Source organism: Microcaecilia unicolor, chromosome 13 (genome assembly GCF_901765095.1).
Source record: "Microcaecilia unicolor chromosome 13, aMicUni1.1, whole genome shotgun sequence".
In the NCBI taxonomy this organism is placed as follows: Eukaryota; Metazoa; Chordata; class Amphibia; order Gymnophiona; family Siphonopidae; genus Microcaecilia; species Microcaecilia unicolor.
The window spans coordinates 66,481,757-66,592,150 of NC_044043.1; the positions used below are offsets into that span (position 1 = coordinate 66,481,757).

The window sequence follows — 110,394 nt, forward strand, 5'->3', positions numbered from 1 at the left end:
ACTTGGGGATGATAAGAGTTGCTAGATAGGAAGACAGACCCATCTAAAATGCTTTAAAGGTAAGTGCAATGAGTTTAAAAATTATCAGTTCAACAGGAAGCCAGTGATTCTTTTGTAGTAAAGATGGTCAGATCTTCAAGCATGACATAATGTGTGTGGCTGATTTTTTTTTTATATGGGTCCAGTCTGGAAAAAGTTACATTTGAACTTCTGTAACTATTTTTTCACATAAAAGCATGAGTTTGGACTGTTGTATTAAAATTTGTTTGCTCTAACAGAATTCACTAAAGTCTCTTTTTTTTTTGTTTGTGGGGACTGTAGTTACCTTTTCCCAGAGATGGTCATAAATCAGGTCTTACCTGGTAATTTGTGTTCCTTTAGTCCCTCCAGCCCACCTCAGATCCTGCCCAATGTTATGCTCTGTTTTTTGTTGTTTTTTTCACAAGGTCTATTTGTATGTTTGCTTTGGTGTTTGTTTCTTCGAGGAGTTGGCTGCTCTTGTTGTTTATTCTGAATTTGATATGTAAGGGGAAGGGGGAAAAAAAGCCATATTGTAGTTTGCTTTGGTTGTAGTAGAAACAGAAGGGAGCACAGATGCAGGCTTTTCTTCCCCCCCACCACCTTGCTTGGGAAACATAATAGTAATTCTTGCAGAAACTGTATAGGATACTTATTAGCTCACTCAAGAATCAGGAGTTCTCAGTCTCCACCTACTGCTAGGTGTGGGCAACCCCTCAGTCTTCTCTGGGACAGTTAAGGGGGACTAAAGGAAAGCAAATTAGCAGGTAAGACCTAATTTCTTCTTGTAACTGGCCATCATGCTACACTTCAATGTTTCTTTCTAGCCTCCAGCTGCGCCCACATCTCTGAATAGCAACTCTTACATGAAGAAGAGGGATCCTTTATCAAGAAAATAGTGTCCCTGCCTAATGTCATCCAGCTTCAGCCCCAGAGTATTCAGTTTAATGTAAATGTTTTCATACTAGTACACAAATAGTTATCCCTAACTTCTTGGTGTGTAGAGGATGGACCTGCTGTAACTGCAGCAGCCATCCAGAATTCCATTAATGGTGCTCTTTATGAGGCTTCCTTATGGAGGACTGGAATCAAACGCCTCTCAATAACAGAATTCCTGTTTTGCTGAGCAGAAAATGTTTAAAAAGCATCAGCGGTACATCTGCTAAGTGCTTCATCATTTTGGCTTTCTGTCTGAATTGAGGGCTGCCAGCCATCATGGGGTACAGCAGCTCCTACTGCCGATTATCTTTGGATACATTATGTGCCAGCCAATTGACTTTAGTTTTCCAGCTCTCACGAAGGGCTTCATTAAACTTGATTCTGAAGTGTTTCAGGGCCTCCTCCTCTGTCTTCCCTAATGCTAAAGAATCCTAAAAGAGAAAAAAAGTTGGTTATATTTTTAGTAATTCATCAAAACCACATCTTCCCTACATGCATACACAGCAAAAACAAATATATCCAATATTGTACATCACTGCTAGGACTGAGGTTTATATACGCATCTGGACTCAGCTCAAAGTATTTGTCTCATCTCTCTCAATCTTTCTTCAGCATTTAATCTGATGTATCATTATTATTTGACAGATTACACAATACAGGAACCGATGAGAGGGAGAGCCATTTTGGATCTGGTCCTTGGGGGTGTGCAGGGCATAGTGTGAGAGGTGGTGGTGTTGGTATTGGGGCCCCTGGGAAACAGTGATCATAACATGATCAAGTTTGAGCTACTATCTGGGATGAACCCACAAAAGAAATCTACTGTAGTTGCATTTAATTTATGAAAGGGCGACTATAATGAAATGAGGAAAATGGTTAAAAAGAATTGGCTGAAAAGGTTAGGACACTAAATCAGGCATGGACGTTATTCAAAAATACCATCTTAGAAGCCCAGTCCAGATGCATTCCATGTATTTGCAAAGGTGGAAAGAAGAGAAAATTTCAGCCAGCATAGTTAAAAGGTGAAGTAAAAGATGCCATTACAGCCAAAAGATTGTCCTTCAAAGAATGGAAAAAGGACCCAAACAAAGAAAATAAGAAGCAATGTAAGCACTGGTAAGTCAGATGCAAAGCATTAATAAAGAAGGCTAAAACAGAATATGAAGAGAAACATGCCACAGCGGATAAAACTTACAGTAACAATTTTTTCAGGTACATCAGAAGCAGAAAGCCTGCAAAGGAATCCATGGGACTGTCAGATCACGAAGGAGCAAAAGGGGCACTCAGCGAGGTCAAGGCCATAGCGGAGAAACTGAATTAATTCTTTGTTTCTGTCTTTGTCCGACATAGACTATGTTTCGCTTTTCACCTTTTAGGCCCCACTGTTTGGACGCTGCTGTTTATGGGTAGGACATTTAGGCACTATGATCTTTAGGCATCAGGACATTTAAGCCCAATTCTCTTACTCTGGGCTAGATGCACTAAACTTAACGAGCGATTAACATGGGTTTTAAACTGGTGCTTGCCAGTTTAACGTGCAAGTAGTAAACCAGGACATGCACAAAAGGGCATTGTCCTATCACGGTAGCAGCTAACGAAAACGGAATGCAAATGATCCAAAGGCTATTATAATGAGCTGCACTACCATTGCAAGGCTATTATAATGAGATGCACTACCGTTTTCAGATCCCCTTACCATGGAAAACCTAATGGGAGGTCTACACCTCTCATTGGGGCAAAGGAAAGAATCAGAAGAAAAAAAAATGTCATCAGGGATATCCTTCACTCAAAAAAAAAAAAAAAAACACCCCTCTAAAAAAAGATGTTCTTTTTGGACGTCCTTCACTTACAATAATAAAAAAAACCCACTCCAAAAAAGACGTCCTTTTTGGACGTCCTTCACTCATAAGACCCCCCACTCCAAAGAAGACGTCCTTTTTGTTTTATTTATATATTTATTGCATTTATATCCCACATTTTCCCACCTCTTTGCAGGCTCAATGTGGCTTACAGTGTGTCGTTATTAGTAGATTAAAGAGATAAGTTATTTTTACATAGAAAGTAATATGATCGAATTTTAGGCAGGTAAATATAATTAGAAGATGTTACTGATAGTAAGTAAGGTGGAGATGTCATAGAAAATAGCCTGATCGAATTTCAAGCAAATAGATATGAGCGAGAACATTGTTGATTAAATGTAATACATTACAACCTACATATTTAGTTACTGCTCTTGTTGTTATGCCTTGTTGAATAGGTAGGTCTTCAGGGATTTGTGAAAGTTAGTTAGTTCATAAGTAATTTTTAAGCTGTGCGGCAATGCGTTCCATAGCTGTGTACTCAGGTAGGAGAAGTTAGACGCGTGCGTTAGTTTGTATTTTAGGCCTTTACAACTGGGGAAGTGCAGATTAAGGAATGTTCGAGATGACCTTTTGGTGTTCCTGGGCAGCAGATCTACCAGATCTGACATGTAGATTGGGGCATTTCTGTGAATGATTTTATGAACTAGAGTACATATCTTTTTTTTTTTTTTTTTTAATAATTTTTATTAAGGTACCAGAACACCAACAGCATTACATTACAACTCTTGAACGTGATGCATTCTTTGAGTGGGAGCCAGTGCAGTTTCTCCCTCAGGGGCTTAGCACTTTCATATTTTGTTTTTCCGTATATGAGTCTAGCTGCGGTGTTCTGGGTGGTTTGCAGTCTCTTGATGATTTGCTCTTTACAGCCGGCGTAAAGTGCATTGCAGTAGTCTAGGTTACTAAGCACTAGTGATTGTGTCAGGTTGCGAAAGATGGTCGTTGGGAAGAAAGGTCTTATCCTTTTTAGTTTCCACATTGAGTAGAACATCGTTTTAGTTGTATTTTTCACATGATTTTCAAGTGTAAGATTCCGATCAATGGTAACTCCAAGAATTTTCAGTGTGTCAGATACGGGAAGGGATAGTTTTGGTGTGTTTATGGTGGTGAATTTGTTCGTGTTATGTTGTGAGGTGAGTATAAGGCATTGTGTTTTTTCTGCGTTAAGTTTCAGCTGAAATGCATCCGCCCATGAATGCATGATATGAAAACCTTGGTTGATGTCATTGGTGATTTCCGTTAGATCTTGTTTGAACAGGATGTATATCGTTACGTCATCTGCATAAATGTATGGATTGAGGTTTTGACTGGATAATAATTTGGCCAAGGGTGTCATCATTAGATTGAAGAGTCGGCAAGAGGGGAGAACCTTGTGGAACTCCACATTCCGGTATCCATGTGTCTGAGGTGGCAGAGTTAGATATCACTTGGCAGGATCGTGTGGTTAGGAAGCCTTTGAACCACTTGAGGACGCTACCTCCAATTCCAAAGTATTCAAGGATATGTAGTAATATTCCATGATCAACCATATCGAAAGCACTGGACATATCGAATTGTAGGAGAAGTAGGTTGTAACCAGTTGTGATCAATTGTTTAAATTTAGCCATGAGAGTAACTAATACTGTTTCGGTGCTGTGGTTAGACCGGAATCCTGATTGAGAGTTGTGCAGTATGGAGAATTTATTTAAGTAGTCTGTGATTTGGTTGGTCACTATTCCTTCTGTTAATTTGGCTATAAAAGATTATATGATCACATAAGCCAGGAACATTCAGGAAACTATGGCAAAATCCTTCCCTAGGACAGTGCTTCCCAATCCCTTTGCAGCTGTGATGTCATGATTTCAGCAAAAAAAAAAAAAAAGTGACCCTCCCTGGAAGTGCAGAATAATGATATATCTCTAGGGAGCACACCTGGGTTGTTTCCCTATTTAGGGTCCCAACTCACAATTTGGGAAGCTTTGGGCTAGGATATCTCTGTTCTAACTAGAGGTTTCAATACCCTAATAAGAAGACTTCAAATGCAACACCAATCAGCCTTCTTAGACATATCATGAGAGTGTATCCTTCTCCAGCTTCCTGCCCCTGACACCTACCAACCAGCCACAACCCATGCTATGATGAGAATTACCCACATATAGGATCTATCTATCCATAAAATAATCAAAGTTGAAGCTGTTTTTTCTCTGTTTCTGACTGGATTTATGCCCTGGACCTAGAGCTTAGCAAATTGTACAACTAGTGCCAAAGTATGAATACAGTCCTATAAAGCTGTCCTTCAAACTGGCAGGATCTACATATAGGCCATTATTAACAAGAGAAGCCCTTTGCCTATCCTCTCGTTATAGAAGCGTTCAATCCCCCTAGTGGGTTCCTCTTAATACACAAGGAGAGACAAGCTTCTACCATATCTCAATGTCAATCACCTTCAGTCCCCTGAGGCAGCGATTGCTGTACAATTTAATGGATGCTGAAGGACCTGTCATCCAAACGAATACATGCTACACCCTGACAACAGCCCTGCAAGCTCCTAAGAGAGGCATCAGCACTGTTGGGCTGAAACCGGGAGGAAGCACAGCTGTGGTGTCGGAAAGAACAGAACTCAAGCTAGGAGAAAAACTAGAAGAGAGAATCAGGCTTAAATATCCTTGCACCTATGATCACAGTATGTAAATGTCCTGGTGCCTAAACAATGAGGCCTAAAAAGGTCCTGGTGCCTAAACAATGAGGCCTAAAAGGCAGCACCTAAATGTCATTTACCTGGTACTAATTTATCAGCCTATTTTAAGAGCACCAGTGAATGCTGTTCTTCACTGATTATATCACTTACTCTATCCCAATTTATTTCCAGAACAGATTCATGCTTCCTGCCTCTTTCTCCCCTCCCTAACTGTTAATGACTACACAGCTTTACCTTGAGGTATTGGATGTCCTTGGAGCAGCTGAGCTCTGGTAACCCAGCAGCTTTCATCAGTACAAACAGATGAAGGAAGAGGGTTCCATTCAGTCGAAGGACAGTGTACGCCTTCTCACAGTATTTTCGGAACCTGTCATGAAAAACAAAGCAGCCCATAATGGTTTAGTGCTGGTCTAATGCTGTGAGCTCTCTGGGACCTCTGATCTGCACATACACTGATATGGGGTAGAGTTTCATAGACTCCTAGGTAATGCAACTGCAGTTTTCCCTGTTACAATCAGAAAGCAGGACATGATATAGCAGTACCAACACTCACCAGGGGCGTAGCTACGGGTGGGCCTGGATGGGCCCAGGCCCACCCAGTTTTGTCTCAGGCCCATCCTCACCTTCTCCCACCCACGCCATAGCGCTGCCTCCTCTCCTGCACTTCACAGTCTCTGTCTCCCACCCTCGCGGCAGCGCTTTCAATTTGCTATCAGCGCTGCCTGCCTGACAGCTGACAGACGCAGCGCGACGTCCTCCTGCTCCGGGGCCTTCCCTCGCGTTGATTCAACTTCCTGTTTACGCAGGGCGGATTGCACGCGGCAGAAGGAAGGTCCCGGAGCAGGATGTCATTGCGCCGCATCTGTCAGCTGTCAGGCAGGCAGCACCGATAGAGCGCTGCCGCGGGGGTGGGAGACGGAGACCATGAAGTGCAGGAGAGGAGGCAGCGCCACGGTGGGAGAAGGTGAGTGGAGGCAGTGCCGATAACTGTAAATGTGCTGGACCGTGTGTGTGTGTGTGGGGGGGGGGGGGTTGTAGTGCCCACCCATCCAACCCGCTGGCCCACCCAAAAATTGTCTTCTGGCTACGCCACTGACACTCACCTTTCAAACTTCTCGCTGTTGTTGGTTTTTCCTTGCTGGATGACATGTACAAAGTCATAAGTCAAAATAAAAGGTACTCGTTCTCTGTTGATACCAAACTTGGTCTTAAAATTGCCCAAGAAATGTCCAAAATCAATGTGAAAGAGCTGGAAAAAGAAAAAAAAAATCTTGAACCGTGGTCACTAATTTTTCACTTGTTTTGTATACTGCTTTTACTCCATACTCTACAACTTTCATTAAAAGACACCATCTTAAAGAGATATTTGAAGTTTTCTGAAACTGAAATTTCTCCAACAAGCAAGACAAATCAGCCACCTAAGTAGGATGTCATCTCACAGTGCCAACATGGATTGGTTCTCTCAGAACTCAGAAACATCTAACTCTGTCCAAACAGGCACAGGAGTTCCCAAGCCATGCACCAGTCTTTTCTCTGCTACCACTCAGATGTGCAAAACAAGAAAGAAGAAGATAGAAAAGTTAAAGATCAAGACTGAGAGTCAGCAATATCTTCATGCCTCTGAGATTCAAGCACTGTCCCTGTGAGCAGAAAATGGTGGCTACAGCAAGTACTACAAATGCCTTAGCCCTGCTCAGGACATGGTAAATTGTCTGCACTGTGGACAAATGTTACTTGGAGTGATGAAACAGCTGTAAAAGCTGGGACAACATCAGAAGCATAAGATATTCAGCCCCCATTGAGGAAGTTCTTCATCCAGGAGCAAATTTGGAGTGTACAAAGCATGTCTCACAGAAGGGCCCCCTCCCCCCAAAAAGGAGGCCTATGTCGGACCCCAGCTATCCAGAGACCCAAAGGTGCTTTGACCACTAATGGGGCAGATACTCTTTTGTGCACACCCAGAAAGAACCCTCATTCTTAGTCTGTGTCACCAGGGTAAAAGGACTTTGCTTTGAGGATGAGCCCTGAGCATGGGAAGTAGGAACAGATCCAATTGCCACAGCCAACTGCACAGACACCATTGGCATAAAGGACAAAAAATATGATGCACCATTCAGTGCAGAACCTGCTATATCAGACTTTATTTTTGTTACATTTGTACCCCATGCTTTCCCACTCATGGCAGGCTCAATGCGGCTTACATATTATATACAGGTACCTGAATTGGGAATTGAACTCAGTTCCCCAGGACCAGAGTCCACCACCCTAACCACTAGGCCACTCCTCCTCCTTCAGTACTGGAGGCCTCAATCCAGACATCCACACAGCCTTCTGCCTCAATTATAAACTACAAGATGGATGGTCCTCCTTCAGGGTGTTTCATCAAGATTAACATGCCTGCATGTGTTTCAGGATTTGATCTACCAAGATTGTTTAAAAACATGCCTACTCCAGTACTGAAGTCACAGACGACAGTGCCAACTCTGGAAAGATTCAGGACTCCTTCCTCTTCCTGAAAGATGCCATAGGTGCAGTCACCACCTCAATGGCAACAGCCCCAGAAGACAGCAGACTCTCCACTGTCTGTTGTCCCTGGGCAGTACCCAGAAAGTAGGCACACTCCTGTGCCTCTGTACTTGGAAGATGAATAAGGACATCTTGACTTTTCTGACAGACAGGTGGTCCAATCGTGGAGGATATCTACAAGATAACCTGGAGGTGGAAAACTCTGTTGGCCTGACCTCAACAGCATCCTCTCTGCCAAGAAGTACCTCCCACCAGAGGACCTCTCATTCCCCAAGGTCCTATTGAAAATGTCCAAACTGACACTTCTTGTGATCTTGGACAAGTCACATGAAGGGCAATTCTATAACCTAGGCACCCATATTTACATGTGCATTAAGCATGTAAATGTTTAGAATACTAGCCTATGTTCGCATATAGCTGAGAAGTGCTAGCAGGGTGCCTATACACTATTCTGTATATATGTGACTATCTTACATAACTCATACATGCAAGGAGGAGTATACACATGGGCTGGACATAGGGAGGGTTCCCACTTATGCATGTTACTTACAAAAGGAGAAATTTGGATGTAACTATTCATTTCCTTTCTTTGAGCTCTGCCAGACCAGTCCAGATGAGGATGAGTGGGTTATGTCCACCTGCCAACAGATGGAGCCACAGAAAAACAGATCAGAGTTGACTTCACTCCCCTTATAGGGGGCTGGTGCTGCCTTCAGCTTGTCGGTATCCTATATCAAAGCTAAGACTACTGAAGGCAATTCTTATGTTTTGGGTTTCCAATTCACTCCCAAAGCCAAACCTAGTGCAGTCAAAATCATCAGTTCATGGTCACTAACCCAGAAATGAGAACTCCATCCACCAAGGAAACAATTACAGCATAGTTTTGTCAGATCAAGAACCCCTGAATGGTCTGGCAGGACTTAAAAGGAAATTAACAGGCAAATTCAAATTTCTCCTTCCTTGCTAGGCACAGAGATAATCTTTCCTTTAACAATCACTCAAAGAGATCAACCTCTGCCCCAAGACTGAAAAGATGCTACCCTGCAAGGCTTGATAGAAAGGGAGGACTGAGCCCTCAGGGTTAAATCCAGGTTTCAAATAGCAGTCTCTGAAGGAGAGTATGCCATCTGCAAGAGTAGGAGCCTAGACTTGGTGGGAGTCCATCAGGACCACCATCACCACTTCAGCTACTCTCCCAGCCTATTAGATTCAGCTCTATAGTGCAAAATAACCATTGAGAGAACTTCCAATCCATTTCCTGCCAGAGACACCTTTGCAACTCATCTGTCTAGGCTCCTTCTAATCTCCCTAGTGACCCTGGGCTAATGGAAGTCACTCTGAAATAAGTCTGAATCAAAAGAGACACATATGGGTCTGAGAACAAAGTACAACATACAAATCCACCACCTAGGAGCCTAGGACCTGCAAAAACAGGGCATCTGGGAACTGGGAGTGAGGTCTTGAGCCCCTAATGTCCAAGACCACAAGACCACATTGTCTTAGGGCTCTGCTATACTCCAGGAACTAAGAAGGCCAAAATTGTTTTTCAGGATAATTATCAGAATAGGGTTTCCACACCTGTTGAACTTTCCGGTGCTGTCTTAGTCCGAAATTGCCAGACACAGTATAGATGTCTGCATTTGTTACCCCTTGACCAACAAGTAACTGGGGCCACAGTTATCACAGGGAGAGAACCTAATTATGGTTATAAATAAAGACAGCCCTCCTATGTGACCCAACACCTTATTTGCCTCTTCCCCACAAGAGAATACAAAACCCTTGGCCTTGGCCACTGTAAGGCTAGAATCAAGTACCACAGCCTAAGGAGAACTAACCTCCAGCTGTCAAATGTATCAGAAAACATATGGGGAGAGGGGGCCTATGACACCCAGAAATATAGAATTCTCCTACAGGTTAACATCTCTCTTGGCCCATCCAAGAGCTACCTGGAGATCAAGCCATAGAAAATAAGGGTCACCAGCTTCTCACTCCCAAATAACCTCTCTACTGAGTCAATATCACTTTCTGAGGGGACAATCTCCCTCTATCTGCTGAACTGGCTATCTTCTCCTTTTGCCACAGTAAGTGGAATACTCTAGCACCCCAAATGTTGCTAAAATTAACCTGTGGTCTCTTCCATGCAGGGACAAAGATTAGGAATAGGAAGGGCTCAAAGCAGAGCCTGAAGGCGTTGTCGAAGCAGGACCACTGAGTAAATGTTTTTCTTCTTTCTTTTTTTTTTTTTTTTGTTAATTACTCTCAGGCTGCAGCAATTTTTAGTACATCACAAGCCTAACCAGGCTTTAAAGGCACTCTGGGAAGTTTCACTTTTCCAGGGGCAGAGCACAGCCTACAGAACTGGCTCTATTGTTCCCCTAGCTGGGAAGAGGTGGGGAGGAGTGACGAACTCTGACATGTGTGATGCCACCTGCTGAAATATTAACTCAGTAGAGAACTGGAACTGTACAGGCTCTACCATCCCTAAGGATAGATATGTAGCCTTCATGAATGTCCCCATATCTCTATCAGAGGGAAAGAGGACATTACAGCATGCTGGGCCCTTTCTTCTGTATTTTTGGCATAAAGCGGTAATAAAAAGATCAGTAATACCATCAAAATAAGCGTACTGACCAGGTCTTACTCCACATACACCACACAGGCCACAGCTCAATCTGGGGAACCTCTCTAGCCTTGCTTTTAAGAACATAAGAATAGACATACTGGGCAGACCAATGGTCCATCTAGCCCTGCAGCCAATTCCAGCAGTGGCCAATTCAGGTCACAAGTACCTGACAGAATCCCAAATAGTAGCAAGATTAATGCTACTGAGTAGCAGCCTCTTGCACCTTATCGCCAAACCTCCACAGATCACACCTGCCTAACTGGCAACTGGAAGCAAGTAGAGGGAAAGAGAGGGGGAGTATGATCACTTCAGACCCCCTGCCTAGGTCTCAATTTCACACAGCTTTATAGCAAACCAGAAGGCAAGCTAGGAAGAGGATTCACTGAAGGCACTCAAGAACTTACCTCTTGCCCCCTCCCAAAAGTAGAGGAAGAAGACAGTAAGCACAGCAACCACAACCCCCACAAGCATCCACCAATCCTAGCCCTCTAGTCTGTTACTTCCCAAGGAAGAGGGGAGGGGATCAATCCCAAAGGAGTGTTGCCTGCAGTGCCTCCAGACATCTGGGCCTGTGGCTTATTCTTGTTACACTATCTGCTGGAGCCAGAGAAATACTGAGGAACTGAAGGTAGCATCAGCCCCCTGTAAGGCATGTGAAGTCAGCTATGAGCTGTTTTTCTCTGGCTCCATCTGCTGCCAGGGTGACAAACTCACTCATCTGCACTGGTCTGAAACTTCAACACCCTCTCTTGTCTGCCAGTGTCCAGGAAACCAGATTTAAAATATTAAATCCAATACATGCAGGTTTACCACTCAGCAGATGCCTCACCACTTGATGATGGTTGGGTCTATAAGAAGTCCAAAATGTACTCCAACGCTTCTTCCCCTCCCCCAGGAAGGAACCCAAAACTGGAGTTGGTGGGGTAAAAGACCTTCCAAACAATAATACTCAGTACCAACATCATCTCCCACCAACAATGGACCTCTACCTGGAGCAATATATGCAGAAGAAAATGAGCTTTGCAAACTCACTTGTTGAGTGAAACCAGGAGTCCTTTCAGCAACAGACTGCAAATGCTGAGGACTATCAGAACAGTTTAACCCTAGCTCTCTGGTCTGTTACTTCCCAAGGAAGGGAGGGGGGGGGGGAGGGATCAATCCCAAAGGACCATTGCCAGCAGTGCCTCCAGAGTGGAACCTGGGCCTGTGGCCTACTCTTGTTGCACTATCTGCTGGACCCAGAGAAATACTGAGGAACACAAGATAGCAATAGCCTCCTATAAGGAACTGAAGGTAGGCATCAGCACCCTATAAGGCCTCTACTCCAGATATGTCTTATTTCCAAAGAAGTCAAGAGAGACCAATTTTGGACCTGAGTTACCTCAATGAATTCCTTGTAAAAGAGAAATTCAAGATAAACTCCGAGCCACAATTCTTTCATTGCTACAAGCTAGCAAGGCACAAATGTTTGGGGACTATAAAAGGCACCATCATTCCATCAATTACAGAGTAATGCATTCTTACAATAGCACAAGCAGTAAAAATCTGAAAAGACTAAGATCATTCTTCACAAACCCTGGCTTAGGCATGAGATCCATTAGTGTGCAAAACTAACCCATTTGGAGTCATTGCCCAGTGCTGTTAAATGTGTATATTTTTGATACTGTTATCAAGCCATGTGAATGATCACTGTATATACATATATAGATGAATACTTCAACAATAGTATACTTCAGACCATCAGAGGTAGAATTTTCATTCGCTGGTAGTACATCGTGTGACCTCCACCTCTGATGGTCTGAAGTATACTATTGTTGAAGTATTCATTTATATATGTATATACAGTGATCATTCATATGGCTTTATAATATTATACAACAGTGGCGTTCCTAGGGGGGCTGACACCCGGGGCGGATCACCGATGCGCCCCGCCCCCGGGTGCAGCGCCCCTCCGGCGAAAGAACCCCCCCCAGGTGCACGCCACTGGGGGGGGGGGGGTGCCGCGTGCCTGCTGGCTCTTCGTTTTCATGCTCCCTCTGCCCCGGAACAGGAAGTAACCTGTTCCGTGGCAAAGGGAGCATGAAAACGAAGAGCCGACAGGCGCGCGGCACCCCCCCCAGCAGCGTGCACCCGGGGCGGACCGCCTCCACCTTGGTACGCCACTGTTATACAATTATGATCACTAACTACTGATTCTATTTCAAGTAGGCATTATATGGTTACTTATTTTTGATACTGTGCCATGGTAGTCCTATTATTAGGTTTCAATTTGCTGTTTTCAAGTTTACCTCATTTATTGTATTTGTATTTATATTTGGTCATTTTATTATCGTTGTGCTGTTAACAAGATTGTAAGTTTTATGTTAATCTGTACCCTGCCTTGGGTGAATCTCTTCATAAAAGGTAGTTAATAAATCCCAATAAATAAATAAAGCAGGAATGTAGTCCAGTGTCCACATCTTTACATCTCAGTAAACGGACAGTGATTCTGGCCAGGCTGTTCTGCAGAATTTACTTAATTCAATTCCCCCTCCTGTCAGTGTCTGCCTGGCTTCTACCTGCAGCTCTGAAAGTCATCACTTGTGTGGGTAATTCATCTTATTTGTCAATGGAGCCATTTAACTTGCTTAACTCTTAACAGAGGCTCTCCTTATTAACTCAGCAGGGCTTACTGTTTTAGTACCTTCTTAAACTCTCTATGGGAGGGGACAGGGGTAGAGGAGTGGTTGGGATGAAAACTTCATTAAATAAAATCTTGTTATTCCTCTTGTTAACATAAGGTGAGGCAGTAAGCTATTGTTACCTTTTTGGATCATGTGTTTTGAGACTTTGACACGTTGTACTTGTACTTATCAGTTTTACCAAAAAAACAAAACAAACAGGGGCTCTCCTTAAACAGCAAGATAAATCATGCACACATACCCACTCACTTTCCCTGTTCTGGTACAAGATTGAGGCACATGGGCTGGAAAGGAGCAGAGTTGGAACTGCTGTGCATGCTGAGAAATTTTTAGATCTTTCTGCAGTCTTAATAATGCTGGTCTATGTTGGCAAGGTTGAATGAGATCACCCCACTTGTGTTTCTGATTTTACAGGTAATCAATAGAAATAAAACATGGAAAAGAAAATAAGATGATACCTTTTTTTATTGGACATAACTTAATACATTTCTTGATTAGCTTTCGAAGGTTGCCCTCCTTCGTCAGATCGGATTTTACAGGTAAGCAACTGCGCTTTCTTTTCACAGGGGGAATTTCAGCACCAGTTACTCAGTTCCTTACACCCTTGAAGCATGACCTGAGATTGCTGACGTGCAGAATTCAGGACTGATGTCTGTGCACAAACTGTGCAGTCATTAACGCACAGCCTCCCACCCCACCCAGCCCCATGAGCTTTTGTATTGTACCTGCTCAGGAAGCAAAGCAAATCCTACTGAGTGACCAAAGACTCCAGAGCATCAGCTGAGACCTCAAAACAGTATGGCTATAGGCCAGAATTAAACTGGAAGTTTTCAAAAGGGAAGAAAAGAGAGAAAGGTGAAGTTTTTTTTTTAATTTTTTTGCAGCCAAATAGCAAATGCTAAAATTGATCTTAGTCTCTGCCATTTTACAGAAGCAGAAGTTAGCAATTAGCTGTAAAGTCAGCTTCCCCACTCAAATGTGCTCTAAGCAGACAAAAAGGTTTATTGAGATTTAATATACCACTTCCTGCAAACATTACAGAGCAATTAAAATCCACAAAGCAAATTCTGCACTGAAGACTGAACAACTAGAAAAGAGATAGGGAAAACCTCGGGTGGTGACTGCAGGCATATTATAATCCTATACAAAACTGGGGGAAAAATTGTCTATGCCCCTCTCCAGTCTTTGACAACTACATACCTGCCCGGTTTCACGAATCATGATATTGTCACTGTGGCGGTCCCCAATCCCCAGCACGTATGTTGCTACACAGTATCCAGCACAAGAGAGGGTGAATTCCTCAATAGCTCGATCCAGAGCATCCCTGAGGTAAGTAACAGTACAGTACTAAGATTACATGCAAGAACTGGGAGTAAAAGAAGTATTAACATTTCATTTAGGCAGATTTTATATGTCATTCATTTACATCATATTGCCCCAAAGTGGAATACAGCCATCATAAAACCAAGGGGCGTAGCCAGACAAAAGACTTTGGGTGGGCCTAGGCAAGAATTGGGTGGGCACCAAGTGTTCTACCCCCCCCCCCCCAAGAAAATGATCTGAGCTGGTGGGAAAATGCTTCTTTCCACCTTGGCAGCAGGCATGCAATGAAAACTGAGCGTGCGCAGGTGCCAGTGTCATGGAGAGTAGCGTAATCTTCAGCTGGTGGAGCTTGGGATTCCCACCAGTTACCACTAAACATGTGCTGCTGTTGGGTGGGCCTGAGCCATAAATGGGTGGGCCCTGGCCCACCCAAGGCCACCTGTGGCTACGCCACTGCATAAAACATGATGTAGAATAAACACAGCAGGGTCAATATTGAAAACAACTTAACCAGCCAGAAATGGCTTCTGGACAGTTATATCACTTGTTTGGAGCTAAGCGGTCATACTTGGCAGCATTTAACTGGTTAGTTAAGTGCTGCTGAAAATACCCAGTTAACACCCAAGTCAAAACCAGCTATTTGGGGGGTGTTCTAGGGGCAGAGTCAGCACTTGACTGGTTAAGTACTGATTTTCAGCACTTAACCGACCAAGGTAACCACATAAATGTCAGTCCTATCTTTATGAGGCTTACCATAGCTGGTTAAGTGCTAAATCGCACTTAACCAGCTATGATTTGGCCGGCTCCATAAACCTGGAAATTCAACACAAATTTCCAGGTAGAATGTCGGTAGTGCTCAGCAAAATATCGATCCCAGCAGTTTTAACTACATAACACACAAAATCTAAATTAGACAGTACTTACAAATGGGATCTCAGTTTACCCATGTTCCTCCCCCACCCCTTGCCAGGACAATTCCATCCCCCTACCATTCACACAGAATCTCTTCCTTCCCCTACTCCACAGTTCACGGGAACCTTGCTTCTACTGGGTAGGACCACATCTTCTCCCCACCCCCCTCATTAGACCAATTTCTTCCTCTGCTACACCTTGCGGGACATATTTCCCCCCTACCACCACACACATGTCTTCTCCAATTATATATCATGGAACTTCTAACTTACCCAAATGTTGCAACCAAACCCTAGCCACTTTTTCCCTCCCCTCCCTACCCCCATATCCCTCTTTTCCTGGCTTTCATATCATGTGACAACAGCCCTCCCCGCACATGCGTATATACAGAACATAAACTTTACTTACCCAGGATTTTTCGATTTGAGCCAGTTGAGGAGTGCATCCTTGTTGAATGCTGCAGTGGCTGCCATGTTACTTTTGTTGAGCTGGATATTGGCAATAGTATCTGAGTGCCCAACTATTTCAATAAGTCCTGTCTTGTCTCCAGTTGAGAGACATCCATATGGAGTCATTCTGTGGTAAGAAGAATCTCAGGGTTAGGCAGGATGGGCCACAAGAATGATTCGTCCCAAAGTGAGCACTTGTCATTGAACCTGGCTTCAATCCCACTGTATAATTCCAGCCTTCTGCTGCTCCCAGAAGTTACAGTGACAGAATCTTATGAATTCTCAATCAGCCTGAGTACGTTCAGTCTTATACAGATACACTGACTTATGGACATAGTTTCACTGATCACAAACTGTAGAGTTGGAAGGCATAAGTTACAGTGGTTCCAGTGATTGTTAAGGCTAGCTCCAGGTAGCTCACCTAAGATCCAGGCCCTCCTGTTTCCAAAGAATGTCCATCAGATGAATCATCTGTAGCGTCAACATGTCCTGTCGAAGATCTGCTCCAGTGTCACAAAACACACAATGTATTAACAAACCTCCCATTTGCTTACAGTGACACATGTCAATCTCAACGTCAATGTGTGTGTGTGTTCAATGTACTAATATACAAACCATATGTATGTACCAGCAAACTATAGTAGAGGATGCCACAAACGATGACCAGGGCCGGTCTTAGGGCGAGGCGGCCGCATAGGGCCCCGCGCTCAAGGGGGCCCCGCGCGGCGCGCCTGGGGTCGCCCCGCCTGCCGCTCGATTGCTCTTCAGTAAAAAAATTGAGAAGCGCCGAGTAGCAGGCAGCGCCTTGTGTCTGCCCTGCTACAAATCTCCTGCACATCGTCGGGCCGGCCTTTCCGCATTAAGTCCCGCCCTCCTCTGAGGTAACAGGCTCTTCCCGCATTAAGTCCCGCCCTCCTCTGAGGTAATAGGCTCTTCCCGCATTAAGTCCCGCCCTCATCTGAGGTAATAGGCTATTACCTCAGAGGAGGGCGGGACTTAATGCGGGAAGAGCCTCTTACCTCAGAGGAGGGCGGGACTTAATGCGGAAAGGCCGGCCCGACGATGTGCAGGAGATTTGTAGCAGGGCAGACATGAGGCGCTGCCTGCTACTCGGCGCTTCTCAATTTTTTTTTTAAAGTTAGTGGGTGCAGCAGAACAGAGTTCTTAGGTGGGTGGGGTCGGGGGGGGGACTCAGATGGGAGAAGGGGGCTGGAACTGGGGTTTGAGAAGGGGCCATATGGGAAATGGGGGCCATGCATGGGGCTGGTGGGAGAATGGTTCTGGGGCTGAAAAGGGTGGTTCTAATACAAGGCATGTGGATGAAGGGGGCTGGAACTGGGGGCTGAAAAGGAGGGTAGGTGGGATAAGGGGGCTAGTACTGGGACTGGAGGCGGAAAAGGGGCAGGGGCTGAAACTGTGGGTACTGGGGGCTGAAAAGGAGATAGGGAGAAGTGGCTGGGGCTGAAGCTTGGGACTGGTGAGAGAAAAGGGCTGGGGACTGGGGTTGAAACTGGGGGCTGAAAAGGGGACAGGGAGGAGTGGTTGGGGGCTGAAGCTCGGGACTGGTGGGAGAAAAGGGCTGGGGCTGAAACGGGGGACTGGTGGGCTAGTGGGGCTGGAACTGGGGGCTGAAAAAAGGGGCAGAGAGAGGGGCAGATCCTAGATGGAAGGGGGGAGCGAGAGGGAGGGCAGACCCGGATGGATGGGAGAGGGAGGGCAAATGGTGGATTGAAGGGGCAGAGAGAAGGGGAAGACAGTGGATGGAAGGGATAGAAAGGGCAGACAGTGAATGGAAGGGGCAGAGATAGAGGGCAGATGTGCACGGAAGGGGCAGGGAGAGAGGGCAGACATTGGATGGAGGGGACAGCAGAGAGGGCAGACACTGGATGGCAGAGAGAGAGTGAAGACAGATGCTGGATGGAAGACAGTGAAAAGAAGATGAGGAAAGCAGAAACCAGAGACGACAAACTGTAAATAAAATATATATTTTTATTTTTTTGCTTTAGGATATTAGTATTGTAGCTGTGTTAATAAATGTTTATAATGGAACATGTAAATAAGGTAATCTTTTTATTGGACTAATTTTAATACATTTTGACAAACTTTCAGAGAACAAAGCCCCCTTCCTCAGGTCAGGATAGGATACTGTAACAGCTCTATACTGTATTGACCTGAGGACGGAGGTTTTGGCCTCTGAAAGCTAAATGTATTAGTCCAATAAAATGGTATTATTTTATTTTCTATATTTGTTTTATTTCTATTTGTTAATTTGTAAAGTGGTGATTGGTATTTGTTAGTTTTTTTTTCAAATTTACATCTGTTGTCTTTATATTTTGCACAGTACTAGGGGACATTTTCTGTTTCTGTGGTGTTGTATGCAGAGTCTGGCATCTTGGGGGTTCAGTTTAATTTTTGTCTAAATAGAAAGTTTATGATTACTTATTCTGTAGTGGATTAGGGTGTATCTGTGTTTGTGAAAAAGACATGGTTTACAGTTGGCATTGACTGTGCAGGATCGACAAGCCCTGGAGCTGGGGGCCTTGGAGCTCGGAGGGAGGGGTGGCCGGCTCTGGAGCTAGGGTGGGGGCAGAGCTAGGGTGGGGCCCCGTCAAATTGGTCTGCATAGGGCCCCGCACTTGCTAAGACCGGCCCTGACGATGACCTACCAAGGGAAATATGATAAAAGTCTTTTAATAAAAGCACCAGAGGATGAACCTAACACGGTCTGTGTTTCAGCAAATGGCCTTCTGCATCAGGGGTCATAATCAAACGTCTACAACAAAGAAAAAAACAAGATGTGTCTGGTGCAGAGTAACATAGTAATCAAATTTCAGCTGTAGTCTCAAACAACACAGTAGTCCAGGACTAGCAAGTGTAGGTACATTGTCTTGCGCTACTACATTGTTTGAGACTACAACTGGAATATGATTGCTGTGTTACTCTGCACCAAGCACATCTTGCTATTTCTTTGTTGTAGAAGTTTGATTGTGACCCCTGAGGCAGGCGACCATTCACCGAAACATGGACCATGTCGGGTCCACCCTCTGGTGTTTTTATTAAAAAAACTGTTATCATATTTTCCTTGGCTGGTCATCGTTTGTGACACCCTCTACTATTACTTGGTTTCCTTTGTCTTTACGTAGAAGCATCTACCTGTTTGTGAGTTTGGCGTCCTTTGTACCAGCAGACTAACATACATGTATCAGAATATCTATTCTGGGAAATACAAGTCATGTTTTGTTGTACTATCTTCCGTGAAACACTATTTTAATGTGTTACACCCACCATCCCCATTTTTAAAAATGATGCCAACACGATTCTGGTTCATCTCGTTGTTATTGTACATGATCCAAAGGGGTTTCATCTTAGAATCCATGAAGGTACAAAGATCCACACTGCAAAAAAAAAAAATTATATATATCAGATACAGTCATAGACCTTCAACCTCACCCACACAGAGACATGGCACTGCCCACCATAAACAATCCCCAATCTCACAGACACAGCACTGTCAGAGATTCGCATATTGCACCAATATGGACAGAGAACTGCCTATCAGAGACTCCCAGTCCCATCCCAGAAATACAACATTGCCCCTCCCTGTTTAGAGAAACCCCTTCCCCCAAACACAACCATGGACCTTAACTCAACTGACAAAGACAGCACTATTTATCACAGTGACCCCCATCTTCACCCCTGAATGAATGTGCTTAAGGGGAACCCTGCATATGAATGCAAGACAGGTTCTTTCAATCAACACCATCACCCTGCTTACCACACATTCCCCAGGATGACACTAGGGTTGAGAGGAGACTGGAGGTTTGAAAGTGCTTCTTGGTAGTTCTCTTGTTTCAGGCTTACATGCATCAGCTCCTTGGTTTGGGGTTTTGTGGGCTTTTGAGAACTTATTTTCACAATATCATTTAAGGCCTTCATTTTAGTGAGAGCTTCCACCTGAGAAAGAACAAGAACAATGAAAGACATGAAAAGAAGGCAAGTCAAGGTTCATTATTTCTCCCCAGCTTACACCTTGTTGTGTCTGTAGTTTCAAGTTGAATCAAGTTTAATTCAAACTTAATATACTGCTTTGGAGTAACACTATCAAATCGGTTTACAATAAAAAAAATACAAAAGAAAAAGAACTATAATAATTCAAAGAAAAGAAAAGAGTTAACACAAAACACAGCAGAAAAAGCAGGATATGAACTGAATCCGACACTATGTAATGTCCAGCACCCAGAAAGGTAGCAGTTGGTGTCTAAGACCCAAATGCCTTATGGAACATTTTAAGCTTAGTTTTAAAAACAGGCAACAAAAGTTCCAAACGGAGATCTAATGGAATAGCAGAGAGTCTCTTCAAGTAAAGTAGTCTACAAGCTCTTGTTGTGACACTCAAAAGACTGGTTTTAGCTACAAAAGGTGGGGACAATGAGATCTCTCCATGGTTCAAAATTAAAACCTTACTTCCAAGATATTCACCAATACATCCCCTGTGCTCCCTCCTCCACCCTGTATCTAGTACATTCTACACCAGTGATTCCCAAACCTATCCTTGGAGTCCCCCAACTAATCAGGTTGTCAGAATAACCACAATGGATATTCAGGAAGGCAATTTTGCAGGTACTACACAAAGTTATCTCATACATATTCATTGTGAATACACTGAAAACCCAACTGGCTGGGTTTCCCCCCAAGACAAGTTTGGGAATCACTCACTGCCTATGCCACTCTTCACAGTATGTACCCTGGAGCCCTCTCCTCCCTTCCCCCTCCACAGAAAGCTGCTAGGGCCCCAAACACCACACAGGCTGGGGTCTTTGTTGCTGTGGGGCAATCAATGAGCTCTGTGGATCTTAAGCTTGTCTGTCACTGTACAGAGCTGGCAAAGGAACACAGTCTTCCCACCCCCACCCTTTTCTTTTAACAGAGCAAACTTCAACAGATTGACTTAGTTTCTTTAGCTTTGGATATTGGAATGGGAGCCAGAAATGAATGAATCTATGAGCACTAGTAAGAACTTGGGCCAGGGAGGGTACACTGGCTTACTTCATTAGGTTCTTAGGAAGATAGAAGGGAGTGAACCTACCAGCACTGAAAAGGGTATCAGTGCTGGGTCAGACCATTATTAGGGGGGGGGGGGGGGGGTTAGCAACATAATGCACTGATTTACAGGAAGTACCAATTCAAGCAGATTTGTTATATGTAACAACTGGAGCAGTTATAGTTCACAGTCTGAAAGTTAGTTAAAGTAGTCTGGACTTCCGCAAGCTTGTATCCACTGGATGGCACTGTAGACTGAATATATATGATGAGCATACTAATTTTCAACTACTTTCAGATCAATGTAGTGATGCCACTAGATGTAGGTGTAGGTAACATTAGCTTGTTGCCATGTGTAGAAACTTCACCATCTTGGATGCCACCTCACCTTTCTTATGACCTCCAACAACACAAACAGACAATCTGAATGGTGGAACTCCTCCATCCTATGCAAACACACACACACAACACTCTCCTGACATCCAGTCAAGCATAACATAAGAACAGTAATACTGTGTCAGACCAATAATCTATCTACCCAGTATCCTGTCTCCAACAGTGGCCAATCCAGGTCACAAGTACCTGGCAGAAACCCAAATAGTAGCAACATTCCATGCTACCAAACCAAGGGCAAGCAGTGGCTTCCCCCATGTCTATCTCAATAGCGGACTGTGGACTTTTCCTCCAGGAACTTGCCCAAACCCTTTTTAAACCCAGATACGTTAACCACCATTACCACATCCTCTAGCAGTGAGTTCCAGAGCTTAATTATTCATTGCGTGAAAAAATATTTCCTTCTATTTGTTTTAAAAGTATTCCCATGTAATTTCATTGCGTGTCTCCCCGGTCTTTGTAATTTTTGAAAGAGTGAAAAATCAATACATTTTTACCTGTTCTACACCACTCAGGAAGACCTCAATAATATCCCACCTCAGCCATCTCTTTTCCAAGCTGAAGAGCCCTAACCTCTTTAGCCTTTCCTCATATGAGAGGAGTTCCATCTCCTTTATCATTTTGGTCACTCTTTTTTTAACCTTTTCTAATTCCACTATATCATTTTTGAGGTATGATGACCAGAATTGAACTCAGTACTCAAGGTGAGGTCACACCATGAAGCATACAGAGCCATTATAAATATTCTTGGTCTTATTTGCATCCCTTTCCTAATAATTCCTAGCATCCTGTTGGCTCTTTGGCCGCCATCGCACACTGGGCAGAAGATTTCAACATATTGTCTACAATGACACCTAGATCTTTTTCTTAAGTGCTGACTCCTAAGCATCAGATAACTATGATTCAGATTATTCTTCGCAATGTACATCACTTTGCATTTGTCCACATTAAATTTCATCTGCCATTTGGATGCCCAGTCTTCCAATTTCCTAAGGTCTTCCTGCAATATTTCACAGTCTGCATGTGTTTTAACAACCTTGAATAGTTTTGTATCATCTGTGAATTTAATCACCTCACTCGTGGTTCCGTTTTCCAGATCATTTATAAATATGATAAATAGCACTGGTCCCAGTACAGATCCCTGTGGAACTCCACTATTTACCCTCCTCTATTGAGAAAAATGGCTGTCTAACTCTACCCTCTGTTTTCTGTCTAATAACCAATTTCTAATCCACAAAAGGACATTGCCTCCTATCCCATGGCTTTTTAATTTTCTCAGGAGTCTCTCATGAGGAACTTTATCAAAAGCTTTCTGAAAATCTAGATACATTACATCAACAGGCTCACATTTATCCACATGTTTATTTACGCCTTAAAAGAAATGAAGCAAGTTGGTGAGGCAAGACTTCCCTTAGCTGAACTCATGCTGAGTCTGTCTCAGGAAACCATGTTTGTCTATGTGTTCCATGATATTATTCTTTATAATAGTTTCTGTTATTTTCCCTGGCACTGAAGTCAGGCTTACTAGACTATAATTTCCAGGATTACCCCATGAACCCTTTTTAAAAATCGGTGTTACATTGGCCACCATTTAATCTTCAGGTTCTACGGATGATTTTAACGACAGGTTACAAATCACTAACAGCAGATCAGCAATTTCATGTTTGAGTTCTTTCAGTACCCTGGAGTGTATACCATCTATTTGGCTGAGTACATCTTCCAGGCTCACAGAGATTTCTTTCACTTCCTCCGCATCATCACCCTTGAAAACCATTTCTGGTACAGGTACATCTTCTTCTGTAAAGACCAAAGCAAAGAATCCATTCAATCTCTCCACTATGACCTTGTCCTCCCTGAGTGCCTCTTTTGCTCCTTCATGATCTAACGGCCCCATAGATTCCTTCCCAGGCTTTCTGCTTCTGATGTATCTGAAAAAGGTGTTATTATGAGTTTTTGTCTCTGCAGCAAGTTTTTCTTCATATTTTCTTTTAGCCTTCATGATCAATGCTTTGTATCTAGCTTGACAGTACTTATGTTGCTTCTTTTTAAATTTGCTAGCTTTCCCAATTCCTGTAAACATTTCTTCATCTGTCTGTTTGTTCTATCCTGGCGGACAGTAGTACAGCCCTACTTATAGACTCTTTCCCTTCACACATGGAATTTCTATCCACAAGGATTCCACACTGCTATTTCATATAGAATATGTACTTAGTTTGACTCCATTCCCTCTTTAACATATAGCGCAACCCCCCTCCAATTTGATCCTCTCTGTCATTGCAATATAATTTATACCCTGATAACACAGTGTCCCATTGATTGTCCTCCTTTCACCAGGTCTCTGAGATGCCTATTATATTTACCTCTTCATTTAGTACTGTACACTCCAATTCTCCCATCTTATTTTTTAAGCTTCTAGCATTTGTATATAGACACTTCCAAATGTGTTTTTTCCTAGCATCTACAAGCTGCTGTGAAGTTGATCGTGATAATTTGCATCCTTTACTCTGTTCTCCCATTAAACACTCCTGGTTCTCGTTCACCATTAATAAAACCTCTCTATTAGAATTCCCTAAAGATCCTGATTCAACAGTATCCTTCAAGGATACTTTTTTAGTTTAAAAGCTGCTCTATCTCCTTTTTAAAAGTTAGCACCCAGTGGCTTTCCTAGGGGGGTGGACACCTGGGGCGGCGCCCCGCCCCCCCGGGTGCAGCACCCCCCCCCCCCCCCCCGATGCAGCGCAGACCTCCCCCCAGGTGCACGCCTCTGGGGGGGGGGTGCCGCAGCGCGCGCCTGCTCAGAGTTCCCTGACTTTGCGCGTTCACTGCAGCTCCCTCTGACCCGGAACAGGAAGTAACCTGTTCCAGGGCAGAGGGAGCTGCAGCGAACACGCGAAGTCAGCGAACTCAGAGCAGGCGCGCGCCGTGCCAACCCCCAGTGGCGTGCACCCGGGGCAGACCGCCCCCACCCCTTGGAACACCACTGTTAGTACCAACAGCCTGGTTCCATTTCAGTTAAAGTGGAGACTATCCCTTTGGAACAAGCTCCCCCTTTCCCAGAATGTAGTCCAGTTCCTAACAAATCTAAATCCCTTATCCTGCACCATCGTCTCAACCACACATTGAGACTGCGGAGCTCTGCCTGCCTCTTGGATCCTGCATGTGGAACAGGAAGCATTTCCAAAAATAGTAATTTGGAGGATCTAGATTTCAGCTTTCTAGCTAAGGGCCTAAATTTGGCTTCCAGAACCTCCTTCCCACATTTTCCTATGTCATCGTTACCCACATGCACCAAGACAGCTGACTCCTCCTCAGCACTATCTAAAATCTTATAAAGGTGACACATAAGGTCTGCCACCTTCACACCAGGCAGGCAAGTGACCAGGCAATCCTCATGCCCACCAGCCACCCAGCTATCTACATGCCTAATGAACGAATCAGCAACTACAACAGCTGTCCTAACCCTTCCCTCCTGGGCAGAAGCTCCTGGAGACACATCCTTGGTGCGAGAGGATGTGTCTCCAGATTATCTGGTTGACCAAGGAGACCTTCATTTGGCCTCTTCCAATGCTAGCAGTGTAATAGTCTGGTTGACATGAAAGGCCGACACTTCCTTGAGGAGGAAGGAGGTTACAAAACACTAGAAAGGGTTCCTTGCATGATAAGGCCTGTAATTTTTAAAGCCTCCTCGCTGATGAAATAGCAACCATCTTCAAGGTCATATCTTTAAATTATATTCCCTACCATGAGTTCAAACTGTGACTTCACAGAGGCCTTCAAATTGAGAATTAAATCTCAAGGAGGAACTAACGGACAGTGTGGAGGCCTAATGAGTTTAACTCCTCTACAAAATGTGACCACATCTGTTTGTGCAAACCAGCCTGAAAAAAACTCCAAAATTTCCACTGTAGAAGATTTAAAGGGAACAACCTGGCGATCCACACACCATCCATTGAAATTATGCTAAACTCTAACATAGGCCAAGGAGGGTAGATCTTTTCTGCGACCGCAATACGGGAGAAATCACTTTTTCAGAATAACCTCTCTTTTTCTGATGCACCTCTCAAGAGGCATGCCGTAAGACAAAAACTGAGATGGGTTTGTTATCTTCACCAATTCCCAGTCACCAGCTATATTAGGTCACCATACCAAGGTCTCTTTGGACAAGCTGGGACCACCAACACCACAGGATCTCCATCAAGCTTGATCCTTTTAATGACTCAACCCAGCAGTGGCCACAGGAGAAACACATAGAGGAGCCAGAGGTTGGATAAAGCTGTATCAGGGCATTGATGCCCTCCAACTTCAACTCCCTCTGGCAACTGAAAAACTGGGGCACCTTGGCACTGCTCATCAACACTATTAAAACCATCACTGGCTGGCCCCACATGCTTACTAGTATGTTGTAGGTGCCCTGTCCCCGGGATCCAGAACATTTCTGCTCAGAAAATCTACCTGCATATTTTCCATGCCACCTATGTGAGCAGCTGACAGATCCACCAGGTGACATTCCACCCAGGCCATTAGAAGGGCCATTTCCTCTGCTACCTTTCAACTTTTTGTGTCCCCGTGGTAATTCATGTAAGCCACAGCAATAGTGTCTGACAAGCACCCATAGTGGCCTGCCCGTGAGCAAGCTTTGAAATGACAGCAGCACCAGTCAAACTGCCTTGGTCTCCAGTCAGTTGATGGACCTATGAACCTCCTCCAATAACCAAAGGCACTGAACAACCTGAGTTAGGCAATGGGCACTCCATCCCTTGATACTGGCATCCATGGTTATAATCTTCCACTCCTGAGGTTCCAAACTCATGCCCTCCTCCAAGTTGGGGGTATGAAGCAACCACTTCAGACTGTGCCACAACTTGCCCCTGAGCAGCAACCTTACCTCCTCCTGGGGAGACCAACAGGACAAAAGGGCATCCTGGCCCACTGAACTATATCCAGTAATGTGGTCATCACACCCAAAACCTGTACGTAATCCCGGGCCTGTGGACCTTTTGCTTTGAGGAGAGACTGAACCCAACTCTGCACTTTCTGTGCTCTCACTACTGGCAGGAAGCCACTACCCTGAAGCATGTTGAACTGGACACCTACTCTATATGATGGATACAGATTGTTCTTGGCCAGGTTAATCACCCAGCCCAATGACTCAAAAACCTGCACCATGCTACTTGACGACCTGGCTTCTTTCCTGAAAGGATTTTGCCTGAATCAACCCAATCATCCACATAAGGATGCACTAGGATACCCTACTTCTGCAGAGACACCCCAGCGACCACCCTCGCATTGGAGAATGTGCCAAGCCAAACAGGAGACCACACAATTGATAGTGCTGCCCCAAAATGGTAAAGCTAATCGTTCTGGAGCCTCTGATGAATCAGAATATGGAGGTAGGTTTCTGTCAGGTCCAGTGAAGTAAGAAATTCCCCTTCTCTTACTGCCACAATGACAGAGAAAAGAGTCTCCATGTGAAAACTGGGTACCCTGAGGCAGTGGCGTACCAAGGGGGGGGGGGGCGGTGGGGGCGGTCCGCCCCAGGTGCATGCCACTGGGGGGGTGCTGCGGCGCGCGTCTGTCGGCTCCGAGTTCGCTAACTTCGCTCGTTCGCTGCAGCTCCCTCTGCCCCGGAACAGGTTACTTCCAAGCACAGCAAATGTCATTTAAACTTGCACTTGAATGTCAGCAAATGAGTCTCATGTTTCAGTCTAGCTGGCAAACGATTCCATTCTAAAGGCCCAGCAATTGGAAAAAGTCCCTTTCTTCAAGTACACAGTAGTATCATGATATAAGACACGATGAATCAACATCAATAACCTGAGTTTCACCCTGAATATTACAAACAGCCAGCCCAATTGCTTTAAATAAGCTGAAATATGATCACATTTCAGCAAGCCAAAAACCAGGCATACTGCAGAATTCTGTACTATTTGCAGAGATTGGGTACATGCTGCAGACAATCCAAGATATACCAGGTTATAATAATCAATCCCAAATAACACCACGGCTTCCACAACTCTCACAAAATCAACCATAGGACGAAGACGATGCGGCCTACTTAAGAGAAGCAATTTAAAGAATGAAGTTCAAATCAGGTGCTGAATCTGTGGTCTGAAAGAAAAAGCAGAAGCAACCTGTACCTCCAGAGTCCGCACCTGAGATGATACTTGCACAAGGGCTCCTGATAGGAGAATAGACTCAGGAAATACCATAGAAGAGTCTGCACTCATAAATAATAATTCAGTTTTATTCAGCTTTATTTCTCAACCACAACTGAGCTTTCTCAAGCACATTTTGCATTCTTAGAATAGCATCATGCACACTCATAGTGACTGGAAAACAAATCATCCGCATAAGTACAGAAGGATACTCCTAATGGTCACAAAAAATGACCCAAAGGCCTCAGATATATGTTAAAGAACATAGCAGACAAAACCGAATCCTAAGGAACACCTGTATCAAGAGAATATAGTAATTCATCTCCCACACATACTCTCTTGTTTCCTCCCCTTCAAATATGATTGAAACCACAACAAAACTGTTCCCATAAGAAGATGCCCGAGTTAAAAAAAGATAGTAAAACATTCCAAATATGAACCGCTTGATAGAAAAAAGACCTTTCATAAATTCTTGTGAACTGAATAGATTTAAATGATGGAAAATGTAAAATAGAATTTTTTTTTTTACTATTCCTCCTGCCCTACCATACCTGCTTTACCAGGACCTTCATGTGGTAATGGCTGCCCCGGCAGTAGGCTTCCAGGATAAGTCCAAATCTGAGAGCAACAGCAGGGACGTGCATTTCGGACCTTGAAGAAGAGAAGAAAAAGGAGACAAACTGAACCAGACATAAATAAACCCACAACCATTTCTGCCGCTCATCAGGAGATGGTGTGCATCATGTAGCATATGCCTTCAGTGTACAGAGAACTGGCTCCATGGGGGTAATTCTAAAAAGGTCACTGAAATTTAGGTGCTAGGATGCTGCACGCTCAGTGCAAATTCTATATTGCCAATTACTGAGAGGAGGACAAATCCCTCCTCTCAGTATCCTTCTCCACCACCGCCAACTCCAGGCTCCGCCCTTTCCGCCTCGCCTCACCCTATGCTTGGAATAAACTCCCTGAGCCCATACGCCAAGCCCCCTCCCTGCCCATCTTCAAATCCTTGCTCAAAGCCCACCTCTTCAATGTCGCTTTCGGCACCTAACCATTATTCATCTATTCAGGAAATCTAGACTGCCCCAATTTGATTGACTGCACTTTTTTGTCCTTTAGATTGTAAGCTCCTTCGAGCAGGGACTGTCCTCTGTGTTAAATTGTACAGCGCTGTGTAACCCTGGTAGCGCTTTATAAATGTTAAGTGGTGTCTCGCTGCACCCTACGCCTGGAATAAACTTCCTGAGCCCCTACGTCTTGCCCCATCCTTGGCCACCTTTAAATCTAGACTGAAAGCCCACCTCTTTAACATTGCTTTTGACTCGTAACCACTTGTAACCACTCGCCTCCACCTACCCTCCTCTCCTCCTTCCTGTACACATTAATTGATTTGATTACTTTATTTTTTTATTTTTATTTTTTTGTCTATTAGATTGTAAGCTCTTTGAGCAGGGACTGTCTTTCTTCTATGTTTGTGCAGCGCTGCGTATGCCTTGTAGCGCTATAGAAATGCTAAATAGTAGTAGTAGTAGTCTCTTGTAACCAGAGCTAATATTGTCATGTCATAATGCCTCAGGCCACCAATAAGAGCCAACCTCATCAGTGATGTCACAATGGCTTGATTGTCCTATACTTGGCTCACTTTTATTACATAGCTCTTTGAGCAGGGACTGTCTTTCTTCTATGTTTGTGCAGCGCTGCGTACGCCTTGTAGCGCTATAGAAATGCTAAATAGTAGTAGTAGTACAGGCATAATTGGCCTTATAGAATACTAGCACAGCTGCTTATGCCATGTCAACGGATGGTGTAAATGACAGTGACTAAATGTTGCAGTTGCATGTATTAACAGTGTTCTAGAATCTTAGCATGTAAGGGCTGGGCAGTCCTCTGACCCGTCCATGCCCCTCCCACATCCACACCCCCTTGCAGTTACGCGCTGTGTCTTTTGCACTTTAACCCCCTGATAGTCAAAACTATTTAACTGGCCAGGAACGGCTCCTGGCTGATTAAATAGCATTTAAGCGCCTAACTGTGGATATTCAGTGGGCGATAACCAGTTCTATCCTGCTGAATATCTCGATTAGTGGCTAGCTGCTAACCGGCTATATCGCGCAACATAGGTGCAAATATTCAGCACCAAACTGGCTATGTTGAGCGGTCAAAAATAGACCACTTAAATAGCAGGCCTAGCATTGACTGCTAAAATGTTAACTGGTTAGAGCTGAATAGCGGCATAGCCAGTTAACTGTTTAGTAACCAAAATAAACCCAGAAATTCAATGCTGGTCACCAGATACGGTTCGGCATTGAACATCTGGGTTTCATGCCGGCAGCAGACAGCAAACATGCTGCCTGCCGCTGGCTAAATATTGGGCCCTAAGTTTCTAGAATAGTGACTATGGGGTCCTTTTACTAAGCTGTGGTAAAAGGGGCCTGTCTAGCATCAGCGTATGTTTTTGACACGCGCCGAGAACTCCTTTTACCACAGCAGGTAAAAGGCTGTCTCTTTTTTTTTTTTTTTTTTGCAAAGAAATTGCCATGCAGTAAGTGAACCGCTTACCGTGCAGCCATTTCAGGGGGGAGCATGTACCATCATCCACTGAGGTGGCGGTAAGGGCTCCTGCACTAACCCGGTGGTAATCGGGCAGCACGCAGCAATGCCCTATTACTGCCGGGTAAACACCAGCGCTACAAAAATGGAAAATATTTTTGTAGAGCCAGAAATGGTGCACATTAGAGGTGGGCAATACCGCCGGGCTGCTGCAATAGCCAGGGCCGCCAAGAGGGGGGGGACAGGGGGACAAAATTCCCCGGGTCCGGGCCTCCAGGGGGGGCCGTCGCCTTCGCCGCAGTCCAGCCCGCCCATCCTCCGTCGCTCCCTGGCATTGAATTTAAGCGCCTCACCTTCGAAAGTGCAGCAAGCAGCGGCAGACCACTCCTTCCTTACGTGTCCCGTGGAGTTAATTGGCAGTAACCAGTGATTACTGGTTGTTAGTGCCAATTAGCACATAACTTGCCAATTAACTTATGCACATAACTGAAACTATTCTATAACCCAAAGAAGAGCAGAACACACGTCTTAGTAAGATAAATAGGCTTTAAATGTGCCACTCTGTAAAAAAAAAGTCCCAACGTGGCCACATTTCGCCTCACTAGAGGCTGCGTCAGTGGCAGGGGGGGCGGCTAAAATGTGCCCCCTCAACTCGGGCTCTGGATCCTCCTCCCACCGAAGTCTGGCTACGCCCCTGAAGCTAACATACAGGTATAATGTTTAAAGAGCGCGTCTATTAGAGCGTGTTTACGTAATAAAGCAGAAACTCATAAGGAACAATAGGTATATGTCCCTTCTCTTGTTTATTCAGAATCATTTGGTACAAGTTTCTGTGAGTTGCCACATCCAGTAGTATTATATAGTTTGATTTTTTTATTGGGTCTTATGAGTTCTATCATACTCTGGCTTGATGGTCTGTTTATAGCTGGTGTGTACAGTTGGTTTAGTGCAGTACAGTGGCGTTCCTAGGGGGGCGGACACCGGGGCGGTGCCCCGCCCCCCCCGGGTGCAGCGCAGACCCCCCCTGGGTGCACGCCGCTGAGGGGGGGTGCCGCAGCGCGCGCCTGCTCAGAGTTCCCTGACTTCGCGCATTCGCTGCAGCTCCCTCTGACCCGGAACAGGAATATTACAAGCAGGAATATTAAAGTGCCGCTTTTTAGAGCGAGGATATCCTGAGAAATGTTTAAAAAGAGCCTATCTGCGTGCACGTTATGCACAGAGGGAATTACTACTCCAAGAACGAAGAGATGAGGAGAGTAATGATGATCATTTAATTTGTGTTCTTCCGTTTTCGTCTTTAGTTAAGTTTGTGGTTCAATCTATAAAGACCAACTGGCAGATCCTACAATTAGATGAGATGTTTTTGGAAAAACCATTATTTGCGTTTTCAAGATCTAAAAATATAGGAGAATTGCTCTCTAAAAAGAAGAAAAGGATGCTTGAAGATGAGAATGAATATCCACAACATAATAGTTGTAATAAATGTCAATGGTGTGATCAAACATTGTCGGGTCCTGTATGGACGGACCCGCAAACTAAACAAGTTATAAAATCACGTTTTTCTACTACCTGTACAACGTCTATGGTAGTATACATAATAACATGTCCTTGTGAAAAGGTTTATGTTGGTAGAAGTAAGCGCCCTGTGAAAATACGCTTAAATGAACATAAATCCCGTATTCAAAATAAAAAGGAAGAAGCTCTGCTTGTACAACATTGGATAGAATGTGATCATAAAATATCGGATATAAAATGGAGAATTATTGATCATGTTATAGTAGGGTGGGAGGGTGGTAACATCGAAAATATTTTAAACTATAAAGAACAATCATGGATTTTCTCTTTAAATTCTGTGTACCCTAGGGGTTTAAATCGAGAAATCGAGTGGATGTCAGTCATTTAATACAAGGGGAGGAGTTATAATGTGGGGCTTTGTGATTGGTGCCAGCAAAGCAATGACGTTTAGCTTGAAAGGAATCTTCACTTAAATAGCTAGAACGCCGCAGCCATCTTTTGAAACAAGATGGAGAAAGCAGTGAACTGTTTCCAGACCTGTTTGAGGTACTTTTTTGTATGAATTTATGATTGAGGATTGCTGAAATGATAAAGATTAATACATTTTCTGTTCAATCTTAGGAGATTTACCTTGATACAGCACTAGTTGCGAAACGTGAATTCATGTCGGTGTATATCTCCGAGATGAATATTCAATGTAATCGTTTTGAAATGAAAGAAGAAATACGAAGCGAATATTCAGCATTGAGTTAAGTGCTCTTTCTGATTCAATTTGATTCAATTTTGAACTGATTTTATGAAATATTAGAAAAATATAAGAGAAAATTATTAAAATTTGAAATGGATCGAGTGAGGAATACCTACCCATCATGAAAGTGCCTGGCTCACGTTATTAGCCTGTATGATGGTGATAGGAAGTCTGAAGGATCCTAAATAAGTGGAATTATATCCTCTTATATAAGTGTGGTTGAACTATATTGAAGTATATGAAGAGCTGGGTTATACTTTGTGAATATTAGTGAATACCCCCTCTACTAAGTTTGGATTAATAAGGATACCATAGAAAGTGGATAATTTAAACATTATACCTGCATGTTAGCCTTATCTTCTATAGGTTTGATGTTTCACCCTGCCTCTAATAATGTATTGGTGGTTTGTTCCTAACTCATGTTTTATGAAGATGTTTTAATAGTTTTTAGTATTCGGGATTGGTGTTTTATGTTTTTAGGTTTCGTCACACAGCTGTTTTATCCCCTGACGTAGCCTCGTCGGGACCTTTTTTTTTTTTACAGAGTGGCACAAATAAAGCCTATTTATCATACTAAGATGTATGTTCTGCTCTTCTTTGGACTACTTTCTGCACTGCAGAACATTCTGTTTCTCTTCTGGTGTTTCCACTATTCTATAACCTGCACGTGTAATTTTGCAGGCTAAGTGTGAAAATGTGCGTGCAAGATTATAGAATGAAGTCTGTATGTATGAAGTAGACAGAGGATGATAGGTACTGTGGTGTGAAGCAGGGGCGTATCTGGATTCTGGCGGTAGGGGGGGCCAGAACCAGAGGGAGGGGCACATTTTAGCCCCCCCCCCCGGCACCACCGATCCCCCCCCCCCGCCATTTCCGGACCCCCCCGCCACTGCCAGACCCCCCCTCGCCACCAATGACACTCTCCACTCCCTCCCGCCGCCGCCAACCCTCCCCCGCTGCTGTCACTTATCTTTGCTGGCGGGGGGACCCCAACACCCTGCCAGCCGAGGTCCTCTCTTCCATGCAGGCTGCAAGTTGCAATGCTTCCTGTTCTTCTGAGTCTGACGTCCTGCACGTACAACGCGCAGGACGTCAGACTGAGTTCCAAATTCTGAGTCTGACGTCCTGCACGTTGTACGTGCAGGACGTCAGACTCAGAAGAACAGGAAGCGTTGCAACTTGCATCCTGCACGGAAGAGAGGACTTCGGCTGGCGGGGGCTTGGGGTCCCCCGCCAGCAAAGATCGGCGACGGGTTGGTGGCGGGCATGCGGGAGGGAGGAGGAGGTGGAGAGGGTCGATGGTAGGGGGGTCCAGGGCGAAATCTGCGGGGGCCCAGGCCCCTGTGGCCCCACGTAGATACGCCCCTGGTGTGAAGGTTACCTGAAAAATGCCAGGGATGGCAGGTTGTGTGTTATCCATGCACCCAACAAGACATGATTTATACATGCATTATGGATGGGTACTGTATGATATCTGCAGAAATCCCTCGTTCTAACTAAAACACATTTGCGTATTTTCTGAAGATTTTTTTACCGAAGATGCCAGAAGACGTAATGTCCTATTTTTCGACTGGCCAAAGCTCTTTCCAGCAGGAATATGGTTAATTCACAGTCTAAGTAAGACTCATACTTAAGCACCTGAACCAGCTGTAGAAGATACCGACATAATTCCTCATCACTACAGAGAGAAGAACACAAGCCCATGAGAGTTCAGCAAAAGATTACGCAAGATCTTTTGACCCCCCCCCCCCCCTCCCTAGAAAACCATCATACTCACGTAAGCTTCTTCAGACAGTTAACTGCAAAATCACGAACACAGTGGTCAGGGAAATTATAATCTAGCAGCTCCAGGGCACACGACACTGGCAACTCTGGCCAGGACTGCAGCAAGTACAGCATCTGTGGGGAGAGCACAGCAATAAGCATTCCAGAATACAACAGAAACAAGCAGTGTACCAGACAGCTCAAGGGAACTGCGAGTGGCAAGGTGATCCTGATCAGCATCCAAATCTTCCCTCCCTCCATAAAACCATTGCATCTTAGTATCCTAGTCAGGGCCGCCGAGAGACTGGACCGAGCCAAGGCCGCCCCCGGGGGCCCTGCCCCCGCCGCTCCCCCCTCCATCCCCCCCGAGGTCGCTGCCGCTGCTCCCCCCTCCACCCCCCCCAAGGTCACCGCTGCTCCCCCCCTCCGTCCACCACCGGGCCAGGCCCCCTGCATTGAAATCACAGCGCCTCTCACCTCCGTGTGAAAGCGCTGCAGGCAGCAGGGCAGCAGATCGCCTCCCTTCGGCCCTCCTTCCCTCCTTGGGTCCCGCCCTCACGGAAGTTACATCAGACGAGGGCGGGACACAGGGAGGGAAGGAGGCCTCAGCTCGAAACCTTATGGTCATCTTTGACTCTTCTCTCTCCTTCTCTGCTCATATCCAGCAGATTGCCAAGTCCTGTCGTTTCTTTCTTTACAACATCCGTAAAATCCGCCCCTTTCTTTCCGAGCACTCTACCAAAACCCTCATCCACACCCTTGTCACCTCTCGTTTAGACTACTGCAATCTGCTTCTTGCTGGCCTCCCACTTAGTCACCTCTCCCCCCTCCAGTCGGTTCAAAACTCTGCTGCCCGTCTTGTCTTCCGCCAGGGTCGCTTTATTCATACTACCCCTCTCCTCAAGACCCTTCACTGGCTCCCTATCCATTTTCACATCCTGTTCAAACTTCTTCTACTAACCTATAAATGTACTCACTCTGCTGCTCCCCAGTACCTCTCCACACTCGTCCTTCCCTACACCCCTTCCCGTGCACTCCGCTCCATGGATAAATCCTTCTTATCTGTTCCCTTCTCCACTACTGCCAACTCCAGACTTCGCGCCTTCTGTCTCGCTGCACCCTATGCCTGGAATAAAGTTCCTGAGCCCCTACGTCTTGCCCCATCCTTGGCCACCTTTAAATCTAGACTGAAAGCCCACCTCTTTAACATTGCTTTTGACTCATAACCACTTGTAACCACTCGCCTCCACCTACCCTCCTCTCTTCCTTCCCGTTCACATTAATTGATTTGATTACTTTATTTTTTTATTTTTATTTTTTTGTCTATTAGATTGTAAGCTCTTTGAGCAGGGACTGTCTTTCTTCTATGTTTGTGCAGCCTTGTAGCGCTATAGAAATGCTAAATAGTAGTAGTAGTAGTAGGCGCTGTGATTTCAATGCAGGGAGCCCGGCCCGGTAGCAGACGGTCGCTGATGGAAGGCAGGTGGGACTGCGGCGCTAGGGCCCCTTGGGGGCCCAGGGAATTTTGTCCTCCTGCCCCCCCATCTCGGCGGCTATGATCCTAGTAGTTAGTGCTGTGCCTTGAGAACCAGGGGAACTGGCTTCAGTTCCCACTACAGCTTCTTGTGACTCTTGGCAAGTCACTTAACCTTCCATTGCCCCAGGCATACTAGGGACAGAAAAAGTACCTGTGTATATATAATATGTAAACTGCTTTGACTGTACCACAGAAAGATGATATATCAAATCCCTTCCCCAGCAGAGCTGAAGCTAACAGAAACATGAAACAGGAAAATAACGAACAGTAGAAACTTTAACAGGGGTAGGCTATGCTTGTTTAGTGTAACAAAATTGATAGAGGCAGGTGCCATCTTTTAGACTAACCAATTTATCGAATCTTTTGAAGACAAGAGTTCACATCATCACATGTCTTTACTGACATGATCCCATGACTACCCACATGCCCTGCCCGTCCTTTTCTCCTGGATCACATGACTGTACCCGTGTGTCTTGCCTGTCCTTTTCACCTGGATCACGTGACTGTGTCTGCATGCTCTGCACATCCTCTCACCTGAGCCACATCCTCATGCCTGTTCCATTTAGTTATCAGAAGCAGCTTCGCCAGTGCTTCAGAGTACTGCTCTCTGATTTCATGACGAAGTTTCCACAGCATGTCCTTCTCATGCTCGTACAGCTCCACACTTCTCTCCAGAAGCTCTTTCAGCTGCTGCTGCTGCTCAGAGAACACAGACAGTGCAGTATCATCACTGCTCCCACTCAGTACATGTAGCAAGACCCGTACAGATAAATAAGTTAACAGCATGACATAAGAAACTTGAGAAAACAATTTGAAAAAGAATGGGCACCATTTTATAGAATTATAGGGATTAAGGTCTGTGGAATTCTTATTCTAATTTAACTTTACCAATGTAATTCATATATTTATAATTCATAAGTACCACAACAGGAGAAAATAGAAAGACAAACATTATTTAAGTAAAAGAATAATGAGATTAATGAACATAAGAACATAAGAAAAGAGTAGCCATATAGGGTCAGACCAATGGTCCATCTAGCCCAGTATCCTGTTTTCCAAACAGTGGCCAAGCCAGGCCACAAATTGTGGCAACACTCCATACTACAAATCCCAGGGCAAGCAGCTGCTTCCCATGTCTGTCTCAATAGCAGACTATGGACTTTTCCTTCAGGAATTTGTCCAAACCGTTTTTAAACCCGGATACGCTAACCGCTGTTACCACATCCTATGCAAAGAGTTCCAGAGCTTAACTATTCATTGAGTGAAAAAAATATTTCCTCCTATTTGTTTTAAAAGTATTTCCATGTAACTTCCTCGAGTGTCCCCTAGTCTTTGTACTTTTGGAACGAGTAAAAAATTGATTGACTTCTACTCATTCTAAACCACTCAGGGTTTTGTAGACCTCAATCGTTAGAGCCCTAACCTCTTTAGCCTTTCCTCATATGGGAGGAGTTCCATCCCCTTTATGATTTTGGTCGCTCTTCTTTTAACATTTTCTAATTCTGCTATATCTTTTTTGAGATATGGCGACCAGAACTGAATGCAATATTCAAGGTATGGACACACCATGGAGCGATACAAAGGTGATACAAAGTATTTTCTGTCTTATTCACCATCCCTTTCGTGATGAGGATACTATATAGTTGCATTCTTGTATTAATATTAATTGTCCTGTAAGGCTTCTTCTTAATTTGTTATGTAAGCCGCATTGAACCTGAGCTTTCTTGGGAATATGCGGGTAGAAATGTCATAATAAAGAATTAAAATAAATAAAAAATAATGTAAAATGATTAAACATATATTGATATATTTGATATTTCTAGGAATAAACTATATTTATTGATATTAAAAAACAATTGTGAAGACTAGCTCCCATCAGAAACACTTGACACAAAGCAAGCAATCCCTGTCATGCTCAGCACAGAGGGAGCAGTACTCATAACCAACCCAGAGTGGTGATGTCCCTGCTCATATGGTCAGCTTACAGGCACAATGACCGCTTTTTCGAGAGACTGTGGCAATAGCTTGCAAATGTTGCAGTAGAAGTTTCAAAATTCTGCAGCAAATGTCTAATTTTTAAAAATGTTATAGAACTGCCATTTTCTGGCATTTATGTACTTAATTTATTTAATCAATACTGGAGCGATAGGTTCCCCAAATCTCCTTTAATACCAGCAGGTGATATGCTTAAAAAATATCTTGGTGAGGTTTTGGGGATTCCGAAGGAGGGATTTCCACCTATTACACGGCTCCAGTATATTACTGGAACTGTGAAACTATCGAAGGAGCAACCCCAGGCTACTGCAAATTTGAACTTGACTGAATTTCTTGAGAACTCTCTGGAATGTATTACAGAGAGAACAACATTGCTTGTGACTTTTGCTCTTGAACCTGATAGACATAATATTCTCAGATGATATTTTCGCCATTTAAATGATGTATTTTTGGGGCAAAAAATACAGATTTTCCCCGACTTAGCTAGGAACACACAAAAGAGAAGAAAGGAATTTTTACTTTATAAACCTAGAGCTTTAAAATTAGGTGCTACTTTTCTCTTGAAGTTCCCATGCAAATGTCATATAATGTTTGGTTTAAATAATTATATATTCTTTACCCCTCAAAAATTATTACAATTTATTTCATCTAAGGAAAATGTTCAAGTACCTAATGTGCTGCCTCCCTAATTAAAGTGCTGATACGTCGGCTGTAGATATCAGCTATGCCCTTACCGTTATAATAATTGGCTTATTTTTATAGGCTTGTTTTTCCTTTCATTTTCCTAGTATCTTGTCTCAATCTATTGTGGACTAATAATAATCTGATAATTTTAACTTAGAACCGAATTTGGTAATAAGTAATTTTGTTTTGCTTGTCAAGTTGTATATTCTGATATTTCCTGGTTTATGTCATGAGATGTAAATGTGAAAAATTATAAATAAAGAATTAAAAAAAAATACTGGAGCGATAGGCAGTCAAATCTATCAACAATCATATAATCATAGACTCCTATATAAAAATAGATAACTTAAATATAATTCATATTTGACGTTATCTATTTTTATAAATTATAGAGGAAAAGCCTCAATCCCGGCGTGGGCTCCTTGTGTTGTGAAACAACGTTAGGGAGCACCGCCCGATCATCACTGGCTCAAAAACCTCTATTAAAGTAACCCACTTGTATTTTCCAATTTTAATCAATTCTCAATTTAATGGGTACTTAGCTTGCTGCTGAAAAAATTCTAAGCAGTCTCACAAACAGAATACAGTCGTCTGAACCCCGTCCACGGCCCGACTCGGCCCAAGTTTCACCTTCTTCCTCAGGGTCCGTGGGTCAATCAACTGTATTTCAATCGGCACTTCGCTCGCTTCAATGTCAATGTAATTTATTTAACACAGAGCCCGAGGTGAGGGGGCACATTTTAGCCCTCCCCCCCCCGCCGCTGCCGACTCCCCCCGCCGCCGACCCCACCCCCCGCCGCCACCAACTTTGATGACCCCTGCCGACAACTCTCTCGACCCCCCTCCTGCCGCAGTCGCCTACCTTTGCTGGCGGGGGACCCCAATCCCCGCCAGCCGAGGAGGTCCTCTACTTCCCGCGAAGGCTTCATTCTGTTTCTGACGTCCTGCACGTTGTACATGCAGGACGTCAGATTCACAGAAACAGAATGAAGCCTGGCTGATCTGAAAGGCTTCGTTCTGTTTCTGTGAGTCTGACGTCCTGCATGTACAATGTGCAGGACGTCAGAAACAGAATGAAGCCTTCGCGGGAAGAAGAGGACCTCGGCTGGCGAGGATTGAGGTCCCCCGCCAGCAAAGGTAGCCCACGGTGACGGCAGGGGAGTATTGGCGACAGGAGGGGGGTCGAGAGGCTCATCAGCAGAGGGGTCCAGGGCCAAATCTACGGGGGCCCAGGCCCCCCGTAGCTACGCCACTGAATATATTAATCAAGTATGACTAAAACTTGAAACAGCATTGGTTACAAGGCAACTTATGCCCTCATGCAGCCTGCAAACCAGTTAGCCCACTGTCCTGCCATGTGGCAAGGAGTGTACAATCTACTTGTCTTGTACATCATGGAATCGAATGCTTACCCAGGGCCAGATTTATGTACAAACTAGACAAGCTTTAGCCTAGGGCCTCACATTACAAGGAGGCTCATTATTATTATGTATTAATTTAATAATAGTTGATAAAAATGTATGTGCGTGATGTAGCATTTTATGTATGAGCATGGAAAACTATTAAAGCTAAAATTCACTTCCTACATGCTCAAGGGAGGCTTCTTAAACGTTACAGCTTAGGCACCATAACATGCATAAATTCAGCCCTGTGCTTACCTCTTCTATTGTAGAGTGCTGCCGCTCACCCTGCTTCCCCAGCTCCAGGATCTGGAAAGACAGAAATCACAGCTATAGGGACCTCATAACTGGCCAGCTCCAAAAACAGTCAACTCCTGCAGCAAGGCATGATCACCGTGAGAAATCCCTAGCTTAAAGACTGATACTCTCATGCCTTAATATGTCCCAAGTTTGTTTCTTTTCTTTTATTTATTAGGATTTATTTACCACCTTTTTGAAAAAATTCACCCAAAGTGGTGTACAGCAAGACCAATCTGGATAAAGGCAACAGACAATTTCAGCAGAAAAAAAACAGTACATAGCATGGCACGGTATCAACATAATACTCAATAAAACATCTTAATAGACAGCACAGGTCCCTCTTATCCCGTTCTGAGACTGTGGGAAACATAGGTGAATCTCTTCTTAAAAGCAGTTGATAAATCCCTCCTTACCATGGTCTGAGACCACAGAAAACACACAAGTTTGTTCTGGTTAGAAACTGGCACTCTCGCTTCACTCTGTGCTCAAAACACAATGTTGGGTACAGTAAATTGCAGCCTACATGCTAGTACACGCATGCCCAGACTGTCGTGCCCTCTCTCCCAGCACAGCTCATTCATTAAGCCTGAAATCAAGGGCTCTGCTCAGCAATGGATAGAAAGTTTCCACCACTAAAAGGACAGAGCTGGTCAGAGAGTCCCAACTACTGAGCAAGCAACACCCTCACGTCTGCCCCTACAAGGACACCTGCTGTTCTCCAAGGAATGACAAAGAAGGGAAGATTTGTCCTACTCTGTCCAATTTCAGAGTAGCAGGTGTAAAGAGGGGCAGCAGATTCTCACCTTCTCCAAGGGTGGGTAGTAGACAGGATGTTGCGATATGCTGGGGAAGCAGATTCTGAGGGCTACAGCGCTCTCTGTGTTCGGGTTACTTTGTACAGTGCCCATAGCATTCAATAACTCCCCTTTGTCATCTTTAAAGAAGAGGAGTGGACAGCAAGTCAGCAAAGCTATTACCTTTCGCATGTAAGCTTTGCTGCTGAGCTTGCAGACCCCCATCACCCACCCACAGCGCCCGCTGAGCTTGCAGACCCCCACCACCCACCCACAGCGCCCGCTAAGCTTGCAGACCCCCACCACCCACCCACAGCGCCCACTAGGCTTGCAGACCCCCACCACCCAGCCATAGCGCCCGCTGAGCTTGCAGACCCCCACCACCCACCCACAGCGCCCGCTAAGCTTGCAGACCCCCACCACCCACCCACAGCGCCCACTAGGCTTGCAGACCCCCACCACCCAGCCATAGCGCCCGCTGAGCTTGCAGACCCCCCACCACCCACCCACAGCGTCCGCTAAGCTTGCAGACCCCCACCACCCACCCACAGCGCCCGCTGAGCTTGCAGACCCTCCACCACCCACAGCGCCCACTAGGCTTGCAGACCCCCACCACCCAGCCATAGCGCCCGCTAAGCTTGCAGACCCCCATCACCCAGCCATAGCCCCCGCTGAGCTTGCAGACCCCCCACCACCCAGCCATAGCACCCGGCTGAACTTGCAGACCCCCACCACCCACCCACAGCGCCCGCTGAGCTTGCAGACCCCCACCACCCAGCCACAGCCCCCGCTGAACCTGTAGACCCCCACAATATACCCACAGTGCTCATTGAGCCTGCAGACCCCCTAAGACACATTCACAGCATCCACTAAGCCTACAGAACCCCCAAATGCTTACAGACCCTTCCCATACAGCTGCAATCCCCACCAAGCCTACAACTGTCCTAAACATACCCTAGTCCTCTACCAGATCTATTTGTCCAAAATACCCACAGCACCCCATCAAACCTACAGATCCCCAATATTTCTGCACCCCCCCCCCCCCCCCCCCACATACACACACACTGAGCCACAGCCTGCCATCTGTCCCAGGCCCCTGGAAAGCATTGCCAACTGCACACATTGTCTAAGGCGGAGGAAGAGTTGGCTGCAACCCTGTGGTTTGCACTAAACACAACCAGAGGAAACAGTTCATATCTCTCTCTCTCTCACACACACACACACAAGTCTGACAAGGATTAAGGTTGTTTAATTATGCAGTGAACGATGATGCTGGAATTCAAGCCTGTCATCTTTTAGTAAGCAGAAAGCTGCAGCAGCGCATCGCCCCCCCCCCCCCTTCCCCATGAACATTGACAGCACAGCCTGCAAGCAAGCCTCAAGTCCCAGAGCCCTTTGCTGCTGTTATACCTGGTGCTGAGGACCACATATAGAGGCAGCACTCCCCCATCTTTAGCATGTCATTCCAGTCAAACACCATAGTATTTACCCAAGCAATGGGACAGTCCTGAGAAAGAAACAATGGTTCTTATAAGATAATCATATAAAGACATTTAGGGTAACAGTGTCTCAGTACTACACAGGAAGGAATCCAAGATGGAGGTGAGGAGAAGTTCTGACTCCAATAAAACCTGAAAATCTGAACCCAGACAGGCTTATATACACATCCCAGATAGATATGTCCATGACCTTAAACAGAGTGGAAGGTACAACCCTAAGAACAAAGGGAGGGGGGGGGGTGGTTACCTGCATGGGGCAGCAGGTTCAACCCTGGCCACCTTTCTGCGCAGACTGGATGGACCATGCTGGTCTTTACCTGCTGTCATTCAATATACCAGCTGTATAGAGATTACACTCCAAGCAACATTTCCTGCTAGAGTCCCTAATCCAACATCCCTCCTCCTTGGTCCCTTCCCTAGTCTCCCCAGCACCCCTTTTCCCCAATCCCCCCCACCACCAACACTCCACCTCCCTGTTCCTTAGTTCTTAGTCCCTCTTTCCCATCACCCTCCTGTTCCCTAGCCAGTGGGGTCTCTGGAGATATAGCCCAGGTGCAGGTCTCACATAGAGAATCTTCAATAAGGACAAGAGCATCCTTCTGCCCCCCCCCCCCCCCCCCCCCCCCCAACTTACAGCTTTCTTAGATTTCTTCTTAGTAGACCGAACCTTCTTGGCCTTCTCTACAGCATAAAGTATAAAGCTGAGTTGAGACATGCGTGGCAAGTCACAGATGCTAATGTCAAATTCCATCATCTGATTCCAGACAGGCTCAGATGACACGCTGACCTCTGCAGTCCTCACCGTCTTACACAACATTTCGCTCCCATGGAAGAGACTAGCCTGGACCACCAGCTGAACCCCAGGGAGAGAAGAGGACACAGGAAGAGCCAGAAATTAGCAGACATACACACTTCAGGGGAACACTGTGTACTTACAGTGAAGGATGGAGGTGTAGGAGGAGGTACTTCAGGTGTTTGTTTTTGCATCTCATCAATAAAGTCAGAGGACAGTGATCATTGCAACCTTGCTCCTGGGGTGAAGGGACAGAACATTAAGGCCCACGTTGACTGGAGATATGCTAGGTGGGCAGAACTCACTCCAGGGTGGAGGCAGGGAAATTTAAAAATAATGGAGTTACAACTTGGTGTCCTCTGTCTACATTTATTTCCAGTAGAGAGCAGTGGCGTAGCTACGTGGGGCCTGACGGGGCCTGGGCCCCCTCAGATTTGGCCCTGGACCCCTCCCCTGGCGTCGCCAACCCTCCCCCGTCATCGAGTACCTGTGCTCGGGGGTCCCCAATCCCCGCCAGCCGAAGTCCTGTGTTTTCAGCCCATCTCTGGGCCAGCGGGTTGCTGCAGCCTGCAGCAGCTGATCTGATTCTGCAAGCGGGAACGTGCAGGACATCAGGACGATTCATTCCACGCAAAGAGAATCGGCTTCCCGCTTGCAGAATCAGATCAGCTGCCGCAGCAGTCTGCAGCAACGCGCCGACCCAGAGACGGGCTGAAGAATCTTCAGTGAAGACACAGAACTTCGGCTGGCGGGGATTGGGGACCCCCGCCAGTACAGGTACTTGACGGCGATGGCGACAGGGGAGGGTTGGCGATGCCGGGTGAGGGGTCAAAGATGGCGTCGGCGGGGGGTGGGTCAAAAATGGCGGCGCGGGGGGGGGGGGGGGAATGTGCCTCCTCACCTTGGGCTCTGGCCCCCCCTCCCGCCGAAGTCTGGCTACGCCCATGCACAGTTGTAAATATGTACTGAAAGAATCTTTCCCTCTGACAGGCCCTGAGGCTGCTGGGCGCTGAAGAGGATTCTTCTCTCCTCCAGGGATCCTTAAGAGTGCTGGGCTCTGAAGGAGAAGTCCCTGCCTCCTACTCCTCCTCAGACCCCTCTTCTCTTTCTCACATGTTTTTGCACTGTGCTCTCATGTTTATCATCTCACCACAAGTTGCTCATTCAGCGATACCCAGAAAACCCAACCTGGCTTCTAGGAACTGAGTGTTGCGTGAGGGAGGTACATTCGTTTTTAGCTTTGCTTCCTGTTTAGTAGTTTGGTGATGACCAATATAGTCCCATGTACATTGTGCTTTTAGCAGTACATATCTTGACATAATGCTGTTTACCCCAGAAAGAAAAAAACCTCCACCTACCTTCAAGCATTCATCTGCATTCACATTACTGCCTTGCAGGATCTTCACACAGAAGGTCTGTTCAAAGTTCCAAAGGGATACTGGGCTAAGCTGTAAGGAGGACAGTCCAAAAAATCAGCACATGAAAAGCAAAACCAGCAAAGAGGCCTGCCGAAATCCAACTGCAGAGCAGGAGTGCATAATAATGAAGTCAGAAACATGGAAGATACCCACTGTTGTACTCTCTGCGCCATATCACCCTGTATCACAGGGTCACCTCTACATTCTGGCCACTGTTTACCCTAAATCCTGCCCATCCTCACTCCACAGGCCACACACAGGACCCTATATTCCCACCAATACATTCACCACTATGGGCTAAATTCTGTAAATGGAACCCAAAGACAGGCACTGAAATGATTCTGCAAAGGAGGATCTGCGTGGAATGATCTTTACAGAATATTAGCTTAGCGTGCATTTCACTCCTAACTTTGGGCATGAGTACTTATGTCTGACAAAGGCTAGTGTAAATGCTCTCACCTAACCGATGGCAAATAGGCGTGCAAATGCAGGTATTCTATAACATCGCATCTAAATTTATGGGAATGCCCCTGAACCACCCATACACCTCCCATGGCTAAGCCCCCCTTTGGTTACATGCTATGCTATGAAATTTAGGCATGGATGTTATAGAATAGAGTGTAGGGCTGATCCCCGCGTAACTCCTAATTACTGCCAATTAAGTGCTTGTAACACTAATTAGCTAATAGTTTATACACAAATCTCAAATTTACACACCCAACTTTGTGCGACCTATGCAGAATCCGGGGGTAAATGTCCTACCATCTGATACCCCCTGCTCATCTGTAACCACCCAATCACTACTACACGGCTGATTTAGATTAAAAGATGACTGAGGTCTGTCAAGTCCAACCCTCCTCTGATTCCATGGCGGCTCTCTCTACAGTAATCCTCGAGAAGATGAAAAAGCAGTGTCCATCTATAGCAGTGGCGTAGCTACGTGGGGCCAGGGGGGGCCTGGGCCCAAGTAGATTTGGCTCTGGACCCCCCTGCTGATGACCCGCCTGACCCCCCCTCCCGCCGTCAACCCGCCGTCGCGGTCGCCTGCCTTTGCTGGCGGGGAACCCCAACCCCCACCAGCCAAGGTCCTCTTCTTCTCGCAAAAGGCTTCTTTCTGTTTCTGACGTCCTGCACGTTGTACGTGGAGGACGTCAGAAACAGAAGGAAGTCTTTTGCGAGAAGAAGAGGACCTTGGCTGGAGGGGATTCGGGTCCCCCGCCAGCAAAGGTAGGAGACGGCGGGTTGGCGGCGGGAGGGAAGGGGGGGGGGTCGAGAGGGTCGGCGGGGGGGGGGGCAAAGTCAGCAATGGCGGGGGGGGGGGGGGTCAGCTGCGCCGGGGTGGGCTAAAATGTGCCCCCTTACCTCGGGCTCTGGACCCCCCCCCTCCCGCCGAAGTCTGGCTATGCCCCTGATTTCTATAGCCAATTCTTTTCCTATCCAACCTCTGCCCTTTATCTTTCCTCTCCATCTCTTTACCCCTCCCAATTCCCTTCTCCTTTTGCTTTTCCTACCTTGTTTACCCTGACACGCTCAATTCACTTATTCCTCAAAATCCCACTCTCACTACATTTACTACAGTTCATAATATTCTCCTTAAAAACTTTGTGATTGTAATTTACTATGTAAGTCGCATTGAGCCTGCAATGTGTGGGAAAGCGCGGGGTACAAATGTAATAAATAAATAAATAAATATATTCTGTAACTGAGGAAAAAATTCCCTTCCAACCACATATCTAGTAACCAGCTCACAAATCACTAGAGTAACACGTTGCTAATGGCTAGTGGTTAGTGCAGTAAGCTGAGATCCTGGAACTGGGTTCAATTCCCACTGCAGCTCCTTGAGACCTTGGGCAAGTCACTTAACCCTCCCATTGCCCCAGGTATAAATAACCTTAGATTGTGAGCCCATTTGGGACAGAAAAGTACCTGCAAAAATAGTATATGTAAACTGCTTTGACTGTATTTACAGAAAGGCAGCATATCAAGTGTGGAATAAATATAAAACACTTACATCTATTATAAAACACTTACACTTACATCTATTTCCTGTACTGTTCTAGATATGAATACATGTGTAAACCTTATTTTTTTTAAAAACTTCATGATTTCACTGGATTATTCAAGATAAAAAACCTTCTGTAAAAATCAATCAATTACAAAACACATTTAATGATCTGAATGGAAACTTCAAGTTTGAGGAAACCACAGGTAAGTTCAATCAAATAAAACAGACACTGGTGCAGATTTGTCCCAAACACTATCTTCAAAAAGCATTTACTACTACTACTTAACATTTCTAGAGCGCTACTAGGGTTACGCAGCGCTGTACAAATTAATAACTAAGGACGGTCCCTGCTCAGAAGAGCTTACAATCTAAAGGACGAAATGTCAAGTTGGGTAGTCTAGATTTCCTGAGTAGAGGTGTTGTGATTAGGTGCTGAAAGCGACATTGAAGAGGTGGGCTTTGAGCAATGATTTGAAGATGGGTAGGGAGGGGGCCTGGCGTATGGGCTCAGGGAGTTGTTCCAAGCATGGGGTGAGGCGAGGCAGAAAGGGCGGAGCCTAGAGTTGGCGGTGGTGGAGAAGGGTACTGAAAGGAGGGATTTGTCTTGAGAGCGGAGGTTATGGGTAGGGACGTAAGGGGAGATGAGGGTAGAGAGGTAAGGAGGGGGTGCAGATCGAGCATTTGTAGGATTTTATTAGGAGATAGAGGAGAAGCAGGCAGAAAGAGAAAAGAGGAACCTCTTTTCTTGGTTTGACAGTGTGCATGAGGTGAGTGTTTGCAAAGGAATATTGGTTAGTTGGATGATAATCTTATTTTTCTTATATTTTGGTTCTGAATTAGTGAGATTTTATTTGATGAAGAGAGGCGAGTATCAACTATGGTGCTAATGACCCTCTATCAACTACACAGTCTTATGACCATCAGGCAAGAAGACCTGCCCATCCAGCTCCCCCCCCCCCCCCCCCATCCCACCTCAGGTGTCTGCTAATGTCCATCCATCTCTGTACTGATGGTGCAGGGAACAGACTGGAGAGTACTTAAGATATGCAGTATCACCTTTTTCACAGGCAGAGGTGGCGGCTTGCTGCGCAGCTTGGAGACCTGCAGGCTCTCTTGTTCGTCACGTAACACTTTGACAGATGAAGTTGGCACTAGCGTGAGGTGTGGAGTCAGATTGCGATACAAACAGCCACTGATGTACTGTGGATTACAAGGAGAATGAATCACAAGTATCCTCTAGAGGAGGGATGGACAAATTGCGGCCTACAGGCCGAATGCAGCCTGCCATTGAATTTTATGCAGTCCCCAAGACCATGAGTATACACAAAAAAACATCATTAACCACAATTTGGGTGATTTTAAAGTGGGGTTTTTTTCCACAAATATTTTCAGACTAGCCACTCTAGCAGTTTGCTTCCATCATTTGAAGTGTAGTAAATTTAAAACAAATAAGAGAAAATATTTCTTCACCCAATGCGTACTTAAACTCTGGAATTCGTTGCCGGAGAACGTAGTGAAGGCGGTTAGCTTGGCAGAGTTTAAAAGGGGTTGGATGGTTTCCTAAAGGACAAGTCCATAGACCGCTACTAAATGGACTTGGGAAAAATTCACAATTTCGGGAATAACATGTATAAAATGTTTGTATGTTTAGGTAGCTTGCCAGGTGCCCTTGACCTGGATTGGCCGCTGTTGGGGACAGAATGCTGGGCTCGATGGACCTTTGGTCGTTTCCCAGTATGGTATTACTTATGTACTTATTTATTTATCACAGGTGGTTTATGGAGCTCAGTGCATATCTGGATCTGAAATTACATATTATTATGGCCCACTAGAAATAGTACTGACATTCATGCAGCCCTCTGTGTATAAAGGTTGCCCCCAACTACCTTCTCCCAGGCCAAAGCTCCATGAACCAGTCTGCTGCAGCACATTCCTACTGTACTGACATTACATAAGTTACATAAGTAATGCCACACTGGGAAAGACCAAGGGTCCATCGAGCCCAGCATCCTGTCCACGACAGCAGCCAATCCAGGCCAAGGGCACCTGGCAAGTTTCCCAAACGTACAGACATTCTATACATGTTATTCCTGGAATTGTGGATTTTTCCCAAGTCCATTTAGTAGTGGTTTATGGACTTGTCCTTTAGGAAACCGTCTAACCCCTTTTTAAACTCTGCTAAGCTAACCGCCTTCACCACGTTCTCCGGCAACGAATTCCAGAGTTTAATTATACGTTGGGTGAAGAAATATTTTCTCCGATTTGTTTTAAATTTACTACACTGTAGTTTCATCGCATGCCCCCTAGTCCTAGTACTTTTGGAAAGCATGAACAGACGCTTCACATCCACCTGTTCCACTCCACTCATTATTTTATATACCTCTATCATGTCTCCCCTCAGCCGTCTCTTCTCCAAGCTGAATAGCCCTAGCCTCCTTAGTCTTTCTTCATAGGGAAGTCGTCCCATCCCCGCTATCATTTTTGTCGCCCTTCGCTGCACCTTTTCCAATTCTACTATATCTTTCTAGAGATGCAGCGACCAGAATTGAACACAATACTCAAGGTGTGGTCGCACCATGGAGCGATACAACGGCATTATAACATCCTCACACCTGTTTTCCATACCTTTCCTAATAATACCCAACATTCTATTCACTTTCCTAGCCGCAGCAGCACTCTGTCTGTATTATATCTGTGTTATGACAAATGTTCTATCGTGCTACCTATTAAGGTATTTCATTTGTATTGTGCTAACATCGAGTATCACATTCCTGTTCTACGAATGCTCTACTGTGCTGTTACATAGTAAACATAGTAGATGACGGCAGAAAAAGACCTGCACGGTCCATCCAGTCTGCCCAAGAAGATAAATTCATATGTGCTACTTTTTTATTTGTACTGTCCTCTTCAGGGCACAGATCGTATAAGTCTGGCCAGCCCTATCCCCGCCTCCCAACCACCAACCCCGCCTCCCACCACCAGCTCTGGCACAGACTGTATAAGTCTGCCCAGCACTATCCTCGCCTCCCAACTACCAGTCCCGCCTCCCACCACCAGCTCTGGCACAGACCGTATAAGTCTGCCCAGCACTATCCCTGCCTCCCACCACCGGCTCTGGCACAGACCATATAAGTCTGCCCAGCACTATCCCCGCCTCCCACCATCAGCTCTGGCACAGACTGTATAAGTCTGCCCAGCACTATCCCCGCCTCCCACCACCAGCTCTGGCACAGACCGTATAAGTCTGCCCAGCACTAGTCCCGCCTCCCAACCACCAGCCCCGGCACAGACCATATAAGTCTGCCCAGCACTAGTCCTTGTTATGTGTATGGTACTACACTGTATCATATTACTGTTATAACTATCATTTCATTTGCACTTTCCCCAGTTTACCTCACTCTTTTGTGTATTATGCTGCCATTTGGATGTTTTTCTTTTGGGAAAATGAACTTCTTTCTTATTCAGATTTTGGACGTTTTTTGCAAAACGTCTAAAGTCGGACTTAGATGCCCTTCCACGTAAAATCCTTCCACGAAAATGCCCTTCCACGTAAAACCTAGAGACTCTGATCTATCTTGATAATTTGTTAACAAACAAGGAGATGACACTCAATTTGTTTTTTTTTTTTACATCGAGTGCAGAATAGCTGCATTACTGTCAGAATGAGCCACATCCCAGGACTCCTCCAGATTCCCCCCAGTGCCCTAGTACAGGCACGTACCTTGAACTGGCAGAGAGGGTACTGCCCGTAGATATAATCAGAGCTGCCATTCACTTTCAGCGTATAGTCCTCTGGCTCCCCTCGGTCCTGCTGCCGGAACACTAAGGCTTTCTTCTTCAGCGCAGAGCGGACAAGTGCCAGTGGGAACTCTTTAGGGGAAATCTGCAGCGTGAAACTCTCCTGTAGAGAAAAGAGCAAGTTCAAGGGCAGATAAGGACTCTGTAACCTGCTGCCATTTCTGTCTACTCTCCACCAGTCTCAGATCTGCTGTTGGCTTGCGTGACACGATACAGTCTTTCCAAGAATAACAGACCCCAAGAATAGGCTCCCCGTTTCAGAACGTATTAAGTTTGAATTGCGTCTCCTAGTTTACAAAGGTTGTTCTTCCCTCCGCTTTGCTTTACCTAAACAAAATGTTATTCATCTCCTGCATACCTTCTCGTGGTCTACGCTCTTAACCATAATCTTCTTGGTCTTCCTTCTCCCTCAGTCTTACATCTTACTGTTTCAAGAGAATCCACATTCAGTTACCTTGGTCCCCAACTTTGGAATTCTTTACCAGCCCATATTCATAATCAAACCACTGTTTCTGCATGTAAACATTCCCTCAAAACACATCTTTTCAACCAGTATTTTGGTCCCTCAATAACATGATCTCTCTCTACTACCCCTTTCCTCTATTTTCTTCTCTCTCTTTTTGTTTTCTTTTTAATGTGAACTTTTCTCTCATTTAAATTGTAAACTGCATATTAAGTGGCGTGGAGGAGTGGCCTAGTGGTTAGGGTGGTGGACTTTGGTCCTGGGGAACTGAGGAACTGAGTTCAATTCCCAGCACAGGCAACTCCTTGTGACTCTGGGCAAGTCACTTAACCCTCCATTGCCCCATGTAAGCCGCATTGAGCCTGCCATGAGTGGGAAAGCGCAGGGTACAAATGTAACAAAAATAAAATAGATACTATTGGAGATTCTACATGGAATGTTGCTACTATTGGAGATTCTACATGGAATGTTGCTATTCCACTAGCAACATTCCATGTAGAAGGCTGCGCAGGCTTCTGTTTCTGTGAGTCTGATGTCCTGCACATATGTGCAGGACGTCAGACTTACAGAAGCAGAAGCCTGCGCGGCCACATTGGTGATCTGCAAGGGCCGACTTCTACATGGAATGTTGCTAGTGGAATCTCAAATAGTAGCAACAGTGGAGGAGTGGCCTAGTAGTTAGGGTGGTGGACTTTGGTCCTGGGGAACTGAGTTCAATTCCCAGCACAGGCAACTCCTTGTGACTCTGGGCAAGTCACTTAACCCTCCATTGCCCCATGTAAGCCGCATTGAACCTGCCATGTGTGGGAAAGCGCAGGGTACAAATGTAACAAAAATAAAATAGATACTATTGGAGATTCTACATGGAATGTTGCTACTATTGGAGTTTCTACATAGAATGTTGCTATTCCACTAGCAACATTCCATGTAGAAGGCTGCGCAGGCTTCTGTTTCTGTGAGTCTGACGTCCTGCACGTACTTGCAGGACGTCAGACTCACAGAAGCAGAAGGCTGCGCGGCCACATTGGTGATCTGCAAGGGCCGACTTCTACATGGAACGTTGCTAGTGGAATAGCAACATTCCATGTAGAACCTCAAATAGTAGCAACAGTGGAGGAGTGGCCTAGTGGTTAGGGTGGTGGACTTTGGTCCTGGGGAACTGAGGAACTGAGTTCAATTCCCACTTCAGGCACAGGCAGCTCCTTGTGACTCTGGCCAAGTCACTTAACCCTCCATTGTCCCATGTAAGCCGCATTGAGCCTGCCATGAGTGGGAAAGCGCAGGGTACAAATGTAACAAAAATAAAATAGATACTATTGGAGATTCTACATGGAATGTTGCTACTATTGGAGATTCTACATGGAATGTTGCTATCCCACTAGCAACATTCCATGTAGAAGCCTGCGCGGCCACATTGGTGATCTGCAAGGGCCGACTTCTACATGGAATGTTGCTAGTGGAATAGCAACATTCCATGTAGAATCTCAAATAGTAGCAACAGTGGAGGAGTGGCCTAGTGGTTAGGGTGGTGGACCTTGGTCCTGAGGAACTGAGTTCAATTCCCACTTCAGGCACAGGCAGCTCCTTGTGACTCTGGTCAAGTCACTTAACCCTCCATTGCCCCATGTAAGCCGCATTGAGCCTGCCATGAGTGGGACAGCGCAGGGTACAAATGTAACAAAAATAAATAAATAAAATAAATAGGTATCTTTTATTGAAGTACTGCGGTATATTAAGGATAATAAATATTAATAATATGCTGTGAAATTCAAGGCTCTGGCCAGCCTGCCCTCCCAATCACATCCACATGGATACACAGACCCAGGCCACAGTGGCCTGTTAATCCCCCATCCCACTGACTTTCACTTTGCCAGGCTCAAACCAAGTCTTTCCACCGCATGCCTCACCCACCCCATCAACCCTCACCTCACTAGACTCAAATTTGATGTTGACAATAATGTTCTTGCTGTTCGTGTGGTAGATGCCCATGTTCAGCAGCCTGGCAGAGGGCTCCAGCTGCCGTGGGAAGCTGTATTCCATCCATGCCTCCCAGCCCAGCTGTTGCCTTTCTGCAGCTTTTTCCTCACAAAGCTGGCGCATTTTGGAACGGAAGTCACGCACCTCCTGGTCACCCACTGAATCAAACTCATGTAAACCTGAGGGAAAACAACAGACAAAGCTGAAGAATGGGGAGGCACTTTCACAAAGATGTTTCCCTATGATGTCTTCTCAGTTTGCCTTTGCACACCAGTGATACGGGACAATCCCTCTGACCTGCCCCCCCCCCCACCCCCGAGCTCATGATCTCAATTAATAACACATGACATTGCATATGGTATGACACAGTGACATAGGATGTTTCTCATGACATACCCTCCCTCCCCCCACAAACTGTACTCTCACATCAATGATAAATTATGCTTCCTGTGTTTCCCTCATGGCCCAGAATATCATACCAGTGATACAGTGCTTTCTGGGACCCCAAAATACTACGTTCTCACACCAGTGACACAAGATATGCCTTATGATGCCTCTCACATTAATAGAACAGCTTCCCCACAGCTTTTGCTGTCACTCCTGTCCCATATGGTGCTCTCCATGACCCCCCTCATGCTCTCATACCAGTGATTCACAATTCTCCTCGAGATTCGCCCACATCCAGCATTCCCAAACCAGTAACCGGCAGCACTTCCTATAAACTTGCTCATCAGGGAAGCACCCGCAGGAATCGGTACAGATGAACTTCTCTCACCTTTCCCAATCAACAGGCTGATCTGTGAATTGATAAGTTTCTGCACACGGTCTCCCTCTCGTGCCACCAGGCGTAGCACTGGCAGGAAAGGCTGAATGTCACAGAGTCGGCGCTGCTCATCCTCCAGCTCCTGCTGCTCTGCTGTCTGATTAATGCACGTGAAGACATATGCCTGAGGTTCACTGAGCATGTGGTAGAACGGTTCATATTGTGCATGATGCCACAAACTCTGGAAGAAACCAAAATATTTTCAGGCGGGGTCAAGGGAGTTGTCCTGTCCTGAATCCCTTGCTATGCTTGACCCACACTGGGATGGTGGCAAAGTTTGAGTGATGCCCTAAAGGATCTCTGCAAAGTTTGTGTCATTTCTCTTTCCCTATCATTCTCCACAGCTGGTAAGCAGCCACCCTGTATATTCATTTTCTGAATCCTTCCTAAAAGGCTAATCTTCCCCCTGGAGTGGGAGGTATAATCCTCACCCTGATTCAGCAATAACCTAGACTTCTACAGGGGAGGATTTCCACATGAAACTGAACTAGGATGTGGGTAAATGTTTACTGCTGTCAAATGAGTGGAGGAGTGGAGGGGCATAGCCAGACCTTGGCAGGAGGGGGGGGGGCAGAGCCTGAAGTGGGGGGGGGGGCACTGTTTAGCCGCCTCCCCCCGCCACTTTGGACCCGCCGCCACAACCCCCCCCTGCCACCGCCACAACCCCCCCCCCCCCGCCGCCACCGCAAAAACCTTCCCTCGTCGCCGCCAGGTACCTTGTTTGTTGATGGGGGTCCCCAACCCTCACCAGCCGAAGAGTCTTCTTCAGCGCCGGTCAACTCTGGCGCCTTTGCTGTGTGATGATCTGTTTCGAACTCCTGTCGTCCTGCACATCCTGTATGTAGCCCCGTGCAGGACGTAAGGCGTCAGAAACAGATTATCACACAATGAAGGCGCCGGAGTCAACCGGCGCTGAAGAAGACTCTTTGGCTAGCGGGGGTTGGGGACCCCCCGCCAGTAAACAAGGTACCTGATGTGGTGGCGGGGCAGGGGGCGGTGGCAGCGGCAGGGGGGGCGGTGGATTGGGGGGGGGTCAATTGTAGAGGGGGCCAGGGCTTAATCTGTGGGGGCTCATGCCCCCGTGGCCCCATGTAGCTACGCCCCTGGCCTAATGGCAGCAGACTTTGATCCTGGCAACCTGGGTTCAATTCCCACTGCAGCTCCTTGTGACCTTGGGCAAGTCACTTAACCCTCCATTGCCATAGGTACAAAAAAACTTAGATTGTGAGCCCTCCAGAGACAGAAAAAGTACCTGCATATAATGTGTACAGCGCTGCATACGTCTAGTAGCGCTAAAGAAGTGATTAGTAGTAGTAGACCTGAGTGCCCCACATTCCCCCCAAAATGAATATTTGTTCTTGCCCCCAGAATCTACCTACTCTACCTAGGCTGATATTCAACCAGAAAGGCATTTTCACTGAGTAAGTAAAAACACTTTTCTCTTGTCCCTTTGGTCTTCTAGCTCTATCAGATGCAGCCTCTTCTGAGTTATGGACCCCTAAGCTTTTATGCACAACCACCTGGGGAGGGAGGGGTTCCTCACACTTTTTGACACCCCCCCCCCCTCAGCCAGGACAGCCAATACAATCCACAGGCCACAGACTGCAGCTCCTTTTGGAACATGCCCTGAGCCTGGCCACTATGTGCTGTTTTTGAGTAAGGATCCAGAGTACCTATGGTCACTCTGAGCTGTTAACATCCCCAGCATCCGCTGGTCCAAGAAGCAGAAGCTCCTGGATGACAACACGGTCACTAAACCAAGAGGCCAGCCCCTGGTACAGCGTTTTCTGTTTGCAAAGTCTGCCACATCAGAAAATATTCTAATGTTAACTTAGAGGAATCTGATTCTTAGCAGCCTCAAGCCATCTATAAATGAATGGGAGGTAAAGGGACTTGTTATTTGCATCTGTCTGCACTGGAAAATATAGAACATGCATCTAGGTACCTAGGCTCAAAATGGTGGAACTTAATTCCCATAGTCATAAGAAGCATCACAAATTACCTCCAGTTTAGAAAAGACCTAAAGACCTACCTCTTCAGGAAATTCTATGAGTAAAATATACACTAATCATTCTCGAACATCAATAAACAACACAACCTCTAACTGTAACGCATCTTTTCATTTAAGAAATGAACTAAGACATATCTTCTCAAGAAATCCAATGACTATCCTGCTTATAATCGAACGAGAATAACGCCCAAGTTCCGACCTAAATCGGGAGATGGGCGTTCTTCTCACAAAAACAAATAAAGCGGTATAATCGAAAGCCGAACGTTGGACGCTTTCAACTGCACTCCGTCGCGGATGCGGACAAAGTTGACGGGGGCGTATCGAAGGCGTGTCGAAGGCGGAACTGGGGCGTGGTTATCGGGCGAACAGAGATGGGCGCCCTTCGCCGATAATGGAACAGTTTTGAGCTAGAATTTAGGACACTTTTCCTGGACCCTGTTTTTTGACGAATAAGGCCCCCAAAAGTGCCCTAAATGACCAGATGACCCCCAGAGGGAGTCGGGGATGACCTCCCCTGACTCCCCCAGTGGTCACTAACCCCCTCCCACCACAACAAATGATGTTTTACAACTTTTTACTTTCACCCTCAAATGTCATACCCTCCTCCCAAGCAGCAGTATGCAGGTCCCTGGAGCAGTTGTTAGGGGGTGCAGTGGACGTCAGGCAGGTGGACCCAGGCCCATCCCCCCCCCTACCTGTTACAATTGTGCTGCTTAATGCTACTAGTCGTCCAACCCCCCCAAACCCACTGTACCCACATGTAGGTGCCCCCCTTCACCTCTTAGGGCTATAGTAATGGTGTAGACTTGTGGGCAGTGGGTTTTGAGGGGGATTTGGGGGGCTCAACACCCAAGGGAAGGGTGCTATGCACCTGGGAGCTCTTTTACCTTTTTTTTGGTTTTTGTAAAAGTGCCCCCTAGGGTGCCCGGTTGGTGTCCTGCCATGTGAGGGGGACCAGTGCACTAAGACTCCTGGCCCCTCCCACGAACAAATGCCTTGGATTTATTCGTTTTTGAGCTGGGCGATTTCATTTTCCATTATCGCTGAAAAGCAAAAACGCCCAGCTCACACCTTGACGAATAAAACATGGGCGTCTTTTTCTTTTAAAAAATACGATCCGCCCCGCCCCTTCACGGACCCGTTCTCGGAGATAAACGCCCATGGAGATAGGCGTTTCTGTTCCATTATGCCCCTCTATGCCATATGCACTGTTATCTTGCCAACCACTGTAAAATACAGCATCATACAATCTTGTAAATGTAATTGAATCAATGTAATCTCTAACAACTGTTAAATGTAAGCCACATTGAACCAAAATTCATTTTTGGATAATTGTGGGATACAAGTATGAACAACTAAATAAAAATTTAAAAAAAAAAAAGGTCTCACATCCTCCACAGAAGCCAAAGATAATGGAGAACACCAGGGTGACTTCCATCAAATCAGCAGCTGACTGCCTTGCCAGCCTAATGGTTACAGTAGCAGACTGAGAACCAGAGAAGCCAGGATCCAAATTTCACCAATGCTCCTTGTGATCTTGGACAAATCACTTATTCCCTCAGGTACAAATTTAGGGGTCGTGACGTAAGCGTAAAACTGCATTAAAAAGTGTGCAGTGTTAGAGAAAATTGAGTAAATATCTCCATTCCTGTCAGCAAGTGAGCACAGGGACTAACAGGAAGGGAGAAAAAACACAGGCTGAACTCCTGACTCCTTTCTCACTCCCCTTTCCCCCCACAAAGCCCATCCACTAACCAACAAAACAACTATACTGGTGGGCTCCCTGACCTCCCAAATGTCTCTGGGTTTGGGGGCCTTAATGACCACCTAGCCCCTAATTCCACAAATGATCTCTATAGTAAGCTCTTTTGAGCAGGAACTGTATTTTCTTTATGTTCAATTGTGAAGTGCTGCATATGACTGGTAGCGCTATAGAAATGATTTGTAGTAGTAGTAATAGTATAGCCCAAGTGGACCCCCCCCATGCACTTTTAAGCTGGGAAGCAGGAGTGATGCCCATTCATTCCTGTCTCTGCACTGCCATATCGAAAAACGCAGTGCCTGTCCCCATGCAGTGCACCCAAGGACACATGGCTCCTGCCTCTCAACTTAGTGGTGTGCAGGAATTGAGGGAGGGGGGGTTATGGGTCAGGGAGAGGGGCCCACTTGGACCACCGGTGTCACTTCTAGGGTTAGGAAATGAGACAGCAACTATAAGCCTTTTTGTGGGTGGGGGTCGGGGATCCGGGACCCTTTGATGAGGTTCAGTGATCTAAGATGAAGTCTCGCACTCCCCATGCTGCTAGATTTAACACCGTTTTTTTTTTTTGGGGGGGGGGGGGGGGTTGTACACACATTTTCATTCGTTTTGCATGTCTACTGCACTACCCTTTAATGCAGTGGTTCTATACTGATTTTTCCACATTGATCTATCTTCCTGCATAGGAAGTAAGAGTGCAGGAAACTCAAGCGTAAGCCGCTGCACCGAGTAGCTCAGCCCCTTTCATCATCTCCTTAGATTTAAGACCTCTGGGACAGGGAATACCTACTATACCTGAATGTAACTTGCCTTAACTACTACTGAAAGACCATGAGTTAAAATCCAAAGCCTTCCTGCCCTCACATCTAACTTGTAGAAAAATAGCGGGATGTGTACTAGTAAGAAAGTTTGGAAGCACTTTTTGAAAATATAAAAAAGTGTAAATTATCAAACAAAATTCATTGTGGTGAAACATCCTGAAGGCAGGACCCATTCACCAAGAAAACCACTGCCATCTAGCCCTCATTTCCCTCACCACTGGCAAATATACATACATATCTTCACACTGAATACACATACTTGTTTGATGCTGTCCAGGCTGGCACTACCAGGCCAGCATACACTCACCTGTTTGATATTGCCCAGGCTGGCATTGCGAGGCACAGAAAAAGTTATATAGATGCCCGTGGGTAGCAGAAAATCTATTAAGATGTTCTTGTTTTGTTCTTTTGCCCAGAAGTCAGCAGGGAAGTAAACCCCTGGGGGCATCTTTCTGACAGCTTAACCGGCACCAGCACCTGTAAAGAATGGGACATTTAGAAACCCCTCATAGGATGCATACATCAACACTCATTCTCAAAATGGCCCCATCCCAGGTAAATAATTCTGCAAAAATTAGTGAAAAATGGACATGAATCTAACCTATAAACCTAGAGAACCTACACAGGTCCAGAAGATTAAGGAGATGATCTGGGAGACATATCATTTACTGGGGTGCTGAAGCATCCACAGAACCCATAGAGCAGTTGCTTATGTTTGTATGAACTATGCCCACCCATAGTCAAAAGGATGGGGGGGGGGGGTAGAAATCAAAAGAGGAAGATAAAGGGGATGGGACGACTTCGCTATGAGGAAATGTTGAAACGGCTGGGGCTCTTCAGCTTGGAGAAAAGATGAGATATGATAGAGGTATATAAAATACTGAGTGGCGTGGAATGGGTAGACTTGATTCACCAGTTTACTCTTTCCAAAAATACTAGGACTAGGGGGAACGACTCAGAGAAAATATTTCTTCACTCGGCGTGTAAATAAAGTCTGGAATTCGTTACCAGAGAATGTGGTAAAAGCAGTTACCTTAGTGGGTTTTAAAAAAGGTTTGGATAACTTCCTAAAGGAAAAGTCCATAAGCCATTATTAAAATGGACTTGGAAAAATCCACTGCTTATTTCTGGGATAAGCAGCATAAAATGTATTGTACTGTTTTGGGATCTTGCCAGGTACTTGTGACCTGGATTGGCCACTGTTGGAAACAGGATACTGGGCTTGATGGACCTTCGGTCTGTCCCAGTATAGCAACACTTATGTACTTATGTAAGAACAGAGTCATTTCATAAAGTCTGGGACAAGTTTGCACAGCTAAGGGACAGTCTAGATCCTAACCTTGAACAGGAATGATAGATATTGCCTTGTGGAGAGGCTGTGGTAGGAGTGGGATCTCCAGAATATATGCTGTAACATGCAACAGTTTTGGGATGAGGTATTACATTTGCGTATGGTGATTACAGGTTTTACGGTGTCCAAAACCAAAAAACACTGGGCCAAATATTCAGAAAAAGCTGAGCTCCTAAATTTATGCTGAAAATAGGGCACAAATTTTGTAGGCTAACTTAGGCCTACAAAATTTGTGCCCTATTTTCAGCCAGTTTAGGAGCGTAACATTTCAGCTGAAAATTCATCATAATTTAGGAGCTTAAAAGTTATGCTCGCAAATTTAGGCCTGCCATTAATTTTCCTAGATTTATGAGCTTCATTTATGAGCCTAGTGATAAAAATCAGTGCTAAGGGCCAACTTCTTTTCCTCACCTTAAATCCACCCGTGTTGCCATCCACTTTTTACGCTCCTAAATTTAAGAGTTCTTCTGTGTGTAAAAATTTATGCACTCAACCCTGGTAAATTTTCAAAGAGGCCAATTTATTTATTTATTTTATTTATTGAGGGGCCCTTTTACTACAGCGCATAGGCGCCTATGCGTGTCCAAGTTGGAACTACGCCCGGCTACTGCGAGCCCTTGGTGGTAATTCCATTTTTTATGCACATCCGATACGCCGCGCATCAAAAAATATATATTTTATTTTTACTGCATGGCACTAACTGGGCGATAATCAGCAATGTACGCATGCTTATGATTACCGCCCGGTTAACGCAGGATATCTTACCACTAAGTCAATGGGTGGTGGTAAGGTCTCAGGCCCAAAATGGATGCGTGCCAATTTTTATTTTGTCACACATCCATTTTCAGCCCCCTAAAAAGGCCTTTTTTGCAGGTGTGCTGAAAAATGGACCTGCTTGTGTCCAATACACGTGCCTACAACAGCACAGGCCATTTTTCAGCGCACCTTAGTAAAAGGACCCCTACAATTTTCAAGAAAAGACACAAGCAATAAAGAAAAATCTAAACCACATCGTTCTTCCTAAATTATCCTGAGGAGATCTTAAATAGAGAATTACATGGGGAAAAAATTTGTTCCTGTCCCCGTCCCATCCCCATGAGTTCTGTTTCCATCCCCGTCCCATCCCCGCGGGCCCTGTCTCCGTCCCCGCCCCATCCCCGCAGGTTCTATCCCCGTCCCCACCCCAATCCCATGGGCTCTGTTCTCATTTGCAGAAGCCTCGAACACTTATGATATTTAAATCTTTTTATTAAAGTATAAAAAGGAACAATATGCTGTGCAACTGTTGTGTATAAATTACAAGTAGAAACAATAATAACAACTAGCAGCTATAATAACCCCCCCCCCCCCAACCACCACCCTCTACCCTTCCGGTACCAATAATAATGATTTCTACTACTCCAAAGAATCCTAATCCACCCTGTTAAAATGTCCAGGGGTACAAAATACAACCTGTTCTGTGCCGGGGCGTAGCCATACTTCAGCGTGAGGGGGTCCAGAGCCCAGGTGAGGGGCATATTTTAGTCCCCCGCGGTGCCGCCGACCCCCCCTGCCATTGCCAACCCCCCCGCCACCAACTTTGCCCCCCCTGCCGACGACCCTCTTGACCCCCCTCTCGCCTCCAACCCTCCCCCACCACCGCTGTCGTCGCCTACCTTTGCTGGCGAGGGACCCCAATCCCCGCCAGCCGAGGTCCTCTTGCTTCCCGCGCAAGGCTTCGTTCTGTTTCTGTGAGTCTGACGTCCTGCATGTACAACGTGTAGGACGTCAGAAACAGAACGAAGCCTTCCGCTGGAAGCAAGAGGATCTCGGCTGGCGGGGGTTGGGGTCCCCCACCAGCAAAGGTAGCCCACGGGGACAGCAGAGGAGGGTTGGCGGTGGGAGGGGGGTGGTCAAGAGGATCATCAGCAGGGGGGTCCAGGACCAAATCTATGGGGGCCTAGGCCCCCGTGGCCCCACGTAGCTACGCCCCTGGTTCTGTGTGCCCTAGAGGGGAGAAATATGCCCTATGAAGCACTGTTATGATTTTTTAATCTGTGGATGAATAAGAAGTCAACAATCTCAGGATTCAGTCTATCTCTCCTGCCTTCCACAGTCCCTCCTGCAATAGAAGATGTCTTCTTAGAAGGTGTGCTGGTAGCAGGATGTACTGGATCCCCCATGCAAATTCTGCTAGCTGTGGCCAGCATGTTTGCTTGTTTAAAAAAATATACATATTGTCTGCATCAATCAAACATAAATAACAGTCCAGTTCATTAACAGGCTTCAAAGTAGAAAGTGACACGGGGACAAAGCTTAACATTTGGAGGGAAACTTTTTTTTTAAATGTTGCCCCCTAGAGCCAGAACTCTTGACTTAGAGGTCCTTTTACAAAGGGTAGAAATGGGTTTTGGGCACGCGCTGATCCATTTTTTAGTGCGCCTGTAAAAAAGGCCTCTTTTTTTTTGCCAAATACGGATGTGCAGCAAAATCAAAATTACTGCGCGTCCATTTTGGGTCTGAGACCTTACCGCCAGCCATATACCTAGAGGTAAAAAATCTGGGCGGTAATGACGTTCACGCGTGAAATGCCACGCACGCCAGAAAATAAAAAAATATTTTGCGGAAGTGCCAAAATTGAAATTATAGCAAGGGCCACACGGTAACCGGGCGGTAACTCCAATTTGGCACATGTTTGGCATGCGAGGCACCTATGTGGCTTAGTAAAACGGGCCCTTACTGAAGAAACTGTTCTCGCCTATCTTGAGTTGCTTTAGAAACATCAGGAGATGTGATGGAGAAGCTGACTGCTTTTTTTTTTTAGAGAGCTCACAAGATGATATTACTCAGCGCTCTACTCTGATGGTTTCCTTAGCTCTAGATAAAAGGAAAGATAATGGTTTTTAAAAGTTTATTATTGGAAAAAAAAGATTTCCTTTTTTGTGGAGGTAAATTGCAAAGAAGTCAATTTATGAGCAGAACTGTCCAAGTCAGGAGCATAAATCCTTTGAATATTGGGCTCACTGCCTGCTTAACATATGCGGCCGCATAGGGTGGTCGAGTATGTGGAAATTTTGCAGCTGTTTTTACTGTCAATCTGATCACTTTTGCAGTGACAGTGGTGACAGTAATTGCGAAAATAAATTATGTTTATCGTACATCTAAACTCGGTGCACTGCACTGATCCTCTCTGAAAACAATTCATAAAATATGGGATGTTTATGGAAAATGGAACGATTCCAGAGTCAGCATCCTATAAGGGTTATGTAATGATGATTGTTTTTGCATATATATGGGGGTTTGAATTGTATGCCCTAGTGGTACTACTCCTCTGTTGATTGATTGGTTGCGGTCTGAATGGAGGTGGGGGGAAGGCTTTTTTTTAGCATAAGGCTAATGCTGGACCTTCTATTCTGTAGAGCTTTGCTTATTTCTGAAAGTTAAAATAAATTAAAAAACAAGAAATGATGGATATTCCGCCATCTCTAAGGGCCTCTTTTATCAAACCATGATAGTGATTCACACGCATCAATGCCGATAAAACCCTTTCAAAGTGAATGGGTTTTCTCGGCATTGCCGCACCGGGAACCGCTAACACAGTACTAACTTGAAATGGTATTAGCTTGAAGAGGTCCCCATTGTAGGTGTGGTGGTCCTAGGCCTACCTAAGGGGGCTATAACTAGGATTTACCGCAGGGGCGCAGCCAGACACCCAAATTTGGGTGGGCCTGGGCCCAAGATGGGTGGGCAGAAGAACTCCGCCTTGTCCCACAAGTGATTTGGTCTCCCTGAATACCTTTTTTATAGCAGATTTTCACCAATAGCGGGCAGCAACTAATACACACTGCTCGTGCTGGCCCCACAGCCTTTCCTCTGATGCAACTTCCTATTTCCGCATAGGTGGGAATACATCAGAGGGAGGGCTGCGGGGCCGGTGCGAACACTATGTATCGGTCGCTACTTGCTGCAGGCAAAGATCTGCTATTTAAAAGGTATGCAGGAGGGACAGTTGGGAGTTTTCGGCTGGTGGGGCTTCAGAATCCCTGCCAGCCACATTATAGATGTGCTGCTACTGGGTGGGCCTGAACCCAAAGTGGATGGGCCTGGGCCCGCCCGAGCCCACCCCTGGCTACGCCACTGATTTACCGGACCTTCAGGCCAAATGGAGGGAGGACCTGGGCATGAGTGGAGGTGTAATAGTGTGGGAGGATATTTATAAGACTTAATTGAAAGGACACCTGTCAAGTTAGAAAATGGATATAAAATGCTCTACAGATGGTTTTACACCCAACTACAGCTGGACCTGGGAACTGTTGGGGAGGATGTGACACTTTACGTACCTTCCAACATATGTGGTGGGACAGCCCCAAAGTGGAAAGTTTTTGGCGGGAAGTGGTAAAGTGGGTAGGAGAGATTCTTTCAGTGACCTTGGAGAGGGACATGCAGGTGTAGTTGTTGAATGCTCGGGTGGGGGACATGCAGCATGATCGGACCCAATATGTGAGTTTTGAGGCTACAGCAGTGCAAGTTATGCTTGTGAGGTGTTGGAAGCAGGTGGAGTTGCCTGGTTGGGAAAGAGCAATGACAAACACACAGTTCATATACAGAATGGCTAACTTAATAGCTAAGAAAGAAGATAAAGAGGATAGATTTTGGAGAATATGGTTACACAATGAGAACTGGCGAAAAGAGGATTCCTGAAGTATTCCATTTGAGTCTATAGTATTCAAGGGGTGATAGACCCATGTACTGAGGGTTGGGAGGGAAGGGGTTGGGGTGCTTTTGGTATTTGTTGTGTGTTTATCATTTCATAGGTTGCTCATATCTGACACTTGATCGCATTGCTTGTATTACTTATAAAGAGTTTAATAAAGAAATTTAAAAACAAACAAACAAAAACCCAGAGCAGGGACATGTCTCTTTTTTCTGACTGCAAATGTAATTCACATCTTTGTAGTACTTGCTATAAAATTGAATATTAAATTGAAAAAAAGGAAAAAAAGAGCAGGGATTTGATGAGAAAGATTAAAAGAAGCAGGCTTAGAATCTAGAGGTCAAAAGAACATGAAATGGCAGTGAACATCATCAAAAGCTTCCAGCATGGCAGAAATCCATTCCATCCAGCCCATGTGAAACAGTATTTCCCCTTCCCCTTCCCTCAAAACCTCCCTCATACCCTTCTGCAGAAGGAGGAATGCACATGGCCGGCTTAACCAAGACACGTGGCAAAAATCAGATGCAGTCAAAGCAAAACAGTTAAGTCAAGACAGTCATATCACTCAAAGAACTACCAGCATATAACTTTCCCTACAGGGAGCATGGTCAATTTTCAAACAGCCCATTTACCCAAATAAGTGGCTTATAAAACAAATAGGGATATCCACAATGACTAGTCTTGACTATTTAACTAAGTCTTCAAAAAAATTAAGAGATTAGATAGAAGATGGATACAACATTACCCTAAATATAAAATACATTAATATATGTATGGTGCTCATAACTCTGTAACCCTGCTGGCAAAGGGTTAGTTAATTCAATATAATAATTGCACCGCCCAGTAGCACCGCAAAAAAAACAGATCAAAGTTCACTTACCTGATAAAAATGTCAGTGTCTATGCCATTGGGATATGAATATATGTCAAATGTCCCTTGCTGGTTGTAATCCCAACTTCCAATATGACAGGTGAAAAAGCGGAAAACTAGTTTTTAAAAACTATATCCGAATTGGAAGAAATTGAAACTTCATGAGATTTGGAAGAAATTTAAATTTCATGAGATTTGGATATAGTTTTGGGGGGTTTTTTAAAATATAATTTTCCATTTTTTCACCTGTTACTCTGGAAGTTGGGATTATAACCAGCAAGGGACATTTGACATATTTGTATCTCCCAATGGAACAGACACTGATATCTTTATCAGATAAGTGAACTTTAATTTCTAGTGCTGTAATCGCTGGAAACCAGAAATACCGCTAGGCTCACTAGAGCCGATTTGGCATATGGCAACACAATCTGGATTGTATCCAAATCAACAATTTCATTGGATACAGTTACAACATTTTATGACATCCAATTGTTATCCAAGTTTACTAAGCACACTTCAACCCTCTCTATTTCAATGTATCATCTCAGCTCACCAAAAAGGACATGTCACATCTCAACTTTATAAATTTCTAATTAAATTAACCTTTAAAGAAAAGACAAGTCTTTGTTCAGTATGGGAATCTGATCTAAATTGTTCTCTTACTAATCAGCAATGAAGTACTTTTTGGGCTAAAACAAGTAAATCCATTTCTTCATCAACCTTCCTCCAATCTCTTTTTTTTCTACATATAGAATCTTATGGACTCCTCAAAAAATGAAGGTTGCAGGTCTGTCAAAAGATAACTTATGTTGGTCATGTAATGAACATCAAGGTAGTCTTCTCCATTTAATCTTTGAATGACGATGTACCAATTTATTTTGGAGCAAAGTATGGCAAATTATTTCATCCATATTTAACTTTACAGAAATTATGACTCCTGACATTAGATCATTCTTCAGATGTTTACAAATCTAAACTTTTTGACATGTTGATAGCAATTACCCTTAAATATGTACTATCCAATCAGAAGGATAATTCACAACTTAATATACATTTTTGGTGGAATAATGTCTTACAAATTCATAGATATTGTACAGCCAATACTGGTCATTTTCAGATACCTAATCATAACATTTGATTAGCTTTACAACAATTTTTGTAGTCAAATCCAACTAAATAGCCACCCAAGCATAATATCTAAACCCACCTTTTTTTCCCCGACTCTCCTCCTTGTTTTTTTCTTTTAATTACTATTCATATTCATATAACTTCCATTAAAGTGTAAGTCAGCTTCATTTATCTGTATACTTGTTGTGTATTCACTCAATTCAAGCTTTTGAACTACTACAACATTGTTCAATTTTTTTATCCAGTTACATGTCTTATTGATCTATATTATTGATATATTTATAAGTACTGCCTATTATAATATAGTTTCTCTTATGGAATGGAAGTTATAATACATTGTTATTTTGTATTGAATTTGGATGTTTGTTACCCTTAAAAATCTAATAACATTTACTTAAACATAAAAAAGTACAAAATAAAAATTAAGAGAAAAATTGTTCTGTACACTATTTGGGGCAAGAACTGGAAGAGACGATTCCAATTCTAGCCCAAATATTATTGGGTGGTGGGATTCATAGAATGTACTACTAGGGTGGTGGGACTGAAAATTGTTTATGAATTACTGGCAATCTTTGGCATTGTTACGTTTTCTGTCTTAATTGTTATTAGAAACCGTGTGCTGCCCATCAAATTAAACAAACAGTTTAAAGAAAAGAACTATATGCAGCTGGAAAAGAACATTTGTTGATGACAGACACTGAAGGTGTGTAAATAGGAAAAAAAAAATCCCCCTCCAACTTGTGGATAACAGCATCCGTTTGTCAGATTGCTAATACACATGTTCTTTCTCCCTTCCTGTAAAACCTCAGTACAAGTGATCATCATTGTAGAAGACATGGAGGCGTATTTTCAAAGCACTTGGACTTACAAAGTTATGTGGAGGGGCATTTTCAATACGACATCTAAGTTTGACTTTGGACGTTTTTTTTTGTTTTGTTTTTTAGTTACATTTGTACCCCGTGCTTTCCCACTCATGGCAGGCTCAATGCGGCTTACATGGGGCAATGGAGGGTTAAGTGACTTGCCCAGAGTCACAAGGAGCTGCCTGTGCCTGAAGTGAGAATCCATGTTGAAGTCGGCCCTTGCAGATCACCAATGTGGCCGCGCAGGCTTCTGCTTCTGTGAGTCTGACGTCCTGCACGTACGTGCAGGACGTCAGACTCACAGAAACAGAAGCCTGCGCAGCCTTCTACATGGAATGTTGCTAGTGGAATAGCAACATTCCATGTAGAATCTCCAATAGTAGCAACATTCCATGTAGAATCTCCAATAGTATCTATTTTATTTTTGTTACATTTGTACCCTGCGCTTTCCCACTCATGGCAGGCTCAATGCGGCTTATATGGGGCAATGGAGGGTTAAGTGACTTGCCCAGAGTCACAAGGAGCTGCCTGTGCATGAAGTGGGAATGGAACTCAGTTCCTCAGTTCCCCAGGACCAGAGTCCACCACCCTAACGTTTTGCATGAAACGTCCAAAATCTGAATAGGAAAAAAGGCCATCTATCTTTTTTTTTTTTTTTTTTAAATACTGTTTCGAACAAGGCTTTGTGCTTTAGATGTTGTTTTTTTTTTTGGTCCATTTTTGAAAAAAAAATGAATAAGTGCAAAAGGTAGAAACATCAAGTCAATGGGATGTAGAAGGAGCCAGCATTTTTAGCAGACTGGTCTGCCAGACATCCCAGGAGAGCAATGGGGATCCCTAGTGGGCACTTGTGCATTTCATGAAAATGCTCCCAGGTACACATCTCACCTTTGCTTCCTTATCACGTCCCCTGAGACCTCCAAAACCCATTAAAAACCTACTCCCCCCCCCACCCCCCACTGTAGCCCTTATGGGTGAAGGGTGCACCTATATGTGGGTACAGTTGGTACTTTGGGTCACAGTTTCCACCACAAGAGTGACAGGTAGAGGGAGATAGGGACCCGAGTCCCCCACTACATAGTGCACTGAACTGACCACTACACTACTCCAGAGACCTGCATGCTACTCTAATAGACCTGGCTTTAACATCTGAGGCTGTCAGAGAGGCTACTAAGTCATATTTTTATTCACATTTTTGGGGGTGGGAGGGGCTTATTCCTGATTCCCTCCAGTGGTCATTTACATAGTAACATACATAATAAATGACGGCAGATAAAGACCTGAACGGTCCCATCCAGTCTGCCCAACAAGATAAACTCATTTTACATGGTATGCGATACTTTATATGTACACCCAAGTTTAATTTGTCCTTGGGCACATTTTTGTGCCTTATTCGTTATAAAAACAGGTCTAGCTCAAAACATATTAATTTTAGCTTTGTTTTGTTCCATTATGGCTGAAAAATGTCTTAGTTCGATTCCCACTGCAGCTCCTTGTGACTCTGGGCAAGACACTTGACCCTCCATTGCCCCTGGTACAAAATAAGTACCTGAATATATGTAAACCGCTTTGAATGTAGTTGCAAAAACCTCAGAAAGGTGGTATATCAAGTCCCATTTCCCTTTCCCTATTTGAGATTCTACACGGAATGTTGCTACTATTGGAGATTCTAGATAGAATGTTGCTATTCCACTAGCAACATTCCATGTAGAAGCCTGCCCTTGCAGATCAGCAACGTGGCCGCGCAGGCTTCTGTTTCTGTGAGTCTGACGTCCTGCACATACATGCAGGACGTCAGACTCACAGAAACAGAAGCCTGCGCGGCCGCGTTGCTGATCTGCAAGGGCAGGCTTCTACATGGAATGTTGCTAGTGGAAGAGTAGCCTAGTGGTTAGTGCAGTGGACTTTGATCCTGGGGAACCGAGTTTCATTCCCACTGCAGCTCTTTGTGACTCTGGGCAAGTCACTTAACCCTCCATTGCCCCTGGTACAAAATAAGTACCTGAATATATGTAAACCGCTTTGAATGTAGTTGCAAAAACCTCAGAAAGGTGGTATATCAAGTCCCATTTCCCTTTCCCTATTTGAGATTCTACATGGAATGTTGCTACTATTTGAGATTCTACATGGAATGTTGCTATTCCACTAGCAACATTGCATGTAGAAGCCTGCCCTTGCAGATCAGCAACACAGCCGCGCAGGACGTCAGACTCACAGAAACAGAAGCCTGCGCAGCCTTCTACATGGAATGTTGCTAGTGGAATAGCAACATTCCATGTAGAATCTCCAATAGTAGCAACATTCCATGTAGAATCTCCAATAGTATCTATTTTATTTTTGTTACATTTGTACCCTGCGCTTTCCCACTCATGGCAGGCTCAATGCGGCTTACATGGGGGGCAATGGAGGGTTAAGTGACTTGTCCAGAGTCACAAGGAGCTGCCTGTGCCTGAAGTGGGAATCGAACTCAGTTCCTCAGTTCCCCAGGACCAAAGTCCACCACTCTAACCACTAGGCCACTTCTGGGTTGTTTGCTCAGCAGTGGGTGGTTCTGGGCTCCCTATCTGCTTCCCTTGTCCCTGTCTTTCTTCTGCCTGCAGATCTGTGAGCAGGGTGTTTGTTTGATAGCTTCTGCAAACAGCCAGTGCCGCGGAGGTGGAACCCTTCCATCCCCAGCCTCACACACACAGTCAGCAAGCTAGCCAGAAGAGACAGAGCGCACAGCACATGCCACAGAACAGTCCCTTACCCCACTCAGAGAAGAAGAACAGCTCTCACAGCTGAGAGGCCAAGCACCGAAAAGCTGGTCTGCAGCCTGCCCCACAAACCGTCCAGGCCAAGATTGAGCTGAGGAGTACCAAGGACCCTGGGCCCCACCCATACAGTGCTGCCTGCACTGCGCTTGAAGCCAGGAGGAGAACACCGAGAGAGGCAGAGAGCTCAGCCGCCTTATTCCAGACCAGCCACCAGCTCGGTTCCTAGTGGTAAGGTGATGGTCGGGACTCAGGAGTGTGCGGGCACCTGGCGGCTTAGCAGTTAGCACAGCAGCAGTCTTGGTGTACTGCTGGGCAGATGATAACAATCCAGCGCGTTCGTGTACTGGTACCGCGTGTGAGCAGGAAGGTGGTGGCGCATGCGTATAGGCGCCAGGACGTCAGACTCACAGAAACAGAAGCCTGCGCAGCCACATTGGTGGAATAGAAACATTCCATGTAGAATCTCAAATAGTAGCAACAGTGGAGGAGTGGCCTAGTGGTTAGGGTGGTGGACTTTGGTCCTGAGGAACCGAGTTCAATTCCCACTTCAGGCACAGGCAGCTCCTTGTGACTCTGGGCAAGTCACTTAACCCTCCATTGCCCCATGTAAGCCGCATTGAGCCTGCCATGAGTGGGAAAGCGCAGGGTACAAATGTAACAAAAATAAAATAGATACTATTGGAGATTCTACATGGAATGTTGCTACTACTGGAGATTCTACATGGAATGTTGCTATTCCACTAGCAACATTCCATGTAGAAGGCTGCGCAGGCTTCTGTTTCTGTGAGTCTGACGTCCTGCACGTATGTGCAGGATGTCAGACTCACAGAAGCAGAAGCCTGCGTGGCCACATTGGTGATATGCAAGGGCCAATTTCTACATGGAATGTTGCTAGTGGAATAGCAACATTCCATGTAGAATCTCCAGTAGTAGCAACAGTGGAGGAGTGGCCTAGTGGTTAGGGTGGTGGACTTTGGAACTGAGGAACTGAGTTCGATTCCCACTTCAGGCACAGGCAGCTCCTTGTGACTCTGGGCAAGTCACTTAACCCTCCATTGCCCCATGTAAGCCGCATTGAGCCTGCCATGAGTGGGAAAGCACGGGGTACAAATGTAACAACAACAAAAAAAACCCAGTTCCACTGACTTATTCCAGTCTACTGGCTCAGGAGCTTGTTTTCTTTTTTTTTTTTTTTTTTTTAAGTCTTTTCAGTTCCTTTTAAATGGCCACCTGGACAGATTTCAGAGAAGGCTCCCCCCTGGTTCTCTCTAGCAAGCAGAGAGTTGCTCATGCATGCAGTGTTAGGGAAGGGGGTGGGGATTACAGACACATGCACTCTTTTTTTTCAGCCCATAAAATAAATTTTAAAAAGGGGACATGTTGGAAATAAAATTCACTGGGTGGTGGTGGGGGGGGGGGGCAGAGCAAGATGGTCAAGACGAGGGGTCATCAAGGGAAAAAAAGAGTGAGACTTCAGAAGGAAGGGAAGCACGGGACACCCAGAGAGGAGGGGGGCAGGGAAGCAAGGGGAGATGGACAGGAAAGTTGAAGAAAACAGGAGATGGGTTAACTTGTTCCTATCTAGTCCATTATACGGACTTTAGTTCACCCCAAAAAAACAGCAAATGCTAAAGCAGTGGTAAAAGATTATTCAAAATAAATGTGTGGTCAATCTGTAAAAAGTCTAAAGCTGTTCCAGTTGGATAGGCATTAGGAGATGGCATGGGAATTTTGAGGGATGCTCATCTTGGCATTGGTTGGTATGAATGGGGGTATGTTGATGGGTTGGGGGAATGAGTGAGGGTGTGAACTGGGATAAGAGAAGAGGGGCAAAAAAAGGGGGATGAGGTTTGGGGGAAGTTTGAGATATAATGTGAATGACCTGGAAGACTGGAGAGGATGAGAGGCACCGAAAATGGATGGGGTACTGGAGAGGGGTATTGCAGGAAGGGGATGGGTCTCTGAAGGGATTGTGTGAGGGTGGAAATGGTGTTAAAAAGATGGTGGAAGAGGCAGTAGGACATGGGGTACAGGGTAAAAGATAAGAACGGCCTGGAGGCAAGGGAAGGAAGGAGAGACAGAGATGGAGATGGAGCTGGGGCTGATGAGGGAATAAGAGGCAGTGGAGGGTAGATGAGGGCTAAGAGAATGAGTACAGAGGACGGGAAGGGGAGAGTAAGGAAGTGGATGAAAGATGGAGGGAGATAGGAGACTGGAAAAGGACAGGGATAGAGGGGGCAATGGGAGGGAGATGGGGAAAGCCAGTAGGTAGATGAAAAGTGAAAAGGAGACTAAGGTAGAAGGTGAGAGAAAGGGATAATGAGAGTAAAATCAAATGAAAGATCAGTGCCAAACAGATGTAGAGAAAGAAAGGAAGATAAGAGGAGAGAGAAGAAATGGAAAGGCCAACCCAGAAAAGAATTTAGAAAACTGACACATGAAAAGAGGAAAGAGACCAACCCAACTGGAGAAATAAAATGCCCAGTCAACAAAGGTAGAAAAGAAAACAATTATATCTATTTAATACTTTTTAAGGACTGAGATGTGCCTGCTTTGTGAAATGTATATATTTTTTCTATTTTTATTTTGCAAAGTATAGGAGAAAATACATTTCTGTTTCTCTTTTGCTGGACTGCTTATAGTGTCTGGCTTTCTTGGGCCAGGTGTGAAGGGGGATGTCTCCATTTCAGCGTTTGTCTGCATGTTTTGTTTTTTTTATGTTCCCTATTCTGTATCAGATGAGCGTCTGTCCATGTCCTCAACTGAGGTGAAGGATTCTATTAGCATGTAGTGTCTGTCTGGGAATCTATAACAGTCCAGCTTGTTCCGGTTTCCCAGTTGCAGGTATATTGGTGTTCTAGGGCCCAGTGTAATATTTACAGCACTTTTTCATAGATGGGTTATGGCTGTTATGGTCTGGTAAGTTTGATGCTCTAGGACTCAGTGTAATATTTATATAGCACTGTTTTTTTCATAGGTGGGCTAGGGCTGTTGCAGTGTGGTAAGTTTTCTGTAAATGCATAAAGTGTCTTTTTGCAGGGTTTTGTGTTATTTCACAGTGTCTGGCCCTATTTGAAAATAGGCTCTGGGGAAGGACTGCCTTTGGCAGCCCTTGTCACCCAAATTAAAAATGCTCAGGACTAGTGGTCTCCACGTCCTGTAGAGTCACCACACAAACAAAAGCCCATCTGATTTAAAGTGTCTAGCAGTGGAAGGATTATATATACTGTTTCTGAGGTGATGGTCACAATCTGAATATTTTTAATTGCAGTTAAGAAGACAGGCTGCCTGCTCCAGCCAGTCACAAGACCTCTGCTGTATCCCGCCTCCTGATGTAACTTCCTGTTTCCTCATAGGCAGGATGCAGCAGAGGCAGCCTGTGTTAATCATCGATGGCCACAGCCACCGCACCTGAGCAAAAACATCAGCCCCGCTGCCTGTCTGACACTGACTGGCGCCTATTTTAGAAAAGTCTGCTCCCCCTGATGCCAAAACCTGGCTACGCCTCTGGGTGGGGGGTAAATAAATGAGATAAAGCACAAATTTTCAGCTTCCACTGAAAACAAGTGGTCATTTTTGGCTAAAACAAAAATATGGCCTAAAAAATAAAATAAACTTTTGTCTGAAACTGGGCAGAAAAAGGATTTTGGGGTTGATTTCAGTGTTGTAACCAAAACTGAAATTCAGTCGGCCTCTAGTTTTCTAACAAATGCATAAAGAGAGATTGTTTTGCACCCAATGCAGTAACCAAATATTATGCAAATAAGCTGTGTCCAAACATATTAACACGGGGAAGCAAGCCAGACACAAGTACATTCAGATCTAAGCTGGCAACAGCTATATTCTATGCACCGAAAATATTGCATCAGTGCTCAGAATCAAATACACATGCATGTGCTCAAATGCTATTCTGTGCAAACAATTTTTTTAAACGCCAGTATTTATTGTATAGCATTTATTGAGTCCAGCACTTTACTCTTTGTTCCAGTACACCTCTACCTCCGCTCCTTATCCCTGTCTTTTTTTTTTTCTTTTTAACTATCCGTTTCTACAAAGCCACAAAAAAAAAGGTTATAGGTACTATATGCTCACATTCAGGAAACAAGCATGAAATTCTCAATAGCTCTGACCACAGAAGAACAAGCTGACCTTTTACACCTCCTTAAACCATGCGTTAAAAGCCCTTTGCTCAGCCTTCAGGTTTTCTATGTACTTCTGTATCTGCGTTACCAATGAATTACCGGAAAATTTACACAAACTGTGCACTGATGTCAACTGAGTCTGTGTACAGTTAGCTCTTGCACAAAACTCCAGTTTAACACAGTGCACCTACCATAAGCCTACAACCCTAAACACTCCTGCTTATTCTCTCCCTATTTCTGATAGCCTTAAAATCTTAGGAGTTCTTATTGATAACCATCTTACACTACAGAGCCAAGTTAACGCCGGTATAAAGAAGATGTTTCATTCTATGTGGAAACTTAAACGTATAAGACCTTACTTTCCGAGGGATATATTCCGTAACTTGACACAATCAATGGTATTGAGCCACACAGATTATTGCAATGGAATATATGCGGGTTGTAAAGTACAGCTTATGAAAAAACTCCAGACAGCCCAAAACACAGCTGCCAGACTGATATTCAACAAAAAAAAGATTTGATAGCGCTAAACCTCTTCGATTGAAACTACACTGGCTCCCTGTCAAAGAACGCATTACTTTCAAAATTTGATCTCTGGTCCACAAGATAATCTACAATGATGCCCCAGGATATATGATTGATTTAATAGTTCTTCCAGCCAGAAACAGAATCAGTTCATCACGTACTTATCTGAACCTTCACTATCCAAGCTGCATTGGACTCAGATATAAATCAACCTCTGCATCCAATTTTTCTTACTTAAGTATGCAAATGTGGAATGCATTACCAAAGAGTGTAAAATCGACGCACGACCATCAAAACTTCAAGCAAACTTTAAAGACCTATCTACTTAAATGCCTCAACTCTACAATGCATCTATACATACATTGCAATGGACATTTTATTTCTTATTTCCTTGTCCCTTAGAGGCATATTTTCAAAGCACTTAGCCTTCCATAGAAACCTATGGAACTTTGGAAGGCTAAGTGCTTTGAAAATATGCCTCATATTGTACCCATTTACCCCTACCTTACCTGACCCTTTTTCTAATTGTATTTGTTTAAAACATACCGTACTTGGCATCCCCAATTACGGTATTTTGTAAGCCACATTGAGCCTGCTAATATGTGGGAAAATGCGGGATACAAATGTTACAAATAAATAAAATAATGCACAAAATGTATGCAAAGGCCTAGCACATTTTATTACATTAGCACTGTCAAGCTAGATGCAAAGCACTGATACAGAAGGCTAAAAGAGAATATGAAGAAAAACTTGCCACAGAGACAAAACCTCATAGTAACACCTTTTTCAGGTACATCAGAAGCAAAAAGCCTGTGAAGGAATCCATTGGACCATTAGATCATGAAGGAGCAAAAGGGGCACTAAGGGAGGACAAGGCCATTGTGGAGAAATTGAATTAATTCTTTGATTTGGTCTTTACAGAATAAGACATAAGAGATCTACCTGTACCAGAAATAGTTTTCAAGAGTAACAATGTGGAGGAACTGAAAGAACCTGGAAAATGTACTGAGCCAAATCGACAAGTTAAAGAGTGATAAACCACCTGAACTGGATGGTATACATACCAAGGTACTGAAAGAACTCAAACATAAAATTGCTGATCTGATGTTAGTGATCTCTAACCTGTCATTAAAATTGTCCGTAGTACCTGGAGAGTGGCCAGTGTAACACCAATTTTTAAAAAGGATTTCAGGGGTGATCCTGGAAATTATAGACTGGTAAGCCTGAGTTCAGTATCAGGCAAAATAGTGGAAACTATTATAATAAATAAAACTATGGAACACACAGACAAACATGGTTTAATGGGAAAGAATCAGCATGGGTTCAGCCAAGGGAAGTATTGCCTCATCAATCTGCTTCCTTTTTGTTTTGAAGGCATGAATAAACATGTGGATAAAGATGAGCCAGTTGATGTAGTGTATCTAGATTTTCAGAAACGTTTTGACAAAGTCACTCATGAGAAACTCCTGAGAAAATGAAAAAGGTCATAGAATAGGAGGTAATAGCCTTCTGTGGATTTGGAATCGGTTATTGGACAGAAAACAGAGGGCAGGGTTAAGTGGCCATTTTTCTCAATGGAGTAGGGTGAATAGTGGAGTGTACTGGGACCGATGCTATTTAACATATTTATAAATTATCTAGAAATTGGAATGACAAGTGAGGCGATTAAATTTGTAGATGTCACAAAACTAGTCAAAGCTGTGGACTGTGGAGAATTGCAGGAAGACCTTAGGAAACTGGAAGACTGGGCATCTAAATGGCAGATGAAATTTAATTCAAACAAATGCAGTAATGTACATTGGGAAGAATAATCCGAATCACAGTAACCTGATGCTAGGGTTCACCTTAGGAGTAAGCACCCAAGAAAAAGATCTAGGTGTCATTGTAGACAATATGCTGAAATCTTCTGCCCAGTATGCAGTGGCAGCCAAAATAGCAAACAGGATGTTGGGAATTATTAGGAAAGAGATGGTAAATAAGACCAAGGATATTATAATGTCTCTGTATCGCTCCATTGTGCAACCTCACCTTCAGTATTGTGTTCAGTTCTGGTTGCCATATCTCAAAAAAAATATAGTGGAATTAGAAAAGGTTCAAAGAAGAGCAACCAGAATGATAAAGGGGATGGAACTCCTCTCATATGAGGTTCAGGACAAATATATTCCACGTATTAGAAAAAAGGGAAAAAAGACTAAACGTCAGCCGGCGTGGCTAAACAGTAAGATAAAGGAAATCATTAGAGCCAAAAACCAATCCTTCAGAAAGTGGAGAAGAGAACCAACTGAAAGTAACAGGATAGATCATAAGGAATGCCAAGCCAAATGCAAAGCGGAGATAAGGAGGGCAAAAAAGGACTTTGAGAAGAAATTAGCGTTGGAAGCAAAAATACATAGTAAAAATTTTTTTAGATACATTAAAAGCAGGAAACCGGCCAAAGAGTCGGTTGGGCCGCTGGATGAAAATGGTGTTAAAGGGGCGATCAAGGAGGACAAAGCCGTAGCGGAGAAATTAAATGAATTCTTTGCTTCGGTCTTCACCGAGGAGGATTTGGGGGGGACACCGGTGCCGGAAAGAATATTTGAAGCGGGGGAATCAGAGAAACTAAACAAATTCTCTGTAACCTTGGAGGATGTAATGGGTCAGTTCAGCAAGCTGAAGAGTAGTAAATCACCGGGACCTGATGGTATTCATCCCAGAGTATTAATAGAACTAAAAAATGAACTTGCGGAGCTACTGTTAGAAATATGCAATCTGTCCCTAAAATCGAGTGTAGTACCGGAAGACTGGAGGGTAGCCAATGTTACTCCGATTTTTAAGAAGGGTTCCAGAGGAGATCCGGGAAATTATAGACCGGTGAGTCTGACGTCGGTGCCGGGCAAGATGGTGGAGGCTATTATTAAGAATAAAATTGCAGAGCATATACAAAAACATGGACTGATGAGACAAAGTCAGCACGGATTTAGTGAAGGGAAGTCTTGCCTCACCAATCTAATGCATTTTTTTGAGGGGGTAAGCAAACATGTGGACAATGGGGAGCCGGTTGATATTGTATATCTGGATTTTCAGAAGGCGTTTGACAAAGTGCCGCACGAAAGACTCCTGAAGAAATTGCAGAGTCATGGAATCGGAGGTAGGGTATTATTATGGATTAAGAACTGGTTGAAAGATAGGAAGCAGAGAGTAGGATTGCGTGGCCAGTATTCTCAGTGGAGGAGGGTAGTTAGTGGGGTCCCGCAGGGGTCTGTGCTGGGTCCGTTGCTTTTTAATGTATTTATAAATGACCTAGAGATGGAAATAACTAGTGAGGTAATTAAATTCGCCGATGACACAAAATTATTCAGGGTCGTCAAGTCGCAGGAGGAATGTGAACGATTACAGGAGGACCTTGCGAGACTGGGAGAATGGGCGTGCAAGTGGCAGATGAAGTTCAATGTTGACAAGTGCAAAGTGATGCATGTGGGTAAGAGGAACCCGAATTATAGCTACGTCTTGCAAGGTTCCGCGTTAGGAGTTACGGATCAAGAAAGGGATCTGGGTGTCGTCGTCGATGATACGCTGAAACCTTCTGCTCAGTGTGCTGCTGCGGCTAGGAAAGCGAATAGAATGTTGGGTGTTATTAGGAAGGGTATGGAGTCCAGGTGTGCGGATGTTATAATGCCGTTGTATCGCTCCATGGTGCGACCGCACCTGGAGTATTGTGTTCAGTACTGGTCTCCGTATCTCAAAAAAGATATAGAAGAATTGGAAAAGGTACAGCGAAGGGCGACGAAAATGATAGTGGGGATGGGACGACTTTCCTATGAAGAGAGGCTGAGAAGGCTAGGGCTTTTCAGCTTGGAGAAGAGACGGCTGAGGGGAGATATGATAGAAGTGTATAAAATAATGAGTGGAATGGATCGGGTGGATGTGAAGCGACTGTTCACGCTATCCAAAAATACTAGGACTAGAGGGCATGAGTTGAAGCTACAGTGTGGTAAATTTAAAACGAATCGGAGAAAATTTTTCTTCACCCAACGTGTAATTAGACTCTGGAATTCGTTGCCGGAGAACGTGGTACGGGCGGTTAGCTTGACGGAGTTTAAAAAGGGGTTAGATAGATTCCTAAAGGACAAGTCCATAGACCGCTATTAAATGGACTTGGAAAAATTCCGCATTTTTAGGTATAACTTGTCTGGAATGTTTTTACGTTTGGGGAGCGTGCCAGGTGCCCTTGACCTGGATTGGCCACTGTCGGTGACAGGATGCTGGGCTAGATGGACCTTTGGTCTTTCCCAGTATGGCACTACTTATGTACTTATAAAGGCTGAAGAGGTTAGGGCTCTTCAGTTTGGAAAAGAGATGGCTGAGGGGGGATATGATTGAGGTCTACAAAATACCGAGTGGTGTAGAACAGGTAAAAGTGAATCGATTTTTCACTCTTTCAAAAAGTACAAAGACCAGGGGACACTCAATGAAATGGAAATACTTTTAATGCAAACAAGAGGAAATATATTTTCACTCAAAGAATAGTTAGGTTCTGGAACTCACTGCCAGAGGATGTGGTAACAGCGGTTAGTGTATCTTGGTTTAAAAAAGGTTTGGACAATTTTCTGGAGGAAAAGTCCATAGTCTGTTATTGAAATAGACATGGGGGAAGCCACTGCTTGCCCTAGGATCGGTAGCATGGAATGGTGCTACTATTTGGGTTTCTGCCAGGTACTTGTGACCTGGTCACTGTTGGAAGCAGGATACTGGGCTAGATGGACCACTAGTCTAACCCAGTATGGCTATTCTTACGCTCATATGTTCTTATGTCTCCAAGTGTGATAATATATTTAACTATTAGTTGTCACTTCCAGAAGATTTCAACAACTGGATTTTACAGTTTAACCACAGAAGAGCTGATGCAGTAAGCTTGCTTTAGAGCCATGTGCTGACACTTAGCGCATAGCTTCCTCATGCAAACCTAATGTACAATCTTACCTCCCCAATGCAATAGGCAAATAACATGCAAATTACCACTGTGTTCAAAATTTGCACTGTCAAAAAAAACATGGGAAATACTACTGTGCTAATATGTAGCCATTTACCTGTCAGTGCTTGAGTGGAGATTGGCTCACTCAGTGATAGGAAAAGGGGTTTTTGTTTCTTAAATACTGTATCCTCTCCCCCAACCAACACCTCAAAATTATCTCTGGTGATCTATTGGATCCCTCCCTCATATCCAACTTTGAACATCCAAAAATAAATCCCTAGTAGTCTAGTGGGACCCCCTCAATCTCACAGATGGTGGCTACATATTTGACACCCATCCCCTGATCCTACAATTATGGTAGTACTACTTATGTTGAAGTCATTTTTATTGAAGACAAATATGCAGCATACAATTGACAGGAAAATGCTGTACAGTTCCATCATAATAAAACAACAATACCATGCTATAAAAAAAACAAACTGATCTTTAAGTTTTATACCGAGATAGGAACTCTTCTAATCAGAACCCAAACCTGCATTTCCCCCTCCCCAAAGTCTTCCCCCCCCCCCCAGCACACCCCTCCCCCCCCAGCTCCAAATAATCAGAAATGATAACAAGGAAATCAGCAAGGGATAGCTTTCATTAGATGCGAGGTTACCCACAATGTGAGGCTTGGATTCTGAAGCCCCCCTGAAAGCAAAAGCAGTCTTATCATATCAAATGAGGCACTCACACCATTAATCAATCTGTCCCCCCTTCACTTCCTAATTCACCCATTCCTCCCCCCCTCAAGCAAAACCCAATCCCAAATCACTTGAAATGCTACAGATGGGACTGATTCATGAGAAGACTGCGCACCCTAGGGGATAGCTCCAACAGATATGGCTCCCAAATAGACCAAACCTTTTTCGGGGTCAGTCATGCGTCCCTTGCTTCCATGAGTAGCAGAGTATGAAATGCACTTTTCCAAGACCAAAAATTAGGGGCAATATCCTGGGTCCAACATTAAAGTATACACTTCTTTCCCACCACAGTAGCCTTATATATAAATGCCCACTCTCTGCCCGTCAAAGAAGCACCCCGTCCCCCCAGCCCAAGAACAAGTTGCGCAGGTGTAACATCCATACGTCTATGCAATAAACGCTCCCAAGATCTAATCAAGGTGATCCAATCATGTTGTATAGATGGACAAGTACAGCCCAGATCCCCACGCCACCGAGCCGCCAACAAAGCAAAATCTTTGCCAGGAAGAAGCAAGAGAATACTCTTATGGAGACTTGTTACCAAAATACAAGATTGAGTCAGCGGTTGAAATTTTTTTCCCAACAATACAAAAACCCTTTTCGAACATCGTAGCCGAAGAGTCTGACAGTAGTGAACTGCCTGCATATAAGCAAAGGCGTTTAAAGGGTGTGGACGGAGACTCCTCATCACTTCCTCACATGTTTGTAGTGTGCCATCCTCCCGCAACAAATCGGCTACATAAAATATTTTATTTATAGCATTTATATCCCACATTTTCCCACCCGCGGGCAGGCCCAATGTGGCTTACAACAGTAAACGACTGAAAAGGCATACATTAATTTGGCATAAACAATCAAGTACATGGAAGTAGGAGTGATCAGTAAGTAATTACAGAGAAGGGGAAGGGGTAAGAAAGTGGAGAATGTCATTAAGATAGGGACAGTTCAACAGTTAGAGCTAAAAGAAAATCCTTCAGAAAATGGAAGAAAGAACAGACTGAAAATAATAAGAAACATCATAAGGAATGTCAAGTCAAATGCAAAGCTGGGACTCTGATAAAAAGATTGCATTGGAGGCAAAAACACATAGTAAATTTTTTTTAGGTATATTAAAAGCAAGAAGCCAGCAAAGAATCAGTTGGACCGCTAGATGACCGAGGGGTAAAAGAGGCACTAAAGGAAGACAAAGTCAGAGCAGACAGATTAAATGCTTTGCTTCGGTCTTCACCAATTCCCCTGCTCTGCCCACTTATGAAATATGCCTTTAATTTGACCCAGTCCAAAATCCAAATTTCCCACTAGTGGCAAAAAAAATCTGTGCATCGGGGATCCTGCTGTAAAGCCCGCAGTAAAACGTTCCACGCAGATCACATAGAATGCAAAAGAACATTACCTTTCAAACTGGAGGGTAAACTTTGCTGCGGGGCATGCAAAAGATAATGAGGATGAGATGGGAGAAATAACTCCTTTTCTAATGACCAATTCGCATAGTCATCTGTACCTAACACCCAATCCGCTAAATGCCGTAGCAGGCGTTATGGTAGTACTACTTAAACCGCTCCCCACAAATGATCCTGATGGCCTAGGGACTCCTACCCCTGATTCTCACAAATGATCCTGTCCTCTAGTGGGCCCTTCCTCCCAGACCCTCCCTCCACAACTCCCCTTACCTGCACACCATTAAGATGAGAAGCAGGAGTGATACCTACTTGTTTCTGCCTCCACACGGTGTATCTTAGGATGCACCACATGGGATCAATCTGCCAAATATGGAAATTATTGTCTTATGTGGTGACTTCTGCCAAATAAGGCAATAATTCCCTCATTTGGTAGGTGTGTCCCAAGATGCACCATGTGGGGTCAAGTACTACTATTTTTCAAGATGGCAGTGTGGACGAAGAAGCAAGCGGACATTATCTTAAAGATGTGCAGAGAAGGGAGTGGGGGGGGGGGGGGGTCCAAGGAGTTCAGATGATATGGTAAGGGAGCCCACGGGACCACCAGAATCATTTGTTGGGGGCGGGTGGAACTGCCACTATTCTGGGGTCAGGGAGGATGGAGGCTCAGGGTTGCTGACAACATCTGTGGTGTGGGAAGGTGCCACTTGGGACAGACATCAATGATCCGAAGTGAAGTGCTGCACTTCACCTCAGATCACTCTCGCTAGTGCAGAAGAACGAGTACCCTCTAGGCCTCTTCAGACTAGCATTAAAGCCCCTGCATTGTGTTCAGGTTTTCAGACTTCTGCACACAATTCCCTGCATCTGCTGCACTGAATAGTTAACTAACCCCATGACCATGTTTTTAAATACACTGTGTGCTGCTATGCAAAACCCCTCTTTTATATCTGTGCACTCACAAAATTGTGAGCAAAAGCTAAGCAATGCTGTAGAAAGCCCGAGCACACCTTACTGCACTGGCCACATTGTGCTTGTGTCCAGGGTCATTAGTTGCCAATACACAGAATAACTAGTAGCATATTACGTTTACAACATAGCGTAATATGAGGTAAGCTATACAGTACAGTCACAAGGTTTCACAGCACTTACATACAGAAACTTAAATAGACATATGAATCACTAAAAACCAACTCAGCATAAATAGGGGTGTGGCAGCAGTGAGGGAGGGGGGAAGAAGCATAAAATTATTTCCAATTCCTGTGTGTGTGAGTTTTGTGCAGCATCTTGTATGTCTCTGTACCTTTTTATGTGTCTGTGACCAGGAGAACTGAAACAAAACAGGTGGTCTGAAAGGAGCAATTCCCTAACCACTAACACAGTTATTTTATAATAATGGGCCAGACTTCGGTGGGAGGGGGTCCAGAGCCCGAGGTGAGGGGGCACATTTTAGCACCCCCTCCCCCGGTGCCGACGACCCCGCCTTCGCCGCCACCATCAACTTTGCCCCCCCCTGCCGATGACCCTCTCGACCCCCCCCCCCCCCGTCCTGCTGCCAACCCGCCGTCGCCTACCTTTGCTGGCTGGGGACCCCAACCCCCGCCAGCCGAGGTCCTCTTCTTCTTGCAAAAGCCTTCCTTCTGTTTCTGAGACTAAGGACCAAGTCTAGAATTTTTCCATTTCTCGTCGGCTCCTGCACCAGTGTGTCAAATGTCCGAGTGGGTGCCCACCTGGGCAGCAGTGACCATCAATTTGGTTTGATATAACAGCAGAAGTGGAGGGCAGCCACTCAAAACTCAAAGTCCTGGATTTCAAGCATGCTGACTTTAGTAAAATGGGGGAATACCAGGGGAAGGAGCTGATGGGCTGGGAACATGGGTGTAGTTTGGGGGGCGAGGGGGCATTGCCCCCCCCCCCCCAAATGCAGGGCCGGCGCAACCTGGCTGCAGGTAGCTCTTGGTTCCTCCTTCCCACCCTCAGCTCCCCGGCAGCCCTACTCTCCATTCCTGCCGCTCTGAGTTTAAACCTTTTATTTTAGGTCGCAGCGACAGCACTGACAACAGCACAGTGGGCTCACCTCCAGCCTTTCCCTTCCCTCTCTGTGTCATGCCTTCCTCCATCATATGGTTATTCCCAAAAACCCAGCTCTTTCTCCCTTCCTTCCTCCATATTAGCATATTCATTTGCATATATATATATATATATATATATACACACACACAAATGAATATGCTAATATGCCCGCCCCATCCTTTGTCCCCCCCCCCAAATGAAACAGTCAATCTATGCCCATGGCTAGGAGGACATATGAGAAGTGGAAGGGCAGTGGTCCAGGCTGAAAGAAGCTATAAATATGGCCACAAACCTTTATGTAAGGAGAGTAAATTAAAGCAAGAGAAAAAGGAAACCGATATGGTTCTCCAAGCCAGTGGCTGAGAAAATAAAGGCTAAAGAGTTGGCGTTCATGAAATAGAGAAAAACTCAAGAAGAGGAACACAGAGAGGAATATCGTATGAAACTGAAAGAAGCCAAGAGAGAGATACGTCTGGCGAAAGCGCAAGTGGAAGAACAAATGGCTAGAAAAGTAAAAAGGGGCGACAAAAATTTCTTCAGGTATATTAGTGAAAGGAAAAAGACTAAGAATAGAATTGTAAGACTGAAAGATGCTGGGAACCACTATGTGGATAATGATGAAGGAAAAGCAAATTTGCTAAACAAATACTTTTGTTCTGTTTTCACTGAAGCAAAATCCTGGAGAAGGACCACGATTGATTGGCAAAAGTACATATGAAAACGGAGCGGATATAGCACCATTCACGGAAGAGAGTGTTTATGAACAACTTGAAAATCTAAAAGGTGGACAAAGCACAGAAATGTTGGTGCCCACTTTACAGAATTATCCTGTGTGTGTCAGTGTAGCAGTGTTTTTATGATGCAGAAGCTGGAACTGCTTCTTCCACAGAAATGCACCGAGTCATTTTTAGGGGGGGGGGGATATTTTCTCTGGAGTTCCTGTTCTACTTTTGACCTTAATGTGTCTACTCACCAGTCAATGGCCCCACACACACACCAAATTTGGCCCCATTCCATTTAATTTTCAGTAAGTTATTTTGCCAACAGGCAGACAAACATTCTTGACCCTTTATGTATTTTCTTTCCAACGTTCTTCTGGATTGGAAAGAAAAATAGGTATCTGACTTTTTAAAAGATGGAGCAATCACAGGACTCTTACCACAGAAACCAAAGATTCCTCTTGGGCTTCCATTGGGACAACCTAAATCAAGTAACCATAAAGCACCACATCTAGGGGCATATACTATTAATTTCCCTTCTAAGCTTTTCAAGAAGAGAAGAGAGTTCATTTCCCTGCATACAAAAATCAGGCTTGACTCATCCCATTCTACTACTACTACTACTTAGCATTTCTATAGCATTGCCAAGGGTACGCAGCGCTGTACAAGTTTAAACATGGGGAAGGACGGTCCCTGCTCAAGAGAGCAGGATCACTCTACCATTAAACCACAGCCTCACAAGACTGCTGCGGGAGGTCTCAGCAGCCATTTTGAGATTGGAAGTGGCATAAGCAGGAGCAGTTTCAAAATGGCTGCTGGGACCTCCTGTGGCACTCTCAGTAGTCATTTTGACTGAGCAGCAGCACTGTGCAGGAGCAAGTAGGGTTCAGTCCTGCCCCCGAAGAAGCCACTAGACCACCAGGGCTTCTTAAGATAGGTCTGGAGAGGCTTATGGGTGGGCAGCCAAGTCTCTGCCGGGGGGGTGGGAGGGACCTGTCTTCTATGGGGGAGGAGGCTGTGCCTTCTGCTGGGGGTGCAGGCCAGTGGTGTACCAAGGGCGGGGCGGTGGGGGCGGTCCACCCCAGATGTCAACGGGTGGGGGGGTGCTCTGCTGGCGAGTCCCTACCAGCTCCGTCCACCCAGGTGCGGTGCCTCACGCGACTCTGCACTGCTGTAAAAGAAGAAAATCGCCTCGTCGGCCCTTCCCTCACTGTCTCTGTCCCACCCTCAAGGAAATAGGACATTACAACAGAGGATGGGACACAGTGAGGGAAGGGCCGACGAGGCGATTTTCTTCTTTTACAGCAGTGCAGAGTCGCGCAAGGCGCCAGGTGGACAGAGCTGGTAGACAGGTGGGGACTGGGTCAGGGGGGGGCCGTGTTACGCCAGGGGGGAGGGGTGCGCGCAGCAGCGATCTGCCCCGGGTGGCAGTGAACCGCAGAACGCCACTGGTGCAGGCACAATGGTTTTGGCTTCAGTTCTAGCTGAAACCAAGCAGTGAATTTTGGCCCTGTATTTGGTTTCAATTGAGACCAAAACCACCACTTTTAGTCAGCCTCTATGACAGGAAAAGATCTGCTGCATGGACAGCACCGTGGAAGTGTCTTGAAATTGGTCAGATAAGTACACCCCCGGACAATGAAGGATGGGAAGGGGCAGACTTATACCTCCTGACACTGAAGAATGGTGAGGGGCAGTTTAGAAACAGAGAAGCAGACATATGCCCTATCCAGTCTGCCCATCCATGCCATCTACTCTCCTATAGAGATTGTATGTACTTGTCCCAAACTCTTTTGAATTGAGATACTGGTTGTTTCCACCATTTCTACCAGGAAGCTGTCCCATGAATTCACCACCCTTTCTATGAAGAAATATTTCCTCAAGTTACTTCTGAGTCTATCCCCTTCCACCTTCATCCTATGCCCCCTTGTTCCAGGGCTTCCTTTCAATGGAAAGACTCGCCTCCTATGCATTTATGCAGCATAGGTATTTAAATAATCTCTATCACAAGTTAAGTTCCTGATTGCATTGGTCAGCTATATCTGGGGCAGTGCAGGTTGAGGTGAATGGCTCAAGATGACAGGAACCAGTGCTGGGATTTAAACTGGCCACCCCTGTATGATCTGTTAAGTTTTCTAACCACTAGGCTACCTCCTCTCCTAGGAGATGAGAAATAAGAGAGACAATTTAGAGGAAATGTGGGAAGGGGGTGTGGAAATTTATGGAAAGAGGTGTGTGTGGAGGGGGGGGGGGGCTGGCAGTTTAGTGGAAGATAATGTAAATGGGATATATCAAAATTAAAATGTGCAAATGTCAGGACAAACTGCATGGAAAGGTACGAATGGCCAGCTAGGCAGCATAATAAGATGTGCTGGGTAGAGCTGGGGCAGCAAACAGGCATGCCGGACAGAGAGGTAAATGGAGGAAAGCATTGCTTAAGAGGCTGCAGCTTATAGCTATTACTCTAGAGCAGTTTCCCAAGTCCGGTTCTAGATTACCCCCTTGCCAGTCAGGTTTTCAGGATATCCACAATGAAGAAAAACTACACTGGCTCCCACTAAAAGAACGAATTGCGTTCAACGTTTGTACCCTGGTCCACAAAATCGTTCATGGGGAAGCCCCGACCTATATGTCAGACCTTATAGACTTGCCTACTAGGAACGCAAAAAGATCAGCACGCACATTCCTCAATCTCTACTACCCTAACTGCAAAGGGCTAAAATATGAATCCACATACATGACCAGTTTCTCATACATTTGCACCCAGCTATGGAACGTACTACCGAAGGCCATAAAAACAACGCAAGACCTAACTATCTTCCAAAGGCTACTGAAAACAGATCTTTTCAAGAAGGCATACCATAAACACCCATCTTAAATACTAAATAATAAGACTATACACGAACTAGACACAACCGAAATCTTATCACTTGACTGATTAACCTCTTTGCTATTAGTGAACAAGCACTACCACTTCAATCCTTATGTCGAATATGGTCTCTCCATAGTCGATGACCTAATGTATGTTATAATCCAATTATTACTCAGGAACCTTCATGCAATACCATAATGTATTCTTCTTTACCATGTATGTATGCACATGGTGTATATATATATATACTGTATATATATATACCATGATCTGTTCCATGTATGTTACCATGTATGTATGCACCTTAACGCAATACCATTTGTAATTCTGTTACCCGGAAATGGCAACCGCCATTACGGCAAATGTAAGCCACATTGAGCCTGCAAATTGGTGGGAAAATGTGGGATACAAATAAATATGCATGGGAGAGATTTGCATATAATAGAGGCAGTGTATGCGAATCAAGTTCATGCATTTTCATTGTGGATATCCTGAAAACCTGACTGGCAACGGGTACTCCAGAAACGGACTTAGGAAACACTGCTCTAGGGCATGCAGAGTTCTGATGCTGTGTGTGTGATGGACACAGAAGGAGTGAATGACAGTTTTATTCAGTTAGTAGGCTTGAAAAGGAAGCAGCTGAGAGATGTGGTGAAGATTTGAGTTGAGGCATTGGTGAAACCCTCGCCCTCTTTGTGTGTGTGTGTGTGTGTTGAGAGACAGAAACTGCTTTGAACAGAGTATCTCTTTTAAAAGAGAAAATGAAGAGTTCAGATGGATGAATAAAGTTAATTTTCTAGGAGAGAAACATTTAAAAACTGATTTTAAAGAACTTTTGAGGTGTCTGTGGAATCCAAAGGGGCCTTTTTTTTTGTTACTAAATTGAAAGATGTGAGGAATTAGTAAATGTCCTCAGTCTGATGAATCTGGATAGCGAGTTCTTAAGGAAAGCAGGTTCTGTTGAGAAGAAGTTTAATATCGTTTCGTTTGAACTGCCCACTTATCAGGCAGTGTTTACACCAGGGGTATCCAACCTTGGCCCTTGCCAGGGCGGGTCTTCAAGATTTCACCAATGAGTATACATGAGATGTATTTCCATACAATGGAGGCAGTGCATACAAATGGATCTCATGCATATTCATTGGGGAAATCCTGAAAACTCAACTGGATTGTGGCCCTCAGGGACTGAGGTTGGACAGCCCTGGCTTACACTATGCTGAATAAGCATTCAAACAGTGTTGTGCAGCCTGTGAGGGAGCTCTGACAGAGAGAGAAGTGAGCTGCTCTGTTGTCTCAGTTTATCTCACAACTCAGGAGAAGTTAATTCTACTGAAAATTTAATTGCAAGAGTTTATTAAAACTGGAAAAACTGATACAGTAGGGCTTGAACAGCTTGATCCAAGCAAATAAGAGCTTAGCTTTGGCTCTAGGCTCAGTTTAATAAAGCTTTGAGAAACTTTGCCTTTGACAACTGATTTAGATTGTGGTGTGCATGTCATTGTATGTTCTGTATGAAAACGAGAAGAAAATGTTAAGGATAGACTAGGGAACTTTTTATAAGTTAAGAGAGAGAGGTTTTCTAAGCAGTGATACCTCAATTAATCTTTGATTTCAAATGAATTAGATGTTAAGGAAGCCACTGACTGAGGTTAGGTGCAAACATATAGGACCTCTTTTACTAAACCACATTAGCGATTCCTGCACGGCAAGTGCGAGGCAGCCCATGTCGCATTTGCTGTGCCAGGAATCACTAGTGCGGTTTAGTAAAAGAGGCCCATAGAGAGAATGAAGGCAGGATTTTCTCTCTTTGAGTTTTTCTAGATAGGACAGTAGGAGTTCCTGGAAGTTCCTGGATCCTGAAATTGCTGGCTACGGAGGAGAAATGAACATGGACAGGTGGAAGAAAAATTAGGATACCCAATGCAAAACAACATCAAGCCAGTGAAGAGAATCTTTCATATAAAAGCAGTTTTACTGTGCGCACATATATACAAATTTTATTTATTAGGATTTATTTACCGCCTTTTTGAAGGAATTCACTCAAGGCGGTGTACAGTAAGAATAGATCAAACATGCGCAGGAGGCAATTAGAGCAGTAAAAATATTCGAACAACAATACAAAGTATGGCATGGTATACTACTTGCAATGACAACACAATATGTACTAGAATTGGTAGCAAAGGGTAAGGCAAAGTTGTAACATATAGATGAGTAAGAAAGTAGGAAGAATTAGAAAGTAAGGTGATTGATTTGAAGAAAGTTGCACGTGAGGTCAGAGAGATGGTTAAATATTATCTCAGCTAGGGTATGAGTGGATAAACATGTCCCGCTGCAGCATGTGCAGCCCGAGTCAATCCTTGTGTGTGTGAGTGAGACTAGCATTCACACACACAAGGATTTTGTTTTTCACTTAACAAGAAAAAATCTCAGATCCAAGTACAAATGTGTAATTAAACATATGAAAAATGTATATACTTACTAGTACCATTTAAATTAAGCAGATGCATTTTATTGTGTTTTCATACCTGATTTTAATTATCTATGAGCACTTTTAAACAAAGTATAATAAAATTGTGGCATATTTAATATCATAGTATTTTGTGATATTTGTGTTTTATATAAAGAGTAACAACTTGAATACTATTCGTATTGAAACACTTTGGGCCCCATTTACTAAGCCACGCTGTAGGTGCGCTAGTGTTTTTAGTGCGCACTAAAAATTAGCACACACCAACGCTAGAGACACCCATATATATTCCTATAGGTGTCTCTAGCGTTAGCAGGCACTAATTTTAAGCACGTGCTAAAAACATAAGTGCACCTTAGTAAACAGGGCCCTCAATTCTTTGTAATATTCCCTGGTTTGGTGATGAATTGAACTGGGAAACCTATTTACCTCCAAAAGTTGTGACAATGGTTTGACATAATTTTCATAATTATAATTGCATCTCTCCACCACCAGGGGGTTTACAATAAGGAACAAAAAGGGGCAGTTTCGAGAAATGAATGTAATGTGCCATGCTGAATCAGACCAAAGGTCCATTGAGCCCAGCAACTTAGTTCCAAAAGTGGCCAATCTGGATCACTTGGAGGGGCATAATCGAACGGGGCGCCCAAGTTTTCATGAGGGCATCCTCGCAGGACGGCCCCGCAAAGGGGCGGGGAAACCTGTATTATCGAAACAAGATTTATTTGTTACATTTGTACCCCACATTTTCCCACCTATTTGCAGGCTCAGTGTGGCTTACATAGTACCGTAAAGGCGTTCGCCAAGTCGGTTGATAACAAATACAAGGTTATATCGTGGACAAATGATATGGGTGTGTGTCAGGCCCATTAAGGTCAAAGGAATGAAGGTTGTAGATTGTCCGGTATGATCATTGGTTATGCTGTGTTGCTGGGTGTGGGGATTTACGTTGGATCAGTGGGGTAAGCCTTTTTGAAGAGATTGGTTTTCAGTGATTTCCTGAAGGTTAGGTGGTTATGGATTTTTTCACAGCTTTTGGGAGTCCATTCCATAGTCGTGCACTTATGTAAGAGAAGCTGGATGCGTAGGTTGTTTTGTATTTAAGTCCTTTGCAATTTGGGTAGTGTAGGTTTAAGTATGATCGTGATGATCCGATTCTGTTTCTGGTTGGCAGATCTATGAGGTCTGTCATATATCCTGGGACTATGCCGTAGATAATTTTGTGGACCAGAGTGCAGATTTTGAAGCTGATCCGTTCTTTGATTGGGAGCCAGTGCATCTGGGCGTCCATCTTTCATTTCGATAATATGTTTGGGGATGCCCAAATCTCAACATTTAGGTCGACCTTAGAGATGGTCGTCCCTGGTTTTCGGCCATAATGGAAACAGAGGACACCCATCTCAAAAATGACCAAATACAAGCCCTTTGGTCATGGGAGGAGCCAGAATTCGTAGTGCACTGGTCCCCCTGACATGCCAGGACACCAACCAGGCACTCTAGGGCACCCTAGGGGGCACTGAACTGGACTTCACAAATTGCTCCCAGGTGCATGGCTCCCTTACCTTGGGTGCTGAGCCCCCCAAACCCCCCCTAAAACCCACTCCCCACAACTGTACACCACTACCATTCCCCTAAGGGGTGAAGGGGGCACCTACATGTGGGTACAGTGGGTTTTGGAGGCCTCACATTTACCACCACAAGTGTAACAGGTAGGGGGGGATGGGCCTGGGTCCGCCTGGCTGAAGTGCACTGCACCCACTAAAACTGCTCCAGGGACCTACATACTGCTGTCATGGAACTGGGTATGACATCTGAGGCTGGCAAAAAATTTTTTTTGAAGTTCTTTTTAGGGTGGGAGGGGGTTGGTGACCACTGGGGGAGTAAGGGGAGGTCATCCCCAATTCCCTCCGGTGGTCATCTGGTCAGTTTGGGCACCTTTTTGAGGCTTGGTCGCAAGAAAAAATGGACCAAGTAAAGTCGGCCAAGTGCTCGTCATGGACGCCCTTCTTTTTTCCATTATCGGCCGAGGACGCCCATCTCTTAAGCACGCCCCAGTCCCGCCTTTGCTACAGTGCCGACACCCCCCCACCCCCCGTGAACTTTGTTCGTCCCCGCGACGGGAAGCAGTTGGGGATGCCCCAAATCGGCTTTCGATTATGCCGATTTGGCTGACCCTGAGAGAAGGAAGCCCATCTCCCGATTTGTGTTGGAAGATGGGCGCCCTTCTCTTTCGAAAATAAGCCTGTTGGAAGTACCCAGCAAATCTCAAGGGATGGATCCGTTTCTTGCTGCTCACTCCCAGTGATAAGCAATGGTTTTCCCTAGGAATTTTTCCAACCTTCTTTTAAACTCAGCTATGCCAGATATCTTGACCATATCCTCTAGCAACAAATTCCATAGCTTGATGGTGGACTAAGTAGAAAAAATATATATACTTTTTCTAGTTTGTTTTAAACCTGTTAGTTTCATGGAGTCTCCCTGGGTCCCAGTAGTGTTTGAAGGCATAAATAAAATTGGCTATTTAAAATGTTCCGCCCCATTCATGATTTTTTAACCCTAACATCTATTGTACCCTCTAAACTGCCCAAACCTGCTTAGCTTTCTTACTAAGGGATCTGTTTCCTTCCTCTTTATCATTTTGTTACTGTTCTAGTTCCTCTGCAGCTTTTATGAGATGGAATGCCCAGACCTGCACACAATACACAAGGTATGTCTCCACTACAGATCTCTACAGAGGCATTAGGACATTCTCCGTTTTATTCTTCATTCCTTTCCAAATAATTCCTAACAGAAACACCTAGAGCACCTGAATGTAATGCACCTTGAGCTACTATTGAAAAAGGTGTGAGCAAAATCCCAAAATAATAAATACATAAATAAATAAATTAATCATGCCTTTTCTAGTTGAATAGAGGGGTGTGTAATGAATTAGATCATGAACATTAATCACTGCATTGCTTGTACTTAAGAAATGTTAGGATTTGTGGGGTATTACGTTTAATAATTATAAAAATAATCATGTCTGCAAACATATCAAGTGAAATAAAGCTCAAACATATCACCACCGTGGAAAGCAGAATGCGGAGTACCTCAAGGATCACCACTATCACTGATCCTTTTCAACCTAATGATGATCCCACTAGCCAAATCCTTATGCAACCAAGGCCTTAACCCTTTCATCTATGCAGACGATGTCACAATATACATTCCTTACAAACGTGATCTGACAGAAATCACCAACGAAATCAAGCTCAGCTTGAATATCATGGACTCAAGGACAAACGCATTTCAACTAAAACTTAACACAGAAAAAAACACACTGTCTCATCCCAATACAATACAAACAAACCCACAAACATAAACACCCCAGATTATACGCTTCCTATCTCAGACAGCCTGAAAATTCTCGGTGTTACAATCGACCGTAACCTCACACTTGACAACTACTACTACTACTACTATTTAACATTTCTAGAGCGCTACAAAGTGTACGCAGCGCTGTACAAACACAGAAGAAAGACAGTCCCTGCTCAAAAGAGCTTACAATCTAATAGAACCAATTGAAATCTACAACAAAGAAAATGTTCCACTCAATGTGGAAACTCAAAAGCGTGAAACCATTCTTCCCGAGGGAAACATTTTGCAACTTGATACAATCAATGGTACTAAGCCATGTAAACTACTGCAACGTAATTTATGTGGGATGCAAAGAACAAATTATAAAAGAAACTTCAGACCGCTCAAAACACGGCAGCCAGGCTTATACTTGGAAAAACGCGATTTGAAAGCTCCAAACCCCTCTGAGAAAAACTGCACTGGCTCCCAAAGAATGTATTGCTTTCAAAATCTGCACCCTGGTTCATAAAATTATCTACGGCAAAGCCCTGGGATACATGACAGACCTCATAGACCTACCAACCAGAAACACAACAGGATCAACACAAACATACCTAAATCTCTACTACCCAAGCTGCAAAGGACTCAAATACAAATCAACCTATGCATCCAGCTTTTCCTACATAAGCACACAACTATGAAACGCATTACCAAAAGCCGTGAAAACAACTTATGATCACCTAAACTTCAGGAAATCATTAAAAACTAACCTGTTCAAAAAGGCATACCCTACTGACCCAACTTAAATGCCTGCACCTTGCAACACAATGAAACCAAAGCTCGTAATGGACACATAATAACTCTTCCTCTACAATTTTCTAATGAGTCTGTACACACGAACCTTATTCTACCACAACATTACTGTATTTGTTCATACCGGAATTGGCGAACGCCTTTACGGTACTATGTAAGCCACATTGAGCCTGCAAATAGGTGGGAAAATGTGGGCTACAAATGTAACAAATAAATAAACATATTGTCCATAACGACTCCAACAGTCTTTGCCTGGACTGTGACTCTTAAACTGTGCATTTATAGTTATTGTCATTTTTCCTTATGTGCATCACTTTGCATTTGCCCATATTACATTTCATTTATTATTTAGACACTGTCCCCAGCTTGGCAAGATCCTACAGTTCCTCTCAGTCTGTGTTTTAATTAATTTGAATATTTTTATTTGATCAATTCAATCAATGCTTCCCCTTTCCAAACTCCAAATGAATAACTTCAACACCAACAATCAAGTACAGACCCCTAAGGCACTCTCTACTATTTATCTTTTCATTTGAAAAAAAAAAAAAGACTATTTATTCCTATACTTTCGTTTCCTATGCCTTAACCAGATGAGAGATATAGAGGAGCAGTTGGACGGGGAAGGGAGACGATCAGGGGTACAGCATAGAGGTAGACGATTCTTGGCGTCTCTCTACATGTGACTTGTCATGAGGCTGCCAGCACTGACCTGCCTTTTTTGCCGGATCAGCTCTAGCTGTGGTGAACTCAGCGCTCCCAAACTCCGAACGTGTCCTGTCAAACAGCATCAACCTAACTGCTGGAGTCCGGCGAGATCCTTAATTGACTCGTTGCCTGCTAAGCCCGCCAGCTCTAGTGGACCGATAAGAAGCCGGGGGAGGGGTCTACTCTAGGAGGGCGTGGTCAGTCAGAGTTTGCCGGCAAAGGGGCGGAGTCTCGTAGAGCTGGGCAGGCGGAAGTGAGCTGCGTGCGAGATATTCGATCAATAAACTACTACTACTACTACTTATAATTTCTATAGCGCTACTAGACGTACGCAGCGCTGTACACGTGAACATGAAGAGACAGTCCCTGCTCGACAGAGGCAATAAACGAGCTTATATTGAGACTTCTGGCTGTTTAATCGACTTATTAGCCCTCTGTTTATTAATTAATTAATCTAGCTATCTGCTGGTTGTTTATTTTCCGTGCTTTACTTTTGATTTCAGTGGTGTTTATTTTTATTTTTGTGATTTGGTTTTTTGTAGTATCGGTTTGAGCGCATCTGAAAAGCAGATCAAAGCCGAGACAGTTAAAAAAAAAAAGGGGTTTTTAAAAATTACATACTGCGTTGAGGTGCTTTTTCAACTTAGCAAATTAGTATTAAAAATACCGGAGGAAAAACTAAAAACTTGCAGTTACTTTTATTTGTTTCAGGCAATTGACTTTTGGAGCAGCCGTTACAAACTCCGTGAGTGGTCTTTTCTCCCCAAACCCGCGTACATCCTAAATTTGAGTTACCATATTCACGAGACAAAAAAATAGGACACAAAACATAAAAATAATATTTAATGTAGGACACATCAGTGACTGACTTACAGCACACTTGCTTCTGTTTTTTTTTTTTACAGTTGCTCTGTTTTTGTTCCCACACGCTGTTACAAGAATTAATTTACCATAACAAAACCAACACAATATTTTGCATGCAATGGTGTTTTTACTAACTTGCAACTGCAGCCCATTGATTTATAGCTATGATGATGCTATATGTGTTTATTTCTTGTTCAGGTTCCATTAGTCTTTCCTGAAGACTATTGTGTCATCTTGTAATGTAATTTAGCTTTTTATCTAGACCAAATAAGCAGCAGAGCAGCTCCAGCATTGGTTAGGTTTAGCAACTTACTGTTCTAGAAAAGAGTCCAAATGTTTTTTTCATCTCTTTCTCCAGAAAGTTCCTTCAGCCTGAGGAAAGAGAAACTAGTGGATCACTTTCCACTATGGTACCGTCCAGCGGCTGAACATCAGGCTGGGAGCTTTGTGTATTCCATCCCTTTTGAAGAAAAGCCAGGTACTGTTCCCTCCCAGGATGTCAGACTCGGAAACCAAATGAAGGAGGAAGACTTCGGCTGGTGGGGGTTGGGGTCCCCCGCCAGCAAAGGTAGCAGACGGCGGGGGCGGGCGGGGGTCGAGAGGGTCGTCGGCAGGGGGGGTCAAAGTTGTTCGTGGTGGTGCTGGCAGTGGTGGGGGGGTGTCGGCGATGGCGGTGGGGGGGGGGTTGGCAGCGCCGGGGGGGGGCTAAAATGTGCCCCCTCACCTCGGGCTCTGGACCCCCCTCCCGCCGAAGTCTGGCTACACCCCTGGCTTGAAATGCCAATATTCCTTCTGCAGCCAAACAGAATCGTCAATTTTGGAACACAGTGTTATGAAAAAAATCGGTACGTACAGAATACACCTGGTCCGCGTGTAATTTAACCTTCAGCATTTACACCAATTTTTACATGGCATAACTGCCCGCAACTAAATTTAGTCTCGTGAGGGTCTCATAATCCCACTCCAAAGTCCTATGAAACCGCTGCTTAATAAGCTCAAAAACTTTGTTCCACAGAGTCAATTTATCACATTCTAAGAATGAGTGCATGAAAGTACCTGTATTTAACTCATATCCCATCTTTCCTTGGGGACCAGAACACCCTTATACAACAAAATGTTGCTTTGGCGGGTAGATGATTCCTCTACCGTGTATGTCTTATGGTTAAGAAATCTATTTTAATTTCTTGGGCCTCAGAGGAAGGGCTGGCTTTCTCGGAATGGATCAACCACATGAAAGTGATTGCGACCTATGAGGTGGTCATCTGCAAAGACTCTACTGATAGGGACATGGCTCAATATGTTTGTCATTGGCGCTCTTTTTTACAAATTGCCCCTCATTTAGAAAAACCTCACTGGGGAACATTGCTCTTTTCTTTGATGTGACTGACGGTGGAAGTTTGAATGATCATGTGTCTGCCTGCAGAGGGGTAGGTTAATATAAGAAAATTGCAATGCTTAGGGATTACAGGAGCGCTTTAGGCAGCTACTACCTTATTAATTTTACTCTATACCTTTATCTTTTACCTATTACATGTCATCATTGGTAAATAGGTAATGATGAGTTCATTTTGCATATTGTACTTGGTTTATACTACTATGTTTGCTATACGTTTTGTACATGCTATTATGTCTGTTCCTGTGCATTGTACTTATAAATAAAGGAAGAAATGTAGTTGTACGGCGAGGTGCTTGGCGTACTCTATAAACCACGTGGAAATTTAGGCTTATTCTAGGCATATTTTGTTTTGGCACTAATTTTTTAGGCGTTGTATATAGAATGTAGTTCAAAATGGCTTCCAGAGACACGACAATTTGAAACAAATATTTAAGTACACGTGACAGTGCACTTCACATCAGAAAAGCAGAAGATTTGCCATTCAGTAATCGGTAGGTAAAACTGAAATACTAAACAGATCTTTAATTAAATATGTTAAAAGTGATTGGGAATGATGGACTTCAATATGAAAAAGGGAAATGGGACTTGATATGCCGCCTTTCTGAGGTTTTTGCAACTACATTCAAAGCGGTTTACATATATTCAGGTATTTATTTTGTACCAGGGGCAGTGGAGGGTTAAGTGACTTGTCCAGAGTCACAAGGAGCTGCAGTGGGAATCGAACTCAGTTCCCTCAAACCCCCAATTTTTGGAAAACCACTCAGACACCTGAAGAGTCGCCGAGAAAGAGGACATTTCCAGGGCAATCTGGTTATATGGTAACCTTGTCCTAAGTTAAAACACTCCTTCAAGAACAATCCTTTGCACAATTGTGCATTATCCCTCAAATGCTACAAATGGAGCCTAATGTTGGGAAGAAGCCAAAAGGGCGGAAGTCACCAAAACCACAAGCCAAAGAATGAAAGTCCCAAAGACATACAGTTGGAAATGTTCCAAAATCTTTATTCTCTGATAACAAATACAGGCAAAACCTGACATGGGTTTTGGAGAGTAGGCGTGACTATGGACACCAACATTGAGCAAGTGTGTTGAACTTCAGGTGATTATTATTCCAGATAAAAGTTGATTTATTACATTACAGGACCCCTGACGAAGGCTTGCTTTCTTGCCAAAACACGGCCCATGAGGGCACAGATGCAAAAAGGGGTTTTGTGCTGAAGCTAACCCTGCACAAAGCCTTGGGATAAATACCAGTGCCCAGCATATTTAAAACAATCAAAATAAGGCTAATTATTCTGCACAGATGCAGGGAATGTTCAGAAGACTGAAAGGCTGAGAACAATGCCAGGGCTTTAACACCAAGTGGGAGGAGGCATCGAATGTTACATTATTCTAGAGGGCGACCGAAACTGGGGTTCTCAGTTTCGATTAAACCGAATCAGCTGTCAAAATTTGCTGTTTACTTTTGGCTGAAAACAAAACTGAAAACAGCACCTCCCCCTCCCAAGTCCACGACAAATCCCCCTGGAAGGTCCATTATCTCAGCCAATGGTTCGGTGCTCGAACCTCTATCGATTTTCACTGTGTACTTTTTAAGACCCTATCAAGGGCATTTTCAAAAGAGAAGGGCGCCCATCTTCCGACACAAATCGGGAGATGGGCGTCCTTCTCTCAGGGTCGCCCAAATCAGCATAATCGAAAGTCGATTTTGGGCGTCCTCAACTGCAGTGTGTCGTGGGGACGACCAAAGTTCACAGGGGCGTGTCGGAGGTGTAGCAAAGCCAGGACTGGGGCGTGCTTAAGAGATGGGCGTCCTCGGCCGATAATGGAAAAAAGAAGGGCGTCCCTGACGATCATTTGGTCGACTTGGTCCATTTTGTTTCATGACCAAGCCTCAAAAAGGTGCCCAAGCTGACCAGATGACCACCGGAGGGAATCGGGGATGACCTCCCCTTCCTCCCCCAGTGGTTACCAACCCCCTCCCACCCTAAAAAAATGTAAAAAAAAATTTTTCCAGCCTCTGTGCCAGCCTCAAATGTCATACTCAGCTCCATGACAGCAGTATGCAGGTCCCTGGAGCAGTTTTAGTGGGTGCAGTGGACTTCAGGCAGGTGGACCCAGGCCCATCTCCCCCTACCTGTTACACTTGTGCTGGTAAATGTGAGCCCTTCAAAACACACCCGAAACCCACTGTACCCACATGATCTACCATTAAGAAATAGAGTGGAGATTAATTGCACAAATAGTTGCTCAAGGAAGAATCCCGGACTCAGCTTAATGTATACCTTGGAGGTTTGAAGACAGGAGTTGATGCGTTTGGACTTGCCATCTGAGGAATCACTTTCGATTTTGAACTGAATTGCTGGAGTTCTAACAGAGAATTAACAACTCATTAATCCTGAGGATACTGGAGTATCCTTATGGGACTCTGTGTTACCTGAGTTTCATGGACTTACCTTGAACAATTAGTGCATGTATAAAATGTTGGAGTGAGTGCTGTGTAGTATGGGTGGGAATGAATGTGGTGTGAGTTAGAGATACAAGTACAAATAGAGCTATAAGCACATTGAAATGTATATTGCAATAATAAAAGGATAGTATAACTTATTATGCAGTCACTGATTTAATGTTAAAATACTTAAGTGCCTGGAGTGTAAGGTATTGATCTCACTATACGAATTTAGCAATGAATATACATGAGACAAATTTGCATGCATATTCATTGTGGGTATCCTAAAAACCTGACTAGCTAGGTGCATCCTGAGGCCAAGGTTGAGACCCACTTTCCCTAGGATATCTTATTTTGATTTCACTGCAGCTGCTGGTTGCCATCCCACATTCTTGCAATTTCTTACCATATGTGTCTTTCAACCTCAAATCAAATGACACTAAAGCGTGATCAGAACAACTGGAGTAGCTAACAAGGACCAAAATAGTGTCTGTGACACAAAAACTAAATTTATTATTTTTGTTTATTTATCACATTTATACCCCACATTTTCCCACATGTTTGCAGGCTCAATGTGGCTTACAATAGACCGAAAAGGCTATCGCCTATCCCATAGGCGCCCCGTATAAGAGGCTTGGGGAGGCTAAGCCTCCCCAGCCCAATCGTGGACTTCCTTTGGCTGCTGCCCTCACAAACGCAGCGCTTTTGCCAGATAGCTCTCCCTCCTTCCTTCCCACTCTCGCCGGCTTCCCGATTGGCAGCCCTCCTCCTCCCTTCCCCCCCGTGCGCGCTTTAACCTTTTGCTTCCCAGCGACGTCAATCAAGAAAAAGGCACTACAGGCTCGCCTCCGGCTTGAGCTTCTCCCTTCACACAGTGTCCCGTCTTCTGCAATGATGCATTTCCTGTTTCTGCAAGGGCAGGACACTGTGTGAAGGGAGAAGCTGGAGGCGAGCCTGTAATGCCTTTTTCTTGATTGACGTCGCTGCCATGGTCACTTTTTGGTTTGTGGCTGTTGCCTTCACTACCTTCTCTTCGTGCTGACACTGATAGTCTTCTGCTGGCTTCCACCTCAACCACACAGCTACAGAGCAACCCCCAAAGCCAGTTGTGCTCCCAGGGTTCTCTCTCTTGCTAGCCATCCTTCAAAAAAATTGCAGCCATCAGAAGGACAGTAACTTTTTTTCCCTCTTTTTTTTTTAAACCTCAGATTACACCAGATTACAGAGGGATGAAAAGAAAGAGGCAGAGGGCTATTAAGGGGGTAAGAGAAGTTATTGATGGAGGTGTGAGAGGTTAGAAATGGGGAAGTAAAAGTGGGGTAGGAGTGTGATGTAAGTCAGGAACTGAAGGTGGAAAGAGGATGAGTGATGAGGAAGAAACTGGTTGGTGAAGGGATGAGAGGCAGATGAATGTAGATGAGTCTAGGAAGAAGATGAGCACAAATATTGGAAATGGGGAACTAAAAAGTAGCTGAAAGACAAGGGAATAGGAGGCTGACAAAGAATGAGAGACATGAAAATGGGAGGACTAGAGAGGTAAGTGGAGGGAGACTGAGGACTGGAGGAGGGATAAAAATATAGATGAGAAACAAAGATCAGTGTCAGAGACAGATATAGGAGAGGAGAGAAAAGAAAAGAAAGGAGTTGGGCTTCATGAAGAAACAAAATGGAAAATAAGATTTTGAAAAAGGTCGTGGTGAGAGAAAAAATATCAAATGGAAAGAAGACACTGCATAAAACAGAAGACACTAATAGAAAACCTAAATGCTCAGACAGCAAAGGTAGAAAACATTTTTTATTCAGAATTTATTAATTGGAATATGTCAGCTTTTGGAAATGTGCATCTGTGATATTTTGCCTGCAAGTTTCAAATTTTCTAGTATTGCTGCATGCTGAGTCCGACTTCTTGAGGTAACTTTCCAGTTCAGTATTTTGCCTTCATATCTGTTGTGTTGTGTATTTCATGTGTGATCAAGGTGCAGTATTCTGCTAGCGTGTAGTATTTGCAGCCCTTTTTGTTTTTGTTTCACTAGGTGTTTTAGAGCCCGGTGTAATTACAGTGCTGCCTTTCCACGCATAAGGTTGTAGCTCGTCCTGTCCTTGGAATTAGTGCTGTTATGGTTTGGTAAGGTTATGAGTGTGTTTTTGCACAAGTTTGTGTATAGTGTTTTGCGGTGGAGAGGATTGTGTATTGGCCTGTGTGGTGCCACTGAGGTGGCACCAAAACATCAGAAAGGGTTTTAGAGCCTAAATCATGACACACTACCTCTTGAAGGATCTACATATGATCATTAATAAAAGGAGCTCATTGTGAACACTAGCCACCCTAAAAGGATGTTCAATGGCTGTACATGAGAATTGTGATATCATGATCTCTTATTTCATATTGTTGACGGTCTGCATTTTCCGTATGGGTGGTATATTGGTGTATTGGGGTCTGCCCAGTGTAATATTTATGGTACAGTAAGGTTCTGAGTGTGTTTTTGCACAATGTTGTGCATAGTGTTTTGCAGTTGAGCAATTGTGGTTAGTATATGCTTTGAGCAACCACTTTATTCTTTGACATATGATACATATCTAATATTTAAATTTAATAAAAGGTATTAATTGTGACTATTATTTTTACTTTTTTTTTTTCTGTGTGTTGTCAGACAGTTATGGAGGTAAGCTCTGCCCCTGGCCCCACCCCTAACCCTGCCCCCTTTAGCCTCCCCAAACAGTTGGGCCACCGACCGCCTATGGTCTATCCAGTAGTTATACAAATACAATAGATTGTGGTAGTCAGAGTGGATAGAAAGAACAGGGTATAAAGGAAAAAGGGTAAAGGTAAGAGAGCCCAAAATAGTCCATTTATATGCTGTTTTGAAGGACTTTGGGTTTTATGTTGGAGCCTGGGGGTAGGTCTTACGGAATAGACTGGTCTTGAGTCATTTCCTAAAGTTGAGATGGTTTTGAGTAGTTTTGACAGCTTTTGGCAGTGCATTCCATAATTGGGTGCTGATAAAGGAAAAGGATGACGCGTAAGTGGATTTATATCTCAGGCCGTTACAGGTAGGATAATGGAGATTTAGGAATGAACGGGATGTGCTTGATGTATTCCTGGCTGGAAGAGTGATTAGGGTGTTCATGTATCCTGGGGCTTCCAACATGTGTCCTGATGCATGAGTAACGCCTTGCACTACTTGTTTAAAAGCAAATTGTTCTAAAACATTAAACCAAATCTTCTGCGGTTGTTGTAAAAATTGAACAGGTACTTCATCTGGTACATACGTAACTTCTCATAATCATCAATTAACTTTTCCTGGGGGACAATAACATAAGCAAAAAAACGACTTACTTTCAACAATCCAAAGTTTCTGCAAATTCAGTCGATTTGACAAAAGACACTTTAAAAGAAACAGATTTCCTATGGAAAATTACTACTTCCCCTCCTTAGGATTTTGTAGACCGCTGTCATATCCCCCTACAGCCATAATCTTTTAAGCCTTCCCTCATATAAGTAGAGTTCCATCTCTTTAATCATTTTGGCTGCCTTTCTTTGTACCTTTATTGTACACTGTATTGGTGTGTTTGTTTTTTTAGATGTGTCTACCATAATTACACACAATACTCAAAGTGGGGTTGCACCATGGAGCAATACAGAGGCACTATAATGATCTTTGTTTTATTTTCTATTCCTTGTTCCACTTGCATGCCTATACATGAAGCATCTCCAACGGTAGTTAAATTACAATGGAGCCAGCATACCCAACCTCTCTCTCACAAGATCTCCACTATCCACATGATGTGACACTGTCTCCAGTAGTAAAGCACACCAGCTTTTTCAAGGGTAAGTTCTTCCAACAGCCACAATATTAGTTTGTATTAACTCCCCTCATATGGGGAGCTCACTTCCAGGAATTACATACACAGGGCATCTGATCCTGCTGGGAAAAGGCATCTACATAAACCATCTGAAGCTCAAAGCAATATATTATGCTATCTGAATCTTCAAACATATTGCTAAAATAATACTTAGGTGAAGACAGATAACCAAGTTGCCCTGTTTTACGTAAACAAGTGAGGTGGAACTGGTTTATGCAAGCTATGCCGTGAGGCATTGTGGGTCAGGGAGCATGCCTGAGAACCTTTCTAGTTGCCTCATACTTTCTATGTGACCAGAACACCCTAATGGTCAAACTGACCAGGTGCCTGGGCTCTGGACCCCAGGATGACACACAACCTCTTTTAGAAATAGGGGATCATGGCTGCTGATTTATGTACAACCAGTGACAACAAGAAATACCGCAGCTTCTGCTTCAGATGCCTGGCAAAGGACAGAATAGCCCCAAGATGCCTTCACAATACACTAGGAGCAGCAGGTCTTCCTGCCCCCCACTGTCTAGTCTCTAGCCTTGACAACTAAGATACCGCAAACCAACTGGGATCCGTGCTACTAGATTTGCTTACCATTCATGAGGTTCCATTAGCTAACAGATATCTTTGCACCAGGAAAGTTGGTGCCATACCGGGCATCAGGATTACTTCATGTGCTCAGTATCTAGGCTCCTACACCACCTACCGAACCTAACCAGCTCTAGAGTGGAGGAATAGCCTAGTGGTTAGAATTGTCTGCAAATCAGAGCAACTAGGGTCAAATCCTGCTGACAGTTTTTGTAACCCTGTTCCCATTTAGTTTCACATTTATGTGACAACTGACCAACATCAAACCTCCCATTACATGGCCAGCCACAGCATGAGACATCAATAGACTACTTGACCAACTCGTGCAATCTATGTTTAAAGCCATGGCTTTGGCCATGTTCATCTTGTGGAAAATGTTGTTCCTTGTTACTTTGGCATTTGCTAGTCATCCCAGTGAATTATAGGCTTTAGTAAATTACCCACCATGTATCAATTTCATCTGGGCAAATTCCTGCTTCTCAGCCACCAGAGTTCTTCCCAAGATCCTATCTGAATTCCACAATGTTCTTCCTCACCGAAACAAAGTGGAACAACAATTACATAAATTTGCCTGCAAACACGTCCTGCTACATTACCTTCTAAGAGATGCAACAAATTAAAAAGGTAATACAAATCTTCTTATCTTATGATGCAAACAAACCAGAACACCCAGTCACTAAGGGTAATTTCTCCAAATGGAAATATCAGAGTGTATATTCTTTTACTACCAACAAACACAGGTGCATGTATTTCAACTCTGAGTTGTAGCCATGGTCATCCCAATATTATGATCCTTCTAACTCATTGATATTTGCCACTTGGTTCTCAGACCATACATTCACAACTAGTACTGCTTGGACCAGCACACTAGAGCAGATAGCAGCTTGGAGAGGACATCCTCCAAAATGTTATTAATTTCACAGCTTCAGTCTTTCTACTGTGTCTACACTGGGAAGCAAACCTCAACCATATGTGAATAAAATACTGTGAGTAACCTTCAGCTGAGGAGACACTTTGTGTGGCTGATTTCTGTGTGATAGAGGTTTCCTGTGGTTTGGAGAATAATTCAGACACACATTCCTTCTCACCTCCACTGAGACTGAAAATCACTCAGTTCTAAATCAGACTGAGAGGGGGAGAAGCAGATTGCCATGAGGAAATCATATACATGCTCAGAAAGTCTTTCTGGGGTTTTCTGGTCACGGAGAGACCAAATCTAGACTGGGTGCCATCAGATGGCATCAGCAATTGTGTAACTGACTTATTCTGTTGTCCATGGAGAACCACTGTTACAGGTAAGAATCTTTGTTTTATTGCTTGGGCTTTATTGCTTTTAGTACATTCTTAGGGCCACCATGCCACATGGTGGACTATGTATCTGTCTAGGGTGGTAGTGATGTTGAACACCTAATTGGGGTGAGCAGAAATGGTAAACACAGTCAGGGAGGGTAGGAAAGGGGAGATGAGATGTTGGACATCAAAGGGGAGAGGAAGGAGAGATGGTGGACACTGTTGGGAGTAGGAAGAGAGATGAAATTAGAGAGCTGCTTGGGAATGGGGATTGGAGGTTGGTAGGGATGGAATGGATCTTAGTGGATATAGGTGTATATGGGTTGGATCAAAGGATGAGTTGGGCTACCAAGAGACAAAACCAGGCCCATGGCAAATAATGTTAAGGAGTCTGCCACCCCCCCCCCTCCCTTTCCACTTCTGCCCTTGCCTCCCTGCAGTTCTCTACTTGCCTGGAGTCATTGAATGGCAGGCAGCAGTAACCGAATTACTGCCGATCATGGGTCCTTCTTCCTGCCTCCTGTGAAATAACTTCCTGTTTCCACATATGCAGGACACGGCAGGAAGAAGGACCCATGGCCGGCAGCGCAGTGTTTCTTGATCACTGCTGCCTGCCATTCAATGACTCCATGCCAGTAGAGGACTGGGAGAGTTGGAAGTGAGGGAAAGACACTGAATCGCACCTGGGCTGCTGGCACCGGGCCCTCCTTGGAGGCCGGGCCTGGAAGAATCTTGCCCTCCTCTCAGCAGCCCTGGGGACAGGTGAAATTTCTGTCCTTGTGCAACTCTCTAGATGAGATGTTGGACACCTAAGAGGAGGATGGGGAGAGGAGAGCTGGTTGACATGGTTGGGGGAGCAGATAAGAAAAGGGAGAAGACATGTTGGACACCTAAGGGTAGAGGGAAGGAGAGTTTGTAGACATGGTCAGGGAGTAGAAAAGGGAAGATGAGATGTTGGACACCTATGCAGAGAATGGGAGCAGAGAGAGGAGGACATAGGTGGGGTAGGAAAGGAGATATGAGATGTTGGACACCTGAGGGGGGGGGGGAATGGAGATGGTAGATACAGTCGGAGGGGGGGAGGGATAAGAAAGGGCAGATGAGATGTGGGACACCTACTACTACTACTACAACTTATCATTTCTATAGTGCTACTAGACGTACGCAGAGCTGTACACTTGAACATGAAAAGACAGTCCTGCTCGACAGAGTTTACAATCTAATTAGGACAGACAAACAGGACAAAGAAGAGATAAGGGAATATTAAAGTAAAGTAAGGATGATAAAATAAGGGTTCTGAACAAGTGAATAAGGGTTAGGAGTTAAAAGCAGCATCAAAAAGGTGGGCTTTTAGCTTAGATTTGAAGACGGCCAGAGATGGAGCTTGACGTACCAGCTCAAGAAGTCTATTCCAGGCATATGGTGCAGCAAGATAAAAGGAACGGAGTCTGGAGTTAGCGGTGGAGGAGAAGGGTGCAGATAAGAGAGATTTACCCAGTGAACGTAGTTCCCGGAAAGAATGTAGGGAGAGATGAGAGTGGAGAGGTACTGAGGAGCTGCAGAGTGAATGCACTTATAAGTCAATAAGAGGAGTTTGAACTGTATGCGGAAATGGATAAGAAGCCAGTGAAGTGACTTGAGGAGAGGGCTAATATGAGCATAACGACACTGGCAGAATATTAGTCGTGCAGCAGAATTTTGAACAGATTGAAGAGGAGAGAGATGGCTAAGTGGGAGACCTGTGAGAAGCAAGTTGAGGTTGGGAGGGAAGATGATGGACATAGCAGAGGCGTATCTGAAGTTCGGCGGTAGGGGGGTAGAACCAGAGTGAGGGAGCACATTATAGCCCCCCCCCAGCTGCCGCCATTGATGACCCCCCCCTGCCGCTGTCACCTACCTTTGCTGGCAGGGGACCCCAACCCCCACCAGCCTAGGTCCGCTTCCTCCTGCCGCTGCCTTTAAAAATATTCCTTCAGCTGGCAGGGGCCCACAACCCCCACCAGCCGAGCCAAGGTCTTTTAAGTTCTTCTTCCTCCGTGCTGTTCAAAGCTGCTGAATCCAGTTTCGGAGTCTGACGTCGCAGCACGTTGTACGTGCAGGACGTCAGACTCACAGAAACAAGAGTCTGTGAGTCTGACACCCTGCACGTACAACGTGCAGCGGCGTCAGACTCTGAAACTGGATTCAGCAGCTTTGAACAGCACGGAGGACGATCAAAGAAGAACTTAAAAGACCTCATGGGGTTGGGGTCCCCCGCCAGCTGAAGGAATATTTTTTAAGGCAGCGGCAGGAGGAAGCGGACCTCGGCTGGCGGGGGTTGAGGTCCCCCGCCAGCAAAGGTAGCCCACAGCGACGGCGGGGGAGGGTTGATGGCGGTAGGGGGGTCCAGGGCGAAATATGCAGGGGCCCAGACCCCTGTGGCCCCACGCAGATACGCCCCTGGGACATAGGGGGCGAGCACGCATGTCAAAATGGTTTCAGATACCCTTGGGCCAGCCCTGCACATTCTGTACTCTTCTCATTGAAAATAAATAGGATGGACTCTGAACTCTATAGATCCAGAACATCCCTCCATCCTCCCTTTCTTCTGGTATTCTTCTCTGTCACTCTCCAGTCTTTCTTTTTGCAGATGGGCCCTACTCAGATGTGGTTGCTGCTGGCTGGTTTTTGCTCAGTCTTATCTTCCTTCCAGCCTGGAAGAAGGATCAGACCAACTTTCCTCCCAGTAATACCACCAAACAGCAAAGACTTACCTCCAAGCTGAGGACCAGATATGCTTAAAATGTGATCAGTCACCAAACTCAGAAACATTCTCACTACCTCCCTTTACTGGAATAACGCTTTCTCTTCTGCTTTCTGTAACTGATTTTTTTTTTTTTTTAAGATCACGTGGGCAGAAATACTGGAAATGGCATTAAAAACAGCCTTCTGGAAGGAAGATCCTCCCCCCACCCCCAAACAATGAGGGGTGAAAAAAACAATGTCAGAAACTTCCGAGCAACGTTGCAGTTTCACATGACAGTTTACTAGAGTGGTCTGGTGTCCTGCTCAATACAGGACTACTGTTGCTTTTTCAAAGCACATTTCACTAAAAGTGAAAGCACCTGTTGTTCAGGATGGTCTGTCTGCCTATCTGTTTGTTCCTACACATGTGTTTGTGCCTGTCCAAGTATATGAATACCGACCTAATCAGAAGAGCGCAAAGCAGGGGTGAGCAGTGGGGTGGTGGGGAAGCCAGGTACCATCATTCAAAAAAGCGGTAGGATGGCAGCAGACATAGGCACCGAGAGGGGGGATTGGGGGGGGGGGGGGTAAACAGATGTCAAAGTTGTCAAATTTTTTTGAGAATTTGTCAAGTTTGTCTGAGTTCCCAGATCACATGTGTATCCACGTTCAAAGGCTAATGCCTTCATTACCACTGAATTTAAATAAGCAGGGTCTGCAAAATTCTTTTGTTTGTGTATTAATCTCCGGTTTTTTATATATGATGCCAAATTTTGGTGCCGATCTCAGGTGTGTGTGCAACTTAATTGGATAATGACCCAAATACAGTTAATAATTAGATGCTACAATTAATTATTTATATTCATTGACAATAATTAGGATTTATACCCACATCTGGCTGCACGCTATTCCATAATGCTGGGCTCTCAAATCACATAGCATGTAACCCAAAAGTTGGGGTGGCCATGGGAGGGGCATGGGCAGGTCAAGGGCGTTCCAATAAACCGGACACAGTGTTGGGACATGGGGGGATCTGCGCCCAACTTGCCTGCCAGAATTTACACCAGGTTTCAGCTGGCATAAGTTCGGTGCCCCATTGGGCATAGAAATCCACTCAAAGTGCTATTCTATAAAGGGCTCACGCCCCCAGGCTGCCCCTAGTTTATTATATCAGCCTCTCTGTGTTCCTCTGCACATATATCTGCCTTAGGATCTCACAGACCACAGCGGGTAAAGGGACAAACAAAAACACACAAGTTCTCACTTCTCCACCAATTTTCTGATGACACACATTCTACTTTATAGCTGTAACCGGAAAACAAACAAGACAGCCCTCCCCTCCCACACACACTTTGATATCTAAAGATAACCCTCTCCTTCCCCTTCCCATTTTGACTTTACCCCTACACCCAAGTGCAGGCCTCAGAATCAGAGCACAGATAAGTAGCAAAAGTAGAAGAAAAACAAACAAACCACATACTTATGCACTAATCTTGAGTTCAAGCTTTTAATCAGAACTAGAAGACAGAAATGAAAGAAATGCTACATTTATTATGGAAGGGACATTCCCAGATAGGGAGAAGGTGACTATTCCTTGCCACAAAGAGTTACTTGATGTCAAATGGCACCGCCTGCTGGAATAATTCCCATCACTGCTCTTGACCAGTACTTCTTACTACAGGGTAGAATCGAGGTGTGAAGCTCCTTGTGACTCTGGGCAAGTCACTTAACCCTCCATTGCCCCAGGTACAAATAAGTACCTGTATATAATATGTAAGCCGCACTGAGCCTGCCATGAGTGGGAAAGCGTGGGGTACAAATGTAACAAAAAAAAAACCTAGATTAATAGAGGGTGCTGCTAGATGGGATTGAGGTACATTAGGAGAGCGTTCTGTGTGGGGTCCCTGTGCTGGAACAGTGGGAGGTGCTGTAGAGTAGGAATGAAGTGCTTTGGCAGAGCTGCATGGAATTCTTAGTACTGAAATAGCAAGGCAAGCTGAAGGGCAGGAATAAGGTGCTTTGGCCAAGGTCTGTGTGAGCATTTCAGTACTGGATTAACAGTCACATAAAGGCACAGACATATGCATATTTTACTCACACTCAAAGTGCCATAACAGTGTTTTGAAAATCAATGGTGTGAAGAGCCACTTAGAAAAACAGGAAACACTCAAAGATGAAAGAGGATAGACAAAAGCAGCAAAGCAGGCACCCTCCCCGCCCCCCCAGTCCTCACCACAGAAAGTGCTCCATCCCAGATACAGAAAACAGAAGCATTTACAGTAAGGTGCCCAGAGTCCATCTCTGTCTCCCTTCTCTCTCGGGGACCAAGGAAGTTGAGACCTTAAGAGGCAATGCTGTACAGCTATCTGTGCTGTTTTCATACTATACATATATGGATATGCCTGAATCTGTTTCTGAACCTGTTTTTGGAACTTTTCTCTCCTGCTCAGTTGGAACTGGGCAGGGATCTGGTACCACCAGTCTTCATTCACATGATCTAGAGAATTTTTCCCAGTTATTTATTTTCACCTTTCCTCCCCCTCCTCAAACATATTCAGGCCCTGACCAGTGA

General features: G+C 44.6%; 1 protein-coding gene across 1 annotated transcript; it reads right to left on the reverse strand.

Annotated features, from left to right (window-relative positions):
• Nucleotides 1-277: 277 nt before the first annotated feature.
• PIK3CD (phosphatidylinositol-4,5-bisphosphate 3-kinase catalytic subunit delta) lies at nucleotides 278-94,756 on the reverse strand. Its single transcript, XM_030222494.1, has 23 exons — nucleotides 94,661-94,756; nucleotides 58,557-58,726; nucleotides 53,611-53,839; nucleotides 52,785-53,014; nucleotides 50,319-50,498; nucleotides 47,654-47,797; nucleotides 44,533-44,622; nucleotides 43,016-43,234; nucleotides 42,293-42,389; nucleotides 40,892-41,022; nucleotides 40,047-40,097; nucleotides 36,244-36,405; nucleotides 34,186-34,307; nucleotides 33,943-34,086; nucleotides 28,147-28,246; nucleotides 19,783-19,961; nucleotides 19,293-19,402; nucleotides 16,429-16,507; nucleotides 15,967-16,134; nucleotides 14,524-14,647; nucleotides 6,597-6,742; nucleotides 5,728-5,860; nucleotides 278-1,388 (listed from the first exon to the last, which is right to left on the reverse strand). The coding sequence occupies exons 2-23, from the start codon at nucleotides 58,695-58,697 to the stop codon at nucleotides 1,251-1,253; spliced, it is 3,117 nt and encodes a 1,038-aa protein (XP_030078354.1). The 5' UTR covers nucleotides 58,698-58,726; nucleotides 94,661-94,756; the 3' UTR covers nucleotides 278-1,250.
• Between the last annotated feature and the right edge of the window lie 15,638 nt (nucleotides 94,757-110,394).

What these genes read in the sequence shown, in the direction of transcription:
- PIK3CD (XM_030222494.1), bottom strand. Translation starts at nt 58,697, where the DNA reads ATGCCCCCAGGGGTTTACTTCCCTGCTGACTTCTGGGCAAAAGAACAA. An exon ending in TGAAGGTCCTGGTAAAGCAG is followed by an intron (nt 19,962 to 28,146) that starts GTATGGTAGGGC and finishes GTTCTTTCTCAG; the next exon opens with GTGGAAGCTCTCACTAAAAT. An exon ending in AACAGCGAGAAGTTTGAAAG is followed by an intron (nt 5,861 to 6,596) that starts GTGAGTGTCAGT and finishes TTTTCATGACAG; the next exon opens with GTTCCGAAAATACTGTGAGA.